The following is a 133,089-nucleotide window of genomic DNA, read 5'->3' on the forward strand; positions in this document are numbered from 1 at the left end:
GCGTGGTGCAGGAGGATTGCGTCCTCACATTCAGCCCGCAGAGACTTCAGGAAAGGCTAGGCGTTTGATGTCCCCCTGCCTGTGGCATCCGGCCAGCCCAGCCCGGGTGGGGGATGCGCGTCCGCCCCACGCGGCTTTCCTGGGCTCAGTCCAACTGGGAACTCCTGCCGCCTCCAGGGGCTTCCTGGTTAACCATTTAACACACGTGACCTCGGCTAATGGAAAACATCTGGCCTCATGCTCCCAGGCAGATTGAGACTTTGGAGAGAAGAGCTGGAACTGAGAAAGAAATGTCTGCTCCAAACAAACTAGCTGAAACTGTGCAAGATTGTGAAAGATGGCAGAGAGATTGAGAGAGAGGGAGGGAGAGTCTGGAGGGGCAGAGGCCACTAGAGGTAGGAACCTGGAGAAGACGTCAAACCCTCTCACTTTCAAGGGAGTCTCAAACTGCAAAACACCATTTTTTACTTGCCAAATTGTAAAAACAAAATAATTTTTAAGTGATAATACTCAGTGCTGGCAAGGATGTGATAGTGAAAGAGCACTTTTGTACATTACCAGTAAGAACTTTTTATGGAAATAATTTAAAAATATGTATAAAAGATCATATATTTTGAATCAATAAATTACATTCTAAGGGTGAAGAATCAACATGTTTTCAAAGACCTGTATATAAAATTGTTTAACAAAGTATTATAATAATAGCAAAGTTGGATATTGTCCATCAGGGTACTAATTAAATTACAGTCCAACAATGTAATGCAAATATTATGCAGACATTTTTCATGATATGCTTTTAGGGGAGAAGAATCAGGTTCCAGAATTTTATATACAATATGATTCCCATTACATGCTATAAGATTATAGAAGTAACTTGTTCTCTTTTTCATATTTCCGGTATTTCCCAAGTTTTCTGCAATGCATGCACATTGTTTTTCAAATCAGAGAAAATTTTTTTTTTAAAGCAGCACAGTCTGGGACTGGGCTATGAAAGTGACGTCTGTCTAGGAATTTGGGATATAATGTAAAGAAATTGTATCTTAAAAGGCTTGTTTAAAAACTCTTAAAAAATCAATTTGCAAAATCTTTTGCTTATAATATGAAGTCAGTGAAGGTCCCAGTTTGGGATCATATTGATGGAAATGTTAAGTTGGTGGTAGAAGGAACAAAGATTACAGCTTAAGAGCAGAGCTCCAGGCTTCCCTGGTGGCGCAGTTGTTGAGGGTCCACCTGCCAATGCAGGGGACGCGGGTTCGTGCCCCGGTCCAGGAAGATCCCACATGCCGTGGAGCGGCTGGGCCTGTGAGCCATGGCCGCTGAACCTGTGCGTCCAGAGCCTCTGCTCCGCAACGGGAGAGGCCACAGCAGTGAGAGGCCCGCGTACCGCAAAAACAAAAACACAAAAAAGCAAAGAAAATCACCAAAATTCCTGACAGTGTAATTGTAAGCATGGGATATGAACTGTTCATGGTGGTAAAGGTTACTGCTACTGCTGTCTTGCAACATAGATGGCATTAGTTGCAAATTCTCACTAGCCACAGGGGAAATGAGGAGTCACTGGAAGGGAAGGATCAGGGGGAAAGGGAACTTCCACTTATAGAGCTCCTAAGGTAGTTTGCACCGTGCTGTGAGTTTTGCAAGCATTATCAATCATCTAATCCTTAGACTAGGCCTGTGAGATGTGCGTTATATCGTTGTAGCCAGGAAGTGACAGAAGCCCGTGTCAAACTAGCTTAAGCAAAAAGAGGATGTAGTGGTTCAGTTATCTGGAAAGGACAGTTTGATGGAGGCCACGTGCAATATGCTCATAAATCTCTGGCAGGTTATGTATAACCCAAAAGAGCTGTAACTGTGTCTCCCATCCCACAGGCCTTTCCTACATTGTGATTATGATACTCTTCACATCAAGAATAGGGTCCGTGTTCTTCCTCCTTGAATTTGGGTGGGCTACGACTATGGCAGAGGTGATACCATGTGACTTTTGAGGCTAGGTTATAAAAGGCAGTACAGATTCTACCTGGGTCCCTTGGCACACTCACTCTGGGAACTCAGCCACCATGCTGTGAGGAAGCCCAAGCCACGTGGAGAACTGTGTGTAGGTGCTCTGGCTGACAGCCAGCATTAACCACTAGACATGTGAGTGAGGAAGCTCTGAGGTGACCCCAGCCCCGCCACCATCTAGCTGCCACCACATGAGCCATCCTGAACAAGAGCCACTCAACTGAGCCTAGTCAAGCCCAGAACCATGAAAATGATAATGAAATTACAGTTGTTATTTTAAGCCACTAATTTGGGGGGTGGCTTGTTATACAGCAACAGATAGTGTCCAAATAAAATCTCAGGTAAGAGATTTTATTGACATCATTCTTTGCTATGGCAAACAGCTTCTTCCATGCTTCTGGGAAAGATGGCAGCAAGCAGCTCCTGCTTATCATGTCCCTACAATTAGAGATTTTGGAGGATGGGTGGACTTTCCACTGAGGCCTGGCCACTTAAGGTGTTCTATGCCCCTGGCCATGAGATCATTCAAAGATGGTCAAAAGACCCAGGCTGTCATTCTTCCCTAGGATTTTCATGCTGGGACCTTCAGGAAAAATGATCCCTCCTATACTCTAGGACCCCGATGGGCTAATTCCCCAAGAATAGGGGAGGGGGAATTATACCTCAAAAGCAGGGGTGCTAGTCCAAGCACACATGAGCACAAAGGCTATACAGTTTAATATTGGGGAAGAGTCTGGGCTACCTCAGCCAGAACCTCTCAGATCTTAAAACCATGCAAAGATAAATTCTTTCTTTGTTCATTCAAAACGCTTTTGTTGATTAAAAATAGCTATCATGTATTCACTTTTCTTTTGTGTTTTAGGCATTTATTAAATCTTCACTCAACCCTAGAGATTATCCCTATTTTATAGGCAAAAAAAAAAATCTGAGGCTCAGAGAAAATAAGAAACTTACTCAAGGGTCAGAAAGAATAAGAGTGGCCACTTTGTGGTTCAAATTATATGGCCTGGTGAACTGGCAACGTCCCTCAGGGCCACACTTAGGCAAAACTGTGCGGAAGGGATGAGATAATGAGTCCCTCCAAACCCCTCCCACTTTGCAGTCTCCCCTCTCTTTTGGCAAATCTCCTACCAGATGCTCATGCCCTGGTGCCGGTGGGTGATTTCTAAGTATGGTCACCTTGGCAGCAACCTGAGCCCTAGCTTTTTCATGATTTCCACCAGAACTGTGCTCACTCCCATGCCTTTAAGGCCCCCGTTTCTAACAGAGGTGAGCCCAATCAAGTATTCATAAGAGAGCCCTCCACATAATGGTGTCTCATTTGTACTAGAGAAAGCCCGTGTGCAGCAACGAAGACCCAATGCAGCCAAAAATAAATAAATAAAATAAATAAATTTTAGAAAATCACAAAATAAGAAAAAAGCTGCAGGTCAACTAATTCCTGGTCCTTCAAGGGTTGAGTTGTATTCAAGGCAGGCGGGTGGTGCGAAGCAAGGGGGAATTCTCTGCTTGGAGGTGTACAGAGAGGGCATCCAAGGGCACTTCTGTTGCAGTTTCTGGTTTACAGCTCTTTCAGGAACAAGGAGGGATCCTAAAGGGGCTTTGCTCATTTTGGGGGCCTGTTCTTAGCTACCTCAAGCCCTTTCAACAGAGAGGTTGTGTGCAATCACACAAATAAATAAATAAATAAGGGAAGAAACATTCTGACCCTCTCCTCCCTGGGAGCTGCTGAGGGCAGAGGTGCTGTCCTGCCCTGAGCCAGCGCAAAGCCACAGCCCCTTAAAGCCTGCCTCCGCTGGTTATTTCTCTTGGCTCACCTTCAACTCCGAATACCTGCAATTTATTTATTTATTTATTTATTTAATATCTTTAACACCTTTATTGGAGTACAACTGCTTTACGATGGCGTGTTAGTTTCTGCTTTATAACAAAGTGAGTCAGCTATACATATACATATATCCCCATATCTCCTTCCTCTTGAGTCTCCCTCCCACCTCCCCTATCCCACCCCTCTAGGTGGTCACAAAGCACCGAGCTGATCTCCCTGTGCTATGCGGCTGCTTCTCACCACCTATCCACTTCACACACTTAGTAGTGTACATATGTCCATGCCACTCTCTTACTTCATCCCTGCTTACCCTTCCCCCTCCCGGTGTCCTCAAGTCCATTCTCCACATCTGCGTCTTTATTCCTGTCCTGCCCCTAGGTTCTTCAGAACCACCCTTTTTCCTTTTTTTAGATTCTGTATATATGTGTTAGCAAACGGTACTTGTTTTTCTCTTTCTGACTTACTTCACTCTAGGTCAGTATGACCTAGATCAATATGACCTATGACTAGACAGCTAGGTCCATCCACCTCACTACAAATAACTCAGTTTCGTTTCTTTTTATGGCTAATATTCCATTGTATATATGTGCCACATCTTCTTTATCCATTCCTCTGTTGATGGACACTTAGGTTGCTTCCATCTCCTGGCTATTGTAAATAGTGCTGCAATGAAAATTGTGGTGACTGTCTCTTTTTGAATTATGGTTTTCTCAGGGTATAGGCCCAGTAGTGGGATGGCGGGGTCGTATGGTAGTTCTATTTGTAGTTTTTTAAGGAACCCCCATACTGTTCTCCATAGTGGCTGTATCGATTTACATTCCCATCAACAGTGCAAGAGGGTTCCCTTTTCTCCGCGTCCTCTCCAGCATCTATTGTTTGTAGATTTTTTGATGATGGCCATTCTGACCTCTGTGAGGTGATACCTCATTGTAGTTTTGATTTGCATTTCTCTAATGATTAGTGATGCTGAACATCCTTTCATGTCAAATACCCGTAATTTAATTTTACACACCTTTATTCATCTGGCTGCTGAAACTGCCCCCTCACAACTTCCCAGCCTGATTCCTGTCAAGCCAGCCATCCCTGGGGCTTTATTGTTCCCCACCTCTGGCTCTCCTTCCTTTCTATGCTGGACACATGAACCTTCTGCTCAGCCATTTTATTGGAGAAACTGAGGCTTACAGAGGTGACATAACTTGCCCTATGTCTATGTAACTTGGGCAATGGCTGAGCCAAGGTCCCCAGATTGCAATCCAGTGGCCTTTCCATGTCCCCCAAGATGCCTGGTCCCTGATCCACAGCAGCAGTTCCCAGGCTTTGGGATCTTGGAACTACTCTGGAATAGGGAGAACATCCTAGGACATGGCTGACCCCCAATTATTGAAGTGCTGCTAAGAGGGGAGCAGCAGTTTGTGTCCTCAGGCCAAGGCTTGTCCACACAGTTGGGGAGGGAAGTACTGAAGGTGAGGATAAGGGAGGGACTCCAGGCTAGGGAAGACTTCCAGGCTGCTAGCAAGTTGCTGTTTGCTGGGCATCATGCTAAGCACTTCACCCATTTTATCGGCTCATTTTCCAGATGAAGGAAGTGTGGCTCTAAGAAGATAGGTGATTCAGCACCTGAGAGCCTGAGGTGGGATTCACATGTACGTCTGTCAGCAAAGTCAGATTGGAGATAAGAAGTCCCACACAGGTGCTGGGTGTGCCTGAGGAGGGCGTGAAGACTGGTGTTCTGCCTGCTCCCCACTGCCTATCTCATTTTCTCCCCAGACCTGTGAGCCCTCCCTGGGCTGTACATGGACTCCTGCAGAGGCTATGAGAGCAGGCACAGCCCCCAAGGCTACTGGTGACATGTTCTCAGAATGCCAGACCAACGCTGCTTTCGGAGAAACCGGAACCACTACTTTATAGTGAGTGGGGAGGGCCTCTCCTAAACCTGGCAGAGCCTTGGAATCACCCGAGGTGCTTAAAAAGTACAGCTCGCCAGGACCCCACTCCAGCCTTGGAGAGGTGACCTGCTTTTCGAAGACACTCTTCAGGAAGGAGCTGCCAGCAGGTGTGGGATTCCACAGCGTCTTACGCTGGCCCAGCGAGATAGGGGTCACCACCATCATCGGACAGACGAAGCAGGTGCCAAGCAAGGGGCAGCCAGCGGTCACAAGAGGGAACGTGACGGAAGGGGATGAGAAAGGCCTTTCCCGGCCAGAGGGCCCTCGGTTTGGATCTACTCATCACCTGAGTCTTTATTTGCTCATTTGAATAATGGATATGGTAACCCCCATTACACAGCTAGGAGGTGTAGTCCCCAGCTCAAGGCACCATGGATGAAATTCAGAACTGAAGCAAAGAGACTGAGAGGGAGCCTGTCTCTGCAGGTCCTCCGCAAAGGATGGCTGTCAATCAGAGGCCAAGCCAGTGGTGGAAAGAGGGGCCTCGGGCCCGCCTTTTCACTCCGGTGTTTCTCTCCAATCGGCATCCGCTGGAGAAGAGTCATCACAGTACAATCTTAGCGGAGTGTAACTAACTGCAGGGGGCCAGACTGCGCTAGCTTTATCAGGGCTTCCTTGAACTCAGGCCCCCTCTTCTGGGATTCTGGCTGGCAGCGGGGCAGAGGCATGAAGCCTGAGCACAGGCCCTGGCTGCCTTTCACAAGCTAGAAATAGGGCCGCATACTAGGCAGGTGCTTTTCTTATCCACACCCTCTCCGGTGTTACCAAAGGAGTGATAATTTGCTCTTGGGCTAGGTCCCTGACTCTGATAGATATTGCAAGGGACGTTGCCAGGGACAAAAGTTGGTTTGAGGGAGGGCGAGAGAGACATTCCTGATAAAGTGCTACATGCTGGAGCACCTACTCTATGCCAGGAGCGTCTCACAACCGCTGGGTGGGTGCGCCAGGCCCAACCCTGGACCTGCTCTGTTTGGACAAGCACCGCACCTTGGCCTCTATTGCAGACTGTTTTCCCTTTGGTTTACTCCTGAAACAGCCAATAACCGAGCAAAGATGATCCAAATATGGGTACAGGCGAGTGGCTATGACTCCTTACTGCCTCCCTTGGGGCTCACAGGTGCCCCTGAGTTGGGTGATCTTGGCAGCCCGGGTGGAGTGGAGCCAGGTGGGAGAGGACTGGGGGCTCCCTGCCTCATATGCCCTCAGTCACATCCGCGCCCAGGAACTGGCGCTGCACAGATGACACTGCTCTTCAGGATGTCATCTCACCTGGGCCGCGTGTCTGGGTTTTGGACCTTGACCTCACTGCTTTGTTGGAGTGACGTTCCCGTCTACATCTGAGCTGTGGGGCTTAGCTTTCCTTGGGCAGCCTGGGCTGGAACAGGACGATTAGCTACTCTCAGTAATTACTGGTACAGTCAGACTGACCGTCTGAATGCCTTTGACCATGTCACCTCCCCAGCAGCTCCCCATCACCTACGGTCAAATTCTGTACTTTTTAACTTCGTTACCGACTTTCCACTACCTAGTCCCATTCGGCGTTGAAGGCCTGCCGTACGCCAGCCCCCCCCAGACGCCTGTCCTCCCTGCCGCTCCTGTGTTTCCCACCACAATGCTGCTCACACCTGGGAGGCCACCTTGGACGGTACCGGTATCTGGACCAGGGAGATCTGCACCTGAACGCTGGTTCTGAGTTTCTTTACCAGCCGAGTGACCCTGGCCAAGTTACTGTAACGCTCAGGTCTCACTGTCGAGCAAGGCTGAACTGTGTCTAAAACCAGGGTACAGGCTTGGGAGGGGAGAGCTAAGAGCTCCCTGGCCTCAGAGAGCCTCTCTTGAATTCCTTTCGGCCTTAGCATCCTCACCTGCAAAATGGAAATATGAGTGCTTCCCCTGTAGGACTGTGGAAGTGACTGATGGGGAACACGGGGCAAGGAGGGTCTGACAGGTCTCCTTTTCTTCCTCTTACTATGCAACCACCTGTATCCTCCAAAGTCAAGCTCCAGCCTTTCTTCTCTGCAACCTTAACCCCTTGCCCTTCCTAGGTCCTGACTGCCCTTCTCCGTGCTAAGCCCTGCTTTCCCCACTTGTTTTTTTGCCTGCCCAGCTGTCTGTGGCCAAGCTTCCACAGGGACTCTGGAAATGCTCCCCGCAGATGCACATTTCACCCTGACTGGGGCTTCCACCCTTGCTCGTTTGCTCAGCAACCATGGACTGGTTGGACCTCAGACTGACCTCACACACTCATCAACCCTGCCTTCGTCAGAGCTTGCGGCCAGCAATGTTCCTGACAGAGGTTGGCAGTAGCTGCAAACTGACATCTCAGCCGGCCTGATCAGTGTAGCTGGAGTTGAGGGAAGGAGGTGGGAAAGGCCACTTCTATAATCCTTTTCCTGCACGTGAGAGGTGGGCACATGCCAGGTGTGAACAGGTGGGAGCGCCTGCCCACCCTCCAGCAGAGCGTAGAGGAGGGTGAGAAGGGTAAGCTCAAACACTTCCAGATGAAATTGTTAGAAAAAGCGAGGAAGAGAGATCGCAACAGAGTACATTATTTCAAGAACCCAGGTTATCAAAGACTTAAAGTAACAAACGTACTTTTAATAGATCTATTGATAAAAACTACTCAGCCAGGGTCAGTAACCATTTCAGCCCCTACTCTGTTAGTGTCATATCCTGGGCTATTTTGAGCAACCGGGTTAACTAGTTATTTATTAACTTCACCCACAGTATTAGAAAAACAAGGTACTAGATCAGTTTAGGTGAAATATGTGGCTCGCAGCCAAACCCAGTGCCTTACATTCCATATTTGTTCTTTAGTTCTTCTACTTTGTCGACATAAGCTTTCATGGCATCTTCCCTGGAAGTCCCTGTAAGGCATCAACAAGATTATTTGTCACGGAGGCAGCACAGTAGAAAGGTAGCAGACTTTAGAGCCCTGGTTTAATGCTCTGAGGCTCAATTTCTCACCTGTGAAGGTGAGAAGGTGGTTCTACTACCTACACCTCACAGACCTGGCCAGGATTTGACTTGAAGTCCTCGAGGAGCCTGGTCCACAGGGAATGCTCCATAAAGCACTGAGCCCATGTGTGTGCAGCTGTCCAGGGCCTGTCACTGGCCTGCTGGTCATGTGAGCCCCCCTACTGTCATGTCAAGCCCAACATGGAGAGCTGCAGTGACTATTGGTCCTGCTGACTTTCACAACTGGCTTCGACCTATCACCTATTTCTCTGTCGGGCTCTTGACTCCCAGAGCTGTGAAGCTGCCAGGGAAAAAACAAAGCCAGGCACCCTCTTCTCCCCAGAGAGAAGCTACAAGAAGTGTTGAGAACTCTGAGCACAGCAGCTGCCTCTCGGAGGGGAATACAGAGGACACTGCAGATATCCCTCAGAGACAGGGATGCCCAGAGTCCTGGATTCTACGGTGGAGGAGGGAGACTCACTGGGAATCAGAGTGTGTTCTGGAGCAATGGCAAGTACACGGGGCCTGAGAATGGTATGGAAATGCCCAATGAGAATGGACAGTCAGACGGGCATTCCTCTTCCAGTTACTTGCAAATCCGAGGAGTATATTTTTTGTGTTCTGGCCCCTTTTGAATTCAAGTGTTTCTCATTTGCACAAAGACAGAGGGCTTATTCAGAAACAAGCTAGCTAGGGCACAAAAGCTGGCAGGCACTTTAGTGCCAACTTTTGGGTCTTACTGCTGCAGGTGGCACGTGATTAAGTCAGAGCTGGGATACTTCTTGGCTGCTGTTGCTTAGCGTATAATAGCTCCATTCACCGAGGCTACGATGTGCCAGCAGCTTGCCATGCATTAGTTCATTCCGTTTTTTAGGTGCCTTTCTGGCTGGAAGGGAACCGGGGAGGGCTGCTTGGGCTAGAGGGTCACTGCCTGGCCTTGTGGGGGAGAGGGAGGTTTGGACAGGAAACCACCCCTTATTCTGAATACATGGAAAGGCCAAGCCAACTCTTATCACCTCCCAGTCTGTTAGTGGCCTGGTCCCCAGCCCCTCCTCTCTCCAGATGATACCACGACTCAGAGATGGTATTTGTGGAAAAAGCATAAATGGTATTAGAAGAATAAGTAGGTGGCCCAGTTTTTTTTCCATTCTGGCCCCGGTCAAACTGGTTCCCCAGCATGTGCCTCATCTACTGTGTTCTTTCTCCTCACCCCTTACACTCTTTAATGAAGAGTATTTCATTACTGGGCTTCCCAAATGAGGGAAACATTACCTTTCAGCTCATTCCAGGCATCCCACTTGGCCTTGCCTTTGAGGTCCAACATTCCAGGCCGTTCTTAAACAAGAGAGGGAAAGACATGAGACCTGCTGCAAGTTCTCATAAGGAACTTTATCAGTTTTCTTGCCACGAAAGCTATGTTTTATTACACTATTCCTTCTAGGCTCTGCTATGGAGTTAAATGGGTCTAGTATGGTGGGTTCTGCCTTCAGAAACCCACATGTACAGAAATCCAAATTTAAAATCTAGAGAAAGTAGGAGGAAAACTGTTCTCATTACTAGAGAGTCCTTGTCTTATAAGTTAAATAACTCCAAAATTTCTTTTAAAAACCGTATTTTTTTTTTTAAAAAACAAGTACTGCAATCCATTCATCTGGTTTAAAATTCAAACACCACAAGTGGAATACTCTAAAGTTTCCTCCCACTCTTCCTACCCAATTTCTCTCCCACATTATTATCAGCTTTCTGGGTGTCCTTTTCTGTGAACTGTCTGTTCATATCCTTGCCCCATTTTGCTACCAAACTGTTAGTCTATTTCTTGTTGTTTTGTGGGAATTCTGTTCGTGAGGGCAAGCTTCCTTTAAGTTATACCATGGTTTTACACATATAGACCTGTTATCAGTTGCACTTGGAAAACACACTACTTCCCTGCTGACCTCGTTCACTGCCACACTGAGAAGAAAGCCAAGGGGAACAATCGCAGTGCCCATAGCCTAGACCACTGTGTCTGAGAAACATCAAGTCTCCCCCCAAGTGCTTGCCAGGAAGCATTCCCAGGGATACCTGAGCGAAACTGCACGTGCAGGATCATCAGCAGAATCCTAGAACTGCACATCCTAGCAGCCCTTTCGTGAGGATGGAAAGGTGGTACATTTGCATTGTCCAACTCGGGGCCCACTTGCCACTTATGGCAGCTGAGCACCTGGAATGTGGCTTGGGTGACTGGGGACTGAACTGCTGATTTTTTTTTTTGGTATGCGGGCCTCTCACTGTTGTGGCCTCTCCCGTTGCGGAGGGCAGGCTCCGGACGCGCAGGCTCTGCGGCCACGGCTCACGGGCCCAGCCGCTCCGCGGCACATGGGATCCTCCCGGACCGGGGCACGAACCCGTGTTCCCCGCATCGGCAGGCGGATTCCCAACCACTGCGCCACCAGGGAGGCCCTGAACTGCTGATTTTATTTCAAGTATTTGCCAATTAAATTTAGATAGCTGCATGTGGCTAGTGGCTACTGTATTGGACAGTGCAGCCCTAGAGTGAGCTGATCAGGAAGTGATAGATTCTCAAGCCAGTCTACTTATACTTATGTGAAAGCAGGGCAGAGGCCAGTCTCTGTGAAAATCGTGTTTGTCCGAAAAGCTTCTCAGCCATTCTGGTCACCCCCATTTCATCTCTCCTGCCTCCCTAGGAAGATGCAGAGTTTATAAACCCAGGGTAAAACTCACCTTCATCACAAGACCTTTCTGAACTAAGCCCACCCTGTAATCTTTGATTTGGCACTGCCCAGGATCCTTAGCAGCCAGCCCACCAGCTCCACCTTCTACCCCAACTGCAGTGGAATTGGGGGCTATGCCTGCCCTCCTGAACAGGGGCGGGGTGACCTCCTTCTACGCTACTATGGCCACCACCTCTGAATCCTTTCATAGACTGCATCGTGCTGTTGCCATATACTCCTGAGTTTCAGGAACTTATGGGCAGAATGAAAACTGTCCAAGGCAGAAAAGACAGGATTACAGAATATGGTGGTCCAAACCAAGGCCTCAAAATCTGTACCAAGATTTTGTGACAGGGGCCAAAGGGTCATCTGGAACTGCTATCGGCAAAAACGCTTCTGACCTGCCACAGGAAGCCAGCTGCTTCTCTGCTCCTGCCATCAGGCTTGGCCTGGCTGCCAAGTGCTCCGACTTTGATCCTGCCCACCTGGGTGGAAGCAGTATGGTTCAACAAAACTACTACTGATCTGAGAGCTTGGAGCAAATTTTTTCCAAGCTGGGATCTTTGCTTCCTCCCAAATAGATGGAAAATGCTGGAATGAAGAAAGTTCTCCCCAAATTAGGATTTGAATACTGCTATATGAGCCACCAAGAAACCAAGAACAGTGCAGGGTCTATGAACCCCATCCAGGAACATGATCTTTGGGGAACCTCTCCCAGCTTAAACCCCAGGAACCCCATGAACTGCCTTAAGAGTAGGGCAGTAGGGCTGTGGGTGGTTTTGAGAGTGAGGTTCCCACCCAGGGATTAAGAGCTCCAGCACCAACCAAGGCTGCTGAGCCTGCTTTGATGAGTCTGGGCCCTCACTCATTTGATGAACCTCAGCATACCTGTATTTATGTCACCCACAGTTGCTTGTTTGTAGCGGCTGTAGATGAACAGCATCTCATCATCAGCTGGCTTGGTCTTGAGGTGTTTAACCTCCTCGGCAGCTTTCTCAAACTCAGCCTAAAGTCGAGGGAGAGAAGAGGCTGAATAGAGCGCATTAGTGGGGATGGAAGGGTTGGAAAGGCAGCACTCTCTTGCAGTGCAGGTGGGGAAAAGCAGTCTTTCCTCAACTCAACAGCACAGCTAGAAAGATTCAGCAAAACCAGGAGGGGAAGCACATCGGTTCACTCATTTGATGAACAACTATGCATTGGGCTCTCTCACTATACTAGGTATCAGGTGCTGGAAACAGAGGTGAAGGAGACAGGCTAAGACTGCCTGCAGTGGGCACACACTTCACAGAAAAGGCAGCATGGCCAACTCCCTGGCCAGAACGGGGTCCCAGGACAGCCCTGACTTGCGGATAGGGCTGGCACTGCGTGACTGAAACAGCTGAGAAAGGAACAGGGCATGAGCGCAGCGGTGTCAGCGGCCAGAGCCCGCTGGCCCCCTCCCCCTGAGGGAGGGCATCCAGCGCCGACCTCTAACCCAGTGCCTGACTGGAGGGAGGGTAGAGAAGCAAAGGTCGCCCCACACTGCTAGGTCGCAGAAAAGCGTCTACAGTCGAAGGAGGGAAAGACCTCTAGGTCACCCCTCCTCACGCCGGGACCCTCCCCTTGCCTCACGCTGGACACTCGGCCCCTACTTTCCCTGACCTGCAAGCTCTCAACCACGGCCTCCTTGCTTCTCCACTCTGTATGGCGCCCCTACTCCTGCCGTGTCCTTCCGGATGGGGCACACGGTCCCCTTATTCTTTCGATCCATGTAACCCACTACATCCTATCTGTCTTCCTAGGACCCTCGCCTCCGACCCCAATTCCTGCTTCACTGCGAAGTCCTCTCCATGGGCAGCTTGCCAGCAGTTGCGGGCTAAGTAGCGGTGTTAGGAGTCCAAACACGGAAAGTTCCGCTTACAGGGCTCTCTGTCCAAAGAGTGCGCTGGGCATGGGTCCAGGAAGAACAGCAGAGCCGGAAGGAAAAGACCTTGCAGGGTTGTGTCTGCGGGACGATCCCTGCGCCAGCCTCCCGCCCCGTGGCACCTTCGCAGCTAGGCTGGGCACGCGTTATACCTGAGACATGCCGGCGGCGTTGCAATGATTCCAGGAAGCCCGCGAAGACAGCGAGGAGCAGAAAGCACTCGTACAAGAGTCAACTGACAGCGCCTTTAGAGGCGCAGCCGCAGGCCTTCCCAACAGCGCTCAGGCGAGCAAGAGGCAGCCAATCAGGAGCCAGCTGTACGCCGGGGGCGTGCCCAGCCTCGGCGCACGGCCCGCCTCTCCGGAACGCTGGAGGGTTGGCTCGCGCATGCGCACCAGGGAGGAGCCGCAGAGGACGCCGGGAGCAGGTAGGGACTGCGGAAGTAGGGTGGTTTTGGTTGTGAAGGCTGTTAGGCCGGGTTGAGGATTCGGTCGCGGGCCACTGAAGGGAGTGACCTGCGAGGCAGAGGAGAGGGGGTGGAAGCTGAAGGGCGGAGGTTTTAAAATTTGTTTCATTAAATCTTGTGTCCGGCGTGAAAGGCCGGAAGTTGCACCGTTGGACAAGTAACCACTCGGGCTTGGGGAGGGCGAGGGGCCCCACCCCTCTCAGGGGACCAGAAGAGGCCCTCTGGGGATGGTCCCTGGAGAATCTCGCGAGGGTGGGAAGCTGGACAGTGTTCCCGAAGGGCGAAGCCGAGACCTCTTCCTTTGATTTTTTGGCACGTTCTGTGGCCTGCTGGTGGCCGTAGTTTGCAGTCCTGTTTTGTTTGTGTGCAGTAATCCATCTGGTGCGTTAAAGTCAGGGACAGTGTCTTATTTGTCTGGACTTAGCTCGGACTAGGTGCTCAGCAGACATCTGTTAAGTAAATGACTCCTTCATTCATGAATGCGTACTGAATGGTCGGGTATCTTGCGCCGTTCTAGACCTTGGGAATACAGCAGTGAATAAAACAGATAAATTTCTGCATTCCTGGAACTTACATTGGGGATAGTAGTGAATAAACTCAGTTAAATAGAGAGTTTGCTAGGGGGATAGGGAGTTGGAAGTTTGCAGTTTTACATGGTGGAGGGTTAAGGGAAGGTAACATTTGAGAAAGCCCCTCAAGGAGAGGAGGGAGCATTCCAGGGAGAAAGTTAGTGTAAATGTGTGAGCAGGGAGTGAGGGAAAGCTAGGAGACGAGGCTGGAGAGTTAAGGAGGTGGCAGGCTGTCTACATGATGCAGAACTTTGACTTTTATTCTGAGTGAAATGGGAAGTTAGAGGCTTCTGAGTAGAGGATGAGGAGACTGAGGCGGGGGCAGCTTTGCAAGGTTGTTACAGAGGCCGATGTTCTCCATGGGAAAACGGAGCAGCACAGGTGGATGGGAGAGTTTGAGGGTGATGCCTGAGAGACCCAGAGGGAGAATTTTGTGGCAGCGCTTACAGCGGAGCTGGGTGCAAGGAGGGAATTGATGGAAAATAATTCTCTGGAGATCTTTTTAAAAAGAGAGACCATTCCTCTCCAGTTCCTAATTTGTAACGAGATGAGGGGAGTACAAATCCACGCCCCCAGCCTCCCTCTCCCCCGCGCTGTTAATTTATAGCTGAGGTGTTTAGACTAAAGAAAGTCCAGGTAGAAGCTTTCAGATGTAAGTTCCTAACTTAATAGAGGTCAGACTTTGTGAAAAGGGAAGAAGTGGAGATGCAATAGCAGGGAACACATCTAGAGTCTTCAGTCTATGAATAATTTTGTTTGAGAAAGCAAAGCCAAACAAACTAACAAAAATTTTGGAATTAACTTTGGGGAAATTACATTTGAATTGTAAAAGATGCGAGTGTCTTCCAAAATGACAGTTCAGAACTGTCTTTTCACTCCTAGACTCAGATGAAGCTTGGATTCACTTTTGCTCCATCATCTGATGCATACACACTTCTTGATGGAAATTCAGATTATTCCCTGTGTGGGTCAGATTTGCAGTCAAATACATCTTCCAGCCAGTAGGTTTTAACACGAGGTTATTGTGTTTGGCACATCTGAAAAGATTAGGTACCTCTGATAATGTAATTTTGTTTATATTCCTCCAAGGTTGGCTGGTGTGACTGAGTTTTGAATGGAGTTAAACATTGCAGAGAGCACGGCTAGTGTTTTAAATTAACTTGGCAGTCTCCAGTTTAAGTGAGGTTGATTTGTTGGTTCCTTTTTTTGGAATATACTCCACTTTCCTTAAAAAGCCAACCTTGCACATGGTGGTTTTCTGCCCTGGTTAGTCTACCAAAGTTGCTTAAAGCAACTAAAGTATGGAACTAGTAGGGATTGTGGATCCCAGGGAGCAGGGTGCTATGTGATCTTGACAAGGAGAAGAGTGTTTTTCCTTGTTAGAGGGCCCACCCTAGGCCCAGTTTTGAAATAGCTGAAGGCATGCTTTTTGTCTTACTGCTTCCTTCCCTCACTTCTCAGTGGCCAATTTTTTGTAAACTCCACCTATGGAAATGCTGCCTTATGCCCTGCATTACCACCTCTAGTCTAGGGAATTGAAATGCCATTCAGCTTTTAATATAGAGGGTAACAAGTCAGCAGCTGGGATTTAATTTTTAAAAGTAAATTTTAGAGTGTATTTGGGGTTAATAAATTGTATGAATTTTTAAATTCTACGTTTTGACAATACTGGAAAGGAAATTGCTCTTCATATCCCGTGAAAAGACAAGTTCGTTGGCTCTGTTTATATCCTTTTAGCAACAATCACAGTTTGTAATTATTTAATTATTTTTCGTAATAATTTTATTTACATTTTTTAAATTTTAGTTTACTCTTCTACTGTCTGAGCCCCCTTCCCTACATAAGCCAGGGAGGATAGGGATCACTGTGTATAAATCAATGCTCCATCTCCAAGTGCCTGGCACTTGTTAGGCACTTAAATTTTGGGTGAGTGAACAGAGTGCTTTTTTCTCTATGAAACATATTCCTTCTGATTAGCCATGAACTTAGAAACTAAGTTTATTAGAACTGAATGTGAAACTGGGGGTTAAAGTAGATGAACTCTTGTGCAAGGACCGTGTAGTCTCTTTGTTACACCCCCAGCCTTGGAAACAGAACACCTGATATGTTAAGGGAAGATGGGAACCTGATGAGCCAGCTCGTTAGCCTGATGGACCGTCCTAGTTAGTGGAGAGGCCATTATCATTATTGCAGCTTGCCCTCACATCCTTGGGTTGCCAGTTTTGACTACTCACAGGCTTCACTTGCTGGGTCTCAGTGGAAAGCCAGTCGGGCAAGTTATATTAACAGGTGAAAGCAGTTCTTGCCCAGTAGGTGTGAATAATAGTTTAATATTTCTTGGTATAAACTAAACCTCTAATTTCTAAGAGTAACGTAACCATTAAAATGTGAAAATCAATAAAAAGCTTTACAATAAAGCTTCACTAGAAGGCAAGAGTTAGAGTATTCACGAATGATGGATTATATTCATTTGGTATTTGTCTTCCAGTTTCTTGGAATGTGACTCCTGAGACATGGCTCCACCAAAGCTGGGAGGAGAACAGTGTGTTTTAAAGGGAAGGAGGTGTTACTGAACCCAACTGGGGTCTGCTGGCCCCATGGGCGGCAAAGCCAGTCTACTAACACGGGCTTGTGGTGAAGGAATGTACAGCGTTTACTGTATAGCAGGGCAACAAGCAAGGGAGTGGGAGAGGCCTCCTAGCCACTCCAAGTTGGTCTTTGAGTTAGGGGTTTTTTTTTAAAAGGGGAAGGACAAAGAGGCTGGGATTAATCATTGTTTTGTGACATTTCTTAATTGTAGTTTCTAGTTTTGGGAGTCAGAATGCCTCTGGTTTACCATTCTCTGGCCAGGTGGTCCATGGCTTGGGGATCTGTGAGCTCATCTTGCCCTGAAGAAACAACCTGAGTTTGTACGTTAATGATGATGTCTATAATAGCAATTTTAGTACATTAGAGATGTTATTGGGTTTCCCTGGTGGCGCAGTGGTTGAGAATCTGCCTGCCGATGCAGGGGACGCGGGTTCGTGCCCCTGTCCGGGAAGATCCCACATGCCGCGGAGTGGCTGGGCCCGTGAGCCATGGCTGCCGAGCCTGCGCGTCGGGAGCCTGTGCTCCGCAATGGGAGAGGCCACAATAGTGAGAGGTCCGCGTACCGAAAAAAAAAAAAAAAAAAGATGTTATTGACAACAGCAATTGTAGTCATCTGACTCTGGTTGATTAGTGCTCAGTTAGCACAGGATTGGGGTCTGAGGGCACAAGAAAGGGAATAAAATTTTGGATAAAGAAATTAATCATAAACTTGGTAAGGGAACTCGGTTTTAGGGGGACTTGGGTTCAGAGGCACTTGCGAAATGCTTCTGGGACAGGAGTGGAGAGAGCTGGGCAGAGTTGGGTGCCTTTGTTTTGTGAGGGGTGGGGAGGTGACAGCTGAGGGGATGGCGTAAAAATGTACCATAGCTTTTCTTTCCTTTCTTTCTTCTTCTTTTTTTTCCCCTTTTTTCCCCTCTTATGTCTCTTTTCCTTTTCTGATGATATAACTGGTGAGGGGAGGCCTGGCAGCTGGAGGTCTCAACCAGCCCTTCCCCTTTGCCATTCTTTTCTTCCTTTGGGTGTTCGTATTCAGAGAAGTTTCAGCAAGTTGGGTGAGAGGAGAATGGGTGTGTGTGTGATTCTCACCTTTCCCCTGTCCTGATTTTGCCCAGCCAGCATGGCTCAGGGTTGGGGTTGGTTTGGGCTTAGTTGAGACACGGAGACCGGGGCTTGGATGGGGGTCAGGGTTCCTGGTGGAAAGTGTCCTACACTAGTCGGGAGTAAGGAAGGAAGGAAGGGAAGACTTTCTTTAGAGTTACTTATATGTAAGTTGGTCATGCAGTGGTCAAGTATTCTGTTTAGAAATACTTATGACTATGGGCTGGAATAATGAAGTGTTTTATGAAGTTATCTTGCGCTCAGTACTGTAGTTCTTGTTCAGCTTCATTAGAAGTATAAACTCTCTTCTAAATCTACATTGTCTTCCTCATCTTGCCTATTAACCTAGCTCCTAGTTGCACATGACAAGCACTTGGTAAATGCTTTGGAACCAGGTTGTTAGAGATGATTTTTCTAGTGAGCTCTTTTATTGCCTGTCAACAAAAAAAAATTAGAAATATTAAAATCTGATGACATGATTTGGCTGATAATTCTTTTGGAGATAATGCCATTTTTTTAACATCTTTATTGGAGTATGACTGTTTTACAATGGTGTGTTAGTTTCTGCTTTACAACAAAGTGAATCAGTTATACATATACATATGTTCCCATATCTCTTCCCTCTTGCGTCTCCCTCCCTCCCACCCTCCCTATCCCACCCGATAATGCCATTTTAAAAAACTTTGTTTTGAGATAATGCCATTAAAAAAAACCCTTATTTTTATTTTGGTATAATTGTACATTTATGTGCTCCCCAGCTCCCCCAGCATGAGGGATCTTAGTTCCCCAACCAGGGATCGAACCTGTGCCCTCTTCAGTGGAAGCACAGAGTCTTAAACACTGGACCGCCAGGGAAGTCCCTTTGTGCTCTTATTGTTAAATAACACAGAGATCCTTTGTACTCTTTACCCATTTTACCCCAGTGGTAATGGCTTGTACAGCTATAGTACATGCCACAAACAGTACATTGACATTGATATGTTTAGGGTACAGAACATTTCCATCATCATCCTTATGTGGCCCTGTGATAGCCACAGCTGCTTCCCTCCTGCCTCTACCCCTCCCCTGCTCCTGGCAGCCAGGAATTTGTTCTCTCTATTGCCATAATTTGTCATTTCAAGAATGCTCTATAAGTGAAATCATGTAGTTTGTAATCTTTGGGGATTGGCTTTTTTACTCAGCACAACTCTCTGGTGATTGATCCAGATTGCTGTGTGTGCCAATAGTTCTTTCTTATTGCTGAGTGTATGCCATCATATGGATGAACCAGTTTGTTTAACCATTCACCTGTTGAAGGACAAAGCTGCTGCTGGTACAGAATCTGTACTCATGTACAGGGTTTTCTGTGAACATGTTTTCATTTTTCTGGGATAAATGCCCAGGAGTGCAAATCTGGGCCATATGGCCATTCCATGTTTGGTTTTGTAAGAAACCGCCGTTGTGGCTACACCCTTTTATTATACATTCCTACCAGCAGTGAATGAGAGCTCCAGTTTCTCCATATCTTTGACAGCATTTGGTGTTATCACTTTTTTATTTTAGGCATTCTGATAGGTGTGTAGTGGTATCTCATTATGGTTTAGATTTGCATTCCCTAATGACTAATGATGTTGAACATATTTTCATATGTTTATTTGTGCAATCTGTATATCTCTTCTGTGAAATTTCTCTGTATCTTTTGCATGTGTTTAAATTGGATTTTTTTTAATGTTGAATTTTGGGAGTTCTTAATATAGTCCAGATACTATTCCTTTGTTGGATATGTGGTTTGCAAATGTTTTCTTCCAGTTTTTATTTTGTTTTTTCATCCTCTTAACAGAGTCTTTCACAGAGCATACGTTGAAATCCAGTTTTTCCAATTTTTTCTTTTTTGGATTACACTTTTGCTGTCAAGTCTAATAAATCTTTGCCTAGCCCTAGATCCTGAATATTTTCTCCTATTTTTTGTAAAAGTTTTATAGTTTTGCATTTTAAAATTAACATAATGAGGTTTGAGTTAATTTTTATGTAAGGTGTAAGATTTAGATTGAGGTTCTCCCCACCTCCCTTGCCCCCTTGGATGTCTAATTGCTGCAGCACCATTTGTTGAAAAGATATCTTTCCTCTATTCAACTGGTTTTGCACCTTTGTCAGTAATCTACTGGGCATATTTATGTGGTCTTTTCTGGGTTCTGTCTTCTGTTCATCTATGTATCTACTCCTCCACCAGTACCACACAGTCCTGATTATTGTAGCTGTATGATAAGTCTTGAAATTGGGTAAAGCTATTCTTCCTACTTTATTCTTTTTCAAAATTGTTTTAGCTATTCTAGTTATTTTCCCAATCCATATGAATTTTAGAATAATCTTGTCTATGTCTACAGAAAAAAATCTTGCTGTGATTTTGAATAGAAATTGTGTTAAACTTGCATATCAATTTGGGGAGAATTGATATTTTTACCATGTCTGTGAACATAGCATGTTTCTCCATTTATTTTGATCTTTGATTTCTTTCATCAGCAGTTTGTAGTTTTCAGTGTAAGTCCTGTGCACATTTTGGTAGATTTATACCTGAACATTTAATTGTTTTTGAGTGATTGCAAATGGTATTATACTTTTAATTGTGTCCATGTGTTCATTACTAGTATATAGAAATACGATTTTTTTTGTATTTGTACAGTTGTTTATCTTGTATCCTGTGACTTTGCTGAATTCACTTATTCTAGAAGTGGTTTTTTTGTTTGTTGGTTTGGTTTTTGTTTGTTAGATTCCTATTCCTTGGCATTTTCTATGTAGATTCATTTGCAGATAGGGACAGTTTAATTTCTGACATATGTGCCTTTTATTTCCTTTCTTGCCTTATTGCACTGACTAGAACTTCCAGCACTATGTTGAATAAGAGTGATGAGAGTGGATATCCTTGGCCTTGTTCCTGATCTTTGGGGGAGGGCATTCAGTCTTTTACCATTAAGTGTAATGTTAGCTGTAGGTTATTTTGTAGGTGCCCTTTATCAAGTTGAGGAAGTTCCTCTCTCTTTCTGAGAATTCTCATTATGAATGGATGTTGAAATTTGTCAGATACTTTTTCTGCATCAATTGATATGATTTCGTGATTTTTTTTCTTTAGTTTGTTAATGTGGTAGATTACATTGCTTGCTTTTCAAATATTGAACTAGACTTGCTTCCCTGGAAGAAACCCCACTTGGTCGTGGTGTATAATTCTTTGTGTATATTGTTGAATTCTATTTACTAATATTTTAAGGATGTTTATGTCTATATTCATAAGGGGTATTGATATGTGGTTTTCTTTTTTATAATGTCTTTGTCTGGTGTGTCATCCTGGAACTGTTAGCTTCATAAAATGAATTAGAAATGTTCCCTCCTCTTCTGTTTTCAAGAAGTGATTGTGTAGAATTGATATTAATTCTTTAAGTGTTTTGTAGAATTCTCCAGTGAAACCTTCTGGGCCTGGTGATTTCTCTTGTGGGTGTTTCAAAATTATGAATTCAGTTTCCTTAATAGTTCCCATTCAGATTATCTATTTCATATTGGATTAGCGGTGGTAGTTTGTGTTTTTCAAGAAATTGACCCATTTTATCTAAGTTGTGAAATGTGCATGTGTAGATTTGTTCTTAGTATTCCCTTATTACCCTCATGGTGTGTGCAGACTCTTTGATGATATTCTTTGTTTCATTTCTGATATTGGTCATTTACATCTTCTCTATTTTTTTTTGCCAGTCTTGCACAGGATTTGTCAATTTTTTTGATCTTTCTAAAGAACTAGCTCTTTTTTCATTGACTTTCTCTTTACCGTTTTTCTGTTTTCAACTTTATTGATTTCTGTTATTTATTATTTCTTTTTTTCTGCCTACTTCGGGTTGTTTTGCTTTGCTTTTTCTAGGTTCTTGAGGTGAGAGCTTCCTGACCCTCTACCGGGCCCCCTCTGACACTACCTGCTTTGTTAAATTGACATTTGTTAAGTGGAGCACAGATTGCTGGATGGTGAGCTGTGGCCAGCAGAGGACCATAGAGAAATTGAAATAGAGAAGTTTATTACTCACAGGCCCTGCAGGGAGTACATGGCAGTCCTCGAGGGGCCACATGGTGAGGTCAAGACTGGGTGCAGACAGAGAGAGAGGGCAGTAGGACCTGGAGCACATGGCTTTATTAGGGTCTGTGGGTGGAATGCTTTGGGGTTCTCAGGCTAAGGCCAGATTGGTCAATTCAGACGGGAAGTATAGGGTTCTAGTAAGCTCCATGGGGGTTTTATCTAAGGGGTGTGTGAGGTGCAGGCCCTGTGAGGCAGGGGAAACTGGTGATCACAGGGGCTTTTGGAGAAGTCATATCAGGAGCTTGTATTTGCTTGTGACTCTGAGGGCTGCTATCTAGGGCACATGCTTGCATGAGGGGACAAGTTTCAGTTTAAGGTCCCTATGGGCCACACAGCCAGCAAAATGGATGCCGAGGCAGCAATACCATGGAGTAGCTTAGCTAAACTCTCCACAGTGCCCCAGTGTGGAAGGGGAGGGCCCGTTTATTACTGTAGAGGTGGAAGTCTGAGCTCTGCAGGTGGTCTCCACTGACTCTGAGATGCAGGGGAGTCAAGCTCATTATTGTCCAGCTCCCTACTCAGCCTTATCTGATGTGACCCTGGCAGGGGTTGGGGCTCCTCATTAAAGCCTGGGAAGGGTTGACGTCTAGGCTCTAGCTCTCTGCCTTTGCTCATGGCTGCGGGGCTGCGGTTTTTTATGTGATTTCTGGCTGGATTCGAGGGCTCGTTTGTCTAAAAGTTTTCTGTCTTGGCTAGGCTGTCCCTTTCCTGGTCCTTTGGCTAGAGAGAGCAGGCTTTGTTCAAGTTTTTTTTTTGTTTCTTTTTTTTGCTGCACTTGTTCATGTTTCTGGGTTGCTGACTTCTTCAGCTCCATGTCTGAGACATATGAAAACCCAGGGACCTCTCCACCGTGTTGTTCCTCAGGTCTACAGGTCCCTGGCCAGTCTGCCACCCTCTGTCCACTTTTTTGATCCTCTTATGTTTGTTTTATAGATAATGTCCAGGATTTTTAGTTGTAATTTAGCAGGAAATATAGGGAAAAGCACGTCTACTCCATCTTCCCAGAAGCAGAAGTATAGAACAGTACCACTTAAAATTCATTAGTATTATTTTCTCTGTGAATTACACTAGATTCTGAATTTGTAACCTAAGTTGTGGCTATTAAAGTTGAATACAGACTCATTGTTCTCCATTCTTTTCAGGAGAGCATTAGTTCTGTTTTGGCTATATGAAGCTGTTATGTGTGGTTAAGCTTAAAACTTATCAAATTCAATAGTAGGATATTTTTCTTCTGAAGAAGCCAAGTGGTAGGGGAATACAGCCAATATTTTATAATAACTATAAATGAAGTATAACCTTTAAAAAATGTTGTATACCTGTAACTTATATAATATTGTATAACAACTATATTTCAATGACAAAAAAAAACCAAAGCCAACTGGTCAGATACTTATTGGTTTGCCATTAAAAGTGAGTTTCAGTAAGGCCAAATTCACCTTTAGCTAGTGCTTGTATAATGTACATTTAAAAATATTACCTTAGAAACAGTTTATTTTAAAAAGCATCCTTCCTGGGATGAGTGATACAAAAAGTAAGTTTTGAATTTATCTTAACAGTATTTTCTGGTTAAGTGTGAAAGTCATGGGAATGTGGCTCCAGTGAAACTGGTTGTTCTCTATTAGAGTCTGCCAGATACATTATTTGTGTGATATAATAGGTAGCTCTTGATGGAAGTCACAAGATGTTATGTTCTGGTCTTGGCTCTGCTACTGAATTAGCAGCATTATTCTTGACTCACACATCCTTTGTTACCTCATCTGTAAAATGGGGACAATTGGACCTGCTTTGCTGATAGGTAATTGAGGATTATTAATGATGTTTCTAAAGCATTTAGCACAATGTTTGACACATGCTGAGTAGCTATTATTATCATCATTAATGCCGTTTATTAAAGCAGAAACCTTGAAGCAAATTTATAACAAAATTAGAGATTAAATAACTTGCTCCTATCCTCATTATAAGGTCATAGAGTTGAGACTGAGGAGTCTGTGGCCTTTCTTCATTGACTCCATTATAATTTTTAGGAACTGTTTGCAGTACCATTTCATATGGATTGGTGTAATAATAGACGGTTGTGGTTTTTTTTTTTTTTTTTTTTCCTGGTTGAGTTGGGTTCCTGGACCCAATTCCAATGTGTGTGTGTGGAGGCTTCCCCACATCAACAATCAATTCTTGGATGCTGGCAGGTATACTAACGTTCAACTCATTTCTGACACTGTCTGCCCAGAGGTAGAATCAGATTCCATAGACAAAGGGCTTAGTCCCACAAGACCTCCCTCCACTTCAGAGACCAGTCACAAGTTGTACCTGTGCTGTTTTTTTTTTTTTCCCACAGTACGCAGGCCTCTCACTGTTGTGGCCTCTCCCGTTGCGGAGCACAGGCTCCGGATGCGCAGGCTCAGCGGCCATGGCTCACGGGCCCAGCCGCTCCGCGGCATGTGGGATCTTCCCAGACCGGGGCACGAACCCGTGTCCCCTGCATCGGCAGGCAGATTCTCAACCACTGCACCACCAGGGAAGCCCATTACCTGTGCTTTTGACCAGCTACAAATTGGAAGTTCCGATGATCCCTCCAATTCAGGATGCCAATTGCAAGTCCAGGTTGTAACCTATACTTCTGATCAACTGGCCGTAAATCAGAGGTTCCCATGACTCCCTCTTGGGGTTCAATTAGTTTGTTAGAAGGGCTCCCAGAACTCAGGGAAACCTGTTTACTCATTAGATTACTTATTTATTATAAAAGGATATAAATCAACAGCCAGATGAGATACGAAGGTCAACGTCCTGAACAAAGGGGCTTCTGTCCTCATGGTGGATGGGGCCAAGCATGGGGGCATGTGGAAGTGTTCTGGTTTCCCAATGTGGAAGCTCTCTGAAAAGGTCCAAAAAGCTGTCCTTTTGGGTTTTTTATGGAGGCTTTGTTACGCAGTCATGATTGACTAAATCATTGGCCAATGGTGATTGACTCAACTTCCAGCAGGGGGTGGGACTGAAAGTTGGTTCTCCTGACAACCAGCCCCCACCTTTGGGTGGGATCCAGAAAGTCACCTTCCCTGAGGTGTTTTCAGGAACTGAGGACAAGAGACCAAATATCATCCCATTGTTCAGGAAATTCCAAGAGTTTTGGGAGCTGTGAGCCAGGAACTGTGGATGAAGACCAAATATATATTTTTCCTACAAATCACAATAATGCAGTGGTAGTAAGACTTCACTGTAATTCTAGTTCATGTTTTAATAATTAGGTTACTTTGGAAAATGAAAGTTTTAGTTTAAGCAAACATAATGTTAAAACAGTCACTTGTGCCCCTTTACCCACCACCTCCCTCTGTAAGAACACCTTTCCCTTCTATGTATGTCTTTGCAATCTGGCATTTGTATTAGTCTCTTGGGGTTGCTATAACAAAGTGTCACAAATTGGGTGGCTTGAAACAACAGATATTTATTGTCCCACAGTTCTGGAGGCTAGAAGTCCAGAATCAGTGAGCTGGGTTGGTTCCTTCTGAGGGCTGCGAGGGTGAGTCTGTTCCATCCCTCTCTTAGCTTCTGGTAGCCCCAGGCATTCCTTAGCTTGTAGATGCATCAGTTCAGTCCACCATCTTCGCATGGTGTTCTGTGTGTCTGTCTTCACAAGGCCCTCTTCTTTTATAAGGACACTGTTCATATTGGATATGAGGCCCAGGCTACTCCAGTATGACCTCACCTTAACGAGTTACATCTTCAACAACTGTATTTACAAATAAGGTCACATTCTGAGGTCCTGGGTGGGAGTTAGGACTTCACCATGTTTTTTTAGGGGGGACACAGTACAACCTGCAACAGCATTCATCTGAAAATCAGAAATAAGCGAATTGGTACTAAAGACACAGCCCTTTTCCTCATGCATTATTGTCTCACAGTGGGGGGATAACTGAGAGCCAAGGAGGAATACGTGGGGTTGAGTCAGTCAGGCAAGGTCCTTCTGATGAGGTGACATTTACATTGAGAAAGGAAGGATAGGGAGGATCCAGTAAAGCAAGAATGTTTCATACTCAGGAACAACCTGTGTAAAGACCAGAAATAGCTCCATGTATTGGAAGAAGTGAAAGAGGGGCCAGTGTCACTGTTGTGTGGTGGCCCAGGGAGAGATGGGGTCTGGGGCCAAATCATGCAGGTACTTGCTGGCCATGATGATGAGTTCACTTCTTTAGGGGTTCTGGGGAGCCTTTGAAGAATTTTAAGCAGGGGAGACAGACTCAGATTTACATATTTAGAAGATCACTGCCGCTGCTATATGCCACATGGATTGAGGGGACCACACTGGTCGGGGGAAGACCAGCTGGGAAACTTTTCTATTTTTCCAGTAGAGACAAAGACAGTGGAGGCTTGGACCATTGTGGCAGTAAGGGAGATGGAGAGAAATGGGGAAATTCAAGGTACGTTTTGGGGAAAGAGCTGAGAAGATTTGCTGATGAGTTAGCTAGAGAGTAGGGAAAGGAGGAGTCCTTTGCTGATGGCTTGAGTAACTCAGTGAATGATTGTATAATCGACTGAGATGGGGAAGTCAGGGTTGGGGGTAGGTGTCAGATTTAAACTGCCATGTTCAGTTTGGGTATGTTAAATGTTAAATGCCTGGTGATATCTAAGTAGAGAAGTAAAGTAGCCAACCCAGTTTCGACCTCAGGGCTGGAAATGTGTTTGAGAGAGTTGTCAGAGGAACACTAACATATTAAGTTCTTAAAGAGGAGAGGAGCCTGGAAGAGATCTAGAAAAGGAGCAGTGCAGTAAGAGACAGCTGGAGAAAGTGGTGTCATAGAGGCAGAGAAGGATGAGCAAGGTCTTCAACCGCATTGAGTGCTTCTGAGAAGTTGAGTGTGATCGTCCTTCACTGACATCAAAGTGTTATGAAGATAAGCCCAGAGACATCTTCAGTGGATCTGACCTCGTGCCGTTTTAACTGAGGGGTGAATGTAAAGTCTCGTTTAGAATGGATTGAAGGGAGAATGGGAGATAGGGAATTGGATCAGGCATGTGTAGGCAGCTCTGTTACTCTGGAGAGCAAACAGACTGGCCCTCTGCTGGGGGCAGACACTGTCCTCCAAGGCTGTAGGCTATACAGACATCCTGGGAAAAGTTAGCCCAGAACAAAGGCCACTAGTGCCTCTGCTTATAAGATACGCAGAAACTCAGAGACTCATGGAAAATTGTCTTCCACTGAGAGCCACTCCTCATTTCTGCACCATATTCTGGTGAATTTTCCTATGGGTGTGCCGCTTTCTCAGCCACTGTGGTTAATCTGACTGACGGGCTGGGACTAAGTCAATTCCATGTGTCTCAGACAGCATTGAATTAGGGCTACTCTCAGTAAGACTCCAAGCAGCAGGACTAGGCCGACCTGCAGTAGTGACCTTAGCCGCGCCCCCGGGGTCCTGAACGGATCTCAGAAACCACCCGTGGGCCGTAGAAAACCAGGGACCTGGCTCTGAGTTTCTCTATTGACCTTCCCACTTGGTCTGAGGCATCAATCCAGGTGCAGCAGCTTGTGCTAGCCTCGGGACAGACCACCCTGGGCAAAAGGCAGAAGTTTAGAGTCTGCCATCCATAGTGACACTGGCAGTGAGGGCGAGGTGGTGTTACTTATCACTTTAGCTAAAGCTGGGGACAGATTTCATACCACCTTTTCTAATTGGATGACTCATTATGGGGAAAACTGCCCATAGGGTGCACTTAACCCTCCTGGAAGCTCTGCTGAGTAACCAAGGGCTGTTTTGGAGAGATTGCCACCGTTGATCTAGTCGTTGGTCACGTGAGAGCTTACTCATGGTGTTTTTTGAAACACCTGCAGGTCTAAGATGCAAATAACAGTATTGTGGGGAGAGAGGCAAGTTAATGGAGCCCTCCTTCGCCACACACACACAAAGACACAAAATCACGGGCCTGGAGGCGCTGGTATGACCCTGGAAAGAAATTTCTTTACAGTTTACAATTGGGACCACATGGTTCAGAGCACACAGGTTGTCAGGGCCTCCAGTGTGACCCTTAGCCTGATAGTAGGCATTGGGGTTTTCACTTGGGTTCACATTATTGCATTTAAACCTTGTTTTTGGAGGGATGGCTTGAGGGCAGGCAGGCAGTCTGTCTTGTCTGACTAGGCTGCCAGCTGAGCGTCATTTGTCTGTAGCGTGGCATGCTGAGCAGTGGCTGTGGGAATGGGGTGGAGAAGACATCTGGAAGTGTTGATAGGTGTTTTGTATGAGAGGTACAGGAGCTGGGGCAGATGTTCTGATACACTTGTTGGTGATGGTTATCATTGTGGTCAGAGCCATCTGTCAGGGGTGGCAAATTCAGGAGTCAGTTAAATTTAAGGTGCTTATACCAGTTTGGGGGAACCTTGTCAGGGTATTCTGCTTCATGAGAACTGCTCTGGGGCAATTCTGAAAGATAAAAGATAGTTAAGGAATGATCCTTCCCACCCCAGTTAACGAATGATCCTTCCCACCTCTATCTCCTGGGGGCACAAGTTCTTCTCTCCCTAGGTGGTGAGGTTATTTCCTTCTGTCCACCTCCACAAAAATGTGTGTGTCCCATTCCAGAAGCTATAACTTCACCTTTTTTCTGATCAACTCCTATTCCCTGAAGGGAGTTTTTATAAAACTTATGGAGACCCATTAGGTCCCCCGCTCTGGCCTGAAGCGTACTCCACCGATGTGATCTAGATCATTGTTAGTCCAACAAGAGAATCCAGGAAGCTGAACCAGAGTTATGTTCAGATCTCCTAAGCCCCCTTTTGGCCACCTTGCCACATGGAAGATGTACCAGTCAGGCTGGCTGGGGGTACCTGAAGGGGAAAGAGAGAAGCCTTGTGCACGGGAACAGTCTGGGTGGAATCCCAGGATTTCACACTGGTCTCCATAACTGCCCTCCGCCCTCTTCCTCTTTGTCCTGGTCAGTTCCCAGGGAACAGCAGAGAGAGGATGACCCCTCTCTGGGGATAGCGGCGTTCAGTGAACACACTGCCATTCTAAGGCGGGTGCTCCAGGGGGAGATGGGGGAGGTAGAGTGAGAACTCTTTTTTAGTTGACTTCTTAGGCGGCAGTTTCAGTGCTTAACAGTACCAAGTAGCTGTGGATGTTAGGGAGGTTTGGGAGGTCTACTGTGTTGGGAAGAAAGACATTTTCTTCCATGCTTCGGAGGATGGTTTCCACGATTCACAGCCCTTTAGAGAAGTGTCTTTAATCTGCCACTCTGTGGTTTTCTACGAGGTAGATCAAGTAGCTGGGCCTTTGGCAACAGCTCAAGCGTAAGTAAAACGTAAGATTCGTCTATGGGGGTGTGAGCCCGAGCCATGGGGCAGCCTTCATGCTGCCACTGAGCAGAGGGTACATGCCTTTTGGGTTTTCACAGCTGGAGCTTGGCCGAACAGTCACAGTGGGCCAGCGGGCACTGCTGGGTTTCAGCTTAGCCAAGCCATCTGGGAACTAGGCCCAGGCATTTAGGGGAACCTTGCTGTGAACAGAGAGGGTCCTGCTGAGTCAGTAACTTTGCTTCACATGGTGGAGTAAAGAAGAAAGTTTCCCCCAAAGGGAAAGCTGCTGCTTTTCCAAATCAAACTGATATGCACATAGGGCTCAACTTGCTAAGTTGTTAAACATATCATTTCCATTTGATAAGGGAACCTGTTTGGTTCTTCCCGTATGAGTCATTGAGCTGGAGTTGACTCACTCCCGAATGGGAATATTAGGCTGAAGAATCACAAGCTGTGTCAGGGGGGTGAGGAGCCCAAGGCCAAAAGGGGCCTCTGGGTGGAGGCTGACTTCCCTTTGCTAGAGGCTCCAGTTTGCAGAATCATCAGCCACAGTGACTGGTACCTCAAAGGGGTCGTTGGGTTGCAGGGCCCAAAGGTAGAGATGTACCGCAGCTTGCTAGACCACTTTCAAAGCAGCTGATTGGTTTGGGCACCATTCAGGATGCTGCCTTGTAGGTTAAAAGACCAAGTAGAGTGTCCAGTTGAGGACTTTCTCAATCAGGGTTCAACTGGAGAAGCAGCAGAACCGTGGAAGACAAAATACAGAACACACACACACACACACCACACACCACACACATATCACACGAGGAACTGGTGTGCTCCATGGTGGGGACTGGCTAAGTAGGTTAGACATTCAGAGGCTGGGAGTCAGGAAGGGCCCATGAGGAGCAGACTGGACCCCACAGACCAGCCGAGGCTCATGGCCTCAAGCAGTGCTCAGGAGGGAGGACCCAGGGGAAGGGAGAGCAAGTGCAGACCCCGCTGTGATCTGGAGTCTCTGAGCTCAGGGACGCCTAAGTCCTCCTAAAGGGCTTCTAACAGATTAAGTCAGGCCCGCCCAGGAGAATCTCCCTTTTGATTAATTTAAGGTAAGCAGATTATGGACTTTAATTACATCTACAAAATGTGTATGCTACAAAGTACATGCAAAATATGCTTCTTCCTCTAACATTCAGGAGAAAATATCCCTTGTGGCTCAGAGTAACCAGAAGCGTGCTGGAAAGGGCATTCTGGGGACCGTAGCTCTGCCTGGCCACACTGACACGTCACAGAGCCATCCCAGGCACACACTGTCTCCAGTACCCAAAGAGACCAGCGAGGTGCTAGGGTTCTTTTCTGGTGGTAGGAGGCTGAGGAGACAGCCCTTGTTCCTTGATGGCCAAAGGGATTGGGCATTATGAATCCACCCACATAATCCCAAGAAACTTTACTTGTTGAGTAGAGCCCTGGATTTAGCTGGTGGAGGTGTGATAACAGCCCAGGACCGCTGAGACTGAGGCCTCTGACTTGCCAACCAACAGGACATTTTTTGTATATTGAAAACTTTGAACATCAGTGGGTAGGGCAATTGTATGACGTCCCAACCCACCCAACTGATGACAAGCAGCAGGGGGGCTTCTCCCACTAGCATTTCTCTACCTATAGCTCTTCCTGCTGGGGGAGAATCTCCTTTGGCACTGTAGAAAGGGACATATAAAGATATTTATGCGTCATTTGTATAATCAGATGTAGAAACAACAACAGTACTTTGCATTGGCCTGAAGCATCCCATCTCCTCCCTCCTGTTAGTTTCCTTTCCGCGCTGTGAATCCTGTCCAGATCCCACTAGCTGAATCTGAGTACCTCCTCCTGCACAGGGCCAGGTAGGGCAGGTGTGGGTGCCTGTATCCACAGAGCCATAAACACTTGAGTCCTTTCTTTGCCTGAAGTTCCTCAGTATGCTTGGGTGCATAAGGCCTTCAGTCTCTCTTGGGGACAGAGAGACCTCAGGCCAATGCACCTAATGCATTGGCATTGGTGCACCAATGCCAATGCACCTCCTTAAAGCAGGAGAGTGATCAACAGCCACAGGACCTTTGGGCATTTTGTTTCAATCCTACCTTTTGCTGCTCTTCCTCTAAAGGTTACTCTTACAACCCCACACCCACCACTTGGACAAGAACGTTTGCTTCTGGATCCCAGGGAATCTTCTCATATGCCCTAAACCCATGGGACCTTTGTCTTTTCTGTTCCAGAAAGCCATGTTTCTGCAGGCATCCCGTCCTTGTCACACACTGTCAAGAACTGTGAAGAGTCTTGAGATTTTATCCTACTCGGAAGCTGACAAATCATTCTGTCACAGTTTACTGGTCGCTGGAAGACATGGAACTCCTGGGTCTGAGACAGAGGACTGTATTACAGCACAGCCAATAGCATGAGCTCCCTGTTTGTGTCATTTCCTCTTGCCCTGTGAGTCCACAGCTGTAGATCCCTGAGTTTAGCTAATCCAAATATTTTATAAAGAACTGCAAGCAGGGACTCCCCTGGTGGCCCAGTGGTGAAGACTCCGCGCTTCCATTGCAGGGGGCACGGGTTCGATCCCTGCTCGGGGAACTAAGATCCCGAATGCCACATGGTAAATAAATAAATAAACGTACTATTGAAAAGATAACGTAGCAACACTTAAAAAAAAAAAAAAAAAAAGAACGGCAAGCAAACCTGCCCAAGCTTAGCCCAGAGAGAGACGTTATTTTTATTATAGTGGACAACAAACCAACCTGCCCTTTATTCTGGAGGGAGAGAATATCTCTGTCTTCCTGGGTTGTCTGCTATACACACATCCTTGAAAAGATATCTGAGAGCTAGAGCAGCCAGCGCCTCTGCTCGCGAGACGTGCAGAAGCGTGAGAGCGCCATGGAGAATCGTCTCCCACACACACCGTACAAGGATTAACATTCTCACTGATGACTGTGTATCAGGAAAAATCGAATTTACGTTCAGTGTACCTCATTTAAAACAAGAAGGAAAGTGCGTAAAATATTCTTTCCAAATGGTTAAGTCTCAAACCCTTTGGAAAACTCAACTGCCCAGAATAGTTAGTTCTCTGAGAGTCTCACGTGCCGTGAGCAGAGAAAACAGATTATGATTTTGTGTATTTGCCCCCAGTAGAAGGTCACAAAGTCAGGTCTGTGGATTTGTAGGTGTTGATTTGTCAGTGAGTGGTATACTCAGGGTGAACAGCAAGGGTTTATTTACAAGAATTGATTGACTGACTCTTCCTCAGGAAAGGCCAGCTGCTAATGTCATCTTGCAGTAAAGCAGTTATAGCATGGAGAAGTATTTGTGTGGTCATCTGATTTAATTAATATTTGTTTTGCACCTCCTATGTTATCTTAAGCACCTAAGGTGTGAGACTTTATTTTTTTAAACCTATCTTGAAAATGGCTGAGGTCAAAGACTTTAAAATCTTTCGTAAGTTAATACATTGAAAATCTCGTTCTCAAAAGTTTCACGTCAGTGAAAGATGAATAAACTGAATTTTCTAATATAATAGGGTTTTTTAATAATTTTTTAAAAATTATTTATTTATTTGGCTGCGTTGGGTCTTTGTTGCTGCACGCAGGCTTTCTCTAGTTGCGGCGAGCAGGGGCGACTCTTCGTTGCAGTGCACGGGCTTCTCATCGCGGTGGCTTCTTTCATTGCAGAGCATGGGCTCTAGGCACGCGGGCTTCTGTAGTTGTGGCGTATGGGCTCAGTAGTTGTGGCTCGTGGGCTCTAGAGCGCAGGCTCAGTAGTTGTGGTGCATGGGCTTTGTTGCTCTGTGGCATGTGGGATCCTCCTGGACCAGGGCTTGAACCCATGTTCCCTGCAATGGCAGGCAGATTCTTAACCACTGCACCATGAGGGAAGTCCCTATAGTAGGGTTTTGATATGAATTATACAATTAAACATTTGGAAGAAAAAGACCAAGAGGTTTGCAAATGTTTATTTGATCTTCACGTGGTCCTACTCTATAAATATATAGTTTCATTTCTTAAAAATTATGCTTTTGAAAATTTTTAAAGCAAATTTCTGTTAACTTTTTTCTTTTTATTATGATGACAAGCTTTTGGTATTTCATTGTTACCAAGGTCTATTTTTAGAATAAAATTTTGTTTTCCATTTAAAAGTTTAAAAAAAATTATGCTTTTGAAGTAGGCCAGAATAGATTAAAGTGAAATTAACATTTTAGGCATAGTCTTAAATGTGACTTGATTATAATTTGTCATTCTTATGAACTTTAGTTACTAATTTGCCAAGGTTGTATCCTCTTTAAAAGGTGAACATTTCTCATTCACCTACTTAGCAGTGTGCTAGGTGCTCAGTATTTTTGAGAAGAGTAATAAAGAGAATGTAGGTTTTTTCCCTCTGTCTGGAGGTTTTTTCCCTCTCCCTCTCTGGAGGTTTTTTCCCTCTCCCTTAAACAGCTTTTTAAGGGGTAAAATGACATATTTGGATGATATTTAGTAGTGCATATGTTTATTTACTCCAAAATCATTGTCAGAATCATTTACATATTGAGTAATGATGAATATTAGCAGAACTCTTCTTTTTCCTGCTTTTATACCTGATCATCTATGACAGTTTAGTTTCCTCATGTAAAAGAACAATAAACTGTATTTCTCCTTTTTATTGATTTGTTTCAAAAGGAAGGCAAATAGACTCTTTGCCCTGCAATATTCGTTCCTAAATGTAGAAGAAAATTAAGCATTTAGTGTGAGTTATATACATATATATTTTTGTATGTGGTTACAACATTAGTTTTTTGAAAGTTGTACCTTTTTCATATGGGTAAGACAAGGTTTAAAGCAAGCTTCATATATGATCATTTTGATTTTACAGTACTTAAATTTAGGGAGTAGATATAACTTTACAAACTATTGTAGTTTTTCAAAAGTATTCACCTTAGGAGTCTGTTAATTTTCAACTTGCGTACACCCCTTCTCCTGCCTGCTGTGGAAAGGAAAGTCAGCCAATGCACTCTTTTGTCTGGTGGTTGTAAAATCTTCTCCATGCTAACTGCCCGAGTGCTGAGTGCTTTTCTACACTCAAAGCTTCTAACTCTTAAGGACATTTTGGATTCTCTTCCATTCTCTGACAAAAAGGTCAAGAGCATGCTTTCTTCAAATACTGGAAAGCACTTTTGTCTCTTTTTGGTAATACAGTCAGTCCTCATTATTCACAGATAGTGTATTTGTGAATTCACCTACTCACTAAAATTTACTTGTGAGTAAAAGCAATACTCAGGCACTTTCTTGGTCATTCCCCGATGCGCATTCCCCAGTGACACATTTGAGTCAACAAAATTCACTTTACCAGCTGAGATCAAACCAGGCAACTTGCTGCCGTCCTGTTTCAGCTCATATTGTAAACAGTTGTCTGCATTGTGCTTTATTTAATGCCATGCTTTTCGCATTTTTATGCTTGTTGGTGGTGATGTCGCTGTTTAAAATGGTCCCCAAACGTAGTGCCATCTAGTGTTCCTAAGTGCAAGAGGGCTGTGTGTGCCTCTTTTGAAATTTAAATCCTAATCTAACTTTACCTAATCCGTGCATTAGGTAAGCTTTGTTCAGGCATGACTTGTAATACTGTTGGCTGTGAGTTCAGCGTTCATGAATTAATAATATATGTCAAATAAGGTGACTTTAAACAGGAATGCACATAAAACAAGATTATGTATTTATTGGCTGATGAAAATGTTGTGGCTAGAGGAACCAGAGGCTCCCCAGAACCTGGCCCTGTATTTCCCTAGGAGCAGTGGTTCGGTATTCACGAATTCAGTGTTCATGAACACTTTACAGACATTATCCACTGCGAGTAACCAGAATTGGCTGTAGTTACTTTTTTTGTTGTTTTTAGCTGAGAGAGGTCATCAGTCGAGTATTTTATGCATTTGCATGTTTTGTGCTTATCATAATGCTGGGCTCTGAGCTTTTTGTTCAGCTCAGGAGCCACCCCCCACCAAGCTGGTTTACAGCTCTTTAGCTCAGAACTTTGCCTCAGGGAGAGGAGCCAGCTCCGAATGAGAGCTGTTAGGCTGTTAGGGAGCCTGGCTTGCAGCTTGTCTCGACTTTCCCTGACCATTCCATGCTGAATTTCCACCTTCCCTGTTCAGGCTGCTGGATCCTGGGCCATAAAAAGCAGCTCAACCTGACCTGTAAGGCTGGTCCAGGAGGGGAGGGGGCTGGACTACATCCATTCTTGGCTCTGATGATGCAGTGGTTACTTGTCAGGGACGTGTGAGCTCCATGTGAGGTCATTCCTGCATGGGTTTTGTGTTTGCTTTGTTTGTTTGTTTTTAAGAGTTTTGCTTTGCTTTGGATATGGGTTTTTCTTCATTATCCCAAACCAGCTGGGTAAGGTACCAGCCAGAACAAGGTTTTTTTAGGCAGGGAAGTTTAAAGACCTTCCTAAGCCCTAGGCACTGTTACTTTTCAGATCCCCACCCTACATTGTAAAAAATGGACTTATATCCTGTATTAAATCTAACATATAATTATAAGTAGAGTTGAGTTGCTGTTGAAATGTTATGTGTTGTAGGTAGTTACTTAAATGTTAATGTTGATTTTTAAAGGTTTTCATGTTCTGGAGCAATAAGGTTTTTCTTCAGGTCTCAAACATTTTAATGACCCTGGAAAAGCTCATAGACCCTGGGTACTGTGTCTGTAGTGCAGGACTGATGTGTCAGGAGGAATTCCAGTGTTTCTCAGCCCTGCAGTTATCCAGACATTGATGGGGGCTCTGATATGCCTCATGACACACATGTTGCTGGGTTTACAAAAATAAACCATAAACAGATGACTGCAGTATGACATGGTCAGGTGCTGTGGGAGGACAGGGGGCTCTTTAGCTGAGCTGGGGCAGAGGAGGAGCTGACTGTGATGCTGTCCTGGAGCAGGTGGTCCCAGGCCAGGTTTTGGGGCTGGCTGTGTGGTAAGGTGAAGAGGCGAGGGGCGCAGGGAGTTTGGGGAAGAGCTGGGGGGTGGAAAGGTGTGGAAGAGGCTTGGAACAGCCTGGCATGTGTGGAAATCATGGGCAGTTGTTGCTGCTGGGCTGACGTGTGCAAAGTGGGTTGTGGTGGTGACGAATACCATCCCAGGGGTAGGGAGGGGCTGAGTATGGAAGGCCTTTCGTGCACCTTGGACAGGTGTAGACTCGTCCTGGGCATGTGACCTGCTCCCTAGGGCCCCTCACTGCTGAATACTTGTCGGATTCAGTTGGTGTCCCTCAGTACGTATCAGTAGTGTAACTAAGCTTCTGACCCTCTCTGTTCTGTACAGTGTTTGGTAAGTTCTGTTTTGTTTGCTTTGTTCAGTTAGCTCTTTTTTCTTCAAGGAAGTAGAAAGACTTTAGCTTTAAAAATAACTTTTTGTTGCTGTATACCACATATATCAGAAAAGTGCAAATGTAAGTGTACAGGGAAATGAGCCTAATTTCAAAACACATAATCATTATTAAAACATCAAGCAATGTTAAAGATATATAAAACACGTAACAGGCAAGAGCTAATATTCACTAATATGTCATAGCCATCTTTTAAAGTTAGTATCCCTGGATCCATTTCACCCTTTAATGTCTGCAGGGTATTTTATTTTATGGCGTGACATATTTACTTAACTAGGTCTTCGTTGATGAACATTTACATGGATTCTAATTTTTATAAACTATTAGAAAGACATCAATGAAAAAATCTTCCTTGAATGTACATATTTGTGTACTTATCTTCTCTTAAAATGATTTTACTGTGAAAAATTTTAAGCATATAAAAATTGAGTAGTATGATAAGGTCCCACATACACCCAGCTTCAGCAGTTACCAATGTTCTACAATTTTTAAAATAATCTACACATCCATAATTGTTTTTCCTCTGTCAGAGTATTTGAAAGCAAGTACCAGTCATAATACTGTTTCACCGATATTCCTCAGTCTTTTAAGTTAAAGACTCAGAAGCATAATAATATTAAATAAACAGAGTTGATATTAATTCCTAATATCATCTAATATTATGCAAATAAGGATCCGTGCAAGGTCTAAACATTGGTTGATATATCTCTTTTAAGTCTCTTGGTTTATAACCTTCCTCTCCTTCTATATATCTCATGATAATTATTTGTTGAAGAAAACAAGTCATTTATTCAGTAGAATTTTCCACAGTCTGAACTTGGCTGATGACCTCCTTATGGTGTTATTTAACTTGTTCTTCCAGACACCATCATAGCCCATAAACCGGGAGTTAGATCCGGAGGCTTGATTCATTTGTTAAGTTTGATTACTAAGTTCAAGTGTTGTCAGCCCCTGCAGTATTCATTCTAAAGTTTCCCATCAATCTTTTACCTAATGGTTTTGACACCCCTTTATGATCATTGCCTGCATTCATTATTTCATTAGGGTTTTCAAAATGATGGCTTTTAGCAACTTTTGAAGTAATTGTAGATTCACATGCAGTTGTAAGAAATAATACAGAGTGATCCTGTATGCCCTTCATCCAATTTTTCCCAAGGGTAACATCCTGCTTCAGTGTAGTCTGGTATCACATCCAGGGAATTGATGTTGATACAATCCATGGACCATATTTAGATTTCACTGGTTTTACATCTTCTTATGTATGCGTGTATGTACGTGCATGTGCATTTAGTTTTATGCAATTTTATCACATGTGTAGATAAATGTGGATAACACCATGGTCAAGAATCCGTTCCATCACAAGTATCTCTCATGCTACTCTTTTATAGCCAAGCCACCTCCTTCCCTCCCCGCTGACCTCCGGAACACTGTTCTCCATTTCTATAATTTTGTCATTACAAGAGTGACATATAAATGGAACTACGCAGTATGTAATGTTCTGAGATTGGGTTTTTTTTCAGTTTAAATTCCCTTAAGATCCATCAAAATTGTTATGTATATAACAGTTTATTCCTTTTTATTACTCAGTGTTTCATGATATGAATATACCACAGTTGGTTTAACCATTCACATGTTGAAGGACATTTGGGTTTCCAGTTTTGGGGTATTACATGTGAATATGCTATGAGCATTCATGTATAGGTTTTTGTGTGAACATAAGTTTTCATTTCTCTGGCATAAATACTCAAGAGTGTATTTGCTAGGTCTATGATAAGCACATGTTTAGTTGTGTAAGAAACTGCCATTCTTTTCCAGAGTGGCTATACGGTTTTGCATTCCCATCAGCAATGAATGAAAGATCTAGTTTCTCTGCACCCTCACCAACATTTGATGTTATCACTTTTATTTTAGCCGTTTTGATAAATATGTAAATCATGATTTTTAAATTCTATCATTCCTTCAGTGCTTTTTAGCCGTAATTCTTCTATAAAGAACTTTTTCATCAGCCATTTGGTAACCTTGAAATACAGTCTGTATAAGAATTTGATTATTTTTCTTATTTTCAATGCCCACCTTGGTAAGCCAGTTTTCAGAAAAACAAATAAGTGCCCTTTTAGCTTCCAGAGTGACTAATTGGCTTTTTAAACCATATCATTATAAACACATGGATTTTAAAAATATTTGATGTTATTATCTTCCAGGTAAATTAGTAGAAGAGAAATTGCCACGTCAAAGGGTAGGCAAATTTAAAATTTTGATATAGATTACCCCACTCATCTCCAGAAAGGTTGTATCATCTTATGTTCTTAGCAAGAATATATAAAATATTTATTTTTCTATACCCTTGCCAACACCTGTGTGGCCAGTTTGTAATTTAAAAATATTTTACCAATCTGATGGCAACTGGATATCTTAGTATTTCTATTTTTAGTTCTTTAGTTACTAGTAAAGTTGATCATCTTTTCATGTTATTGACTTCTTAACAATTTAGCCAATTGCCTATTAATTACCTTTACCTATGTTTCTATTAAGATACTGGTTTTTTAAATGTTTTTTGTTGTTTTATCTGTCATCCTTTTCCTTGATGGTTGCTGATTTTTATTTGTTTAGAAAGGTCTTTCCTTAAGATTATAAAATTTTATACCCATTGTTTGATGCCTTCCTGTGATTTTACAGTTTAGTTTAAATATTTGTTCCACATATGGTTTATTTTGTGTAAGGTATAAAGTAAGAATCCAGCATTACCTATTTCCAAATGTCTGACCAGTTTAATACAGATTGGAAAAGAAGAAGTAAAACCGTCACTGTTTGCAGATGACATGATACTATACATAGAAAATCCTAAAGATGCCACCAGAAAACTACTAGAACTAATCAATGAATTTGGTAATGTTGCAGGGTACAAGATTAATGCACAGAAATCTCTGGCATTCCTATACATTAACAATGAAAAATCAGAGAAATTAAGGAAACAATTCCATTTACCATTGCAACAAAAAGAATAAAATACCCAGGAAAAAACCTACTTAAGGAGGCGGAAGACTTGTACTCAGAAAACTATAAAACACTGATGAAATCAAAGAAGACATAAACAGATGGACAAATATACCATGTTCTTGGTTTGGAAGAATCGTTATTGTGAAAATGACTATACTACCCAATGCAATCTACAGATTCAGTGCAATCCCTATCAAACTACCAATGACATTCTTCACAGAATTAGAACAAAACATTTTACAATTTGTATGGAAACAGAAAAGACCCCAAATAGCCAAAGCAATCTTGAGAAAGAAAAACGGATCTGGAGGAATCAGGCTCCCCAACTTCAAACTATACTACAAACTATACTATAAACTACAGTAATCAGGACAGTATGGTACTGGTGCAGAAACAGAAGTATAGGTCAGTGGTACAGGATAGAAAGCCCAGAGATAAACCCATGCACATATGGTCACCTAATTTACAACAAAGGAGGCAAGAACATACAATGGAGAAAAGACAGCCTCTGCAATAAGTGGTGCTGGGAGAACTGGACAGCTACATGTAAAAGAATGAAATTAGAACACTACCTAAACCATATAATAAAATAAACTCCAAATAGATTGAAGACCGAAATGTAAGACCAGACACTATAAAACTCTTAGAGGAAAACGTAGAAAGAACATGCTTAGACATAAACCAGAGCAAGATCTTTTTTGACCCACCTCCTGGAGTAATGAAAATAGAAACAAAAATAAACAAATGGGACCTAGTAAAACTTAAAAGCTTTTGCACAGCAAAGGAAACCATAAACAAGATGAAAAGACAACCCTCAGAATGGGAGAAAATATTTGCAAATGAAACAATGGACAAAAGGATTAATCTCCAAAATATACAAACAACTAATGGAGCTCATTATCCAAAAAACAAACAACCCAATTGAAAAATGGGCAGAAGACCTAAACAAACATTTCACCAAAGAAGACATACAGATGGTCAAGAGGCACATGAAAATATGCTGAACATCACTGATTATTAGAGAAATGCGATCAAAACTACGATGAGGTATCACCTCACACCGGTCAGAGTGGCCATTATCAAAACATCTAGAAACAATAAATGCTGGAGAGGGTGTGGTGAAAAGGGAACCCTCCTCCACTGTTGATGGGAATGTAAATTGATGACAGCTGCTATGGAGAACAGTATGGAGGTTCCTTAAAAAACTAAAAATAGAACTACCATATGATCCAGCAATCCCACTACTGGGCATATCCTCTGAGAAAACCATAATTCAGAAAGAGACATGTACCACAATGTTCATTGCAGCACTCTTTACAGTAGCCATGGAAGCAACCTAAGTGTCCATTGACAGTTGAATGGATAGAGATGTGGCACATATGTACAATGGAATATTACTCAGCCATAAAAGAAACGAAATTGAGTTATTTGTAGTGAGGTGGATGGACCTAGACTGTCATACAGAGTGAAGTAAGTCAGAAAGAGAAAAACACCGTGTGCTAACACACATATATGGAATCTAAAAAAAATGGTACCGATGAACCTAGGGGAAGGTCAGGAATAAAGACGCAGACATAGAGAATGAACTTGAGGACACGGGTGGGGAGGGAAGCTGAGGTGAAGTGAGAGTAGCAATGACATATATACACTACCAAATGTAAAATAGATAGCTAGTGGGAAGCAGCAGCACAGCACAGGGAGATCAGCTCAGTGCTTTGCGACGACCTAGAGGGGTGGGTTAGGAAGGGTAAGAGGGAGGCTCAAGAAGGAGGGGATGTGGGGATATATGTATGCATATGGCTGATTCAGTTTGTTGTACAACAGAAACTAGCACTTATACTCCAGTAAAGCAATTATACTCCAGTAAAGATGTATTAAAAAAAATTAAAAAAAAGTCTGACCAGTTTTCCCAATGCCATTGATTAAATAAACTATCTTTTCCCCACAAATGTGAAATGCCATTTTTATACTAAATTCTTGAATCTTGAGTCTATTTCTGAGTTTTCTATTGTGTTCTACTGATTTGTCAGTCTTCAGTGTCACAGCTTAAATTACTATAGATTGTCCTTTAACATTTCTGTTATTGCATTTTGTAAATATATGAACATCATACTAACTTATTCATGTATTACTATTATATATCTGACTGTTATTACTTTGTAGTGTATTTTAATAATTGGTGCTGCTGATCTCTTTTTTTTCTTTTATGACTTTGCTAAGTTCACAAGCATTTTCATCCAGATTAGAAGTATTTGTGATAAATCCAGACCACCATTTTATATTTTGATTGGGTTTTTATTTAATTTATATTTTAATTTAGGGAGAATTGATTTCTTTACAACTTTGAGCTTTCATCGTTAAGAACATGGTCTATCATTTCATTTATTCAGATCTTTTTTCATGTCCTTGAATATTTTTTGTTAATTTACCCCTAAATTATTGCTTTTGGTTTCTCTGTCCCTTCATTTGAGGAATGTGTTTTAAACTTGATCAGATTCATTTTTTTAAAGTAGGTCAAGCCTTCTGGGAAAATGTCACATTTATAGTTTGTAATACTGGCTTTCCAAGCAAGCTGTCTCTACAGTATGTCTGGCTCCCTAAACTAACAAGCTGTATTTCCAACAGTCCTTGAGGCAAATTAAATAATGGCTTCATTCTGATAGTAGCTAATATGGTTTAGTTACTGAGTATAAATTACAACAAATTTCTCATGAAGATGACCATATGTTGTTGACCAAAATTAGATATTAATGCAAATTTGGAGTTTTAAATTGAAAACTTCAACTATTTAAGTACAATAGATGGGCAGCTTTTTATTAAGTGAACAAAACAAAGCTACAATTAGAAAAGTTTCATAAGGCGTGCATGTGCTAGCTTGCCCAGCCTCCTTGGGTAGACCATTTATATCATTTATTTCATTGTACCTGGGAATCTTGTATCTTTATTTGCTGCCTACATGAGCTGCCTTTATGCCCAAACCTATTTAATCCCAAGTAGACTGTAGATAAAAAGCAGCTACTATTTATTGAGATCCAGCTGTGTGAGATCCAACTATGTGTTGGGGCTAAGAAGTAGAGTCAATATCTGTCCAGCTCTAAACTCTGGGAACTTGGACTGCATTATAGGGCTTCCCAGCATGTTTGGATATATGTGTGTGGTGTGCTTTGGAGGGCTTCTTTGTTGTTTTGGGGCTTGATGAGAGGAGGAAGAAGTTGGTCATAATTTTCCAAACCTGTTAACCCTGCTTCTAAAATATGGACTCTTTTATAATATCCCTTTCTTAAGAGAGATTCTTTATTAAGTACCTCAGTATATTTTAAATTGTAAATGTCTTGCTGAACTGCCATTATTTGGTAAATTCTAGGGTCAGAATTTTGGGGAAGCACTGTAAAACCAGATTTAATAACAGTGTATATTTTTTGAAATTTTTATGTTCATATCTTTGTCCACTTTTCTGATATGTTTTACATTTTCATTGTTGGTTTGTAAGGGTTTTTTGTTTTTTGGTCATGTTTAAACACATAAAGAATGCAAATAAATAAAAAAAGATTATTTTACCTATTGATGTGGATAAAAGTAATAATAATTTTTCTATTATAATACCTAGTGTTTGCAAGGAATACACTGTTCATGGGAAAACTGATGTACACCTCTGCAGAGCAATTTGGCAGTATCAAAAAATCTGACAAATATGCTTCTTCATCTTGAGCCCAGGTTTTCTACTGCTCATGAGTCATTTCTCATGTATGTATATCAAAGCCTTTCTCATGGGTGATATATTTGAAAATAAGCTAAATGTCCTGTAATAAGATGTTGGAGGTAAGAAGTATGGAATGTTGTACAGACCTTAAAATCATTGAAGAAAAATATTTAATACATGGGAAAATGTGCATAAGAAGTTAATTTAAAAGGAAGATTATAAAGAGCTTGTACCGTATGTTCCCAATTAAAAAAATTTTGTGATAAGTGAAAGAAAGTATGTAGACTTTGGATTCTAAATCAAACAAGTTAACTGTAAAAAGACATTTTGGAGACAGAGAAAATCAAACATGGACTAAGTATTAGATGAAACTATTTGCTATTAGTTTTGTTAGGTATGATAATGACATTTTAGTTTTTTTTTTTAAGTGTTCAGTGTTAGAGACATACTGAAGTGTTCTAGGGTGAAATTATATGAAATCTGGAATTTGCTGCACAATAGTCAAAAATAAAGGAATTAGATAAAACAACAACAAAAAATAACATAGTGTGGTAGCTAATAATGGAATTATCAAAAGATTTAATTTAATAATGGAATTATCAAAAGATTTAATTTAGAGGGAAAATACTATTTTTAGTTCCTTAAAAACCACTTGTTTAATTATAAACAGTACACTAATTATAATTGCAAATTATTTTATGCATTAAAAACAGCTGAACCTTTGCTTTTCATGCATAATATGCTGTATATTCTCTCAAACTTAGTAAAATATTTGTATAAGCATTCTATGATTCAGAGAGACTTTCTAGGCCAAATTAGTGTGGCTTATTTGTGTATATTATGAAGTATTCCAGACATACTAAAAGGCTTAAAGAATAGTAATTTATACTATCCCTATACCTAACATCCTACTTAAGATATAAAATGCAACCAGTATAATTGAAACACGGGTTTTACTTCTCCCTAATTGCATAATCCTTTCTTTGCCCCAGAAAGAACAATTAATCATCTCCTTTTAAACATAATAAAAGCTATGCTTTTGAACTTTATGTGAATGGTAGTGTATTCTGATGCTTTTGTGGCTTGATTTTTTTCCATTCGCCTTACTGTCTCTGAGATTTCATCTGTGTTGATGTGCATAGTTCAGGTTCATTCATTTTCACTGCTTGAACTAATTTCATTGTATGAAAATGTCATAATGATCTATCCTCCTGCTGATGAACATTTAGTTGTTTCCAGTTTTTGCAATTAACAAATGATGTTACTATTAATGTTCTTTTACAGTTCTCCTTGTGCCATGTGTGAGAGAGTCCCCAGGACACCTGCCTATGAATGAAATTGCTGGATTGAAAGGTATGTGAATCTTCAGCTTTACTAAATACTGCTAAATTGTCTCCAAAAGTAGAACCTGTTTGGATGCCAGCCTTAACTGGTTCTGCACCCTTGCCAACACTAGGTATTGTCAGACTTTTTCGTTTTTCAGTTTGATGAAGTAATATATCTCATTGTTATTTTGAATTTCACTGATAACTGGTGAGGTTGGACATCTTTTCTTATGTTATTAGTATTACAGGTTTTTTTTCTTTTGGAATTTTATTTTTAATATAGCAAGTTCTTATTAGTTATCTATTTTATACATATTAGTGTATACATGTCAGTCCCAATCTCCCAGTTCATCCCACCTCCACCTCTGCCCCCCCACCCCCTGCTCCCTGCTTTCCCCTCATTACAGGTATTTTTTTTAGTACTTGCATATTATGGCTGTAAGTTGTATGCAAAGTTGAAAGCATGAAGTAGTTGCTACTAGTTAGAAATATACCATAATTTTATTTTTAAAACATTGGCAACTTTGCAGATTTTTTGGAGGAAATAGTTTGGGATGATTTTTTGAACAGTGCATTAGAGAGAGCATGGGATTTGGAATTAAATTGGTGCTTGAATCCTGGCTTCATTTTTTTATCAGCTGTATGACCTTGGGCAATTAGTGCAATCTCTCTTGAGTCTTTCCTCATCCTTAAATGAGTATAGTACCTCCTGGTTTGATGATAGAATTAAATCTGTAACAGTTTTTGCCTGGTCATCAAAGAAACACGTGGTCTTGTGTTATCCTGATGGCAGATTATGTGTTTTCTGTTGACTAATTCTGGATGCTTTTTGTCGAGTGCTGCTTTCAGTTGGTCTATTTGGGAGCAGTACTTGTTGGAATTAAGCGTTTGGTTTTCCAAAAGGAGCTCATAATAGAGGACTCCCTTCCAACCCACCATATACACAGCATCACCTTCTTTGGATGAAGACCGGCCTTTGGTGTGGTCAGTGGTGGTTCATTTTGCCTGCCCCACGATCGCTTCCATTCCACATTATTGTACAGTATCCATTGTGTCATCACCTGTCACAATTTGTTTTAAAAATGGAACGTTTTCATTATGTTTAAGTAGAGAATCACATGTGAAAACATGGTCAAGAAGGTTTTTTTTGCTTAACTTATGTGGAACCCAAACATCAAAGCAATGAACATAACGAAGCTGGTGCAAATGATTTACAGCGCTTGATTTGGATATTTTGAGTATGTCGTCTATCTCCTGCGTGGTATAATGTTGATTCTTCTCAGTTAATGTCTTGGTTTGATTGCTACCAACTTCAACTGGTCTACCCGACCATGGAGCATCATCCAGCGAGAAATCTCCAGCACAAAACTTTGCAAACCACTTTTGACACGTTCGTTCAGTCAGTCACAGCACCCTCTCCATACACTGCAGAAATCTTTTTTTTGCATTTTGGTTTCGTTTTTACCTTTCTTGAAATAATAAAGCATAATATGCCGAAAATGCTTGCTTTCTTCCATCTTCAATATTAAAATGGCTACACAAAAATTAACCAATTTTGATGTCTTTTTAAAAATGCACTCTGATATGACAGCTGTCACAATATGATCTAACAATTGTTTTGAATGAAGTTAAAGACAACCAAGTGCTACTGGAGCCATCTTACAGAAAAAACCAAAAGAACCTTTTGGCCAACCCAATACATAGTTTTAGGATGAAATAAACATATTCAAATTAAATAATAGTGTGGAAGGTGGATGATACCGTGGCACATGATTAAATCCTTCCTGAAATCTGGCAACATTTGTGAAATTAAAATGCAGCCTGGGGCTTCCGTGGTGGCTCAGTGGTTAAGAATCCACCTGCCAATGCAGGAGACACGGGTTCGAGCCCCAGTCCAGGAAGATCCCACATGCCACAGAGCAACTAGGCCTGTGAGCCACAACTACCGAGCCTGCATGCCACAACTACTGAAGCCTGTGTGCCTAGAGCCTGTGCTACGCAACAAGAGAAGCCACCGCAGTGAGAAGCCTGCACACCGCAGCAAAGAGTAGCTCCCGCTCACCACAACTAGAGAAAGCTGGCGCGCAGCAACGAAGACCCAATGCAGCCAAAACAAAAAGAACAAAACAAAACAAAATGCAGCCTGATAGTTGATGCTAATATAAGTGTACTTCATCTCAGGGCCAAATGAGGAGATCACTGGTGTACCAAACCAGAGCGGTCACATGTTTAGTGCAACCCTTTTCTCCCCATACATGCACACCCACACCCTTGAGTCAGTTGTGTTCATCTTCTGTGCCCTGTCAGTTTTCTACCAGTCAGAACATCCGTGACTGTGATGAAGCTGTCCAGGATTGCAGTGGGCAGGTGGGAGTGACCTTGGGACCCTTTGGTTGCCCCGGAATCTGGCCTGGGTGTGGGGACTGCGTTGTTAACTATGCAGTGTGGGAGAGATGGGCTGGGTGTCCAAGAGCTGATGGAGGAAGTACAGGCTTGTAGATAATTATGAGCTGATGTTATTGTCCCTTGCCACAGGAATTTCTTCACATGGCTTCTGAAGATGTGACCATTACGGTTCGCCTCATTCGTTCATTTCAACATCGCAATTTCAGACCTGTAGTATATTATGGAGTTCATTTGGACCAAACTGTAAAGGAATTTATAGTATTTCTAAAGCAAGGTATGAGACATCTAAGCCACTTTGTTTTATTAGTGTTTTGAAAAAAATAGTTGACTATTAGAGTGATAGTAATCTTTAAAAAACACTTGGAAAGATATTAACCTGTGTTCTAAGCCAGGTGTGAGGCTGGCTCCTGCTCTGGGCCTTGGCATCAGCAGCATTGTTTCCCTGAGGCTTATTTAGCAACATGTTTGCCCTTATCAGAGATTGTCACTATCATGTTTGGCTTCTCCCTTTTTTTTGTTTTTAATTAAAAAAAATAATTTAAGGTCTGTGTTTGCTTGTAACAAATGGGTTTATGTGTTTGGAGACTGATTAGTAAGAGAATGTAGTGTTACCGGGCTGAGCACAAGAGGGCCTTCTGGGGAGTGTGACAGGAAGGTGTCAGGCCTGCGTACAGCCAGGAAATCACGAGAGCTGCTGGTCATTGTGGGCACAGAAGTGACAGCCAGCCTCACTGGTGCTACTGTATCATTTCAAGCTTAACGTACAGCAGGCTTGAATTTAGTCTTCATTTTGATTGGTCCTTGGTGGGTTTCTAACCTCTGTTTTTAATTACTGAAGTGTTCCAATCATCAACATTTGATGAAACATCTAGAATAAGCTTTTATTATTATCTTATGGTATAATGTACAGATCTTAGTGTACTGTTTTGACAGATGTAGTACTTTATATCCAACTTAGTTTTTTTAAACTGACGTAATTTCAGACACAGAAAAGTTGCAGAAACTCCTGGATGCTCTTCACATATTCCCCAAATGTCAACATTTTGTTACATTTGTTTTTCTCTCTCCTCCTCCTCCTCCTCACGCCTTCCTCTCTTACTCTCCCACTTCATTTTTTTCTCTGAACCTTTTAGAAGTATGTTGCAGACATGATTCCCTTTTACCTCTAAATATTTCAGTGTGCATTTTCTAAAAACAAGGAATTCACTTACATAAACATAGTACAGTGATGAAAATCAGGAACTTAACGTTGAAACAATGCTATTATCTAATTTACAGACCTTATTGAGATTAATTAATTCCTTTAATCTGAGTTAATTTCTTTATCCTGGAGTCTTTTACTGTATTTCATCACATTGGCAGTTTTGAATAGTACAGTCCAGTTATTTTGTAGAATGCCTCCCTCAGGTGGGTTTTTCCAGTGTTTTCTCATTATTAGATTTACGTTATGCTTTTGGCAGAGAAATCATTGAAACAATGCTGACTTCTCATTGCATTTACACCAGGCCGCACATGCTGTCGACTGCCCCCATTACTGGCAATGGTGACTTTAATCAGTTGGTTAAGGTGATATCTGCCAGGTTTCTCCACTGTACATTTTTATTGTAATTGAAATGTAACTTGTAAGGGTATATTCTGAGACTATGTGAATGTCCTGTTGCTTCTCAAACTTTCATCCACTAGTTCAGCATCTTTTGATGATTCTTGCCTGAATTAGTTATTATGATGATGATTGGCAAATGGTGATTTTTCTTATTCCATCATTCCTTTTAGATACATTAGTTGTTTTTCTACAGTAAGGAAGGGCTTTTTACCCTACCCCTCCATTCTCACCCCCACCCCATTTATTTAATCTTTTGTTTATATCACTGTGGACTCAAGGATTCTTACTTTATTCAAAGAATTATAATTCTTTACTATTATTATTTTATTTTGGTGCTCTAATCATCCCCATTTTGGTCAGCAGTAGGCCCTTCAGTCTGGGTCCATGTCCTTTTAACATGTCCCCAGTCCTTCTTTGAGCACTTCCTTACTTTTTGGTCTAAGATGTTCCAGACATGTGCTGTTCTTTCTCTGTCCCACCCCTGGGATCAGCCATTTCTCAGAGGAGCTCTGATTCTATTACTGGAGAATGTTATTGGGAGACCAAGATCTTGGTTTATGTGTGTGCAATGTAAGTGTGTATAGCTAACTTTAAAAAATGTAGTTAATTCTTGACATTTTATTTCCTGATTGACTTTGTAAAATTTCTAAACTCTTCTCCCTTACTTTTTTTGTTTTTGGTCTAATTTTGAGTGGTTTCACTGCTAAGTATTATTTGCTTAACAAGAAAGTGAGGTATATAAACCTTTAGGGAAAACAGACTAGTCAGTCTGCTTGCTACAGAGAGATTGAGAGTTGGTACTGAGATATTGCCAATTAAAGAGGGTCCTGCTTTTGAAAATATATCAACAAAAGCATATTCAGGTTTTGAAATAAAAAACAAATCCCTACATTTTTTATTTTAAAATCTTTGTGTGTGTTATGGGTTACAGTGTTTCTTACTGTTAATACAGTGAGTGCTGTGTTGTTCTTGGTACAGTGCAGAATAGGCTCTCTGAAGTCCTTGAGAATAAGATGTAATCTTCAAGCTGCTCCAGTGCCAGGGAAAGATGTATTCTCCCTGGGGTCACTGTGTCCTTTCCTTCCCAAGTACCATAGAATGCTCCCCATTAGAGCAGTGGTGTGGATCACAGCTAGATGCTCAGCCCAGCTTACTCACATCTTTCACCTGTGCTACTAATAGTATATCCACTACTTGTTTCTATCGTGCATGTGGGAAATGTGTTCCACTGATTAAAAGGTAAACTTTGGGGTTCAGACCTTTTTTTTTTTTTTTTTTTTTTTTTTGCCATACGCGGTCCTCTCACTGTTGTGGCCTCTCCCATTGTGCAGCACAGGCTCCGGACGCGCAGGCTCAGCGGCCATGGCTCACGGGCCCAGCCGCTCCGCGGCATGTGGGATCTTCCCAGACCGGGGCACGAACCCGTGTCCCCTGCATCGGCAGGCGGACTCTCAACCACTGCGCCACCAGGGAAGCCCTGGGGTTCAGACCTTTTTGACTTGTGTGCTCTCTGCCTATCTTTGTCATCTGACTTGAGGTACTGTGGAACTCTGCAAAGCTGGTGAATTTACCCTTTATGAATTGTGTATGTAACAAAGACCAAATAGCTTATTACTGAGAAATTTTTGAGCTAATAATAATAATAGCAAGCATTACTATGTATCAGATATTGTGCTAAGAACTTTAAATAGGTTATCTCATTACATCCTCGCAGCATCCTCCTAAATTAGGAACTGTTATTATCTCCATTTTACAGATGAAGAAACTAAGGAACAGAGAGAGAAGTTAAGAAACTTTCCTGAGATAACATGGCTAATACAAGGCAAAGCTACAGTCCAACCCAGGCTGTTCAGCTGTACATCATGCACTCCTAAACACTACACTAAGTTGCCTCTTTATTTTTGTCTGTTGCCTTGCTTGCTTAAGAGGATCCCTGAAGTAAATGGATTCACTCAGTGTCAAAAGAGTCTTTGAATTTAGTTCATCTTGCTCTAGTGTTTTTTAAAATTGAAATATAGTTGATTTACAGTGTTTCAGATGTACAGCAAAGTGATTCAGTTATATATATACATATTCTTTTTCAGGTTCTTTTCCATTATAAGTTATTACAAGATATTGAATATAGTTCCCTGTGCTATACAGTAGGTCCTTGTTTACATATTTTATATATAGTAGTGTGTATCTGTTAATCCCAAATTATCAATTTATCCTTCCCACCCCTTACCCTTTGGTAACCATAAGTTTGTTTTCTATGTCTGTGCTATTTCAGTTTTGTAAATAAGTTCATTTGTATCATTACTTTAGATTCCACAAATAAGTGATATCATATGATATTTGTCTTTATCTGACTTACTTCACTTAGTATGATAATCTCTAGGCCCATCCATGTTGCTGCAAATTGCATTATTTCACTCTTTTTTTTTTTTTTTTTTTTTTTTTTTTTTTTTTTGCGGTATGCGGGCCTCTCACTGTTGTGGCCTCTCCCGTTGCGGAGCACAGGCTCCGGACGCACAGGCTCAGCGGCCACGGCTCACGGGCTTAGTTGCTCCGCGGCATGTGGGATCTTCCCGGACCAGGGCACGAACCCGTGTCTCCTGCATCGGCAGGCGGATTCTCAACAACTGCGCCACCAGGGAAGCCCTCACTCTTTTTTATGGCTGAGTATATATATGTATGTGTATTCTATTGTATATATGTACCACATCTTCTTTATCCATTCATCTGTCAATGGATATTTAGGTTGTTTCCATGTCTTCGCTATTGTAAATAGTGCTGCTCTGAACACTGGGATGCACGTATCTTTTCAAATTAAGGGTTTTCATCTTTTTCAGATATATGCCCAAGAGTGGGAATGCTGGATCACAGGGTAACTCTAGTTTTAGTTCTTTAAGGGACTTCCATACTGTTCTCCATAGTGGCTGCACCAATTTACATTCCTACCAACAGTGTAGGAGGGTTCCCTTTTCTCTACACCCTCTCCAGCATTTATTATTTGTAGACTTTTTGATGATGACCATTCTGACTGGTCTGAGGTCTGGTCTGACTGGTCTACCTCATTATAGTTTTGATTTGCATTTCTCTAATAATTAGTGATGTTGAGCATCTTTTCATGTGCCTGTTGGCCTTGCTGTACTGTTTTGAACACTTAAAGCAGGAAGGATGTTTGACATTGTGGCATAGAGAATCTTGCACACAGACAGAAATGTTCATTGTGGTGAATGACCTTTTGGGGGTATTTTCGATGCCTTCTTGCCTTCTAGCAGTTTTTTTCTTATCATAGTTACTTTTTGCCATCCATAGCTTAAACTTGTCTCTTCCCATAATTGTCTGTATTTCTCCCTTAGCCAAGAAACTTTGGTTAAATTTGATCCATTCTGCATTGAGAATCATTGTACCACTACACCATGCCATTAAAATCTAAAGCTGTATGAATATAGTACATAAGTATAGTAAATATAAACTAACATAAATAAGTATAAATGTCAATAATAAATACTTAAGATTATATTTATATGTAAGCATATAAATATAATAAAACAAATCTATTACAGAGGTACCATATATTACCTTATATAGATGGCAAATTTTCTAGATTCAGAATAAATAAGCCAATTGTCTAGATAATATGATATTTTAATTATTCATTGATTTGGAAGCATTTTAATACTTTGTAATACTTTAGATCTTGATTCTGAATGCAAAATTATTTCATCTATTAAATAGAGGAAAGCTGTGGAGATTTTATCCAACCTTCCAATTCAGAACTCATTCTTCATACCCTGTTACTCCTGGTGATATGTTACTTTGTAGCGCAGTCTGTTCTTTCGGGTGACTACTAGAATAATTAGAAAGATTTTCTTTAATTTTTTAATTTTTATATATTTGTTTATATCTAATTCTCCCCTCCGCAGTTTCCCCTATTATTAACATCTTACATTAGTATGCTGCATTTTTTTTTTGCAATTAATGAACCAATATTGATGCATTATTAATTACAGTCCATAGTTTATTCAGGTTTCCTTAGTTTTTTTTTTTTTCCTTAGTTTTTACTGAGGTCCATTTTCTGCTCCAGGATCCCATCCAGGATACCACATTACATTTAGTTGTCATGTCTCCCTAGGTTCTGTGAACTGTGACAATTTCTCAGATTTTCCCAGTTTGATGACTTTGACAGTTTTGGGGAGTACTGGTCAGGCCTATCATAACATGCCCCTCTATTGGAATGTTCCTGATGCTTTTCTCATGATTAGACTGGGGTTATGGGTTTTTGAGAGGAAAATCACAAAGATAAAGTGTCACTTTTATCACATGATACCAAGGGCACCTACTTTCTACATGATTTATGACTGTTGATGTTGACCTTGGTCGCTTGGCTGAAGTAATGTAGGTTTCCCCACTGTAAGGTTGCTCTGTTGTCTCCCTGTTCATAATGTACTCTTTGGAGGGAAGTCACTATGCACAGTACACAGTTAAGGAGTGGGGAGTTAATTTATTTGGAATTCTTTTGCATGGGAGATTTTATTTATTTTGTTACTCAAATTATTCTAGATTTGGTCATTGGAAACTCTTTCAGCTGACTTCTGTGCCCCTTTGACATATGCCATCTGTGTGTAGTTCTGGTACTTTAAGATGTTCCAGGCTAATTTTGTATATCCTGAGCCAGTCCTAGAATCAGCCATTTCTCTAGGAGCCCTGGTTGATTTATTGGAGAATGGTATTAGAAGCCAAGATCTGAGTGCTAGGTATGCTCTTTACTACTGGGGTTTCATTTCTTCTAGGCTCTCTTAACTGACAGAGCAAAGAAATATATGAACCTGTATACTTATACATATGTGTAAATATTTTCATGTTTACCATCTGAATCTGTATGTTAAACATGAATTCTTACTGATGTTTCCAGCTCTAATCCATTATCATGTGGCTCATTCCGGCCTTCTCCCCTTGCTTATCTGTACGTCCCCAATCCAACAGTGAGGAACCTGGCTCCCCACATCTGCCATCCCTTTACTTGTTTAATTCCAGTATACAGGTATAGCGGTATCAGAGTTGTTAATTGGTACTCTGTTGGAAACAGCGTGATGTTAACTAGAGTACAGTGCTTTGGTGCAGTTCCTTTTGCCTTAGTCTTACAAAAATCTATTCATTGCCGAAGTTATTTAGGTCAGCACCATTTTTTCACCCTCTTCAGTATGATTATTTCATCTATTTGCAATACAGCTGTATTCTCTTGTCACCCTCTGCATTCTTTCCTGGGATCCCCTGTCCTCCTAAATGTTTTTTTGTTTTGCATACATTAAGGTTCACTCTTTGTGCTGTTAAGTTCTATGGGTTTTGACAAATGAATTATCATACAGAATAGTTTAACTGCCCTAAAAATCCCCCAGCCTTCACCCATTCATCCTCTCTTCAAGCCCCTGGAATCCACTGATCTTTTTACTGTCTCTAGTTTCACTTTTTCCAGGATATCATGTACTTGAAATCATACAGTATGTAGCCTTTTCAGACTGGCTTCTTTCTCTTAGGAACATGCATTTAAGGCTCTTTGGAATCTTTTCATGGCGAGTCACATCTTCTTAATCCCCTTCATCTGGAGCAGCCCCCACCTTCATTTATCTGTCGTCGCACTGATTTTTTTAAAGGAAAATCCAGGTCTGTGTTTTATAGAATGCCCCACAACATGGATTTGTCTGATTGTTTTCTTATGATTAGATTCAGGTTAAACATTTTTGGCAGGATTACCATGTAGCTTGCAGATCTACAAACCACAACCTGTGGGGTCAGTCTGACCTGCCACCTGTTTTTTTTTTTTTTAATTATTTATTTATTTATTTTTGGCTGTGTTGGGTCTTCGTTGCTGTGCAAGGGCTTTCTCTAGTTGCGGCGAGCGGAGGCCACTCTTCATCACGGTGCGCAGGCCTCTCACTGTTGCAGCCTCTCTTGTTGCGGAGCACAAGCTCCAGATGCGCAGGCTCAGGAGTTGTGGCTCACGGGCCTAGTTGCTCCGTGGCATATGGGATCTTCCCAGACCAGGGCTCGAACCCGTGTCCCCTGCATTGGCAGGCAGATTCTCAACTGCTGTGCCACCAGGGAAGCCCTGCCACCTGTTTTTATAAACAAAGTTTGCTGAAACACAGCCACACCCATTTGTCTACATATTATATGTACTGCTTTTGTGTTTCAGTGGCACTTACACAGTTGTGACAGACTGTATGGCTCACAAAAAACTAAAATATTTACTTGTCTGTACAGAAATAGTTTGCTGATCCCTGATGTTGGTGATTCCTCCTAGTTGCATCACATCAGGAAGCACTTGGTATTGCTTTGTCCCATTATTGGTGGGATTTATTTATTTAACAAACTGGATCACCAGTTTATTATAAAAGGATAAAACTCAGGAACGGCCAGGTGGAAAATATGCATAGGACAAAGCATGGGGAAAGGATGCAGAGCTTCCATGCCCTCTCAGAGTGCTCCATTCTCCCTGGTATCTCCGTGTGTTCACCGACCTGGAAGCTCTGGTGATACGTATTTAGGTCATTTGGTTAAGGTTCTGTCTACCAGATTTCTCTGTTGTAAAGGTATCTTTCTAACTAATAAGTAGTGTGTGGAGCGATAAACATTGAGATGATATGCATGTGTTGTTTCCAATAGTTTTAGTGTCTGTTGATGATCCTTACCTGAATCACGGGTGGTTGCAGAAATTGGGATTTTTTTCTAACTCTGTAACTACTTCTGCATTCTATCTATACTATCTGGCATTCTTCTGTAAAGAAGCACTCCCTTGGTGCCCCTCCTATTTAGAAAGGAACAGGATAATTTTGTAGTAGCAAATTCGTAGCACATTATCATCTTATCACAAAGGGGCCATTCCTTCAATACAGTGTTGAGGTGATGGTCTCTTGTTTGTAGTAGAAAATGTACTGTACATTCTTTAGTTTAAATACTTAATTCTATAAATTTGAAACACAAAATAGTACACTATCTTTTGTGGCTATGACAAAAGAATGAAATGAAAATATAACGACGAAGAAGGTATGCTAACTTAAGGATAGTTAGTGCTTACCTCTGGGAAGGGACGTTAATGGGACTACAGAAAGACATAGAAAAGGTTTCAACTGTATCCATAATGTTTTATTTAACAAAAAAATAGTAAAGATCTGAAGCAGTTATGATAATATGTTAACATTTGTTAAATTTGGTTGATGTCTCAACCACTGAGCCACCAGGGAAGCCCTCTCCATACTTTTAAATGTTTAGATTATTTCATGATTAAAGTAAAAAGCATCTTGATATAGCTTAACTTTGAAGTCTTACTATTAGAGCTGATAGAACCCTCCACAAGGAGAGAACGCTGGCACAGTGTTCTGATGGGTGTTAGGTCTTTGGTATTCTTGCCTGTACAGGTTAGTCATTGAATTAGTCAGTTTCTTTTTTTCCCTTAGGTGTTTGTGCTTTCCTAAAAATCTTTAAATGTAGATCCAGCATCTAATAAAAAATTACAAATTATACCGCTTCTAGTTTTAGAGCCTTTACTATGAGGTAAAGAATTATTTTGTTGTCCATTGGCACTTTACTGATTTTCCAGACTTTGTTGATTTTTATTTTGAAACGTGTTTTAACATCTCAGACTTCTTTGTGGCATCCTAATTGCCAGCAGTATATTTATTATGTTGCCTTATTTTTCTCATAATTAATTTTTCTGTGGATGCCTTTTATGGGGACCTGAATGAATGAGTAAAATTACTGGTTACCTTCTACTGAACTTTCCAATAATGAAATACTAAGTGGATTTTTGTAGAATTGTGCAATCCTGAACTCTTCTGTAGAAGTTCATTAGATTCCAAAGTTAATAAGTTCAAAGGTGGGAAAACATAAAGTGAAAGAAAAACTTAGTACAAAGTAGGAAATAATTTTCAGAATTTAATAGATATGTTACAGGCTTTTGCTTTCAGCCAAGGTGGAGTAACAGGGACTGAACTTATTCTTTTAATTGAAACAACTGAAAAGCTGCAAAGTACATGAAACAATGATGTTCAGATATTGGATATCATATAGCACAAGATGGGATAGCAGAAACAAACAAGGTGGCCCCTATGATTGTGCCATCTTACTGCGGGAGAGAGCATGTAGGCCGCAGAGCAGGGTGGGGGAATCCAGGCAGAGGCTGGAGAATTCTATGAGTTTATGAGTCACAGCTGGCATCCTGGAGGGGAGTCTGGAGAGTTCACAGGGCAGAGTACTGGAATGGAACGAGCTGTACAAAGAGAGAGCTCTAAAGATTTGCAGAGCCTGAATCTTCAGTTGAATGATCAGCATGTGTACGTGTAAGGAAGCCAGGTAGAGAACCGCCTGACGGTAGCAGAAGGCAAAATACTCAGAGCTCATGCATGGCTGGGAACAGTTTGTAGTTACACCAGTCAGGATGGTGTAATTAATAGGTTATTGGTTGGAGTATCTAGAAAAGTATTGCTGCAATAGTAGGGCAAAATTAACCTTTGGCTAAATTCTGCTCTGCTCTTACCTAACAAAGCTCAGAAGACTCAAAAGAATGTTTCCAAGTAATTTCACTGTGTTCCAGAACAAAGCTCAGGATGTTTATAGGAATACAAATATATCCAGTACTCAACAAGACAAAACCCACAATGTCCTGCATCAAATCAGAACTTACCAATCATGCAAAGAAACAAGAAAATATAAATCATAATTAGGAGAGAAATCAATCAGTTGAAACCAAACCAGAAATACTGTGGATGGTAGAATTAGTGGACAATGACAATTAAAACAGTTATTATGACTATATTGCAAATGTTCAAGAAGGTAGAGGAAAGATTGAGCATGCGACAGATGGAAGATAGGGAAAAAAAAAAAAAGACCCAGATTGTCCAGATTGAACTGCAGATGAAAATACCATGTCTGAGATGTATGTGCACTGATTAGGGTTAACATGTAGATCAGATGGGCAGAAGAAAAGATAAGTAAACTTGAAAACATAGCAACAAAAACCATCTAAAATAAAGCACAAAGAGGTAAAAGACTGAGAGAAAAATAAATAGAGCAGTAGGGGTGTATGGGGTAACTTCCAGTAACCAAATATACATGTAATTGGAGGCCATGAGGAGAGGAGCTGGAACAGGGGAGGGAAGACCTATTTGAAGAAATAATGATTGAAATTTTACAAGTGTGATGAAAGCTATAAGCCTACATATCTAAGTAGTTCAACAGATCCCAAGGAAAAGAAACATGAAGAAAGCTATACCATGGCATAGCATAATCAAATTGCTTACATCTGGTAGTAAAGGTAAAACATTAAAACCAGCCAGAGTAAAAAGGACGCATTACATAAAAGGAATAAAGATGAAAACAGCAACAGCCCTCTCATCAGAATCAATGCATGCCAGGAGATTCCCATTTTTCAGAAATGAAGCCTTGTCAGACATAAAAAAGCAGAAAGAGTCTATCACCAGGAGATTGAGCTATAAGAAATGCTAAAGGATCTTCTTCCAACTGAAGGAAAATAATACCAGATGGAAATCTGGATGCACACAAAAAAGTAGTGCTAAAAATCTGTAAATGAAGGTAAACAGAAAATGCTTTTTTTCCATATTTAAAAAATATTTTTAAAAAGATATTTGACTAGGGCTTCCCTGGTGGCGCAGTGGTTGAGAGTCCGCCTGCTGATGCAGGGCACACGGGTTTGTGCCCCGGTCCGGGAAGATCCCACATGCCGCTGAGCCTGGGCCCGTGGGCGGTGGCTGTTGGGCCTGCGCGTCTGGAGCCTGTGCTCCGCGGCGGGAGGGGCCACAACAGTGAGAGGCCCGCAAAAAAAAAAAAAAGATATTTGACTATTTAAAGAAAAACAATAATGTGCTGTGGGGTTTATGGAAAATATATGGCAGCAATAGCACAAAGGCCAACAAGGGAGAAATGGAAACATGCGGATATAAGACTCTTTTACTATATATGAAGATATTTACTAAAAACCTTAAAGCAAATACACACACACACACACACACACACACACACACACGAATTAAAGAATTACAGCTAATTAGCCAACAAAAGGGGGATAGAGTAGAATCATAAAAAACTTTCAAATAGTCAATTTAAAAAAGGTAAAAGAAGCAACAAGCATATATTGTACAGCACAGATAAATATAGGCATTATTTTATAATAACTTTAAATGGAGTATAAGCTGTAAAAATATTGAATCACTATGTTGTACACCTGAAACTAATATAATATTGCAAATCAACTATACTTCAAAAAAAAAAAAAAAGAAAAAAGAAAAGGGAGATGATAGTTCTGTTCTCTTCTAATCTGTCATGGAAACATGGAGATTCCTCAAAAAACGAAAACTAGAACAACCATATGATCCAGCAGTTCCACTCCTGGGCATATATCCAAAGTAGCTGAAAACACTAATTCAGAAAGATACATGGCACCTCAGTGCTCATTGCAGCATTATTTACAAAAGCCTAGACATGGAAGCGCAACCCAAGTGTCTTATCATCTGCCTTTTCTTAAAAACGCAATTCTGTTCGTACAACTTAGTTATTCTTGGTTGTTTCATATTGTGTCTATTTTCTCTTAAATCCTTAGGTTTTGTTTTTTTATCCTGATTGCTACTGTTAAGCCATGTCTCCCAAATGAAATTTCGGGAGGTAGTTGGGTTTTGGACTTAGGCAAAGGACATTCTCTCCCTCTTCCAGTCACACTGTCTTTCTCTGCCCTCTTAACTGATTTCTCCTTGGTCTCTCTCCTGTGCTCCAGACTCAGTTTTGCCTGCTAAACTAACAACTTCTTTTGTCTTTCTACTTGGTACCTATAACTTCACATTTTGTAATGATTGCTCACCAGCTGTCCATGTGCTCATTTAGATAGAGCTCCTGACCAATATGCTGAAGGAGAAAGTAATAGATGTCAGTTCTAGGACAGAGCTTCTAAGATCTGGTGTCTGATCCTCCTGCTTACCCCCACCCAAGAGACCATGGATGCCTTGTCTTTCAGAAGGTGCAGAAGTTTTGAACACTGTTCATATGGTTAAATTTCTCATCATTTAAATAGTTTTATGTGTCTATAGTCAAATACATTAAAATACTTTATATTTAAAAAATAAAGGAAAGTGGAAGAGGAAATAAAGAATAGATGGACAAATAAAAAACAAATAGCAAAATGGTAGGTTTAAACCCAGCTATATCAATAATCACTTTAATTGTAAGTGAACTAAAATGCAAACATATAACAGGAAGTCTCAATTCAAGTTGCTTGCAAAAAATGTATTTTCTTGTATATAAAGATAAAGATCAGTTAAAGGTAAAAGTTATACTATGCTAATACTAATCTAAATAAAGCTGGAGTGACTGTTAATTTCAGAATAAAGAATATTACAGGGATAAAGGCTCTCAATTTATTATAAGGCATCAGTTAGTCAAGAGAACATAATGATCCTAAATGTTTATGCACCTAACAACAGAGCCTCAAAATACATGAAGTCAAAACTAGTAGAACTACTAGTTCTACTAGGAAAATTAGGTGAAGCTGCAATTATTGTGAGAGATTTCAGTACCCCTCTCTCAGTAATTGATGGAACAAGTAGAAAATTAGTAAGGATATAGAAAACTTGAATACTATCAATCTAAATTGACCAAATTGATATTTTAAAAACACTCTACCCAACAATAGCAGAATATACATTCCTTTCAAGTGCTCAGAGAACATTTACCGAGAGATCATATTCTGAGCCATAAAAACAAATCTTGATAAATTTGAAAGGATTTGAGTCATGCATTGTTGTTTTCTTTTTTTCTGGGTTTATGTTTTAATATGCATGCTTCTGATGTAACTTTTTTTAAAATAATGGGTTTATTGATATATAATTCACATATGATAAAATTCACATGTTTAAAGTGTACAATTTAGTGGTTTATAGTACATTCACAAAGTTGTGCAATCATTACTAATGTCTAATTCCAGAACATTTTCATCGTGCCAAAAAGAAACCCCGTACCCACTAGCAGTCATTCCACATTCTCCCCTTCCCCTAGCCTCTGGCAACCACTAATTTACTCTCTGTCTCTAGATTTTCCTATTCTGAACTATGTTTAACTTTTTTTTTTTTTTTTTTTTTTCTCTGTACGTGGGCTTCTCACTGTTTCGGCCTCTCCCGTTGTGGAGCACAGGCTCTGGACACTCAGGCTCAGTGGCCATGGCTCACAGGCCCAGCCGCTCTGCATCATGTGGGATCTTACTGGACCGGGGCACAAACCCATGTCCCCTGCATCGGCAGGTGGACTCTCAACCACTGCGCCACCAGGGAAGCCCTATGTTTAACTTTTTGAAGTGTAAAAAAGAATTTTCTTTTAACCACCCCAACCCCACCACTTTCCCCCCTTAGTGTCCATATGTTTGTCCTCTTACAACTCTGTCTCAATTTCTGCCCTGCAAACCGGTTCATCTGTACCATTTATTAGGTTCCACATATATGAGTTAATATACGATATTTGTTTTTCTCTTTCTGACTTACTTAACTCTGTATGACAGTCTCTAGATCCATCTACGTCTCAACAAATGACTCAGTTTTGTTCCTTTTTATGACTGAGTAATATTCCATTTTATATATGTACCACATCTTCTTTATCGATTCGTCTGTCGATGGGCATTTAGGTTGCTTCCAGGACCTGGCTATTGTAAATAGTGCAATGAATATTGGGGTGCATGTGTCTTTTTGAATTATGGTTTTCCCTGGGTATACACCCAGTAGTGGAATTGCTAGGTCATATGGTAATTCTATTTTTCGTCTTTTAAGGAACCTCCATACTGTTCTCCATAGTGGCTGTATCAATTTACATTCCCACCAACAGTGCAAGAGGGTTCCCTTTTCTCCACACCCTCTCCAGCATTTGTTGTTTGTAGATTTTCTGATGATGCCCATTCTCACTGGTGTGAGGTGATACCTCATTGTAGTTTTGATTTGCATTTCTCTAATAATTAGTGATGTTGAGCAGCTTTTCATGTGCTTCTTGGCCATCTGTATGTCTTCTTTGGAGAAATGTCTATTTAGGTCTTCTGCCCATTTTTGGATTGGGGTGTTTGTTTTTTTTAATATTGAGCTGCATGAGTTGCTTATAAATTTTGGATATTAATCCTTTGTCAGTTGCTTCGTTTGCAAATATTTTCTCCCATTCTGAAGGTTGTCTTTCCGCCTTGTTTATGGTTTCCTTTTCTGTGCAAAAGCTTTTAAGTTTCATTAGGTCCCATTTGTTTATTTTTGTTTTTATTTCCATTACTCCAGGAGATGGATCAAAAGAGACCTTGCTGTGATTTCTGTCAAGAGTGTTCTTCCTATGTTTTCCTCTTAAGAGTTTTATAGTGTCCGGTCTTACATGTAGGTCTCTAATCCGTTTTGAGTTTATTTTTGAGTATGGTGTTAGGGAGTGTTCTAATTTCATTCTTTTACATGTAGCTGTCCAGTTTTCCCAGCACCACTTATTGAAGAGACTGTCTTTCTCCATTGTATGTGCTTGCCTCCTTTGTCATAGATTAATTGACCATAGGTATGTGGGCTTATCTCTGGGCTTTCTATCTTGTTCCATTGATCTATATTTCTGTTTTTGTGCGAGTACCATACTGTCTTGATTGCTGTGTAGTATACTCTGAAGTCAGGGAGTCTGATTCCTCCAGCTCCTTTTTTTTCCCTCAAGACTGCTTTGGCTATTCGGCTTCTTTTGTGTCTCCATACAAATTTTAAGATTTTTTTGTTCTAGTTCTGTAAAAAATGCCATTGGTAATTTGATAGGGATAGCATTGAATCTGTAGATTGCTTTGGGTAGTATAGTCATTTTCACAATATTGATTCTTCCAATCCAAGAACATGGTATATCTCTCCATCTGTTGGTATCATCTGTAATTTCTTTCATCAGTGTCTTATAGTTTTCTGCATACAGGTCTTTTGTCTCCCTAGGTAGGTTTATTCCTAGGTATTTTGTTCTTTTTGTGGCAGTGGTCAAGGGAGTGTTTCCTTAATTTGTGTTTCAGATTTTTCATCATTAGTGTATAGGAATGCAAGAGATTTCTGTGCATTAATGTTGTATCCTGCAACTTTATACCAAATTCATTGATTAGCTCTAGTAGTTTTCTGGTGGCATCTTTATAATTCTCTGTGTATAGTATCATGTCATCTGCACACAGTGACAGTTTTACTTCTTCTTTTCCAATTTGTATTCCTTTTATTTCTTTTTCTTCTCTGATTGCCGTGGCTAGGACTTCCAAAGCTATGTTGAATAATAGTGGTGACAGTGGACATCCTTGTCTCGTTCCTGATCTTAGAGGAAATGCTTTCAATTGTTCACCATTGAGAATGATGTTTGCCGTGGGTTTGTTGTATATGGCCTTTATTATGTTGAGGTAGGTTCCCTCTATCCCCACTTTCTGGAGAGTTTTTATCATAAATGGGTGTTGAATTTTGTCAAAAGCTTTTTCTGCATCTATTGAGATGATCATACTGTTTTTCTTCCTCAATTTGTTAATATGGTGTATCACATTGATTGATTTGCATATATTGAAGAATCCTTGCATCCCTGGGATAAATCCCACTTGATCATGGTGTATGACCCTTTTAATGTGTTGTTGGATTGTGTTTGCTAGTATTTTGTTGAGGATTTTTGCATCTATATTCATCAGTGATACTTGTCTGTAATTTTCTTCTTTTGTAGTATCTTTGTCTGGTTTTGGTATCAGGGTGATGGTGGCCTCATAGAATAAGTTTGGGAGTGTTCCTTCCTCTGCAATTTTTTGGAAGAGTTTGAGAAGGATGGGTGTTAGCTCTTCTCTAAATGTTTGATAGAATTCCCCTGTGAAGCCATATGGTCCCAGGCTTTTGTTTGTTGGAAGATTTTTAATCACAGTTTCAATTTCATTACTTGTGATTGGTCTGTTCATATTTTCTGTTTTGTCCTGGTTCGGTCTTTGAAGGTTATATCTTTCTAAGAATTTGTGCATTTCTTCCAGGTTGTCCATTTTATTGGCATGAAGTTGCTAGTAGTAGTCTCTTAGGATGCTTTGTTTTTCTGTGGTGTCTGTTTTAACTTCTCCTTTTTCATTTCTGATTTTATTGATTTGAGTCCTTTCCCTCTTTTTCTTCATGAGTCTGGCTAATGGTTTATCAATTTTGTTTATCTTCTCAAAGAACCAGCCTTTAGTTTTATTGATCTTTGCTATTGTTTTCTTTGTTTCTATTTCATTTATTTTTGCTCTCATCTTTATGATTTCTTTCCTTCTGCTAACTTTGGGTATTGTTTGTTCTTCTTTCTCTAGTTCCTTTAAGTGTAAGGTTAGATTGTTTATTTGAGATTTTTCTTGTTTCTTGAGTTAGGCATGTATAGCTATAAACTTCCCTCTTAGACTGCTTTTGCTGCATCCCATAGGTTTTGGATTGTCATGTTTTCATTGTCATTTGTCTCTAGGTATGTTTTGATTTCCTGCTTGATTTCTTCAGTGATCTCTTGGTTATTTAGTAACATACTGTTTAGCCTCCATGTGTTTGTGTTTCTTACGTTTTTTTATTCTTTCCCTGTAATTGATTTCTAATCTCATAGCATTGTGGTCAGAAGAGATGCTTGATATGATTTCAATTTTCTTAAATTTACTGAGGGTTAATTTGTGACCCAAGATGTGATCTATCCTGGAGCATTTTCGTGCACACTTGAGAAAAAAGTGTAATCTGCTGTTTTTGGGTGGAATGTCCTATAAATATCAATTATATCTATCTGGTCTATTGTGTCATTTAATGCTTGTGTTTCCTTATTAATTTTCTGTTTGGATGATCTGTCCATTGGTGTAAGTGAGGTGTTAAAGTCACCCACTATTATTGTGTTACTGTCGATTACCTCTTTTATAGCTGTTAGCAGTTGCCTTAGGTATTAAGGTGCTCCTATGTTGGGTGCATATTTATTTATAATTGTTATATCTTCTTCTTGGATTGATCCCTTGACCACTATGTAGTGTTCTTCCTTGTCTCTTGTAACATTCTTTATTTTAAAGTCTATTTTATCTGATACGAGTATTGCTACTCCAGCTTTCTTTTGATTTCCATTTGCATGGAATATCTTTTTCCATCCCCTCACTTTCAGTCTGTATGTGTCCCTAGGTCTGAAGTGGGTGTCTTGTAGACAGCATATATATGGGTCTTGTTTTTGTATCCATTCAGCAAGCCTGTGTCTGTTGGTTGGAGCATTTAATCTGTTCACATTTAAGGTAATTATCGATATGTATGTTCCTATGACCATTTTCTTAACTGTTTTGGGTTTATTTTTGTAGGTCCTTTTCTTCCCTTGTGTTTCCCACTTAGAGAATTTCCTTTAGCATTTGTTGTAGAGCTGGTTTGGTGGTGCTGAATTCTCTTAGCTTTTGCTTGTCTGTAAAGCTTTTGATTTCTCCATCGAATCTGAATGAGATCCTTGCCGGGTAGAGTAATCTTGGTTGTAGGTTCTTCCCTTTCATTACTTTAAGTATATCATGGCACTCCCTTCTGGCTTGTAGAGTTTCTGCTGAGAAATCAGCTGTTAACCTTATGGGAGTTCCCTTTTATGTTATTTGTCTTTTTTCCCTTGCTGCTTTCAATAATTTTTCTTTGTCTTTAATTTTTGCCAGTTTGATTACTATGTGTATTGATGTGTTTCTCCTTGGGTTTATCCTGTATGGGACTCTCTGCGCTTCCTGGACTTGGGTGGCTATTTCTTTTCCCATGTTAGGTAAGTTTTCGACTATAATCTTTTGAAATATTTTCTCTGGTCCTTTCTCTCTCTCTTCTCCTTCCGGGACCCCTATAATGCGAATGTTGTTGCGTTTAATGTTGTCCCAGAGGTCTCTTAGGCTGTCTTAATTTCTTTTCATTTTTTTTTCTTTATTCTGTTCCACAGCCGTGAGTTCCACCATTCTGTCTTTGAGGTCACTTATCCGTTTTTGTGCGCCTCAGTTATTCTGCTATTGATTCCTTCTAGTGTATTTTTCATTTCAGTTATTGTATTGTTCATCTCTGTTCTTTAATTCTTGTAGATGTTGTTAAACATTTCTTGCATCTTCTCGATCTTTGCCTCCATTCTTTTTCCGAGGTCCTGTATCGTCTTCACTATCATTATTCTGAATTTTTTTTCTGGAAGGTTGCCTATCTCCAGTTCATTTAATTGTTTTTCTGGGGTTTTATCTTGTTCCTTCATCTGGTACATAGCCCTCTGCCTTTTCATCTTGTCTATCTTTCTGTGAATGTGGTTTTGTTCCACAGGCTGCAGGATTGTAGTTCTTCTTGCTTCAGCTGTCTGCCCTCTGGTGGATGAGGCTATGTTAGAGGCTTGTGCACGTTTCCTGATGGGAGGGACTGGTGGTGGGTAGAGCTGACTGTTGCCCTGGTGGGCAGAGCTCAGTAAAACTTTAATCTGCTTGTCTGCTGATGGGTGGGGCTGGGTCCCCTCCCTGTTTGTTGTTTGCTCTGAGGCAACTCGATTCTGGAGCCTACTCGGGCTCTTTTGTGGGGCTAATGGCGGACTCTGGTAGGGCCCACGCCAAGGAGTACATCTGAGAACTTCTGTTGCCACCGTCCTTGTCCTTACGGTGAGACAGAGCCATCCCCCGCCTCTGCAGGGGACCCTCCAACACTACCAGGTAGGACTGGCTCAGTCTCCCACGGGGTCACTGCTCTTTCCGCTGGGTCCCGATGCACACACTACTTTGTGTGTGCCCTCCAAGAGTGGAGTCTCTGTTTTCCCCAGTCCTGTCGAAGTCCTGCAATCAATTCCCCCTAGGCTTCAAAGTCTGATTCTCTAGGAATTCCTCCTCCTGTTGCCGGACCCCCAGGTTGGGAAGCCTGAGGTGGGGCTCAGAACCTTCACTCCAGTGGGTGGACTTCTCTGGCATAAGTGTTTTCCAGTTTGTCAGTCACCCACCCAGCAGTTATGGGATTTGATTTTATTGTGATTGCGCCCTTCGTACTGTCTCACTGTGGCTTCTCCTTTGTCTTTGGCTGTGGGGTATCTTTTTTGGTGAGTTCCAGTGTCTTCCTCTGTACTGTTGTCTTTTTTTTTTTTTGCGGTACACCGGCCTCTCACCGCTGCAGCCTCTCCCGTTGTGGAGCACAGGCTCTCGGCACGCAGGCTCAGTGGCCATGGCTCACGGGCCTAACCACTCCACGGCATGTGAGATCTTCCCGGACCTGGGCATGAACCCGTGTGCCCTGCATTGGCAGGCGGACTCTCAACCACTGCACCACCAGGGATGCTCTGTAGTGTTGTTTTCTGACCACAATGGAATTAGGTTAGAAATCAGTAACAGATATATCTCTGTAAAATCCCCAAGTATTTGGAAACTGAATAACACAGTTCTAAATAACCTATGGATAAAAGCAGAGAAAAGGGAAACTATTTTGAACTGAATAAAAATGTATACACAGTTTTTCAAAATTTGTGGGAAGCAGGTGAAACTACTTAGGGGAAATTTATGGTACTAAAAATGCCTAATATAAAAAAGAGAAGAGATCTCAAATCAGTGATTTCCACCCTTATGTTAAGAAACTAGAAAAATAAAAGCAAATTAAACCCAAAGTAAGCAGAATAAAAGAAATAAAAAAGATCGTAGCAGAAAATAGAAAAACTATAGGGAAAATCAGTAACAGCCAAAGCTGATCTTTGAGATTAATAAAATTGATAAAGTGCTAGCCACACTAATCAGGAAAAAAATAAGAGAGAGAGAGAAGACACAGGTTATCAGTATCAGGAGTGAGAGTTGTTATATCACTACAGATTCTCTACAGAGTTTGAAAGAATAATACAGGAATATTTTGAACAACTTTGTACCATAAATATGTTATCCTAGGTACGTGGAAAAATTCCTTGAAAGACTCAACCCAAACTACCAAATCTCACTAAACAGGAACAAACAACCTGAATAATTCTGTATTTTAAAATGAACAGTAACTAAAATACATTTTCACAAAGAAAACTCCAGTCCCAGATTGCTTCACTGGTAAATTCTACCGTACATTTAAGGAAGAAATAATCTCAATTCTACAGAAACTCTTCCAGAAAATAAAAGAAAAGGAATTATTATTATTATCTCATTCTCTGAGGCCATCCTTATCCTGATACCAAAATCAGAGAAAGCAATTAGAAGGAAAAAAAAAAAAAGCTGCCAACCAATAACTTTTATGCATAAAGATGTAAAAATTCTTCATAAAATTTTAGCAAGTCAAATCCAACAATATTTAAAAAGGAATAGTACATTATGCCCATGAGGTTTATCTTAGGAGTGCAAGAATTGTTTACCATTCAAAAATCATTCAGTGTAACTCATCATATTAAGAAAGGAAAACCATGTAATTATTTCAATAGATGAAGACAAAATGCTGCATCCACTTCTGTTAGAAACTTTCAGTAAAGTAGGAATAGAAGGGAACTTTCTCTACATGATTAAGGATATTTATGAAAAACTGACACCATACGTCATACTTAATGGTGAAAAACTGAGGGCTTTTCTCCTAATATAAGGAACCAGGCATGGTGTTTTTTAGAAATCACTTCTATTCAATACTGCATTGGAGGCTCTAGCCAGTTCAGTAAGAAAAGAAAGAGAAATAAATGGCATCCAAGTTAGAAAGAAAGAAAATGTCATTATTCACTGGTGACATGATTATCCATGTAGAAAATCCTATGGAGTCTATAAAAATAGTACTGGAACTAGTAAGTTGAGCTTAGCAAGGTTGAAGGATATAAATCAATATACAAGAAATTAATTGTGTTACTAGTAATATATAGTTGGAAACTGAAAAAGAGTAATAGCATCAAAAAATATGAAATACTTAGTATATATTCGATAGAGCTGTAAGAACTTTACACTGGAAACTCCAAAACATCACTGAGAGAAATTTTAAAAGACCTAAGTAAATGGAGAGATAGACTGTGTTCATGGATCAGAAAACTTGATATGGTTAAGACACCATGACTCCTCAAAATAATGTGTGGATTCCAATGCCAATGAAAATCTCAACAGACTTTCTTTTTCCCTTCAGGTAATGTCAAACTTATCCTAAAGTTTATAAGCAAGTTATTCTAACTTGTTCAGAAATTATAAGGAAAGTAAAAAAGACCTATTATAAATAAATATATAAATAAGTGACAAAAAGTTGGAAGACTTAACACTATCTGGTTTCATGACCTATTACTGTAATGCTATATCAGGCAAGATAGTGCATGTGGTATTGATATATAGATGACATATATATCAATGAAAAATAGTCCAGAAATAGTCCTACACATATATGTTTTTTTTTTTCTTTTTTTTTTTTTTTTTTTTTTGCGGTATGCGGGCCTCTCACTGTTGTGGCCTCTCCTGTTGCGGAGCACAGGCTCTGGACGCGCAGGCCTAGCGGCCATGGCTCACGGGCCCAGCCGCTCCGCGGCACATGGGATCTTCCCGGACCGGGGCACGAACCCGTGTCTCCTGCATCAGCAGGCGGATTCTCAACCACTGCGCCACCAGGGAAGCCCCTACACATATATGTTTAATTGGTTTTTGACCAAGGCATTTTGGGGGGAAGAGGTCATCTTTCTAAAAAGATGTTGGAACAACTAGATATCCATATGCAAATAAATGAACTCAACTCTTACTTCCTACCATACACAAAAACAATTTTTGTTCAAGACCTGAATTTGAAAGCTGAAACCATAAAACTTCTGAAAGAAAACGTAAGAGAAGATCTTAGGGACTGATTTTGGTAAAATTTCTAAATACAGCACAATAAGCAAAAAAAAAAAAAAAAACAGGCTTCATCAAAATTAAAAACTTTTGCTTTTTAAAATACACTTAAGAAAATGAAGAGGCAAACCACAGACTTGGAAAGACTTTGTAAAACATATAAACAAGGAATTTGTATCTAGAATAATAATAACTAGAAAAGAAACCAAGCTGTTACCACTCAGTAATAAGACATCCAACCCAATTAAAAATGGGCAAAATACTTGAACACGCACTTCATCAAAGAAAATGTATGGATGACAGATAAGCACATTTAGTGATACTCATAATCACTGGCCTTTAGTGAAATGCAAATTGAAACCATAGTGAGAGCATAACACACCCATTAACATGACTAAAATCAAAAAATTTTAGAAGTTAAAAACTAGTTTTCAGCTAGGATGTGGAAGAACTGGAACTCCTTATATGTTGCTAGTGGGAATGTTAAAAAGGTACCACTTTGGAAGATGATTTGGCAAATTCTTAACAAGTTAAACATACACCTACCATACAATCCAGCCAATTCCACTTGTAGGTGAAATGAAAATGTCTCTCCATGAATACTCTTAGCCTTATTCGTAGTGGTGCAAAATGGGAAACACCCTTTTTCATAAGGAAGTGTTTGTTCTTTTTCTCCTCCTCTTCAAGCAGTTTTATATGTAAAGCCTTTTTCTCACCATAATGTGTTTAATGTCTAATCTTTTCTTTTGCCACCACAGAAGATACCAGCTTTATCCTACCCTTCTTAGTACAGCAGATGGGAGTTGGGAGGGCTGGATTCTAGTCCTGGTTCTTGATGCTTTGTGCTGATCACCTGCCTTCTTGAGACCTCAGGGTTCTTACCTGCTGATTAAAGGGATTAAACAATACATATTCACTCATGTATATTTTTGAGCACCTGTCATGTGCCAGGCACTCTTTTAGGTACTGGCAACACGTTGAAGAAAATAGGCTATAGTACCTGCCCTCACTGGAACCCCAGTATTCATTAACCTATAATGTGCCAGGCACTGGCGTAGGTTTTGGGAAGACAGACCACTGTGTCTTAATCTCCAGGAATTTATGAATTAGTAGGAAAGAGAGACCAAACTAAGTAAACAGACAAAACTATAATTGTAAAAAATGTTTTGAAGGGAAGAATATGAGAGGAGACCCCTGCTTTAGTAGGGCTGTCAGGGGAGGCCTCTTTGTAGAGTGACAGTTGAGCTGAGATCTAAAGAGAGAAAGAGAAAAGGGGCTCCTGTTCACCCCGGTCATCGTCTCTCCTCTCAGAAATCTAGACCGAACGTAAGGCAGTGATTTGGTGTCTTGACTGCAGACATATCTAAATGAAAATAGTTTCATTGAGCTATCTGTTCTGTACCTCAGCCCTTTCTTCAGCGGTTTTCGCTGTCTAGTTCAGGGAATATAAATGGCAATAAATTAAATTTAATTATCCTTTCCGATGTTTAGTCAATACTTCTTTGGCCCAGAATTCATAAGTAAGTGAGAAACAAAAGATAAAATGAAGGTCTGTGCTCTGCTAAGCCTAAGACAGATGTTTCAGATGGGGGTCAGGCAGGCAAATTTGACTTCAGACAGGTTTCCTTTGGCCTACAGTATTTTCAGTCAAAAGAATTCACCTGACCCCCCACACTTTAGCATTTCCATTTAAAACTTTAGGCAACAGATTAGAATGTATGGGCTGCAGCCCCCTTTTATGGGATGCTTGTTCATACCTCACAGCCCCCTCCTGTTTGGCCGGCCTCATTTACTCCTGTCATCTGGTTGGCCTCCTGTGATTTTGTTTGTCAAAGAATCATCTCAACGGGTTTTTGTTTTGTGTTTAAACATGCCTGGGACTGGCCTGCTGTGAGTCTGATCTACTTACTGGTGCAGTGGGCTGGGTGATTCTAATGTTGGCTGGTGAGACCATAGCCCTGGCTGTGAACATACGGGGTTGGCCAAAAAGTGCCTTTGGTTTTTAAGTAAAAGTAAAAGACACAGTTTTCAGTTACACCAAGAACTTTATTGAACAATGTATTCACCATTTTGTTCCACTGCCTTCTGCCATTTTTCAGGCAACTTCATGATTCCATCTTCCCAAAACTTTTTATCTTTTTGAGCAAAGAACTGTGCCTGGTGCCTTTTACAGTCTGGGGAATTGACATTTTTTCCATTAAGTGAATTTTGTAAAGACTGAAATAAATGGAAATCCAAAGGTGCAATGTCTGGGTGAATACGGCGGATGAATCAGAACTTCCCAGCCAAGCTGTAACAGTTTTTGCCTGGTCATTAAAGAAAAGACATTCAGTCTTGCGTTATCCTGATGGAAGATTATGCATTTTCTGTTGACTAGTTCTGGATGCTTTTGATCGAGTGCTTCTTTCAGTTGGTCTAGTTGGGAGTAGTACTTTTTGGAATTAATCGTTTGGTTTTCTGGAAGAAGCTCATAATAGAGGACTTCCTTCTAATCTTACCATATACGCAACATCACCTTTTTTGGATGAAGACCAGCCTTTGGTGTGGTTGGTGGTGGTTCATCTCGCTTGCGCCACGATCGCTTCCCTTCCACATTATTGTACAGCATCCACTTTTCATCACCCGTCACAAATTGTTTTAAAAACGGAACATTTTCATTACGTTTAAGTAGAGAATCGCACGTGGAAATACGGTCAAGAAGGTTTTTTTTCGCTTAACTTACGTGGAACCCAAACATCAAAGCAATGAACAAAACCAAGCTGGTGTGAATGATTTTCAGCACTTGATTTGGATATTTTGAGTATGTCGTCTATCTCCTGTGTGGTATAACATTGATTGTTCTCAGTTAATGTCTCGATTTGATCGCTGTCAACCTCAGCTGGTCTACCCGACCATGGAGCATCATCCAGCGAGAAATCTCCAGCACGAAACTCCACAAACCACTTTTGACACGTTCGATCAGTCACAACACCTTCTCCATACACTGCACAAATCTTTTTTTTTTTGCATTTCAGTTGCATTTTTACCTTTCTTGAAATAGTAAAGCATAATATGCTGAAAATGTTGCTTTTTTTCTTCCATCTTCAATATTAAAATGGTTACACAAAAATTCACCAATTTTGATAAGTTTTTTTAAAAATGCAGTCTGATATGACAGCTGTCACAATACAGTCTAACAAAATTGTTTCGAATGAAGTTAAAGACAACTAAGTGCTACTAGAGCCATCTTACAGAAGAAACCGAAAGAACCTTTTGGCCACCTCAGTACCTTTTTACAAGATTCACAAGAAGCATGTGCTCTCAAGAGTGGGGACTTGTCTTGGTACCTTCTTATTTACCCTGTACCTGGAATACTTGGTAGTAGGTAGTTTAAATGCATATAACATAAGTGAATAAATTATATTTTCATTTTGGTATGTATTTGACCTTTAAAAGGTAAATGTACTTAAACAGTTTTCCTAGTTCAGATGTGTGGGATTTTTTAGAGTTTTCTTTGATAACACATTCCTGTGGTTTTAAGATCAAAATGTAAAAAGGAATACAGTGAGACGTCTCCTTGCCACTTCTGTTCTCTGTCTGACCAGTGCATCATGCTCTCTCCCATGAAAATATAAGCAAATGCAAACATATATTCTTATTTTTCCCCCCTTTTACTTAAAAAGGTGGCTTACTAAAAATAAGGCTCTGCCTTATGCCTCCTTTACTCTTGACATATCTTGAAGATCTTATCCTATTAGTAGAGAGCTTCTTCCTCATCCTTTTTTGTTTTTTACAGTTGAAAAATATGTTTAACTGTTTGGGCATATTATCGTTTATTTAGCAAGTACCCCCATTGAAGGATATTTGGATTTTTCCAGGCATTTGCTATTGTGAACAGTGCTACAGTTAGTACCTTTGTATGTATGGTTGTTTCATACACACACACAAGAGTGTGCAAAGTATATCTCTATGGTAAATTCTCCAAGTGGAATTGCTAGGTCAAAAGGTATATGCATATGTAATTTTTTTTTTTTTTTTTTTTTTTTTTTTTTTTTTTTGCGGTATGCGGGCCTCTCACTGTTGTGGCCTCTCCCATTGCGGAGCACAGGCTCCGGACGCGCAGGCCCAGCGGCCATGGCTCACGGGCTTAGTTGCTCCGCGGCATGTGGGATCTTCCCGGACCAGGGCACGAACCCGTGTCTCCTGCATCGGCAGGCGGATTCTCAACCACTGCGCCACCAGGGAAGCCCTGCATATGTAATTTTGATATATGTTACTTAATTGCCCTCTGTAGGGGTTGTAGTTTAATTATTATTTAAAACTAATTCTAATATTTGGGACAGTGTTTAAAAATTTCTTTTACTCTGTTTTTGTTCTGTTTTCTTTGCTGAGTTAGAGTTGTTACATGGTAGGTTATCTGAAATTTGGTAAGAATATTAAGATCGTTCTAGATTCTTGGTTTCCACTACTAACTTAACCCCCCCAATGGGTTCTCAGATTCATGTGCTAAATGAACATCAACTATATAATATTGTCTCCCACATACATACTGTATATTTCAAATGTATAAGATGCTATTGTATAATAAAGTGCTAATTCACTTAATACTGTGTCTATTTGAATATTTTATAATAAAAGTAATCTTTCTCTTACAGATATTCCTTTGAGGACCAGCCTGCCACCACCATTCAGAAATTATAAATATGGTAACCAATTTTTCTTAGTCTTTTAAGATATATATTAATATAATTTCACATTAGTTTTATATTGATGTGAATTTAAATTTGGTTTTCAAAAATGAATTTACTCTCTGTATATAAAAACCACTATGGAAGTTATTTAGAAATATAGGAATTCTAGTATATCATTAAATTGTAATTGTGTAGGGAGGTGTATGAATTGTATATTTCTCCTATTTGTGAGGAATAGCATGTTTGGCAAGCTGTTTAAAATGAATTTCTTTGTCAGGTAATCAGAAAAGAAGAAATGATTAAAGACTAGGAATTATAAGAAGAGATTTAACATTTTAGATGCCAGTAACTTAAGCATGTTACATAGTAATTTTATATGTTGCAATTATTGTTTTTAAAATGTAGTAATAAGGCAAGAGGCTGGGTTTCATTATTTATTATAAAGATGGTACAGTTATTAACCTTCAGGGTAGTGACACTCACCAAACTTTGAATTTGAGACTTCACTTGAGAATTACAATGCACCTAATAAATATTTCTGTTAAATGGTGCAGACATTTTTAAAGCATAAATTTTTTATTACCCTAGATCATTTTTGGAGTGGTTTTTAATTCTGCTGCCATTTGGTAGAGCAACTTATGACCTAAAATACTTTGAAATCACAATCTTCACCGTGTGTTTGCATTTTAATATCCAGAGACTAATTGTGAGGTCACAAGGGGTAGTCAAGCAGAAGTTAAAGGCACTGAGTGGAAAGTACTTTGATTTATTGGACTTAAAGAATTTACATACTAAATATTGAATAAGAGAAAGGAATAAAAAGCATGATTAACTAAATATGAAACTTCTCCAGTTTCGTCTTTTCATGGCTTTCAAAGTATCATGCCTTGAAATATAACCTTAAACTTGAATCAGCCTGCAAATGCCACTTAAAGTTAGCATAGCTACATATAGTTTCCCTTTTTGCATGGTGTGGGTGTGTATTCAAACTTGTGTTCCATGTAAGTTATTTTAAAAGATCAGTTTTAGATCATGAAATCATCAAAATATCTGACTGTTAATCATCACGGTGGTAAATAATATATTCCTGTCAATTTCTCCCTTTATGTATGTTAGTATTTGTTTTGTGTTTTTATGTGCTTCTATATTGGGTGCTATATGTTTTTATAAATAAATAAATTTATTTATTTATTTGGCTGCATCGGCTCTTTGTTGCAGTGCGCGGGCTTCTCTCTTGTGGCGCGTGGGCTCAGTAGTTGGGGCGCAGGCTGTAGAGCACATGGGCTTAGTTGACCCGCAGCATGTGGTATCTTAGTTCCCCGACCAGGGATCAAACCTGTGTCCCTTGCATTGGAAGGTGGATTCTTAACCACTGCACCACCAGGGAAGTCCCGGGTGCATATATGTTAATGAGTGTAATCCTCTTCTTGTATTGAGCCTTTTATCATTATATAGTGTCCTTTCTTTCTTTATGGCCTTTGTTATAAAGTCTATTTTGTCTTATATAAGTATTTCCACCCCTGCTTTCTTGTCCTTTTCATTTGCCTGAAATAGCTTAAAAAAATTTTGTTTTAGTTTTATATGTTTATTTTTTGAAGTATAGTTGATTTACAATGTTATGTTAATTTCTGCTGTGCAGCAGAGTGACTCAGTTATACATATATATACATTCTTTTTTATATTCTCTTCCATTATGGTTTATCCCAGTACATTGAATATAGTTCCCTGTGCTATATAGTAGGACCTTGTTGCCCATCCATTCTATACGTAATAGTTTGCATCTACTAACTCCAAAACTCTCAGTCCATCCCTCCCCCACACTCCTCCCCCTTGGCAACCACAAGTCTGTTCTCTATGTCTGTGAGTCTGTTTCTGCTTTGTAGATAGGGTTCATTTGTGTCATATTTTAGATTCCACACATAAGTGATATCATATGGTATTTGTCTTTCTCTTTCTGACTGACTTAGTGTGATAATCTCTAGTTGCATCCATGTTGCTGCAAATGGCATTGTTTCACTCTTTTTTATGGCTGAGCAGTATCCCACTGTATACATGTACCACATCTTCTTTATCCATTCCTCTGTCAGACATTTAGGATGTTTCCATGTCTTGGCTACTGTGAATAGTGCTTCTGTGAACATAGGGGTGAATGTATCTTTTTGAATTATAGTTTTGTCTGGATATATGCCCAGGAATGGGATTGTTGGATCATATGGTAGTTCTATTTTTTAGTTTTCTGAGGAACCTCCATACTGTTTTCCATAGTGGCTGCACCAAGTTACATTCCCACCAGCAGTGTAGGAGGGTTCCCCTTTCTCCACACCCTCTCCAGCATTTGTTATTTTATAGACTTTTTAATGATGACCATTCTGACCGGTGTGAGGTGGTACTAGTTGTAGTTTTTTTTTTTTTTTTTTTTTTTTTTTTTGTGGTACGCGGGCCTCTCACTGCCGTGGCCTCTCCCGTTGCGGAGCACAGGCTCGGGACGGGCAGGCTCAGCGGCCATGGCTCACAGGCCCAGCCGCTCCGCGGCACGTGGGATCTTCCCGGACCGGGGCACGAACCCGCGTCCCCTGCATCGGCAGGCGGACTCTCAACCACTGCGCCACCAGGGAAGCCCCTAGTTGTAGTTTTGATTTACATTTCTCTAATAATTAGTGATGTTGAGCATCTTTTCATGTGCCTATTGGCCATCTGTATGTCTTCTTTGGAGAAATGTCTATTTAGGTCTTCTGCCCATTTTTTGATTGGGTTGTTTGGTTTTTTATTGTTGAGTTGTATGAGCTGTTTGTATATTTTGGAAATTAAGCCCTTGTGGTCGCATCATTTGCAAATATTTTCTCCCATTCTGTAGATTGTCTTTTTGTTTTGTTTATGCTTTCCTTTGCTGTGCAAAAGCTTGTAAGCTTGATTAGGTCCTATTTGTTTATTTTTCTATTGCCTATTGCCTTGGGAGACTGACCTAAGAAAACATTGGTATGATTTATGTCAGAAAATGTTTTCTTCTAGGAGTTTTATGGTGTATTGTCTTATGTTTAAGTCTTTAAGCCATTTTGAGTTTATTTTTGTACATGGTGTGAGGGTGTGTTCTCATTTCATTGATTTACATGCAGCTATCCAACTTTCCCAGCGCCACTTGCTGAAGAGACTTTTTCCCATTTTGTATTCTTGCCTACTTTGTCAATGATTAATTGACTGTAGGTGTGTGGGTTTATTTCTTGGCTCTCTATTCTGTTCCATTGATCCATATGTCTGTTTTTGTACCAATATCACACCATTTTGATTACTGTAGCTTTGTAGTATTGTCTGAAGTCTAGAAGGGTTATGCCTCCTGCTTTGTTCCTTTTCCTCAGGATTGCTTTGGCAGTTCTGGGTCTTTTATGGTTCCATGCATGAAATATCTTTTTCCATCCCCTCACTTTCAATCTCTGTGTGTCCTTCACCCTAAAGTGAGTCCCTTGTAGGCAGCATACTGTAGGCTCTTGTTTTATTATCCAATCTTTCACTCTATGTCGTTTGATTGGAGCATTTAGTCCATTGACATTTAAGGTAATTATTGATAGATAGGTATTTATTCCCATTTTAAACATTGTTTTCCAGTTGATTTTGTATTTCTTCCTTGTTCCTTTTTCTTTGTTTTTCCATCGTAGTGGATAATGTACCTCTCATATTATTCCACCTTATTAACATTCTCTTGTCCTGTTATTTCTATACTACTCAGATGAATTGACAGGAAAAATGAATACATTTATCTGTGAAGAAATTAGAGAACCACCATGGCTTTGATAGATTTCAACTGACTGTCTTTATTTGGCTCTTTAACAATCTGCCACTTTGTGTTTGACAAGAAAGGCTGAAGTGTTACTTTCTCACCTGTCCTTGCCCTGCAGTATTGCTACACTCTCTATGGGACTGAACACACTGGGTGTTGGGGAGTGGAAAGGGCACAGACTCAGATTTCATTTTTGTTAGTTGCCATTTCTGTGCCCTTGGACAAAGGTCCAGTTCTCTCTGCCAGGCCACCAAGAGTCTGAGATTTCTCAGAGCCCTTCCTCCCATTTAATTGGCATCTACATCTATTACTGATTTACCCTGGCCAGACAGTGTGTTCATAAAGCACAGGGGATGTTGTTTTACTTCTAAATCCTTATCATTTAGGCATGGTGCATGTGTGCAGTAAATGTTGGTTGTTGTGCAGTGTGGGGCTGCTAATCCTGTTTGTTTCTAAGACTCTGTGACATTAAATACTCCACAAACATAAGATCTTGTTTTTATTTTTATGAGGTTGCTTTCCTCAAGGAATTTGCATTAAGGAAACAATATCCACAGAAGTTGTTTCTGTTAATAATGAAGATTATTTTCTTAAGAGGGAAAAACAAGTGAAAGAGATGATTTAACAAAGAAAAGGACATTAATACAACATCTTTTGCTAACTTGTCATTTCTCCTTTCTTACCTTCTTCCCAAGTCTTACCAATTTCTGTTGGAGAGAAAAATCTGGTGAAAATTTCTGTTCAAAGCATTTCTTTTTCTGCTTAAAAATGTGGCCTCTTTCTTGTGGGGTTCTAGAACCTATCAGAACAAAGATATTTCTAATTTAAAGACTTGTTAGCAAAATATGTAGAACATGATTAACATTTGGCAAGGTCAAACTACAGTTTTGCAAGTTGATTGCAAGGTCCTTTTGTTTTAAAAAAAAACGACTATTGGCTTCTTTAGTCTTCAGTAACAAACCGATATATATTTGCAGTGAGAAAAAGAGTGTAATAGGTAAGTCAGTATGATAGATAATTCACAAGTCACATTTGTTTATTTTCTTGTGTACATTGTAAGCTTATTTTTAGCAGTTGTGGCATATTTACATCCTAAGTGTATGTATTTCACTTAGGTTAGATTTATTTTTGTTTCTTAACAATTCATATAGTCCAGGGATTAGGCTAGGCTGACCTTATTTTAAAAATTGCAATAGGTAAATTGAAAGTTGACTATTTAAAATAATGGGTAATGCGGGGTGCTCGTTCTTAACTGAATAGGTATCCTATTCTTCTGTATTATTAGAACATAGTTAAATCAAGGTTTGTTTTTTTTAAACAGATTTTTTTTATTCAAACAGAAAGTCACAAAAATTATAATCATCCTCATCAGTTCACTCAGTCCCATGTAATTAATTTTCTTTTCATCTTGATCTTTTGTTAGCACTTTTATGAATTCATCAGTTTTCCATTAGAGTTCTGAAAATGCTTATTCATTCAGTTCAGGAGTATGGTCAGTTACCAGAAACCTGTGCTTGTCAGAGTCTTTTCCATGAATTCCTTGAAGATGAAACCCTTTTATAGGAACATTTTTGCAAAAGCATCAAAGTACACCCAGAACTGTTTGTAAATGACAAAAGACTTAAAAATGACCACAGTTAAAGATTTGATGAAAGTTCATAATAATGCATTTGACAAGGAAATTTAGTTATTTCTGAGATATACATTTTAAAATATAACTAGAATTATGACTTATAACATTATACCAGAACATATAAGATTTTTAGGAATTTCATGTAATATCTGAAACATTTATATTAACATATTTCCATACAAATAACTCAAAGAAAGTTTAGTATTAGTTGCTTTTTTGTTTTTTTTTAATTTTTGAATTTTATTTTATTTTATTTTTATACAGCAGGTTCTTATTAATCATCAGTTTTATACACATCAGTGTATACATGTCAATCCCAATCGCCCAATTCATCACACCACCATCCCCACCTCCCTGCCGCTTTTCCCCCTTGGTGTCCATACGTTTGTTCTGTACATCTCTGTCTCAACTTCTACCCTGCAAACTGGTTAATCTGTACGATTTTTCTAGGTTCCACATACTGTGTTAATATACAATATTTGTTTTTCTTTTTCTGACTTACTTCACTCTGTATAACAGTCTCTAGGTCCATCCACGTCTCAACAAATGACCCAATTTCGTTCCTTTTTGTGGCTGAGTAATATTCCATTGTATATATGTACCACAACTTCTTTATCCATTCATCTGTTGATGGGCATTTAGGTTGCTTCCAGGACCTGGCTATTGTAAATAGTGCTGCAATGAACATTGGGGTGCATGTGTCTTTTTGAATTATGGTTTTCTGTGGGTATATGCCCAGTAGTGGGATTGCTGGATCATATGGTAATTCTATTTTTAGTTTTGAAGGAACCTCCATACTGTTCTTCATAGTGGCTGTATCAATTTACATTTCTACCAACAGTGCAAGAGAGTTCCCTTTACTCCACACCCTCTTCAGCATTTGTTGTTTGTCGATTTTCTGATGATGGCCATTCTGACCGGTGTGAGGTGATACTCATTGTAGTTTTGATTTGCATTTCTCTAATAATTAGTGATGTTGAGCAGCTTTTCATATGCTTCTTGGCCATCTGTGTGTCTTCTTTGGAGAAATGTCTATTTAGGGCTTCTGCCCATTTTTGGATTGGGGTGTTTGTTTCTTTAATATTGAGCTGCATGAACTGTTTATATATTTTGGAGATTAAGCCTTTGTTGATTCATTTGTAAATATTTTCTCCCATTCTGAGGGTTGTTTTTCCATCTTGTTTAAGGTTTCCTTTGCTGTGCAAAAGCTTTGAATTTTCATTTGGTCCCATTTGTTTATTTTTGTTTTTATTTCCATTACTCTAGGAGCTGGATGATAAAAGATCTTGCTGTGATTTTTGGCAAAGAGTGTTCTTCCTATGTTTTCCTCTAAGAGTTTTATAGAGTCCTGCCTAACATGTAGGTCTCGAATCCATTTTGAGTATATTTTTGTGTATGGTGTTAGGGAGTGTTCTAATTTCATTCTTTTACATGTAGCTGTCCAGTTTTCCCAGCACCACTTATTGAAGAGACTGTCTTTTCTCCATTGTATATACTTGCCTCCTTTGTCATAGATTAGTTGACCATAGGTGCGTGGGTTTATCTCTGGGCTTTCTATCTTGTTCCATTGATCTGTGTTTCTGTTTTTGTGCCAGTACCATATTGTCTTGATTACTGTAGCTTTGTAGTATAGTCTGAAGTCAGGGAGTCTGATTCCTCCCACTCTGTTTTTTTCCCTCAAGACTGCTTTGGCTATTCGGGGTCTATGGTGTCTCCATAGAAATTTTAAGGTATTTTGTTCTAGTTCTGTAAAAAATGCCATTGGTAATTTGATAGGGATAGCATTGAATCTGTAGATTGCTTTGGGTAGTATAGTCATTTTCACAATATTGATTCTTCCAATCCAAGAACATGGTATATCTCTCCATCTGTTGGTATCATCTGTAATTTCTTTCATCAGTGTCTTATAGTTTTCTGCATACAGGTCTTTTGTCTCCCTAGGTAGGTTTATTCCTAGGTATTTTATTCTTTTTGTGGCAGTGGTCAAGGGAGTGTTTCCTTAATTTCTCTTTCAGATTTTTCATCATTAGTGTATAGGAATGCAAGAGATTTCTGTGCATTAATGTTGTATCCTGCAACTTTATACCAAATTCATTGATTAGCTCTAGTAGTTTTCTGGTGGCATCTTTATAATTCTCTGTGTATAGTATCATGTCATCTGCACACAGTGACAGTTTTACTTCTTCTTTTCCAATTTGTATTCCTTTTATTTCTTTTTCTTCTCTGATTGCCGTGGCTAGGACTTCCAAAGCTATGTTGAATAATAGTGGTGACAGTGGACATCCTTGTCTCGTTCCTGATCTTAGAGGAAATGCTTTCAATTGTTCACCATTGAGAATGATGTTTGCTGTGGGTTTGTCGTATATGGCCTTTATTATGTTGAGGTAGGTTCCCTCTATCCCCACTTTCTGGAGAGTTTTTATCATAAACGGGTGTTGAATTTTGTCAAAAGCTTTTTCTGCATCTATTGAGATGCAGATCATATTTTTTTTTATTCCTCAATTTGTTAATATGGTGTATCACATTGATTGATTTGCATATACGGAAGAATCCTTGCATCCCTGGGATAAATCCCACTTGATCATGGTGTATGATCCTTTTAATGTGTTGTTGGATTGTTTGCTAGTATTTTGTTGAGGATTTTTGCATCTATATTCATCAGTGATACTTGTCTGTAATTGTCTTCTTTTGTAGTATCTTTGTCTGGTTTTGGTATCAGGGTGATGGTGGCCTCATAGAATAAGTTTGGGAGTGTTCCTTCCTCTGCAATTTTTTGGAAGAGTTTGAGAAGGATGGGTGTTAGCTCTTCTCTAAATGTTTGAAAGAATTCACCTGTGAAGCCATCTGGTCCTGGGCTTTTGTTTGTTGGAAGATTTTTAATCACAGTTTCAATTTCATTACTTGTGATTGGTCTGTTCATATTTTCTGTTTTGTCCTGGTTCACTCTTGGAAGGTAATACCTTTCTAAGAATTTGTCCATTTCTTCCAGGTTGTCCATTTTATTGGCATAGAGTTGCTTGTAATAGTGTCTTAGGATGCTTTGTATTTCTGTGGTGTCTGTTTTAACTTCTCCTTTTTCATTTCTGATTTTATTGATTTGAGTCCTTTCCCTCTTTTTCTTCATGAGTCTGGCTAATGGTTTATCAATTTTGTTTATCTTCTCAAAGAACCAGCCTTTAGTTTTATTGATCTTTGCTATTGTTTTCTTTGTTTCTATTTCATTTATTTTTGCTCTCATCTTTATGATTTCTTTCCTTCTGCTAACTTTGGGTATTGTTTGTTCTTCTTTCTCTAGTTCCTTTAGGTGTAAGGTTAGATTGTTTATTTGAGATTTTTCTTGTTTCTTGAGGTAGGCTTGTATAGTTATAAACTTCCCTCTTAGAACTGCTTTTGCTGCATCCCATAGGTTTTGGATCGTCGTGTTTTCATTGTCATTTGTCTCTAGGTATGTTTTGATTTCCTGCTTGATTTCTTCAGTGATCTCTTGGTTATTTAGTAACGTATTGTTTAGCCTCCGTGTGTTTGTGTTTTTTACGTTTTTTTTCCCCTGTAATTAATTTCCAATCCCATAGCGTTGTGGTCAGAAAAGATGCTTGATATGATTTCAATTTTCTTAAATTTACTGAGGGTTAATTTGTGACCCAAGATGGGATCTATCCTGGAGAATGAATGTTCCATGTACACTTGAGAAGAAGGTGTAATCTGCTGTTTTTGGATGGAATGTCCTATAAATACCAATTAAATCTATCTGGTCTGTTGTGTCATTTAAAGCTTCTGTTTCCTTATTTATTTTCATTTTGCATGATCTGTCCATTGGTGTAAGTGAGGTGTTAAAGTCCCCCACTATTACTGTGTTACTGTCAATTTCCTCTTTTATAGCTGTTAGCAGTTGCCTTAGGTATTGAGGTGCTCCTATGTCGGGTGCATATATAGTAATTGTTATATCTTCTTCTTGGATTGATTTCTTGATCATTATGTAGTGTCCTTCCTTGTCTCTTGTAACATTCTTTATTTTAAAGTCTATTTTATCTGATACGAGTATTGCTACTCCAGCTTTCTTTTGATTTCCATTTGCATGGAATATCTTTTTCCATCCCCTCACTTTCAGTCTGTATGTGTCCCTAGGTCTGAAGTGGGTGTCTTGTAGACAGCATATATATGGGTCTTGTTTTTGTATTCATTCAGCAAGCCTGTGTCTGTTGGTTGGAGCATTTAATCTGTTCACATTTAAGGTAATTATCGATATGTATGTTCCTATGACCATTTTCTTAACTGTTTTGGGTTTATTTTTGTAGGTCCTTTTCTTCCCTTGTGTTTCCCACTTAGAGAATTTCCTTTAGCATTTGTTGTAGAGCTGGTTTGGTGGTGCTGAATTCTCTTAGCTTTTGCTTGTCTGTAAAGCTTTTGATTTCTCCATCGAATCTGAATGAGATCCTTGCCGGGTAGAGTAATCTTGGTTGTAGGTTCTTCCCTTTCATTACTTTAAGTATATCATGGCACTCCCTTCTGGCTTGTAGAGTTTCTGCTGAGAAATCAGCTGTTAACCTTATGGGAGTTCCCTTGTATGTTATTTGTCTTTTTTCCCTTGCTGCTTTCAATAATTTTTCTTTGTCTTTAATTTTTGCCAGTTTGATTACTATGTGTATTGATGTGTTTCTCCTTGGGTTTATCCTGTATGGGACTCTCTGCGCTTCCTGGACTTGGGTGGCTATTTCTCTTCCCATGTTAGGTAAGTTTTCGACTATAATCTTTTGAAATATTTTCTCTGGTCCTTTCTCTCTCTCTTCTCCTTCCGGGACCCCTATAATGCGAATGTTGTTGCGTTTAATGTTGTCCCAGAGGTCTCTTAGGCTGTCTTAATTTCTTTTCATTTTTTTTTCTTTATTCTGTTCCACAGCCGTGAGTTCCACCATTCTGTCTTCGAGGTCACTTATCCGTTTTTGTGCGCCTCAGTTATTCTGCTATTGATTCTTTCTAGTGTATTTTTCATTTCAGTTACTGTATTGTTCATCTCTGTTTGTTTGTTCTTTAATTCTTCTAGGTCTTTGTTAAACATTTCTTGCATCCTCTTGATCTTTGCCTCCATTCTTTTTCTGAGGTCCTGTATCGTCTTCACTATCATTATTCTGAATTTTTTTTCTGGAAGGTTGCCTATCTCCAGTTCATTTAATTGTTTTTCTGGGGTTTTATCTTGTTCCTTCATCTGGTACATAGCCCTCTGCCTTTTAATCTTCTCTGTCTTTCTGTGAATGTGGTTTTTGTTCCACAGGCTGCAGGATTGTAGTTCTTCTTGCTTCTACTGTCTGCCCTCTGGTGGATGATGCTCTCTAAGAGGCTTGATGGGAGGGACTGGTGGTAGGTAGAGCTGACTGTTGCCCTGGTGGGCAGAGCTCAGTAAAACTTTAATCCACTTGACTATTGATCAGTGGGGCTGAGTCCCTCCCTATTGGTTGTTTGTCCTGAGGCAAGCCAACACTGGAGCCTACCTGGGCTCTTTGGTGGGGCTGATGACAGAGTCTGGGAGGGCTTACGCCAAGGGGTACTTCCCAAAACTTCTGCTGTCAGTGTCTTTGTCCCCACAGTGAGCCACAGCCACCCCCTTCTGCCTCTGCAGGAGACCCTCCAACACTAGCAGGTAGGTCTGGTTTAGTGTTCTATGGGGTCACTGCTCTTTCCCCTGGGTCCCGATGCACACACTACTTTGTGTGTGCCCTCCAAGAGTGGAGTCTCTGTTTCCCCCAGTCCTGTTGAAGTCTTGCAATCACTTCCCACTAGGCTTCAAAGTCTGATTCTCTAGGAATTCCTCCTCCTGTTGCCGGACCCCCAGGTTGGGAAGCCTGAGGTGGGGCTCAGAACCTTCACTCCAGTGGGTGGACTTCTCTGGCATAAGTGTTTTCCAGTTTGTCAGTCACCCACCCAGCAGTTATGGGATTTGATTTTATTGTGATTGCGCCCCTCGTACTGTCTCACTGTGGCTTCTCCTTTGTCTTTGGCTGTGGGGTATCTTTTTTGGTGAGTTCCAGTGTCTTCCTGTCAGTAATCGTCCAGCAGCTAGTTGTGATTCTGGTGTTCTCGCAAGAGGGAGTGAGAGCACGTACTTCTAGTCCGCCATCTTGGTTCCTCCCTTTTCTGGGATTTTATCTTGTTTCATTTTCATTTCACTGAATTCCTTGTTAAACCAAACAGTGTGATTGATAGAAATGAATTTTAGTTTAAGGTTAAGAGTCTATTCAGACATAATAACACATGTAATCATAATGCATTAATTAAATTATTAGATAAAACTGAGTGGAGAATTGGATACTTTCTAAATTGAGTAAAGCAGATTAGATGGTGTGAGCCTGTGTAGTATTTCAAAACCAGGAAACAGTAGTACTCTTTGGGTATTAGCAGGCTTACTCAGATTACCAGTGATCCTCGATGGTGTTTGAATTCTGAGAGTGGTAACAAGTTGTTTGTATGATTTGACCTCCTGTCACCGAATCTATTCTGAGAGATTAATAGATTAGTAATAGTAGTAGTACTAGACATTAACAAAGTCTGTCTTAATTTAAGACAGACTGTTTTTTTTAAACCTTATTTGCTAATCTTAGCATTTAGCCACTCTAACAAACAGGGTAGAATAATGTTATTCACCTGTCTTGTAAGGGAAACTGTGCTGAGTTGACTTCAGGTTATGGTACAAACACAGTTGTGTGTTTCAAAGGTCAGGACTTTAAAATATCTTTATACAGTGATCTTTAATTTTAATGATATGCAAACGTAATTTTTACTATACTGTGTACTAGAGGTTTAAGTGAACCTGATCAGAAGGCAGAGACTCAGATTTCTCAATTTCATAGCTGCCACCTTCCCCCCATCTCACTTTAATAGTTTGAAATGAAGTTTTAGAATAGTTTTAGTAAAAAGACAACTTTTTTTTTTTTTCTTTCAGATAAACTAAAGATTGTTCATCAAGCACATAAATCAAAGGTATGTTTCGTATGTACAGTATCTGGCACACACATAGCAAGTAATCAGTTTTGGTTGACTTAGTGAATAAATGAATGAACACATGTACTTCTAAAATATTTTCCATTATAATAGCATTTTAAATTTTGTAGCTACCCTTTCTATAGCCTTACTTTTCTATTAAAGGGAAAACAAAAACCACCTCTAAGTCATATTCCTGTTAGTAGATCCTTTAAATTAAAGTGTTAATTTTAAAAAAGCAACGTTATATATCAAGCAAATGTGTAACATAAAATAAGCATAAAACTTGGTAAAATAAATTCAGATTACATATAAAGGAAGTCAAGTATTATCTGTCAGTCCAATTTCTTTGATTTTCTTAATTCTGTACCAGAAGAAGAGAGCCAAACGCAGATGAAAATAACATGTTTTTTTCTGATTTGACTCTTCCCGTGTATAAGAGAAGGCCCCCGACTGTGGCTCTTGGGAACAGACCTATTAGTTCTACAGAGGACATGGCCTTCCCCAAAAGAGGACCGATTAGTTATGTTTTTATAGTATATTTCCATTTCTGTTTTCTTACTTTTTAGAGTGATGTTTTTATGTTTGCTTCCCATACAGATAGAGTGATCTTTTTTCTTGAATCTCAGTGACCTTGTGTAGACTTCTCATTAAAGTAATAATCTTCTCTATTATACAGACTACTCAAGGACAAGGGACTGTATCTTATTCTTCATATCTCCAATACCTAGCACAATGCCTCATTCATAGGATTGTTTCCATAACAATTTTTGAAGGAAATATTTTATGAATTCATTTAATTTCATTCTCTTCTCTAGTCATAGATAGATGTCCTCCATAAACTCAATCAGCTTTGAAATAAACGTATAACAAAAGATCATAAAGAAGTTGGCCTGAGGGTATGTCTGTTGACTATGAATTAGTAACTCAAAAACATTTTTTTTCTGATGGCTTAAAACAACACACATTTATTCTCTTATAGTTCAGGAGGTCAGAAATCTGAAATCAGTTTCCCTGGGCTAAAATCAAGCTGGGTCTTTCCAACAACTTTATTTTTTTATACCAAGGATTATATATACAAATTTGACAGTATCCATTGTCAAACACTTTAAAATTTAGTGCTTGTGTGTGTCTGGGACTGTGGTGTGGGATCTGTACTTTGTATCGATGCTAGAATTGTATCTGTCCACAGACTCCATCCACTTTCTCTTCTCCAAGCCAGGACCCTTTACAACCTTGTCCCTAAAACGTGGAGAGTAGGAAGCTTGGTCTGATTGTAGAAGGGAAATATATAAAATGAAGTCAAAATGAAACAGTATATGGGGCTTCCCTGGTGGCGCAGTGGTTGAGAATCCGCCTGCCGATGCAGGGGACACGGGTTCGTGCCCCGGTCCGGGAAGATCCCACATGCCGCGGAGCAACTAAGCCCGTGAGCCATGGCCGCTGGGCCTGCGCGTCCGGAGCCTGTGCTCCGCAACGGGAGAGGCCACAGCAGTGAGAGGCCCGCGTACCGCAAAATAAATAAATAAAAAAAAAAAAAAAAAAAAAAAAAAAAGAAACAGTATGCTCTTTGAAAAGGTTGTCATTCTCTATTCAGTGTTGCATTTTTACATCATTGAGCTCATGTTTCCTAAAAGGAATAAGTAAATTATTCCTTTATCCTTAATGAAGACCTAGTTCATAATATTCAAATAATCAGTATTATTACATTTTTTTAAAATCAGGAAATTTTCCTGCTATAGTTGGAAATATCTTAGAATTGTTTTCTTATTTTTAAAATATATGTTCCATCTTGGCATGTTAGAGTTGAAAAATTAGGGCCTATTTTTTAGTTGAACAATGTATTTACTTAAAGAAAGAGTCCCAGAACAAATTAAGTCACTTAGAATGTTTCTGGAATCTGGCTTTATAAACTTTCATCTAAACCATAATCATTCTAGTTAAGTACAGACTATAAACCCCAGAGATGGTTCTTCAAATTTCCTCTTTAACTTTTGTAAGGAAGAAGTCAGTATATTTTCACAGGTATGTTTTTAAGACTTAAAAAATTTACCCACATGTCCTCATTTGTGCCTTTTCCAACTACCAGACATTTTTGTCATTTTTCCATGTGCATTCTACTCCTCATTTGCAGGGCCTATAAGTATCACTGGCCCAGAGTGTCAGTATTCCAACCCATCTGTAATTTTAATCTCCTTCCTTAGCCAAAGGGAGAGACTTCCAAATAACTCCTGTATCTTAAAGAACTTGTTCACAAAAGGCATTTTCCCTATTTCCCGAATTTTCTAGGTCCAAAGACTTTCTTAATTACAATTACCAGGTATACACAGAAATTTCTTGCCATCACAATAAAAAGGTGACTGGATACCTTCCCACCAGAGCCTCCTGTTTGGATGATGAGCTCAGTGTTTATTGAATGAATCAATAGTTACAAATAATTACCATAATATGATTTATTTTTTTTATCAAGAAAATGTATTTGTGTGTCTGTATGTGTATTTTGATTATAATCAGTAGGCTACTTGTAAAGTCATAATTCCTATCAAAAAGATTTGAAAGAAAAACCATAATTTCTATCTTATATTTTGTGAGTTTGGAAACCAGATAGCTATCCTTGTTAAAAGTTTATGAAAGGAAGAAGTCATGCTCTGGAATAAACTTAGTAAGAAATATGCAAGATCTTTAAGAAGACTTTAAAATGCCAGTGAGGGTATTCAGTTGTCCAGACTCATTGAGCTGAACTTCTCTTAAGATCTATGCATTTTCGTTATGTGAAATTTTACCTCAATTTAACAAAAAAGTAAAGCATGTAAAGAGGGGTACAAGATGAGACTTAAATGGAAATATTAGGATATTTGGATGGGAAGATGTAACAGCAAGATGTCAGTTCTCTCATAGTTAATTTACAAATTTAATGCCACCCAAATAAAATTCTACAGTTGTGTGTATATATGTATTTGTATATATATATGTGTGTGTGTGTGTGTGTAGATGTGTGTGTGTGTGTATATATATATATATATATATATATATATATATATAAGCTAAAGAAAGTGATTATAAAACTAACATGCAAAAAATAAATAATGAAGAATAGTCAGAAAAAAGAAATGAAAGTGACTAACACTGGCACATATTAAGACATTTTATAAAACTATACTAGTTAAAACAGTGTGGTACTGTCACATGAACTGTTAGTTCAATGGCACAGAATTAGAAGCCCCAAAATAGACCTAATTATATATAGGAATTTAATATGTATTAAATATTGCATTTCAAATTTATGGAGAAAATATGGAGGATTCAGTAAATGTTATTGGAACAACTAGGTAGACATCTAGAAAACAGTTAAATTGAATCCATATCCTTTTCTTTATGCCAAAATAAATACTCATTGGGTTAATGACATAAATCTAAGATGAAACCCATAGGTGAGGGTAGAAATGAAATAGATTAACATGAGTGGATAATTAGTTCAGGTCACGTGATGGGTACAGGAGAGTTCATTGTACTATTCTGTATACATTGTATGTTTGAAATTCTCTATGATTAAAAGTTTAAAAGATGAAATTAAGTAAAATATTTGAAGTAAAATGGAATTTTAAAAGTAGTCTTAGACTGAAGGTCCAAATATGATAGGAAAATAAAAGATTGATACATTTTACTTTATTCATTAATTTATTCAACAAACATTCAGCACCTTCTTTTTAAAAAAAACACCATAAGAAAAATGAAGGAACAACTGAAAAACTGAGAGAAAATTTTCTAACTTATATTACAGATAAGGCCTAATTTTACAATTCCATTTAAAAACTTATCCTACAAGTTTCTTAAAAAATATTCAAATCTTTACTTAAAATAAATACAGATTAAGACTATACTTAATTTATATCTGCTGGATTGGCAGAGATCAGAAGATTTTGATAAGACACTGTGTTGGTGAGGATGTGGGAAACAGAGACTCTCAGTGATAGGTAGCATTGGTATAAATGGGTACTGCTTCTTTGAAGAGTAATTTGGCGGTATCTGTCAAAATAAAAATTGCCTTTACTCTCTGACTCAGCAGTTCTACTTCTAGGAATTTATCTTACAGATAAAACTTATGTGAAAAAAAAACAACCAAACAAAAAAAACCATGCAAAACAATATATGTACAAGGATATTTGTTGCAGGATTGTGTATGGTAGGAAGAGATACGAAACAACCTGAATGTCCATCACAGGGACAGAGAGGGAGAGTTAATACTTTCATTGGAATATGCTGCAACCTTGATAAATTATGAGGCAGCTCTTACACTGATGTTGAATGACTTTAAGATATTTTAAGAGAAAAAAGTAAGGTGTTAGAACACAGCATATAATATGCCATTATTTGTGTGAAAAAGTTTACAGGGGCTTCCCTGGTGGCGCAGTGGTTGAGAATCCGCCTGCCAATGCAGGGGTTCGTGCCCTGGTCCGGGAGGAGCCCACGTGCCGCAGAGTGGCTGGGTCCGTGAGCCATGGCCGCTGAGCCTGCGCCTCCGGAGCCTGTGCTCTGGAACGGGAGAGGCCACAACAGTGAGAGGCCTGCGTACCGCAAAAAAAAAAAAAAAAAAAAAAAGTTTACCTGCACATCTCCACCTGCATGTACACATACAGGGACAGTCTCTCGAAGGATACATAAGAATTAATACAAATTCTCTGGAGAAGAACTAGTTGGATGGGGTTGGGAGGAGACTACTTCTCACTCTGTCCATATGTACTTGGAGAATTTTGTATTGTGAGTATGTATTATCTATTCTAAAATGATTTTTTTAGGCCTTCCCTGGTGGTCCAGTGGTTAAGACTCCACGCTCCCCAGTGCAGGAGGCCTGGGTTCGATCCCTGGTCAGGGAACTAGATTCCACATGCTGCAACTAAAGACCCCGCAGCCTGCAACGAAGATTCCGCGTGCAGCATGGAGCGTCCTGTGTGCTGCAGCTGAGACCTGGTGCAGCCAAACAAACAAACAATCAAACAAATAAATAAATAAATAATGATTTCTTTAGTGAAGTTTCTTTTCCCCCTTTTAATCTGTGTGTTTTGGAGTTTAAGCCCCTATGTTCTCTAGTGAGTGAAGCTTTGGAGCATGGCTTCCGGGTCAGCTCTTTTGGCTGCTGAGAGGCCTATTGTTGAGCCTCCCTCTCAGCCATATTCTAGAAAGAGAATCCGTCACTAAACGGCTGTGTTCTGTGCTCCGCAATGGGGAGAGGCCACAACAGTGAGAGGCCCATGTACCGCAAAAAAAAAAAAAAAAAAAAGAAAAATAGAATTACTATATGACCCAGCAATCCCACTACTGGGCATATACCCTGAGAAAATCATAATTCAAAAAGACACATGCACCCCAATATTCATTGCAGCACTATTTACAATAGCCAGGTCATGGAAACCACCTAAATGCCCATCAACAGACGAATGGATAAAGAAGATGTGGTACATATATACAATGGAATACTACTCAGCCATAAAAAGGAACGAAATTGAGTCATTTGTAGAGACGTGGATGAATCTAGAGACTGTCATACAGAGTGAAGTAAGTCAGAAAGAGAAAAACAAATATCGCATATTAACGCATATGTGTGGAACCTAGAAAAATGATACAGATGAACCGGTTTGTAGCGCAGAAGTTGAGACACAAATGTAGAGAACAAACGTATGGACACCAAGGGGGGAAAGCCGCTGGGGGCGGTGGTGGTGTGATGAATTGGGAGATTGGGATTGACATGTATACACTGATGTATATAAAATGGATGACTAATAAAAGCCTGCTGTATAAAAAAATAAATAAAATTTAAAAAAAAAAAAAGACTGGCCAAAGCTGGAACCTTAGTCCCCTGGCTGACTAGCCACATATTCTGGGCCTATATCTTAACCTCTCTGCTTCCTCCTGGATTATTGTGAGGATGTGCTGCTGCTGCTGCTGCTAACAGAACAGTGACAGCTAACAGTGCTCCCTGTGTGGCTGACACTGTCCTGAGGGTTTTATATGCTTCATCTCTTTACATCCTCTCCACAGGGCAGTAAGAAGATGCATCCCTCCCCCTGCTTTTTTTGTTTTTTACCAGATGGGCACATAAGAGCACCTCTAAGAGAGGTTTGTTTGTCGAGCCCTCTAAGAGGTGGTTGTTGAGACCACGCAGCTGGATGTTGGTGGAACCTGAGTTTTAACCCAGCTCCAGCTCCAAAGCTCGGTGTTCTCGCACTGTCTCCCCAGTGCTTTATGGAGTGTGTGCATTTCGCAGGTACTCACTGTGTATCTGTTCACTTCTGTCCCTACAATGATGGGAGCAGAATGTAAATTATTGCTGTGACCCAAAGTAACAATTCAGTTGTCTTTGAGGAATCTTACCAAGTATAAAACACATGTAAGTACTGGTAAAATGCAGATTTTCTTTCTTTCCAGACAAATGAACTTGTGTTGAGTTTGGAAGATGATGACAGACTCCTGTTAAAAGAAGACAGCACCCTGAAAGCCACTGGAATCGGTGAGTAAGAGTGTGTGTGCCATGTAGAGTTGGAGGGGGCCCTGGCTTTCCTGGCCTGAGTGGTGATACCTGGCTGATTATATTTGGATAACTTAATGCAATGAAAATGGTACCCTTGGTGCTCTTTACACTGCCTTATAATTGTTCAGAGGAGGAGGACAAGAATGGTGTACATTCAGATCCTTTGACTCAGGGAAGTAGATATCTGCTCTCCAAACATTCAGAATGCAAATAGTTCTTTCCAGAAGGTATGCTCAGAATTTTGCGGAGGGTTATTTTAAGTGATTGACAGGTTATTACTCACTTAATAACCTACTTACTCATATCAGCATCATTTGAACAGATAGTTTAAGGGAAGAGGGCCTGGTAGAACTCCTGTGGAATAATGAAGTGAGATGTTGTTTGTATAACATGCAGTGTAGTTTCTGATAGTCATCCAGATCCCTCTGGGCCGACCAAGTCATGGAATTTCAAATAGGAGCCTAGTGTGTACAGTTGAAAAATTGCCTGATTTAGCCTTTCAACTTGGAATATGCATGTAGTTTTAGTTTAAAGAAGCGCTGTGTGACGTGTTTTATGACCATTAGATGTCACTATAATTCTACTTATGTGTACGCTTACAGATGATGTGGTAGTTGGATGCAGTTTGTGAGAGAGATGTGAGCAGTTGAAGGCATTATGCCTCTGACATGCCTTTGTGGTCGGTGACTCTAGTGAAACAGCACAAATCATCCTTACTTTCTAATTTTTTAATATGCACTGGTTAAGGAGCACTCTAAGGTTCATGAAGTGTATGTTAGGAAGCCTTAAATTTTTTTGACAGGTGTTTTATTGAGTTATTTTAATCGCATCTGTCAGGAATTCATTTTTAAATGACACATGTGGCTAAAGTGGGTTCCTGACATATCTTCCAATTTAAGTATGATTTTAAATACCATGTTGTATAACCTCAGACTTGTTTACTGTGTTTAAGTCTACACTGTTGGCTAGATTCAGTGTCTTTCCTTATTGTGAATACATAAGATTGATTGCTGTTATTTGGAAAAACAGTTTTCAGTTTGGCATTTATTTCTTCAATTGCTATTATTATAGCAGGTGGCACTTAACAACTGCTTGTTGTTAAGCATAAAACTATAATTAGTATAATAGACTGGTATTGATATAGGAATTGACAGATAGCTCCATGGAAAAGACTGGAAAATCCAAAAACCAACTTAAAGAAATTTCACAGTATAACAAAATTTTGACATCTCAGATAAGTGGGGAAAAGAATGAATTAGCCAGAAAATGTTGGGCCCATTGCCAAAACATTTGCGAAAATCAAATTTAAATTCTTAGTCTTCGTTCCAAAATAAATTCTCTATAGGTTAAATGTGATAATGTAAAAAAATTTTCTTAAATGTAAGTCAGTAGTTTCATAATCCTGGGGAGAAGGGCGTGCCCTTAGAAAGAACATGCCTTTGAAGCCAGAAGCCATAAAGCCAGGAGAAATGATAGATTTGACCACATAGAGTTAAACAAGAAGCAATAAACTGAAAAAATATTTGCAGCATATATGACAAAAAGTTATTAGCCTGACTTTGTAAAGAGGTCTTATAATTAGTATAAAAAGGAGAAATAAATTCTACTGATAGAAGAAATAGCTAACATAAAAAATAATTTAGCCTTATTAGAAATGAGAGAAATGCATATGAAAATAGATACCATTTTATGTAGTTTTCTACTCTAGTGGTTAAGAATTAGAGGCTGGAGTCAGAGTGCTTGGGTTCATAGCTTGACTCTGCCACTTACTGTCTGGGTGACCTTCAACAAGCACTGATTATAAGACTAGCAGACGTCAAGAACAGTGGTAGTATCTGAGGGAGTGTTAGGAAATGAATGTTCTCTCGTACTGTTGTTCGGAAGCTGTATTATCTCTAACTTTCTGTAGGTCAGTTTGACCAATAAGACTTTCTCAAACTTAATTTTCTGTCATATCTATTACCAAATCAACAGAAGTGCTTCCTCAGCTCTGTGACTCCCCCCAGGTTGTGACATGCTTTCTGAGGTGTTACCTCTCTCCTTCTCTGTATGGGATTCATTGATGTAGAGCTTTATTTATTGAATGGAAATAGACTATATTGTGTGCTATCATTATTATTTTAAAATGTATGTGTTTACATGTCTGTATATGTATATGGAGAAAAGATCATATGCTAAAATTATAGAAATGGTTTCTCTGGGTGGTGGCATTGCCAGTAATTAATCTTTTTCCCTTTATTCTCACATTATCTAATTGTTCTTGTATTGATAATTTAAACTTTTTTCTACTGTTTACATGTATTACTTGTAAAGTGAGGACCCAATTTTAAGGAATAAACTCCTAAATTTGGAGAAAATTGGTTTGAATGAAGGCTCCACATTTTGCTTGCTTTGTGACCTGGAAGCCAGTTAGCCTCTGAACATCTACTTTGAGTTCTGTAAAACAAAACAGAAATAATTAAACCTATTTCAGAGGGTTGTCATGGGTTGAGTAAAAGAATGTATATGAAAGCATCTAGAGCAATGCATGTAAAGGCCCTAAAAAATACTTAGTTTATTTGGAAGCCATTTGGGAGAAAGCAATTGGCAAATGTTTTGAATTTGTTAAAATATCAGGTTGTCGGTTTAATTGTTATTAATTTCAGACTTAAGTAATGAACCACGTATAAAGGTGTAAATCAAATCCCTCTTTTTGTCATTCTTGTTTTAAGGCCATAGATCTTAAATCAGCATCAGATCCTTTTTGTGGTGTTCTCCACTGGTCTCAGGGTGGTACTTCAAACTGCTCTCCTGCCGTGGCAAGCCTGTAGCCCTGCCTGAGGGTGACTTTGGTCCCTGTGGGGAGTGATCCCCTCTCCTGCATGTTCCCCTTTGTTGCCTGGAGCAGTGCAAAAAATTCTAAGTGCAAGTAGATTGTGAAAGTGATACTTGAAGTGTGTGATTTTTCTAGGGAATTTTCCCTCCCTGGGTGCCGTGCCTGGTTAGGGTTTTAAGAGGTTTAAGAGAAAAATTCTAAGTCATCACTCTCTCCCTTTTTAACACTTGATCTTGCTGTAGAGCTGTCACTCTGCTATCATAGCCAATTGCCATGGGAATAATGCCAATGTATCATTAGGGCTTTTCTGTAAAAACCATGAAAGGACTGTGTGTGGGGGAATTAGGGGAACAAACTTGTTTGAAGATTTCTTTTCTCATCAAGAAATTCTCTGGCCTTTTCTCTACATTGCACATCCCAATTGTATATTATGCCTACGCTTGACATCAGGGGAAGTTTTTGCTTGTGGATTTAGTTCTAAAATACATAAATAAAAAGATTTGCTTTGTGGAAGGAAGAAGGCCTTACCTAGAATTGTTATTTATAATTTAAAGATTTTCATCTTGTTATTAACAATTGTGGTTTTATGGACTAATTCCCCTAAGTAATAAATTTGCGTGTTAAATATTGTTGGGGTTATATTTTATCTCTTTAATTTTGCTACATTCTACTGCTGCTATCTTCTGAATCTTCTCTGGTTTAGGAAAGAAACTGGGGTAGGGTAACTCTTCTAAAGTCAGTTATGTTTTATTGGAAATATTTTAAAACAAGATACAGGCGGCCAAACCATAAGTGCTCATCTGTGGGAAGAGTTCGCATCAAGCCGGATTGTGTAATAATTCCCAAACTCCCTTGTGGTTTGTTTTCATCTTGTGTGTCACTCCTGTTGTCTGCCCACAACCAGAACCCAGTCTTTGTGCCTAGCACCCCTGGGTGATCTTGGATAAGCAGCTCATATTATAGGATTCCTTGGCTCCCACTTCATCAGGATCATATTTGATTTGTGTTTCCTGAAGGTTTGGGTCCCTTTCCCATTCTGTTTTGGGTAGTAATATCTTGGGGCATACGTGCTTTTCTCCTTTGACAGCGCGTTAAACTGGCTGTTCACGTTAACATACGGCAATGGTCTGGTACTCAATTAAGTAGGTGGTGGGAGCAGGGAATTTGAGATCCCAGAGCAAGGGGGTCAGAAGGAACCTCCCAGACATGTTTCTTCCCTTTTTGCCCTCCCCTCGCTGTTGTGGAAATCACAGTGTCCAGTCTATCAAAGGTCAGATTCATTTTACTATTTGTTTTCTTCAAACTAGTTTGAAATCTTCTCTGCCAGCTTGAAAACAGATGCTCAAGCAGCTACAAAATAAAAGACACAGTAGTTTGGAACTCTCTGTTGGATTGTTGACCTCCTTTGGTGGTGAAGAGTTAAAAATATAACTCAGCAGAGAGCATGGTTTTGAATGATTTGTAGATTAGGATTTTGTGAACCTTGCAAGGATGGGGTATCGTCCTGGACCAGGGGAGAGGGTGAAACTTTGTCCTTTTGGTCTCAAATTGCTGCAGAAATCACACCTGGCCCTTCATGGTTTTTTTGTTTCTGTTTTTGTTTTTGCCAATCACCTGCAGTTATTTTCACATTACAGCCCGCCCGATGATAGTCTGCCCTGATCATTAATTATCTGCACTGCAGTCAGGGTGCACGTCTCAGGCTCTTTCCTCAGGTAACAGTTGCTGTGCTGTGCACGACTTTGGTACTGACTAGTACAAACCTAGGGATTTAGAAACTATACACTAAATCCTTGATGATAGGCGAGTTTATTGAAATAAGTTAGTTGAGGAGTTTAAGTACATTGCAGTTAATTTTTTTTGAGATTTTACATTTAAAATTGGTTTTTCTTATATTTAAAAAATTTGAAGTCATTATTTTCCTGTTCAAGGTGTATATTATGTGTATTTTATAATGGAAACTTTATAAAATTCTTAATTATTAATTTCGTATCCAACATGTGATGTCCTAGCTTGAGTTCGTTTTATTAAACTTGAAAGTCAGTATTAAAATGAACCACAAATGTATTTGGAGAGTTCTTACTTGATTTCATTTGATAGTAAGACAAAGGGATGAGCTGGAGTGCATTTATTGGATTTGAGAATGCACATTCATTTCAGATTCACACGCCAAAGCACTGTGCACCTGAGTGCACTGCCGCCTGCAGCACATTTAATTTAAAATCAGGTGCCCTAGGGGACTGGCATGTGGTAGACTTCCCGAGGGTTCTTCTGGAGCCATTTTAAATAGAATTTGGGAAGCAGGAATTTACGGGATAATGGTGGAAAGGGTGGTATGTAGAGGTCTTGAAAATCATCTGTTATTTGTTTTCATTTTAATTGGCAAGTAAATTTGCAGTCTAAATACGTGAAATCATTCAAACATTTTCAACAGAGTTCTATAGATTTAAAAAAACCATTATATTCTATTTCTGTTTGAGGACCACATTACTAAAGTTTGAAATCCATTTTATGTCTTTCTTTTGAATGTTCAGAGCAACTAACTCTTAATTTGTATGTTATTTTCCAATTTGTTAAGGGTGAAAAATTTTATCAGCCTGGACTATTTGAGTTTTTAACCCATTTATCAATCTAGTTTTCCTGAAAAAATTCATTCGTCTGAAAATAAAATCTTTACCTATCTCATTTTGAGTTTGTATTTTATGTATTACGTAGATAATGGATTGATCTGTAAGTTAATTAGAACGAAGAGAACCTGTGTGTCAAAACAAAAATGCTTTGTCAGTTCTTTCTTTTTATCCACTTAATTCTAAACCTATTATTGGTGTCCTGAAGAGCCATATGATATATTAGTTTCTCAGAAGGGGTACAGAGATAAATGTCAACTGCAGTAAGTAAAATTGTAATTACAGTTAGTGTGTATTGAGCAAAGTGCTGTGTGGGCAAAGCGCGATGTAAAGTTCTGTATGTAAATAGCACATCATGGATGAAACCTTGCATTGAGATTATTAAGAACAGGGGGCTTTTGCTCATTCCCCATTAGGAGGAGTATATTAGAATCACTTGCAAATTATGTAGTCTACCTTTGGGCTTGCTTCTCTTCAAAAAAAGAAAGCCCAGGAGCTTTTTATATGAAGGATAGATCTCAAAATATCTGCTCTTTGAATGTTGAATTTTTTGAAGCCCCCTGATTCCAAGAGTAGAGCTCTTAGCCATTCTTTTAAATGCTATTTTCTTGTAAAATTTCACTGTACATTAACTTACTGTTTGCCCAGGTCGCATTTGTTTACAGCCCCTCTCATTGATTCCCAGCTTCTTTCTTCTGTGTCTCCCCATCCCCTACACCCTCCACGCACGTCCAGGCTTATTGTGACAAGAGCTTGTTATCTGATTTTTATCAAGATTAATCTTCATCTAATCTTGAAGATACAGTAGGACTGGAATGAGGATCTGAGACTATGGGTGATTTTATTTTCCTCTTTCAGTATTTCTATATTTTCTGTAAAGAGCACGGTAATTTAGGTTTGAGAAACATTAAATTTGGTATTCTTAAAACCAGCAAAAAACATTTTTAATGAAATGTCATGCTAAGTTCTTTAATTTCGTTCTTCTGTGATAAATTCTAATGATGAGATGAGAGCTGTAAACTAGGAGACCAGTGGTAATCCTTGGCATCCTTCCTTATTATCCTATTTATTTGGCTTGAAGAGTTTTACTTGTCAGTTTTAGGAGGATATGTTAATTGTGTGATCAGTATTCCTTACAAATAATCTTGTCTGTTTTCTTGTCAAGATTCTGAAGGCCCTTTTGCTCTTTCTGTAAAAGCTAAGCAGACTGTATTAACTTCTGGTTTAATTTAAAAAACAAATGTGGAACTTGTTGGCGTGACGCCTTAAAGAATCGCATGTTTAATAATTGGAAGGCTTTCCATCAGATTTGTCTCCAGTCTGAATTAATAATGTTGCTGACTTATTGTTTTAGAAGACAGAGTCCTTGACCTGTTAGGTTGAAAGAATTGTGACTGCTCTGAACCTCTGTGGGTCCTTTAGCTGTGCCATATCCCCTGTGAATAATTAGAGGTATTTGAAGGTATTGCGGTAGAAGCCAATTTGTGTCTTTCACTTTGCATATTGTTGAAGCCTCATGAATTAATCATAAGCAGGCAAAAAATTAACTTCTTCAGACACATATTTTGATGGGTCATGAGGGAGAATGTAAAGTGATCTGTAAAATATTCTACTGATCCTCTAAGTATTAAATTATTATACCTACAGGCTAATTTCAGAGGGGAAAAAAAGTTTTCCTCCTTCTTCAGTAACTGAGTAGCAAATTTGAAAAAAATAAAGGGTTATTATTTCTAGGACTGTTAAGAGGACTATAAGTGAGCAATTTTATGATTTCCTGAAAACCAGATTCCTGTGTTAATTCTTGTTTTTAATGTTTTTGGTTATTTTTCTTTTAAATCAGTTGAATTCTAGAGTCTTATAACTACAACTTATACTTCTTGTTGATTTTGTGAAATGTGAAACCAAACAAGTAACTCATCTTTCTAACTTTAGGCAACTAAAGCACCGAATCAAAGAAATGGATTTCCATACTTGTTTAAAATCTAGTTTTACATTAAATTTTTTTTCCGTTTTCTATTTTTCATTTTTTTCAGCCAATGAAACTGAAATTGCATTCTTCTGTGAAGAGGACTATAAGAACTACAAAGCTAATCCCCTTTCATCCTGGTGAAAACTTCACAGGGCTTCCTTTTTGCATACTTGTATTAAGCTCTTTATTCCACTAGTGAGTTTTTTAAATTGACAAATAAACTTTAAAAAATTAATCCCAAGCTCTGCCATTTGAGGTAAAATCTGTGGTATGTTCTCTCTTCTGCAGGTCTCATTTTTTTCTTTCTTGTTGTAAAATAATATATTTATTTATGGGGAAAACATTTGATTTTTTTAAGTGAAAGAAATAGTTATTCAAAAATCACCATGGAGTGTTGGTTCTTTAGTTATAATTTGTTTTTCTGAAATTAGAGGTCATTTTGGTGACTTGCATGTTGGATTCCTTAAAAAGATTATAAGACTTAATTAAGGTCATTCTGTTTATTTTGTGTTTTCTCCGTAGTTTCTAATTAGACCCCTGTTACTATCTTTGGCTAGCAGGGATTGTAAGAGTCTCTTATGACCATGAATGCCATCTTTTCACTTACCATGTTACACACCACCACACATGAAATTGAATTGGGTATATTTTAGGGAGGTTTTCTGATGTTAGAGGGCTTTTCTTTCTTTTCGTATTAAGCCCACACAAATAACATTGCTGAAATGTTTTTTTACTGAGCTGTGTTTCCTGACTCCAGGAGCAAACTATAATAGAATCAAACTCATTTATTTGGAGAGAGAAGATAGCAGGATGATTGCACTTCTGGAAGAAAATTGTTCATTGAGAACAAGTCTAAGTCATGGATGATAACATTCTTTCAAAATAACATAATACTTTAATGACGGACTACCAGCACCCGAAGAGTAGTGAATTCAAGGGGGCCTTTCAGCCAGCATGCATCTAATCGGAACTCTGAGAGAGGTTAGTTGGCTCTAGAATTACTCCATGAAGCCTTAAAACTGCTAGAAGGGCAAATTGGTTTCATTGTGGTATAGACTAATTTAAGAAAACCTATTCTGCTTAAAAAATCAAACTTGAAAGTCTGGTTAACATAACCAGAAGATGCGTTGCTTTGTTTAAAGACAAAGCACTTGGAGTAGAGGAAGATAAGGGCAGAAGGTCTGTTGAGCAAGGCCTCATAAGCTATGCTGAGGCGTTGGAAACTTTATCTAGTAGGTAGTTGGGAGCCAGTGAAAAGATTTAAACAGATAAATTACATGATTAGATTTGTATTTTAGAACGTAAGCTTTGGCAGTAATGTCCAGATGGCAGAAAGACTAGAGGACAGTTGTCATAGACCAGAGGAAGATTGGAAGGACTCACCTAGGACTTGAGAGAGGGGAATGGAGAAGAGGAGACCTTGTTGACATAGTGCTAACATTTGGTCATGCATTAGATGGCAGGCATTGTGTTAGGTACCTACATGTGTTATTTAATTTTTACCACAACTCTCTAGTCTTGATAGTATCTTATCTGTCTATGGCTGAGGAAATTGGGGCCCAAAGAGGTAAGGTAACTTACCCAAGGCAATGCAGTAATTTGCACTGGGAGTGGAGCCAGGTCTTTCTTAAATTCCTGACCTTGCCCATTTCATCCTGTGGCCTCCCAGGAGAGGTATGAGGTAGAATCTTTGGGACTAGGTGAATGGCTGGTGTGGAAGGTGTAGGAGGAGGAGTGGAGACTTCAATGATTCTTCCTGGAGTGAGTGACTGGATCGATGGTGACAGCATCAACCCAAATAGGGAATTTAATAAGTAGAAGAACAGGTTAAAACATACTCCATTTGATTATTTTGCAAACATTCAGTTTACACACACTTTGTTTCTTTTTTAAGAAAAATTAAGCATACCTTTACCTGTATGTTTTCTTTTTAACAAATAATGCAAAAATATGTACATATGTCTAATCCTTTGTTTTGGTGTGTATTTATTTTCCTTATTAGAAAGTTACATATAGGCTTTTTTCACTTGTAAACACAGATGTAAAAATCAGAAACTAAAATACATTACGACTACAAAGGGCTTTTAACCAAGAGTGAAAGATTGGTTCAAAACATAGAAAACTTATCAATGTACATAATTCTCAAAATATATAAAGAAGAAAGAAATTGTGCTATCTCAGTGTTGCCCAAAAAAAGCATCTGATGATGGGCAACCCCATGCGTGAATAGAAATAGAACAGAATCCCCTTAACCTGATGAAGGTTACCCACAGAAAACCTATTAATGGAGAAGTGCTTAAGCAAACCTATTAGATGAATAGCACAGGGAGGACACTATTACCAGTACTATTCAGAATTTTTCTGCCTCTTACTGTTGCCACTGCAATAAGAAAAGAAAAGTAGTGAGAACCACAGACATTGGAAAGGAGACTACACATTCATTTGCAGACAATATGATTGCAAGAGAACCAACTGACAAGTTATAAAAACTAATAAGAGACTTTATGAGTGCCTGATAGTGAACTTAAAATGTGCACTAAAGCTATAAAACGTTAACCAGAGGATATAAAAGACCTAAATAGAGGGATACTGCATGTTCATAGATGGAAGCTTTGATGTAGTAAAGATGTCGATTTACACCTAATCTGTACTTCAGTGCAACCTCAATCAAAATCCCAGGATTTATATTGGGATTTGACAAACTGATTTTAAGGTTCATTTGGAAAAGCAAATGTATGAGAATAGCCAAGATCAATTTGGAAAAACAAAAAGGAGGGGAGATTGCCTACCAGATGTCAAAATATATTTTAAAGCTGTAGTAATTAAAACATCTTGGTTGTGATACAGAAGTAGACCAAAAAATCAATGAATAGAAACTGACTGCTGTGTATGGAAACTTAGTATATAATAAAGGTAGTATTTGTAATTAGTGAAGAAAGATGGATATTTATCCCCTGCCTAGGCATTAAAAAAATGATTAAGGACCCTACCTCCTACCATTCACTAAAATTTCAGATGGATTAAATAAGCATGAAAAGCAAGATGATGAATTTATTAGAAAAAATATGGATTATTTTTATGACCTTAGGGGTAGAGATGGCCTTCTTAAAGCACAAAATTTGCAAGTGCCATAATTTGCTGAGTTTGCTGTATCTATATGAGAAACTAGATTCCCCCTCCCCCCAGAAAAATTATAAACAGGTTGAAAGGCCGGTAAAGACTGGGAAAAACTACTTGCATTTACAAGGTAGACAGAGGATTAGTTTCCAGAATATATGAAGAACTCCTACAAGTTAATGAAATGGACACATTTTGCAAAGAAGAAATTTGTAAAAAAAAAAAAAAAAAAGGAAACATATATGGCTTATAAAAATGTGAAAAGATGCACATCCTTTTATTCAAGGAAATTAAAACAACAACAGAGTATCATTTCCATTCATCAAGATGGCAAAAAGTAAAGGGTTTGATAACAAGTATTGGCAGTGATGTGTGCCTATGCTGCCAGTGGGAGTATAAAGTCATGTGCAGTCACTTGGTCAAGCAATTTGATGGGCTATCTATTGAAATAACAAATGTATGTCTTCTATTGACCCTGCAGTTCCACTTCTTAAAATTTGTCCCAAAGAAACTCTCTCATGCCTGCAGGAAGAGGCATTTATAAGGGGATTCACTGCAGTGTTATTTATAGTAGAAAAACACTGTAAACAACCTAAATGCTGTCAGTAGAGAGTATCTAAATGATGTTTGGTATATCTATACTCTGGGTTACTACTTAATCTAAAACAATGGGGGACATTCATATTACTGACATGGGACAATCTTTGAGACATCTTGATGGATAAAATTGCAGAGAAACTCATAAACTGATGTCGTTTGTTTTAAAAAAGGCACAAAATAATTATATATATATATAATACGTGTGTGTATATGAATATACACATTGTATACACATATATACATATACACAAAAGAATATACACCAAATTGATAACATCGATTACCTCTGGGGAGGGGCCTAGAATTGGGAGGTGAAGATGGTAAAAGCCTGTATCTGTATATTTAAGGAGAATGTATTTGTGTTAAGAATTAGTAAAAACTAATGCATGTGTAGAAATTAAAAGAAGCAGGAAAAAAACCGATCAGGCAATTGCCATTAATATTTCGGCATATTCCATCTAGGTTATTTTTTCTATTTTTTTTTAAATGTTTATGATCTTTTGAGTGTGTTTTAAGTTATACAAGTAATATTCGCTTGTTAAAAACAACTCAGGTAAAAAGTAAAAATCCCCTTCAAAGGTCACTTTTTGGCATAACTTGGTGTTTATACTTTAGGAGCTTTTCTTTCTGCACACATATCATTATTTAAATGTGCATTTTAAAGCATTATCATTTGATTATTTAAAAATATCATTCTCTTATATATAGAAGTCTCATTTTCTTTTTGAATCATCATTGTATACCAGATACTGCGTGTGTTTTATCCATTATTCAAGTCCTCGAGTTGGGTAGAGATGTGAGTAGCCCCATCTGTGAGGTGGAGATGATGATGCGCACCTCACAGAGTCTTGGGGATCAAGTGAGACACTGCCTACATGGGACTTAGTAGGCAGGGCCTGGCATGAGGTAAGGGCTCATCACATGTCTCATGATACTCATTATGAGCAGTGCAGCTGCATCAACTTCAATTTGGAGACAAAAACCCTGATGCTCTCAGATATTAAGCCACTTGCCCAAGGCCTAAAATCTGGAAAGTCAAAGAACGTTCTGCCACTCACTGAAAACAAGGGGTGTCGGGCACTTGGAGAAACATGGTATGAAGGCTGTCAACCACAGGCTGAGAGACTGTGTCCAATTTTTGTTGATTGTCACCCCTTCTCCAAGCATTTTTGCCATTCTCAGTTGAACTTACTTCCTCTTCTTGTGCCAAAGGAACATACAGGCCCTAGCCCCACGTAATAACCACATCTAGTTTTCTGGGAGTCTGAGGAGCTCTTTGCCACAGCAAAGGCATTTTATTCCTTTCTCTTTCTGCCTGTTCCAGAGGCATGCGGGAGACGTGGTGATGCTCCTGCCTATGCGGGACACTCAGAGAGATGGCCTGGCCTGGGCCCCTTGGGAAAACTGCTGCTCACCGCTGAGGAGGGGAGGGGAGGGGAGAGTGAGGTCTCCCCACTTCCTGCATGTGGCGGCAGGGGCTGGAGGACTGCTACATCTCTAGAGCACAGAGAGGTCCAAGTATGACGGTGTCCAAGGATCTAGACTCTGGCCCTCTTTTCTTCGCTATGTGGGCATGCATGTGTGTTGGGGGAGGGGCTCTGATTATTGGTTCCAGGTTGCTTCCCTTCATTTTACTCTTAAAACGCCCTCATGGTTAATCGGATTAGCAAAGGTAACTGAAGTACATGGCATAGTTTCTTACTTGGTTTGAGGTGAACATTTTGAACTCCACTGTCATGATGGGGGCGTCTTGGGTGTCTGTGGCCCTGGAAAGTACCCATCTCTCATGTTGAACCCCCAGCATGAAGCTCATGGTCACTATCGACCTTTTCCCTCCGCACCTCCAGCATTTATGGGAAGTGAGGACGTGGTAGAGGAGAGCACGGCTTTTGTCATTTCTCTCCATCAAAGGAGATGTATTTTTTCAATGAATCGGACATGAGACAAGTTCCCCCATCCCCAAGTGTGCATTTTGGGTTATAATACACTGATTTTGGATAAAGGCCTTTGGAGACTCATTTTTTTGTTGTTAGTGAGAGGATCATATAATGTATAATGATTTAAAAGAAACATACAGGGCTTCCCTGGTGGTCCAGTGGTTGAGACTCTGCGCTTCCACTGCCAGGGGCACAGGTTCGATCCCTGGTTGGCAAAGTTCATTTTAAAGGAATTTCTCTAGACGGGAAACACAAGAGAAGAAAAAGACCTACAAAAACAAACCCAAAACAGGGACTTCCCTGTGGCGGTCCAGTCGTTAAGACTTCACCTTCCAATGCAGGGGGTGGGTTCAATCCCTGGTTGGGGAGCTAATATCCCCCATGCCTTGTGGCCAAAAAACGTAAAATGGAAGCAATACTGTAAGAAATTCAATAAAGACTTTATAAATGGTCCACATAAAAAAATCTTAAACCCAAAACAATTAAGAAAGTGGCAGTAGGAACATACATATCAATAATTACCTTAAATGTAAATGGATTAAATGCTCCAACCAAAAGACACAGACTGGCTGAATGGATACAAAAACAAGACCTGTGTATATGCTGTCTGCAAGAGACCACTTCAGACCTAGGGACACATACAGACTAAGAGTGAGGGGATGGAAGAAGATATTCCACACAAATGGAAATCAAAAGAAAGCTGGAGTAGCAATACTCATATCAGACAAAAAAAAAAAAAAAAAAAAAAAGACTTTAAAGACTGTTCCAAGAGACAAGCACACTACACGATGATCAATGGATCAATCCAGGAAGAAAACATAACAATTGTAAATAAATATGCACCCAACATAGGTGCATCTCAATATACAAAGTAAATGTTAACAGCCATAAAAGGGGAAATCGACAGTAACACAGTAATAGTGGGCGACTTTAACACCCCACTTACACCAATGGACAGATCATCCAGACAGAAAATTAATAAGGGAACACAAGCCTTAAATAACACATTAGACCAGATAGGCTTAATTGATACTTAATGGACATTCCATCCGAAAGCAGCAGAATACACTTTCTTCTCCAGTGCACATGGAGCATTCTCCAAGATAGATCACAACTTGGGTCACAAATCAAGCCTCAGAAAATTTAAGAAAATTGAAATCATATCAAACATCTTTTCCAACCACAATGTTACGAGATTAGAAATCAATTACGGGGAAAAATACTGTAAAAAACACAAACACATGGAGGCTAAACAGTATGTTACTAAATAATCAATGGATCACTGAAAAAATCAAAGAGGAAATTAAGAAATACCTAGAGAAAAGTGACAATGAAAACACAACAATCCAAAACCTGTGGGACACAGCAAAAGCAGTTCTAAGAGGGAAGTTTATAGCAATGCAATCTTACGTCAAGAAACAAGAAAAATCTCAAACAACCTATCCTTCCACCTAAAGCAACTAGAGAAAGAAGAACAAATAAAACCCAAAGTTAGTAGAAGGAAAGAAATTGTAAAAATCAGAGCAGAAATAAATGAAATAGGAACAAAGAAAATAGCAAAGATCAATGAAACTAAAAGCTGGTTCTTTGAGAAGATAAAATTGATAAACCTTTAGCCAGACTCACCAAGAAAAAAAGGGAGAGGTTTCAAATCAATAAAATTAGAAATGAAAAAGGAGGAGTTACAATGGACACCACAGAAATGCAAAGAATCATAAGAGATTACGACAAGCAACTTTACACCAATAAAATGGACAACCTAGAAGAAATGGACAAATTTTTAGAAAGATGCAACCTTCCAAGACTGAGCCAGGAAGAAATAGAAAATATGAACAGCTCAGTCACAAGTACTGAAATTGAAACTGTGATTAAAAATCTTCCAACAGGGACCTCCCTGGTGGTGCAGAGGTTAAGAATCTGCCTGCCAATGCAGGGGACATAGGTTTGATCCCTGGTCCAGGAAGATCCCACATGCCACTGAGCAACTAAGCCCATGTGCCACAACTACTGAGTCCACGTGCCACACTACTGAAGGCCATGTGCCCTAGAACCCATGCGCCACAACTACTGAGCCTGTGTGCTGCAACTACTGAAGCCCACGTGCATAGAGCCCATGCTCTGCGGCAAGAGAAGCCACTGCAGTGAGAAACCCTGTGCACAGCAATGAAGAGTAGCCCCTACTCGCTGCAGCTAGAGAAATCCCACGTGCAGCAACGAAGACCCAACACAGCCAAAAAAATTTTTTTAATAAAAAAATAAAAATCTTCCAACAAACAAAAGTTCAGGGCCAGATGGTTTCACAGGTGAATTCTATCAGACATTCAGAAAAGAGTTAATACCTACGCTTCTGAAACTCTTCCAAAGAATTACAGAGGAAGGAAGACTCCCAAATTCATTCTACAAGGCCACCATTGCCCTGATACCAAAACCAGACAAAGATAACACGAAAAAAAATTACAGGGCAATATCACTGATGAACATAGACGCAAAAATCCTCAACAAAATACTAGCAAACAAAATCCAACAATACATTAAAAGGATCATACAATGATCAAGTGGGATTTATCCCAGGGATATAAGGATTCTTTAATATATGCAAATCAATCAATGTGATACACCATATTAACAAACTGAAGAATAAAAACTATGATCATCTCAATAGATGCCGAAAAAGCTTTTGACAAAGTTCAACACCGATTTATGATAAAAACTATGTCTAGAAAGTGGGCATAGAGGGAACCTACATCAACATAATAAAGGCCATATAGGACAAACCTACAGCAAACATCAAAATAAGCAACTGGGACCTAATTAAACTTAAAAGCTTTTGCACAGCAAAGGAAAACATACAAAAAATGAAAAGACAGAATGGGAGAAGATATATGCAAATGAAGCAACCAACGAGGGATTAATCTCCAAAATTGTATACAAACAGCTCTTGCAGCTCAATATCAAAAAAACAACAACAGCAAAAAAACCAGCTCAATCAAAAAATGGGCAGAAGACCTAAATAGACATTTCTCCAAAGAAGACATACAGATGGCCAACAAACACATGAAAGGATGCTCAACATCACTAATTATTAGAGAAATGCAAATCAAAACTACAGTGAGGTATCACCTCACACTGGTTAGAATGGGCATCATCAAAAAAATCTACAAACAATAAATGCTGGAGAGGGTGCGGAGAAAAGGGAACCCTCTTGCACAATTGGTGGGAATGTAAATTGATACAGCCACTATGGAGAACAGTATGGAGGTTCCCTAAAAAATGAAAAATAGAACTACCATATGACCCAGAAATCCCACTCCTAGGCATATATGCAGAGAAAACCATAATTCAAAAAGATGCATGCACCCCATTGTTCATTGCAGCACTATTTACACTAGCCAGGGCATGGAAGCAACCTAAATGTCCATCAACAGAGGAATGGATAAAGAAGATGTGGTACATATATACAATGGAATATTACTCATCCATAAAAAGGAATAAAATAGTGCTCTTTGCAGACACATGGATGGACCTAGAGATTGTCATACAGAGTGAAGTAAGAAAGAGAAAAACAAGTATCATATAATATCGCTTGTATGTGGAATCTAGAAAAATGGTACAGATGAGCTTATTTGCAAAGCAGAAATAGAGTCACAGAGGTAGAGAACAAGTTACGGTTACTAAGGGGAGAAGAGGGGGTGGGATGTATTGGGAGATTGGGATTGACATATATACACTGCTATGTACAGCATACATAACTAATGAGAACCTACTGTATAGCACAGGGAACTCTACTCAGTGCTCTATGGTGACCTAAATGGGAAGGAAATCTAAAAAAAGAGTGAATATATGTATACGTATAACATTCACTTAGCTGTACAGCAGAAACTAACACAACGTTGTAAAGCAACTATACTCCAGTAAAAAATAAGAAATAAAAATAAAAGGAATATGCAGGATGTGTGTCATGCTGCTCTACAATGTGGGTTTTTAGAGAGCAGTGACCCGACTCTATTCTGTGCTTCTGGTTCTTCACATGCGTATTCAGTAAGTAATATCATTCATAGGCAGCGAGCTTTAAGATGGAGAAAATCCATTTCAGGTCCCAGGTGATGTCATACGACTCCTGAAATACGTGAAGGCAAACCGTTTGGTGAATGCTGGGAATGTTGCCTTAGAGATTCAAGGCTTTGGTTTTAGCCTCATTCCTATTAAGTCCAATACACAGGAAAAATGCCACCCCCAATAATCATATTCTTGTGGTCCATGAGTGAGCAGAGTACTCTTGAGGCTCTGACTCTCTAACAGGACTAAGGCAAGTGATAAGGATAAGATTGTGGGTGCTTCTTCTCCCCGTTTCTCACTTCTTGGGAAATGAGAGCCAGAAAGATCAAGGACTGTCATCGTCAATCCTTTTGTTGTTAAATCCTATTTAGTGAAATACAAGAATCCCATTTAATTTCCTGATCATTGCCCCTTCCTCCTCCACGTAACCCCCAGTTTTGTGCCTTATGCCATCAGACTGTACATCGCCTGCCACCCCACCCCCTTGTTGTAGGGCCAGTGCCAGTCCCCCTTGTTCCTTGCAAACTCAGATCAGCTCCTGGCTCACGCCAATACTGCTCCTGTCGTCGTTGGGTATAGGCAAGCCGTCCAGTACCCTGGGGCCTCGCAGTCACTGGCCAGCTCAGCGGTCTCAGCCACCTGCTCCTACAGTCACACTTTAGCCATAGTTACCAGTAACCACACCCTCGTCCACAACTTCGTCTCAACATCATGCCTCTCATTCATCAACCACTGCCTACTGCCGTTCCCTTTCTCTCCCTCTGGTGCCCTCTCCCATAGCCCCTCAACCTCACAAGACTCCACCGTCGTTGACGCCACTGTCTTCTCACTGCCCCTCCCCTAACCTAATTGAGATTTCCTGGTCCTCCATTATCATGCCTCGGTAGGACCCTCACTTACCACCCCCAAGTCCCCAGGTTTATTCCAGGCTCTGCCTTCTCCACGCCTGCCCTGAATAGCTGCGTGGCCGCCTACGAACATGTTGACTGACGAAGCTTTAGTTCATGACTACTAAGCCCAAGTGAGTTCCTAACGCTGCCCTGCAGTTCTTACACTTCCCTGGTTCCATCGCTGTCCTTGGCCCTCAGTTCTAACACCTCCTCTCTCTCTAACTCTGAGCTGTTACCCTTGCTTCCTATTTCACTGAGAAAACAGTGGTCATCAGAAGATAGCTTGTTTCTGTTCCACCACAATGGCGGTGGTGAATGAGTCTGTCCTCTACTCATGCATCCATCCCGCCTCTCGAGCTCCACCATAGCAGTCAGCCTCTCCCTCTCCTGTGTCGTCTCACCTCCCCCCTCCGCTGGATCATTCCCAGCGGCACGTAAACGTGCTGTAACGTCTCCCATCTTGACCATCCCACAGCAGTTGTCCCATTTTCCCTTTACAGCAACGTTCCTTAACAGGGTTATACATACCCTCTTTTTTCCTGCTTTCTCCCTTCCCATTTTCCCTTGAACTCTCTCCAGTTGGGCTTCCATCCCCATTACTCTACTGAAATGGGTCTGGTCAGGATCACCAGTGGTTTCCCTGTTGCCAAAGGAATATGATTCTCTGTCTTCAAATTACTTAACCTATCAGAAGCATCTGACACAGAGGTTGACTTGGCACTCTCCTACTTGCAAACACGGTCTTCATTTAGCTTCCTCATGATCCCCTGGCAACTCATCCTGATTTCCTTTGCTGGTCCTTCCTCATCTTCTTAACCTTTCTACTCCCTCGATGACCTCATGCATCTCACAACTTTAAATGACTACTAGATGCTGTGGACTCCTGACTTTATACAACAGCCCAGACCTCTCCCATGGATCCTGCGTGTGTACATCTAACTGGCTACTCTCCATTAAGATGGTTAATAGGCATCAACTAATAGATATCTCAGACTCTAACATGTCATAAACCAAGCTTCTGAGCTTTCTCCCCAAACCTGGTCCCCAAGTCTTCCCCAGCAAAGGAAAGAACTCTAGTTGTCCACGTGTTCGGGCCAAAAACTTGGAGTTGTCTCTCTTTTTCCTCTTATACTCCACATCCAGTCCATCAGCCAGCCCTGTTTGTTCCACCTTCAAGGTATATCCAGTGTCCAGTCTCACAGTAGTAGCCTTTTTCACTACTACCACCTGGTCTGAGGCACCAGCATCCCTCACCTGGATTATTGCAGTAGCCATCTAACTGGGTTCCCTGCTCCCACTCCTACCCCACTACAATTCTCCACCTAGCAGTCACAGTGATTCTTCTAGAACATAAGTCAGATCCCTTCATGCTTCAGCTTAAAACTCTCACTCAGAGAAAAAGCCAGTTTCCTGCTGAGGCATACAAGGCCCTAAGTGATCAGCCCCTGCCACCTCTGTGGCTTTATCTAACATCTCCCCTCATTCTGCAATAGCCACCTTGGTCTTGGTTCTCTTCCTGATACATGCCAAACGTACACCTCAGAGCCTTTGCACTTGCTCTTCCCACAGCTTGCAATGCCTTTTCTCCCAGTTATTTTTATGGGCTGCCCCCTCATTTTTGTCAGATATCTGCTCAAATGCCATTAAAGAAGCCTTCCCTGCTCACCCTGTATAAAATAGCAAATGCCTGCCTCCTGCAGCACTCCCTGTCTCTCTAACTCTACTCTTAAAAAATCTTTTTCTAGTCAGTCTCCTAACAAGCTATCTGCAGTATGTAGAATTGTGCTGATGCTTAATAGGCCAGCACAAATATTTCTTGAATGAAAGAGTGACTTTAGGATTATGTTTGAATCTTAAAGCAAAACTTTATAGATTCTTGAAGCTCATCCCTTAGCAAAGTAGACCGGATAAATTCTAGACGCTTTTTTACTTGAAGGACAGTCATCTAGATTTGTATACTAATATGGACTGGGCCCTGTGGTAATTGGCCAGCAGTCCTGAATGCATATGTGCTTCAAATGCAGATGAGGAAATGAGATTAAAAATCTTGTTACAGTTGGTGTTTATTTGTCTGAAGCTGGTTGCTGCCACACTTGCCTAGGCATGCAGCTGACAGCTCTCTTCGCTGTGCAGTCCCTGTGTGTGCCTGGAGGCCATTGTGGACCTCGTGTGATGGCTTTTTTACCAGCTGGAAAAAAACGCGGTGGTGGGTATTCGCAATAGGCAAGATAAGTGTCCTAGACTGTCATCTGTTTCTGTTTGAACTGTCCCTGGAAAGCCGAGTAGAAAACTGCACAGCGAATTCTACAACTGTACAAATTACAGCAGGACTTTTTCCCCACTTGCCTTAAAACAAAGTTACTTGTTTTAAAAGTGATTTAGAAGTGAACTTGTGGTGACATTTAAAATTATACAAATGAAAAAGGCAAATGGTGCCCTTTTGCCTGCATTGGAATTATTTATCTTTCAATGTTTGCTTTAGGAAAGCATGAGGAGGAGGAAAGAGCATTGGCTCTGAAGTCAGACAGCCCTGGGTTGGAAGGACACACACTGTCACTGGCGTGGAGGTGTAACCTTGGGCAAGCGGTTTGGCCTCTCCGGGTCTCAGTCTCTCGTCCTGTTAAATGGGCATAGTAGCACTAACCACACAGGATTGCTCTGAGCTTCCGTTAGATGGCCTAGCTCTGTGCCTGGCACACACATACTCTATTTTGGGAAGAACTATTGTGTTGCTATTTTCACAAAGGAGACTATTCATCCCAATTAGGGCCAATCTAGACAGATGAGATTATCCTGCATCAAACGCTGGGCAGTAGAGCCAAGCCTTTAGAAGCCAGCTATTTCCTGCTGCTTGCCAATTCTCTCTGCTTGACCTGTTGGTTCCAACAACACAGCCCAGCAATGTTCTTGGACCCAGGGAAGAATTCATTTTTCTTTTTCCAAGAAATCTTCCCATCCCATTTCCTTTCCTGGGGAGCGTTGTCCTCGGATACAGCTCACCCTTTGCACATTACCTGACAAATGTTTCGTGTGCATGTCCCCTTTCTTCTGGCTGGCATTGCTCCCAATTAGGATGGAGTTAATTAACAACAGCAGAACAATTTAAATTCCCTTTTTAAAAGAATAAGGCCAGCCCTTTCTCTATTCTCTTGGCATAACTTGCTTAAAATGGGGAGGAGATCGGGGGTGGTAGAATGAATGGGTTCCACAGAGGTGGATATGGATGTTTTTCAAACAAATATCATCTTTGGGAAGAGCAATCTTGCAAAAGCCGGTTTTACCATTTGAATTTTCTAGATACCTGCCTGGGCTTCGTTATTGGTGCTGATTAATGCCTGGCCATTAATATGAATATCGTATAGAGCAGCCCTTCCTCTAATATAACACCTTTCCTGCTGTTTTAGCCAGTATCCACTACACAGACCAGAAGTCCAGGCAGCAGGTCAGGAGGAGGAAACTCTGCTATGGACACCAGCAGGTGTCAGCAGAGGCTGCTGGGCCTCAGAGCCACCAGGGCAGAGAGGGCTGGGGCGTCCGTCAATGACTGTGCTTAGTGTGGAGGTTTGCATACGTGTTGAGTCGGCCCTGCAGTCCATCAGCGGAAAGTCAAAGCCTTCGACCACTAAACGGTAGGTTGTACTCATGTACAAGGTGATTGTGTGGTTTCTACTGCCTAAAATTTTGATTTGTTTCAAAAACCAGTGCCTAATTATTTCAAAGCTAATGCCTTACTTTCAGTCAGCTATACCTTTATAATCTTGTTTATTTCTACAACGAATACCAATAATGTGTTAACGTTTCAGAAAATGCTCCTGGGCTTCCCTGGTGGCGCAGTGGTTGAGAGTCCGCCTGCCGATGCAGGGGACGTGGGTTCATGTCCCGGTCCGGGAGGATCCACAGAGCGGCTGGGCCCATGAGCCGTGGCCGCTGAGCCTGCTCGTCCGGAGCCTGTGCTCCGCAACGGGAGAGGCCACAACAGTGAGAGGCCCGCATACCGGAAAAAAAAAAAAAAAAAGGTTAATAAAAAAAAAAAGAAAATGCTCCTACTTATTTGTTGAGGAGGATTATTTTTTAAAGCTAAGGACTGAAAGGTGGCAAGCAAGTTATAATAGAGGCTTTGTACAGCAAGTCCCTCACATGCGAACGAGTTCCATTCCGAGAGCACGTTCATAAGTCCGATTTGTTCCTAAGTCCATCAAAGTTAGCCTAGGTACCCAACTAACACAGTCGGCTCTATAGTACTGTACTGTGATAGGTTTATAACACTTTTCACACAAATAATACATAGAAAACAAACACCAAAAATAAAAACATTGTTCATCTTACAGTACAGTTCCTTGAAAAGTACAGTAGTACAGTGCAACAGCTGGCATCCAGGGGCTGGGCATCAAGTGAACAGGCAGGAAGAGTTACTGACTGGAGGAGGAGAGGAGGTGGAGATGGTAGAGCTGAAGGGTTGTCAGCAATAGGAGACGGAGTGCAGGCTGCAATGTCACTCACTCCTGACATGGACGGCACAGGTTCTGGTTCCTTGCTGGATTCACTTCTATTTACCCTCTTGAAAAAACGATCCAGTGATGTCTAGGTAGTAGCTCTTTTTTTCTCATCATAGATGACACGGTAGCACTGGATTGCATTCCGAATGGCTGCTGCATCCTTCATGTACCGTTCTACGTTCGGGTCCTGTGCCTAAAAAACTCACAGTGTCTCCTCAAATAAAGAAAACCCCCGTGCCATTTCCTGTGTCGTGAGTCTCTTCGGTTCTTCAGTTACTCCTTCTTCCTCTTGTCTCTCTTCATCCTTTCTCTGGGCCTCCAATTCCTGGCGCTTCTTAGCAGTACCATCTACATCACTGCTGCTTTTACGCTTGCTTCAGGACATCCTGGGCTTGAAATAAAGATACTGTACTACTGTACTGTATACAGTGCTGTACAGTAAAGTACACAAAAGCCCAACCACTTGTAGAAGATGCACGCACGTGACAGTGTACGCCAGACACGTGAACTAACTTGCGTGATTGGACAAGCGGACGCACGTTCGCATCTTTGAAAGTTTGCAAGTTGAAGGTTCGTATGTAGGGGACTTACTGTATACTGCATTATATACAACTTCCTTTGTTTGGCTGAGGTGAGATACTTGAACCAGTTCCTTCCCAAACCAGTGATGTTTGTTCATACATTCCACTTGGAGGAAGGCCTTGGAAGCTCTCTTTTTGCGAGCTTTAAAGCAGTGCCCACAGCTCTGGGAGCAAAGACTCCCACCTCAAGGACACAGGAATTACTTTGCACGAGGGAGGTGGTGTCTCTCTTCCCTTCTGAAGGCTGGATGTTCTCACACGTGATTAGGCAATGCCATTAACCCTGAATAGTTTACAAAAAACCCTGTGGTTTTTTTCTGAATTATTTAAAAAACATTAAAACATCACTTTAAGTTAGTGAACAGAATTAAAATCCAATCTGCCATGGTGCAGAATTGCCTCCGTGGGTTCTCTTCATGGTTTAGCTTCAGTCTGGCTATTAGAAGAAAACTTTCTGGGCAGACAGAGGGCTGAGGTTGGTGCGAGGAGTGGGGCCTGAGAGTAGATTTGAGGTAGCAGGGTCTCTTTACAGCTTTGGGGACTCTGTTGATGTCTAATTTCAGCCCCAGTGCTGTCAATGCCACTCAGCTCTTGGAATGCATGTACCACAGCTGGTAGATGCTTCCAGACTAAGATGCTGATGAAAGACTTGGTCAAGTGTAAGATGAAACACAGAGTCTGGAAAGGAGGAGAAGATTTGATGTAGGAGCTAGTCCAACCCTTCCTCAGCTCTCCCTTTTCCAAATTCTTACAGCCCTGGGCTGAATGGGACTCCTCTGACCCAGTGAGCATTCTGTGGTCTTAGGTCTCCCATATTTGATGGAAATGTGTTGGGACCTGTTGTGCAAAGGCATAGTGACTAGCCTTCCTCAGTGTCTCCAGCTCAGGAGGACAGAGTAGTATAGAGACAGGGATTTGTGTGTGGTCCTCTGTATTCTCCCCTCCACTCATTCCAAGGTAGTCGGACTCTTTGGTGTCCTAGCCCAGGGGTGCTTGAAGGGTTGAAATCAGAAGCAACTTGAAGATAAATTCTTTTAAGTCTTTCCTGAAAGCCTTAGCTGGTCAGGCAGATTTTGGAAGGGAGGGTGGGTGAGACTGGGGAGCTGGAGTGATTCCCCAAGGCAGGCGAGGATGGAGGCCTGTGGGTTCTACCATAAGCAGGTGTCTGCATTCTCGTGGGGGTCTGGTCTCAGAGGCAAAGAGCTAGCCCTAAGCAGGGGGAGCACTCCAACTCCACCCAAGACCCCGGGCCTCCACGCTTCATGTGAGCAGCCAGGTTGCTCAGCCTTTCAGAACCACAGGGATTGAGACAACAGGTGTTTCTGGGAAAGCCACTGTGAACTGAAGACTAAGAGTCTCTGGAATGCTTGGCCCCAGGACCTTTGCATACCCTCAGGCAGAGAATAAGGAAGCTCAATAATGACTGAGGTTGCATTTCAAGCCAGATAGGGACTTGGAATTGGACTTCAGAAAATCAAAAAAATATAAAATTTCTTTTACACATATGTTTGCAATTGCAGATTCATACACACTATACCAAGTTGGCCCAACCTAATATTTAAGGAAGGGCAATGTAACCTCTTGATTACCAACCAAAATGATAATTTAATAAAAATGGAGAACAGAATTAAATTCTACTCCCAAATTATCAAAAGAAACACCTCTCTTTTTTTGAGAATTAAAAAATATATTTATTTTACCAAGTTAAAAAAATGTCTAATAGTACTGAAAGCCTTATACTAGCTTCCTGACCTAACTCCTCTCCTTAGTCTCAAAACCCAAGAGCAACTTTTTTTTTTTTTTTTTTTTTTTTTTTTTTGCGGTACGCGGGCCTCTCACTGTTGTGGCCTCTCCCGTTGCGGAGCACAGGCTCCGGATGCGCAGGCCCAGCAGCCATGGCTCACGGGCCCAGCCGCTCCACAGCATGTGGGATCCTCCCGGACCCGGGCACGAACCCGCGTGCCCTGCATCGGCAGGTGGGCTCTCAACCACTGCACCACCAGGGAAGCCCAAGAGTAACTATTTTAAACTCTTGTATTAGTTCCTTCTGCTATCTCTCTCCACAGTTCATCTTATATGCTCCTGTTACTTTCCTTGATTTGTCCATTTGTGGAAAAATCTACTGACTTCCTATTATAGAAGGGAATTGACTCACCTATTATAGGTAGGTGAGGTTTTAACTCTTTTATGCTACTTTCACATTTCTGCCCCCTGTTTTCACACTGTATTTGAACAGTTTTTAGCTAGATCAACATTCAGTGTTTACACTGTTATGATTGTATACCACGATTGTGCCTTTTCTTGGGAATTTGTAAATGCTTTCCACCTTCACATGTGTAGTTGTCTATATACATATACATACGTTTCCCCATCAGATTGGTCTAAGCCTTTTGTAGTTTTTCCCAACTATTGAAACACATCAGATAACCTCTTCTCCCTGGCCTGCTGCTTTCTGAGACCTCTGTCCTGCTCCAACCAGGATGGGCTGCTCCTTGGGTCTGCTGTAAAAATATTACAGGGGGCTTCCCACTGTCACCATCTGGGCTCCCCTCCCTTGCTTTCCTGTCCTCTTTGTTCCCCGAATACTTTACTGTTTTCTTGTCTCACTTGTTGCTCTGTAGCACAGCTTGTAGTAGTTTCCTAAAAATGAGCACACAGAAGGTCCATGTTTTGAAATGTTTGAAAACGTCTTTGTTTTTCTCTCAGACACTGTTGGTGGGTATTGAAATCTAGGCTGAAACACTGATGCTCAGAAATTTGAAGGCACCGTCCCATTGCTTTTAGCTTATAGGAAGCCGTTGAGAGGACCCGTGCCATTCTAAGTCTTATTTTTTTTAGGTAAACCATTTTTTTTCTCTCTAAAAGCTTTTAGAACATTCTCTATCACAGGTGTGATAAAATGTCACAACCTGGTGCTTGTGTTTTAAGGCTTTGGGTTGGGCATTTGATGGACTATTTTAATCTAACTTGTGTCTTTCTGTTTGGGGAACTTTTCTTGTTTAGGTTGATGATTTCTTTTTTTTCTCTGTTTTCTCTGCTTCCTGGATTTCTCCTCTAAAGCCTTTATCTTTTGTCTTCTGCTTTGCCTTTCTGGGAAATTTACTAAGTTTTATCTTCCTACTTTTCTATTGATTTTTAGAGATTTCTGCTCTCATATTTTTGATTTTCAATTTTTAGTTCTCTATTTCCTTTCTATAGTGTCCTTTTCTTATTTTATGGGTGCAGTGTCTTCTCTTTTCTCTCTAAAGATGTTAGGTGTAGTTTTATTGAAATGCTTAATTCTGTTCCTTACATTGTTTCTGTTTCGTCTGGGTTCCTTTTCCCAGTTTGCTTTATTTTTTTTCTTGTGTGGTAGAGGTATTCCTCAAATGTCTGTCCATTTATATGAAGCTTGAGGTGCTCAACAGCTTCTTAAAAGCACTCTGTGGGTGGATGGGACCTGCTGAATGGTGCTGCAGGTCCAAGAGTCCAGAGGATAAATTTCCAGTCTCCTGCCTGGGAACAGCCCGAGGTTCCCAAGGGTCCAGAAGGGCGAGTAAGCCAGCTTCTTGTCACTTTCTGTGAGCACTTTACTCGGAGCTTCTTCATTCTGGCAATTCCTACTCCTCTGTTCACTGTCCATCTTCAAAAATTGGATGAACTTTCTTAATCTCTTTGTCTTCATGGGCTTATACCTATGCTATTCCTTTATCCTCATTTAATTAGAGTTTCCAGAGGAGATGATATAATGAATATGGTCTGTCTATCATGTTTAACTGGAAACCTGCTTGCATGCTCTTTCCCTGTTTCCTTTTTAAAAATTGAAGTGTAATTTACATATAGTAAAATGCAAAGACCTTAAGTGTACAGTTCCATGAGGTATGACAAATGTGCAATCTATATCCCTACCTGTATCTTTACAGAACGAGCCCATCCCCCAGCAATTTCCTTCATGGCCCTTTTCAGTTCCCTCCTTGCCTTTCCACCATCAAAGGCCACTGTTCTGATTTCTGTCACTATAGGTAATTTTGGGATCCTCATTTTTGAATGTTTGAGGGAAGTATTTATATGGTACAAATCACTCTCCCAACTTATCTAACTGAAGAACAACTCTATTATTATAAGAAATCGAAATTTAAGTGAGAGCAATTCTGTTTTATTAAAAAAAAAAAAAAAAAAAAAGCATAGAATTTTGTCCAAATCTTAACGTCCTTCAGGACTGAAGAGAGATTTATTGTTACCTAGAAAGGCTTTTGAGGAAATCAGTTTCCTCCATAACCACCAGAACTTCATATCACATGTTTAGTTAAAAACTCAAGTAGTCAGAAACGATCCGGATCTTCAAGGTCACATTCCCCTTTGTTCTTCTAAACAAAAACCAAGATTCCCCTTGTTTTCAAATGGATATCTGACCTCTTATCAAAACATATATGATTAGCCATCCTTTCAAATACCTTCTGAAGTTTGTGCCCTGTGGCACAAGGCCCTCAAGGCAGGGGTGGCAGGGAGGGTGGATCTTAGGTGGTGCTGTGTATGTAGAGGGGACCTGTGATAAGGACTGGGGTGTTCCAATTGCCTAGCTTCTGCCTGGTGGTTGTTCCCTTCATGTAGACCTTCCATGAATGACAAAAGCCATATTTTAAAATGCGAAGTCTGAGTGTCTTTCCTACAACAAGAGTCAGCAACCTCTGTAGGACAAGCTAGGCCATCAGAAGAGAGACCCAGCAGGTGCAAGAGCAGCTAGCGTTTAGTGAGTGCTACTAGATTTACGCACTTAGTTACCCTGCTAGTAAGTGTTGTAGCTGGGGTTTAGAGCCTGCTCAAGAGCAGCTATCACACTGTTTTGTAAGGAAGCCAGGAGGGACTCTAAGGGTAGAAGAGAGGTTCCTTAGACTCACCGCTGTACTAGAAAAAATTTCCTAATTGTAGCTGGAGTGAATGATATCGTTTTTTGCCTTTCACTGCTTTCTGATACCTCCTCAAGATGAGTCAGCTCAGAATTCCTGGAATTAACATTTCAGGAGACTGACCTCCCCTTCTCTTTCCACTTCCAGTGCCCTGCTTTGGGCCCTCGTCATTTTTATCTTGACCATAGAGACACTCTCCTGTCTGGTGTCCCTACCTGCAGACTCTTGTCCATCGAGTCCATCTGTCATGTGTGCTATCAGGGTAATCTCTTAAAAATGTTAACTCTTACTATATGTCCAAGTCCACACTCTAGTGTGGCGCTGGGGACTTCTTGGTTTAATCTCGTGGCACATCTCTAGAGCCCTCAAGCCACAACTACTGAGCCTGCATGCCACAACTACTGAAACCCATGCACCTAGAGCCCGTGCTCCACAACAAGACAAGCCACCGCAATGAGAAGCCTGCCCGCCGCAACAAAGAGTAGCCCCCGCTCGCTGCAACTAGAGGAAGCCCGTGCGCAGCAACAAAGACCCAACGCAGCCAAAAATAAATAAATAAATTTAAAAAAATAAAAATTTAAAAAAGGGAGACAGGACAGAGCCTGTGGGGAAAAAGCCCCATTAAAGCCAATAACTAAGACTTTCCTCCAAGTCCCCAAAGATGTCTGCACATAGCCACAAAGAATCCATTCTGAGTTGCATGACCCTGATGAAGGTCTTCCTTCATCATATGATTTGTTGCAATAAGAATAAGGAAGGAACTTTGAAGCAGTTAAGGTCACTTTGTACTGAGACTATGGCACTCTATCATGTTAAATAAAACATCAGTTGATAGTTACTGTGTCATTCTTTACAAATGATTTTATGCACAGTAGATGGTTTTATTATATATGTATATATAGATGTATTGGATTTGACTATTGATTTTTAAGAATTTAGTAAGAATATGCAAACAAATGTGTATATCTTATTTAAAGAAACCCAAGAGGAAATTACAAGAGTACTGATGTTTAGTGAGGACTGTGATGGGTATTTTGGAGATGAATAACCTTACTTGATCTTCTCCACAATCCTGGGACAATGATATTAAATCCCTTCCTTACAGAATAAAAAACCAAAGCTCATTAATTTGCTGGAGGTCTCTACAGCCACTAACACATACCACCTATAGATAGTTAAATCTAAATTCATTCATGTGAAATTCTGGGTTAAATTCTTTAGAAAATTGTCAGCCATAAGATTCTGTTGGCAAATACAGTATATTTATTTTTTATCCATGTATATGTTTTCTAAATTTAATTTAAAAAATTTTATATGATTTTTACAGGTCACTTTCCATTTACAGTTATTACAAAACATTGACTATCTGCCCTGTGTTGTACAATACATCCTTTCCATGTATATGTTTTTAAGTTTCAAACATGGAAAATATTTTAGCCATTAGGCTTCAAAAAGAAATGCATAGTATACAAAATGAATGTGGGCTGATGTACGTCAGTATTTCCATATGGTAAAAGCCTGAGAAAACCTGGAGCAGTATTTTTGGGGTGGAGGTAATTTGACAATATATAGCTAAATCAATGTTACACAAACCCAATGACCCATTGAGGCCTCTTTGGCGATTCTATGTGACACAGTGACACAATAGTTAAGATCAGAGGCTCTGGGGTCCATATGACTCTGGGAAATTTACTTTGAGCCCCATCTTCCTCATCTGTAAAACTAGGCTAATGGTGCCTACTGCATGGGGCATCATCAAGATTAAATATCAGATGTCTGTCCAGTGCTTAGCATGGTGCCTCTTAGTGGTGTGGCTCGGGAAGCAGTAGGTAGCTCTTGTCATTGGCTGGAGATGAACTCTCCTTCACATTGGTTAGTGAGGTGCACTCTTCTGGCTATGCAGATTGAGAGGGTTTGCAGAAACTGAGGTTGCTGCTGGGTAATTATGGAAGGCTTCTAGGAACTCCAGGAGGGAGCAAAGATGTCACTTAGAGGAGAAGTGAGCATGATGTCCGAAACCATTTTCATATTATGGGTGAGCAGAAAGGCCAGATTCTACCAAGAAGCCAATACTGGATGTCTTAGTTGTGCTTCCAAATGTCTGTGGTCATTTCACTGTGTAAATAGGGCTTGTATTCTGGACTTCCTGGGAAGTCTCAGTTTCCAAGATTCAGTCCTATTGTCAAAGCCCAATTTCTGAATTTTTGTTTTGATAATATGGAACCTAGAAGTGGAAAAATCCTCCAATGTCAGCCTTTCAACACTAAATTAGATTTGGGACATGGCAAAGAGAAAGGAGAGCAGGTGGGAGGGGTACAGGAAGGACTGAGGGAGGAGAAAGGCAGGACCAGGGCAAACCCTGGGCTGGCCCCCCGGGAATGTTGGGAGAGGGGGTTGCTGCCCTGGGGTCGGGTGAGCACATTACGTAAACCAAAGACTGGGAGGGCAGGGTGATGCCAGCAGGGACTGCTGAGTTGTGACCCTTGTACCCTCCACTTGCCTCTGCTGCCCCTTCGTGCCTCCAGGGGCATCCAGCCTGAAGCCTCGAGGAGGAGGTCACCAGCATCTCTCTGGAGCCCTGGCCTCCTGCCACGGGCCCTGTAGAGAGATTTCCCAGGTTGGGAGGTGGGCCTATTAGGGCCTCACTCAACTGTGAATGCCCTGTTAATTATTGGAGACACTCACCTAAGGTGGCCAGCTTTCTACCCCCTCCTGTGCTCATTCAAAAAGAGAGAACCTCCGAAGTGGACACTCTTTCCGAGGGACTTGGAAGAATTCTCCCAAGAGCAGGAATGTCATCTCCTACCTCAGCCTTGATGTTTTAAAACAGTGAAATGAGGGCATTTTGCGATTCTGGGCTTCATGCTTTTACCCTATTCCCCATTTCATCACACCTCTCAGTGCTATGAAATTTGGATTATTTTTTAATCTTCCTTTCCCATTTTTGCTGTTTTGGTGTTGAACTGATTATGCAGAACTGCGTGTGTGGATGTCTCTTAACACCTTGCCTCCAGGGATGGAGCTCTGCTTTCTAAACATCACCTTTAATCCTTTTATGGAGGGAGCCTGTACAAGGTGCCCACCCCATCCGTCAGGGCCCACTGAGACTGACACTTTACAGGCCTTTGTAACCTGGCGCACACAGAACAGGAGGTTCGGAGGTGCCAAGATCCCAAATCTATTGCTGCCCCTCTAGCCATCCATCTCAGGTGACACTGGTGCTTAAAAGAATAAATACATGGAAATTAAGCCCGCTGTGCCTGCAAAAGAGAAGAGAAGGCAAGTTGGCTGTCACCTGGCATCACCTACTAAGAAGTGCTGAGTCACCTCAAGACTAAGGATGGAGAGGAGGCTTGAGTGACAGTCCCACTGGTGGCACCTTGTACAACGAAGCTTCAGTTCAAAGTGAAAACAGATTCTCTGCATTGGAGCCAACCTACCAGTGTAAAATGTTTTACTCTCAATGCAGGGATGTTTGTGATAAACAGATCGACAAGGAATGTCTGCTTTCATTTTTCATTTGTATGTTCTCCTTAGGGCACCTCTCGCTTTCCATCTTAATGGCCTTTTCAGAACTTTCCAGAGCATATACAGCCTATTCCTGGTGCGTCTGGGGATGATTTCTGGTCATGGCACAGTGAGAAAGTTACTCTTGTTTCACTTCCCCTCCTGGTCGTCTGGTGGAGTGGAGAGGAGGTCTCACTCTGGTGTTAGGATGTCCTTAAGATTTCCCTCACCTCATTCCCTCCTGTCTGTTTTATATTTTTAAAGATACTAAGGCCACCCCACTAAGTGTTTTAGCAAGTAGATATCTAGCTAGGTTTTAGTAAACCTATTTTTTTTTTTTTTTTTTTTTTTTTTTTTTTTGCGGTATGCGGGCCTCTCACCGCTGCAGCCTCTCCCGTTGCGGAGCACAGGCTCCGGACGCGCAGGCTCAGCGGCCACGGCTCACGGGCCCAGCCGCTCCGCGGCACGTGGGATCTTCCCGGACCGGGGCAGGAACCCGTGTCCCCTGCAAAGGCAGGCGGATTCTCAACCACTGCGCTACCAGGGAAGCCCCCTATTTTGTTTTTAAGGTTTTATTTGTTTTAAGATTTTTATGGCAGGTAATACTGGTTTTCCATTTACATTAGAGGCATTTATTTAGCAAACACTCATATAGCACTTACTCTGGGGAAGGCCTTTTTCAAACACTTTGCAAGGAGACAATCCTGTGATTCTCACAACTTGATTATAAACCTCTGTGATAAGAACTATAATCATCCTCATCTTATAGATGGGGAAACCGAGGAACAAGAGGGTTAAATCAGGTTAGGCAGTGGGGGAAGCAGTGTTGAAACCAGGGCAGCTTGGCTCCAGACTTTGTATTCTTAACCTCTGTGCACTGCTGTCTCTCCAAAAGGAACATTTTAAAGATGGATGTATTCAACGAAAAAAATGAGTTGATTTGAAGAAAACATGGATATGAAGAACATGAGGTTCACACACTGTTTGGAAATGGCAGAAATTGTGAAGGTAGACTAAAATGAGCACAGCTGGTAGCTCCCCTGGCCTGCAGGAGGAGGAAGTGACGGGCTGACTAAGCACTGGACCTCAGACACAGACACTGCACACTGACCCAAAGGATCCCTGGAGCTGCAGGTAAAACTTCTTGCAGGTTGATTCCGTACTAGAGATTACGTCCCCAGAGACATGCACATACACGTGCACACGTACATGCATATGCACACTGCTGCTTTCACTGCTGTTATGTGCCAGGAATGGAGCCACCCAGCTTTATCAGCACCATTCTTTCTTTTCTTTTCTAATTGAAAAAGAAAAGAAACAAAACAAAACAAACAAAACAAATAAGGACAAACAAAACAAAACAAAAAATATAGTGTTGTGTTAGCTTCTGGTATACAGCAAAGTGATTCAGTTATATATATATATATATATATAGATATATAGATATATAGATATGTAGATAGATATAGATATATAGATATACACATATATATGTATATATATATATATATATATATATTCTTTTTCAGATTCTTTTCCATTACACGTTATTACAAGACATTGAATATAGTTCCCTGTGCTATACAGTAGGTCCTTGTTGTTTATTTTGTATACAGTAGTGTGTATATGTTAACCCCATACTCCCAATTTATCCCTCCCCACCCCTTTCCCCTTTGGTAACCACAAGTTTGTTTTCTATTTCTGTGAGTCTATTCTGTTTTATAAGTTCATTTGTATCATTTTTTAGATTCCACAAATAAGTGATATCATATGATATTTGTCTTTGTCTGACTTACTTCACTCAGTATGATAATCTCTAGGTCCATCTATGTTACTGCAAAAGGCATTATTTCATTCCTCTTTATGGCTGAGTAATATTCCATTGTATATGTGTTCCACATCTTCTTTATCCATTCATCTGTCGATGGACACTTAGGTTGCTTCCATGTTCTGGCTATTGTAAATAGTGCTGCCATGAACATTGGGGTGCATGTATCTTTTCGAATTAGAGTTTTCATCTTTTCCAGATATATTGGCAGCTTAATTTTAAAATGACCTCCTTCAAGTGATGCTAAGAAGGTATCTCCCAGTTATCCTGAAATGGATTGTTCTGAGATTGTCCTGGCTCTTAGTTCTGTAGATTTTTAAAAAGCTGCTTCACCCTCAGTACGATCTCCAGTGACGTGATAAGTCCTAGGAAGTTGTGAGCTGCAAGAGGAGAATAGCAGTATCTGTTTTGTTCACTGCACTGTCCTAGAACTTAGCACAGTGCCTGGCATAGAGCAGGTGCATAGGAACCGTTTGTTGAGTAACTGAATGAATGAACAAATGGTGGATGAAAGGGAGAATTACATTTTTAATTTTTTATTCTTTGTGTGCAGATCTGATAAACACTTCATATAAACATATTTGTAAATTAAGAAACAGTAATGGGAAGTACACGGTTAACCCACTACACAGCTTAAGAAAAAAGCTTGTGGATACCTTCCCATCCTCCTTGCTTCCCTCTAAATAAAAACCACCCTGAATTTTGTGTTTCTCAGTCCCTTGCTTTTTTTTTTTTTAAGATGTTGAGGGTAGGAGTTTATTAATTAATTAATTAATTTTTGGCTGCGTTGGGTCTTCGTTTCTGTGCGAGGGCTTTCTCCAGTTGCGGCGAGCTGGGGCCACTCTTCATCGCGGTGCACGGGACTCTCACCATCGCGGCCTCTCTTGTTGCGGAGCACAGGCTCCAGATGCGCAGGCTCAGTAGTTGTGGCACATGAGCCTAGTTGCTCCGCAGCATGTGGGATCCTCCTAGACTGGGGCTCGAACCCCTGTCCCCTGCATTAGCAGGCAGACTTTCAACCACTGCACCACCAGGGAAGCCCTCCCTTGCTTTTTAAAAGAGTAGTTTAAAAAAAATCACATATGTATGTATTCCATCCTAAATCTTATGTTTATCACCCTTACTTCCTTAAAATAGTTTTTTAAATCACATATGTATATATCCCTAAACAGTGTATTGTTTAGTTTTTGCTTGGTTTCTGAAGTTTATAAAAATGATATCATACAGCTTATTGTTTTCTGCTACTTGCTTTTTCACTTCACATTATGTTTCAAACTTTCACTGGAGCAATAGGTGGTTTATTTTCATTGCTGAAAACTAGGACATCATTTGAATAGTACAATTTATTCATGCAGTCCCCTGTCAATGGAATTTAGGTTGTTTCTAGTTTGGGGCAATTATGAACAATACAGCTATGAACATTCTTTAAAAATTTTTTTAACTGTTAAAATAACATTATACACACATAACATATACATGTACATATAGTATAAAAAATGAAAAGTTCATGAATTAAAAAGTGAGCCCCTCTGAATACCACATGGCAAGGAGACTTGACTCTGACCGCAAAGCTGGCAATGTTCACAGAGCCCTCCCTCCTCCAGCCTGACTTTTGTGCTAATCAGCTCTTCACTTTTCTTTGTTGTACTGTCCCTGTTCCTAAACACTACAGTTTAGCTTTGCTTCTTTTGTTTTTTCTTTCTTCAGATGTCTTTTTTAGATCTCCTTTAATCTGTAGGCCCCCCTTCCATCTCCTCTTCTTCCTCTTGCCATTTTGAAACATTAGGCTATTGTTTTCCTCTGTGCATTTCACCTGGCATGCTTTTATGATCTGCTGGGGTGTTATCCTGCTCCTTATTTTTCCTTTAAATAACTGCATGGGATTTGACTTCAATCCTTTTCTGTTACTTACGCATACATAATATTAGATTTCCCTAACTTATAGAAAGGAGGTATAATTTAAGAGTCGTTCTACTTTTACAGCTTTAGAATATCCTCTTCCGTGGTTTTTGTTAAGTATTAAAGAACTATGGCACCTCACTTCCTGAGATCTCCTGACTACTTTTAACAGGATCCTCTTTTTTTTCCCCCATTTTCTCTATTTTCCTGACCTGCTCCCTTTGTATTCCCTCCTCAGATGGGATTTGTCCTAGGTGGGAGCCTGAGCTGGTCGGCTCTGAGTGTTTCTCAGATCCAGTCTCCACTGGCCCCTTCAGACTCTGCCCTTGTACCACTGCTCTGGGGGTAAGCAGATCCCTCCCTGCATCTAGTGCCCTTCCACAGTTGGCCTGCTGGATTACTTATTTGAGGTTCTTAGGTCTGTCACATGCTCTGTTGCTTCCTCTGACACAGCTGCTGTGATGTGCATGCAGGTCTTGTAGGTGTGTCTCCACCCAGTCAGGTTTTAGGGTTTGTGGGTTCTGTGTCATTTAGTTTGTAGTAGTGATTGCCATTGGGTTTTCAGTTTTGCCAATCCTGGCTGCTCTGTGTATCCTTATGGAGAATTTGAAGAGATTAAACAGTTACACTACCAAGGTTACTGCCTTCCCCGAATCCCCATGAATATTTTATTTATTTATTTATTATTTTATTTTATTTTATTTTTATTACAAAGATGACCCTTAATACTTTTTAATTAATTTATCCATTTTTGGCTGTGTTGGGTCTTCGTTTCTGTGCGAGGGCTTTCTCCAGTTGGGGCGAGCGGGGGCCACTCTTCATCGCGGTACGCGGGCCTCTCACTGTCATGGCCTCTCCTATTGCAGAGCACAGGCTCTAGACGTGCAGGCCCAATAGTTGTGGCTCACAGGCCTAGTTGCTCCGTGGCATGTGGGATCTTCCCAGACCAGGGCTCGAACCCGTGTCCCCTGCATTGGCAGGCAGATTCTCAACCACTGCGCCACCAGGGAAGCCCTCAATGATGTTTTATAGTTTTCAGTATACTTAAGTGTACTCACACCTTTTTGCTAAATTTATTCTTAAGTATTTTAGTCTTTTTGGTGGGATTATTAATGGAATTGTTTAATTTTTTTATTGTTCATTGCTAGGACATAGAAGTACAACTGATTTTCACATATTGATCTTATATCCTGTAACTTTAATGAATTCATTTATTAGCTCTAATTTTTTAGCGGATCCCTTAGGATTTCCTATATACAAGATCATGTCATCTGTAAACAGAGGTAATTTTACTTCTTCCTTTCTAATCTGGATGCCTTCTATTTCTCTTCTTGCCTAATTGCCCTGGAGAGACTCCAATACAATGTTGGTAAGAGTGAACATCCTTGTTTTCTTCCTGATCTTAGGAGAAAATCAAGTAGTCTTTCACCACTATGTTAGCTATGGGTTTTTCATAGATTCCCTCTATCAGGCTGAGGAAGTTCCCTTCTATTCCTAATCAGTTGTGTGTTTTTATCATGAAGGGATGTTGGGTTTTGTCATATGCTTTTTCTTTTTTTTATATCTAGTGAGATAATTATGTGATCTTTGTCCTTTATTATTATGGCATATTACAATGCTTTCCCACTTGGTCATGATCTATAACTCTTTTTTATATGTTACTGGATTCAATTTTCTAGTATTTTATTGAGGATTTTCTGTGTCTATATTCATAGAAAGGATACTGGTCTGTAGTTTTCTTGTGATATCTTTGTATGGTTTTGGTATCATGGTCATACTGGCTTCACAGAATGTGTTGGGAAATATCTAAGTTTGCTAGAGCTGCTGTAATGAAGTACTACCAACTGGGTGGCTTAATCAATAGAAATTTATTGTCTTATAATTCTGGAGGTAGAAGTCCAAACTCAAGGTGGCAGCAGTGTTGGTTCCTTCTGAGGGCTCTGAGGGATGGGTCTATACTAGGCCTATTCCTTGGCTTGTAGATGACCATCTTCTCCCTATGCCTCTTCATATTATCTTCCTTCTATGTGTATAACTGTGTCCAAATTTCCCCTTTTTATAAGGACACAATGATATGTTACATACAACTATAATATGTAATCCATACATATTGGATTACAGCCCACCCTAATGACCTCACTTTAACTTATTACCTCTGTAAAGACACTATATCCTAATAAGGTCATATTCTGAGGTCCTGGGGGCTTAGAAATTCAACATGTGAATTTTGGGGGGACACAGTTCAACCCATAATAGGAAGCGTTCACGTATTTTTTATATCTGGGAAGAGTTTGTGAAGGATTATTGTTAATTTTTTTTAAACATTAGGTAGAATCCACTAATGAAGCCTCCTTGTCAGGGGCTTTTTAAAAAAAAAAAGTTTATTTATTTATTTGGCTGCATCAGGTCTTAGTTGCGGCATGTAGGATCTTTTGTTGCGACGTGTGGGCTCTTCATTGCGGTGCATGGGTTTCTCTCCAGTTGTGGCGTGCAGGCTCCAGAGTCTGTGGGCTCAGTAGTTTCAGTGAGTGGGCTCTCTAGTTGTGGCGCAGGCTGTAGAGCACATGGGCTTAGTTGCCCCGCGGCATGTGGGATCTTAGTTCCCTGACCAGGGATCGAATCTGCGTCCCTTCCATTGGAAGGTGGATTCTTAACCACTGGACCACCAGGGAAGTTCCAGGGGCTTTTTTTTTTTATTTGTAGGAAGTCGTTTTGATTACTAATTCGATCTTTTTACTTGTTACAGGTCTGTTCAGATTTTGTTTCTTCTTGACTCAGTGTCAGTAGTTTGTGACTTTCTAGGAATTTGTCCTAGAAGTCTATCTAATTTGTTGGCATACAGTTGCTCATAGTATTTCCTTATAATTTGTTTTATTTTGTAAGATCAGTAGTAATGTCCCCACTTTCATTTGTGATTTTAATAATTTAAGGCTTCTGTGGTTTTTTTGGATTAGTGTATGTTTGTCAATTTTATTGATCTTTTCAAAGAGCCAATTTTTTGGTTTTGTTGATTTTATTGTTTTTCTATTCTCTATTTCATTTATTTCCACTCTAGTCTTTATTTTTCCTTCCTTCTGCCTTTTTGTAGTATTGTTTGCTCTTGCTCTTCTAGTTTATTCAGATTATTGATTTGAGATCTTCTTTTTAAATATAGGTATTTACAGTTATAATTTTCCTCTAAGCACTGCTTTAGCTATATCCTACAAGCTTTGGTATGTTATGTTTCTATTTTCATTCATCTCAAAATATTTTCTAATTTCCTGTGTTATTTTCTTTGACTCATTGATATGTTATTTAATTTCCAGTTATTTGTGAATTCCCCAAATATATTTTTGTTATTGATTTCTAATTTCTTTCCATTGTGGTTGGAGAACATACTTTGTATGATTTTAGTCTTTTAAAATTTATTGGAACTGGTTTTATAGTCTACTGTATAGTCTGTCCTGGAGAATATTCCCTGTGTACTTGAGAAGAAGGTGTACACTGCTGCTGTTGGAGTGTTCTATAGATATGTGTTATGTCTAGTTGGTTTATAGTGTTCAAATCTTGCATTTTCTTATTGCTCTTTTGTCAAGTTTTCTATCCATCACTGAAAGTGGGCTATTGAAGTCTCCAACTATTATTTTTGAATTGTCTATTTTTCTCTTCAATTCTGACAGTTTGTACTTCATGTATTTGAGGGGTTGTTAGGTACATATATGTTTATAACATATATTTTTGATATATTGACTCTTTTATTGTTTTAAAATGTTGTCTCCATTAACTAATTTTGTCTTAAATCTATTTGTCTTTTTTCAGAGAGTCATGCTAGTTCACTTTTGGTTACTGTTTGCATAGAATAGCTTTTTCTATCCTTTTACTTTCCACCTATTTGTGGTTTTGAAATCTAAAATATATCTCTTGCAGCCAACAGACAGTTGGGTCATGTAAAGAAAATCCATTCTGCCTTTTAATTGGAGTGTTCAGTCTTTTTACATATAATGTAATTATTGATAAAGTAGGATTTATGTCTCCATCTGGCCGTTTGTTTTCTATATATCTTCTTTTTTGTGCCTCAATTTCGGCATTATTTCTTTGTTTTGTGTTAAATAGACATTTTCTAGTGTACCATTTAAATTCCCTTGTCATTTCTTTTACTATATATTATTTTCTTACTGGTTGTTTTTAGAATTGTGATTAACATATTAACTTATAACAATTTAGTTTGGGTTAATACCAACTTAATTTCAGTATTATACAAAACTTTGCCCCTATATGCTCCTTTCCATCCCCCCTCCTTTGTGCTGTTATTGTATAAATTACATCATTATACACTGTGTGTCCATCAACTCAGATGATAATTATTGCTTTACACATTGCCTTTTAAATCAGATAGGAGAAAATTACAAATAAAAAGTACATTTATATATTTACCTCTGTAGTTACCTTTATTGGTGTTCTTTATTTTTCATCTAGGTTCAAGTTACTGTCTAGTGTCCTTTCAGTTCAGCCTGAAAAACTTCCTTTAGTATATCTTGTAGGGCTGGTCAGCTAGTGATGAATTATCTCAGTTTTTATTACCTGTGAATGTCTTCTTTTTTCCTTCATATTTGAACATATTTATAATGGGTATTTTGAGGTCTTTTCTGTAAAATCTGATATCTAGTTGTTTCCAGAGGCAGCTTTTGTTGCTTTTCTCCCATGGTGTATGGGTTACATTTTCCTGTTTCTTGCATGCCTCATCACTTTTTG

General features: G+C 40.3%; 2 protein-coding genes across 3 annotated transcripts; one reads left to right on the plus strand and one right to left on the minus strand.

Annotated features, from left to right (window-relative positions):
* Nucleotides 1-8,352: 8,352 nt before the first annotated feature.
* DBI (diazepam binding inhibitor, acyl-CoA binding protein) lies at nt 8,353-13,654 on the minus strand. The gene is made up of 4 exons (XM_059051912.2): nt 13,500-13,654; nt 12,333-12,450; nt 10,006-10,068; nt 8,353-8,642 (listed from the first exon to the last, which is right to left on the minus strand). The coding sequence occupies exons 1-4, from the start codon at nt 13,506-13,508 to the stop codon at nt 8,569-8,571; spliced, it is 264 nt and encodes an 87-aa protein (XP_058907895.1). The 5' UTR covers nt 13,509-13,654; the 3' UTR covers nt 8,353-8,568.
* C2H2orf76 (chromosome 2 C2orf76 homolog) lies at nt 13,403-100,802 on the plus strand. Of its 2 annotated transcripts, XM_067025869.1 has the most exons (8): nt 31,962-32,058; nt 43,411-43,547; nt 44,788-44,856; nt 47,364-47,508; nt 74,212-74,262; nt 86,587-86,624; nt 93,048-93,129; nt 100,626-100,802. In XM_067025869.1, exons 4-8 carry the CDS (start codon nt 47,376-47,378, stop codon nt 100,700-100,702), a joined length of 381 nt encoding a protein of 126 aa, XP_066881970.1. In that variant the 5' UTR covers nt 31,962-32,058; nt 43,411-43,547; nt 44,788-44,856; nt 47,364-47,375; the 3' UTR covers nt 100,703-100,802. The 2 variants fall into 2 exon arrangements, with proteins under 2 accessions (XP_058907892.1, XP_066881970.1); XM_059051909.2 differs by lacking the exons at nt 31,962-32,058; nt 43,411-43,547; nt 47,364-47,508 and adding an exon at nt 13,403-13,774.
* The last annotated feature ends 32,287 nt before the right edge of the window (nt 100,803-133,089 follow it).

The sequence above is a fragment of the Kogia breviceps genome, chromosome 2 (genome assembly GCF_026419965.1).
Source record: "Kogia breviceps isolate mKogBre1 chromosome 2, mKogBre1 haplotype 1, whole genome shotgun sequence".
Taxonomy (NCBI): Eukaryota; Metazoa; Chordata; class Mammalia; order Artiodactyla; family Physeteridae; genus Kogia; species Kogia breviceps.

Bases quoted from the DNA above. Each gene is read 5' to 3' on its own strand.
- DBI (XM_059051912.2), bottom strand. The intron at 10,069-12,332 runs GTATGCTGAGGT...CTCTTGTTTAAG, and splicing joins TGTGGGTGACATAAATACAG to AACGGCCTGGAATGTTGGAC. The intron at 8,643-10,005 runs GTAATGTTTCCC...GATGCCTTACAG, and splicing joins TGCCTGGAATGAGCTGAAAG to GGACTTCCAGGGAAGATGCC.
- C2H2orf76 (XM_067025869.1), top strand. From the start codon at position 47,376: ATGGCTTCTGAAGATGTGACCATTACGGTTCGCCTCATTCGTTCATTT. The intron at 86,625-93,047 runs GTATGTTTCGTA...CTTTCTTTCCAG, and splicing joins ATCAAGCACATAAATCAAAG to ACAAATGAACTTGTGTTGAG. The intron at 93,130-100,625 runs GTGAGTAAGAGT...CATTTTTTTCAG, and splicing joins CCTGAAAGCCACTGGAATCG to CCAATGAAACTGAAATTGCA.